Genomic DNA, 144,179 nt, shown 5'->3' with positions numbered 1-144,179 from the left:
AACCACACTAGGCCGTAGAGTGGTACAAAAAATATGATAAAAAGGTCTTCATCTGGCCTTTTTCCTCACCAGTTTTGGGGAATATCCTTCTTCACCTTCCTGAAAACATGGGTGTCCCCACGTTGGGCTGGAAAATGCATGCCTTTTTGAATTTTGCGTGAGGAAAGACTGACACTCCAATTCCTTTGTGCCTTTGGTGGCAAATCTTTTCTTAAAAAATGAAAGAAGTAATTGGAGAATTTAGCTGAGATTCTTGGCCACTCATTACATTTTTTGTGAAGATGTTTAGATGGGTTTTGGTCAAGATATGGCCAAACAAAGAAGGTGTGCTTCTACATACCTCTCACACAAAAAAACCACATTGCTTCCTTGGTCCCTCCTTTGAAGACAGGTGCTTTGGCCCAAGAGGGACTTGGTTAGAGCATTTGCATACGTTCAATCAATGTTTGGGGTCAACTAAGGCCGGGTTTGTGAGCAGGTTAGATGACTGATGTTGCCTTCAAGTGGGCAAACACATTTGATTGGTCAGTTTCAGGCTAAAGTGACCTGAAATGAGCCGGAGACCACCCCAGCCTGAGAGCATTTGCATTCATTGGGTTAAGTTGATGATTTTGGGCAACTTAACCCAAGCGGCAATCACATTGGTCCGGGCTAACCCCGGGTCAACAAGCCTCAGGTTTGATTTCAGGCTAAGGTCAGCTAAATTTAGCAAGCCTTAACCTGAAATCTAGCCTCAGGCTAGGGCGGTCTGCGACTCATTTCAGTGCACTTTAGCCTGAAACTGACCAAACAAATGCGTTTGCCCACTTGAAGGCAACCTCGTCAGCTAACCTGCCCACAAACCCGGGCTTATTTAACCCAAAAACTTAGCAAACAAATGCGAATGCTCTGAGGCTACACGGCGGGGGTACTTCCTGCCACACTCGTTTGTGGAACCGACAACAGGAGGGTAATCCGTGGGACCGACAAGGCTTGGCTTGGTAACCCCTTGGTAAGCTTGTTGGTTCCACAAAATGCTTTTTTTCCACGTGGAACCAATGGGCTTCACACTTTTCCCCGTCGGTTCCACGATGTGCCTTCCTGGCACGCGTGGAGACCACGTCAGCTCGTTGCTCATGTTGGTTTCACGGCTTTTTTTTTTTTTTTCAACTTCTGGTCAAGACCACCTCAGGCTGGTCCTGAGGTTTTGAAAGTCTGAAAAAACTTGATTTTGAAGAGAGGAAAAAAACTTGGAAAAAAAAACTTAAGAAAAAACCCTATTGCAAACCATTGTTTGGGGGGTTGATAGCGTGTAAAGAAGCGTGGTACAGGAATGTGAAATAGCTGCGTTAAGTGTGGCACTCCCTCTCACTCAGGCTCCCTGCCCTCATTGTGAGTTCAAGTCTCACTGGTGACAGTTTTCAACGGGCTACTCCTGCTAAATTTTTCAGCCCCGCCTACGTGGCCACGTGGATTCCACGGGTACACATCTGTAAATATCCGTGGAATCCTTGGACCAGCAGCCGCTGGTCCAACCTTGCGCAGGGGCTAACTTAACTAAGTCCCTCCTTGGGGGAGCGAAGCGACCTCCGAAGGAGGGACTTATGACTTGTGTCACACTTCTTGCCTGAGAGATTGGGGCTTTTGTGGCTTTTTATGCCATTTTTTCCTTTCTCCCTTCACACCGAAAAAACTAGGCAGCCTCTGCTGGAGCCCTGAAGGGTTAAGATAGCTGAACATCTTGGCTATGTGTCCCTGTCCTCATGATGAGGATTGGATGCAAGGGCTGCAGTGGCCAAGGCCTCTTAACCAGAGCATGGAGAGCTTGGTTCCTGTGTAATTGAATTGAGAAACCATACTGTTTTCCGTGGTCAGTTCAATCCGCACAGCATACAGCTCAAGGAACCTTGAAAATACATAACTTTGAAGGGTCATGGAGCAACAATGGTTGGACTTCCAGGAACATGTGTAGCGGCAAAAGACAGGGAAGAGGGAGATGAGTTTGATGATCCAAAGCGCATGCCTGGGGCCCTTTGGGAACAGGGTCAAAAATTGAAAGGCACAAAATTGCCTGCAAAAACATTTGGAAGATCGGAATCTCTCAGGCCAAAATGTGGACATTAGTCCCAAGTCCCTCCTTCGGAGGTCGCGCTTCGCGCGAGGGCGCTTCGCGCCAGCCCCGGCTGTACCAGGGCCCTCCGAAGTGGGGGACTTGTGTTAAGTTAGGCGCAGGGGCACTACGGGGAATCCACGAGGATTCCTCGCGAGATATCCTCGTCGAAGGACTCCCCGGGTGTAGATTTCAGGTAATTAAGGCTCGCTAAACCTAGCTGAACTTAGCCCGAAATCAAACCTGAGGTTTGTTGACCCGGGTCAAGCCCGGATGGATGTGATTGCCGGTCGGGTTAAGTTGCCCCAAATTGTCAACTTCCCGAAGAATGCGATAGCACAAAGTGTCGATCCGCTTGTGAGATCCCCGATCCCCCCGAAGTGACCGAAGCTGGATTGAACCCCACGCTGACCTTCCAGCGCGAACGGTCAAACCAAACAGCCCCTACTCATCCGGATGGACGTCGAACCCTCAAACATTTCTTCGAGCCCACTAGGATCAGCGAGTGAACTCCCCGCTCCCGCTCCGTCTTCATCGAGATCGAAAGCACGAGGGTCGAAAGCGAGAATGATGACTGTCGGTGGAAATCGGTTCGAGGCGCCCAGCCACTCCATTCGGCACAAAGCAGACTCCTTCCGCTCCTCAGGCTCGCGCCGCGGAAATCCTACCGCCACTGAATGGTTGTCTAATTCTTTCGATGATAATCAAATGAGTCCAAGGAGTGCGACGAAAATAGTCGATAAGGAGCTCGCCTCCCAATATAACGGTCTGCCACAAGCCCAGCTTATTTTGATTGTCACCCGGAATTCAGGGTCAAAGCCATCTGTACAGATGACGCGAGACTCTTTTCTCGCACTTCGTTTCGCTGGAAAACTGATGTTGGTTCGTGATCGCCCTTATCACCCTTAGACTTTGGGGATCCATTTTTGGACGCCGATTCGTCAAATAGCAATATGTCACCCCTCAACAACACTTCTACTGCTGAAACGATTCCTGGAACGGCCACGAGCTCTGAACCTCAAACCAGCTATACTCCAGAAACTGCCATTGTAGCTGAAAACGACCCAAGTACCGCGATCGCTTCTCCCCCAGGCTCGCCTATCGCTTCATAATAAAGTAATGTTTCGCAAGGCCGCGCTTGATGTCATCAACGTCATCCGTGTGACCCCCCTTCTTGACTCGACAAATTGCCCGGTCTTGAAAAACCTATATGTAAGCAGTCAAAACGCTGCTGGCATGAATCTTTCAGTCGAATGGATGAGAACTATTACATAAATCGCTGAGATGCTCGGATGGATTTCATCAACTGAATCCACTTTATGTCTCTACAATCCTAAGATTGTTCTCATCCTTATTTATCTCATTGAATTCTGCGCTTGAAGTCAAAAACCGCTTCCCCATTTTACATTTTACCAATTGAGAGCTTGTGTCTACTCTGGAGCAGCTCACCAACCCTTACAGTGACCCAGCTCAAGATTTCTGTCTCGTAAGAAGTATCCTACTATCCAGAAACACCCTCAGTCACATGGAAATTCACAGGGAGGAACATGCAAACTGGTGACTGAACTGAGAAAATTGAAACATACACATAGAAATCTTTGGTTTGGCAGTAGTATATACATTTATACACATCATGAACCACTTACTACTGCCAAGTTTCTCCTATGAAGCAAAAATTGCTTGTCCCAAGAAGCAGCTGTTATATGCAAATCACATTAGGTATAAAATGACCATACCTCCAAAGTAAAACAAAATCATATTCTCAGAATCACCTGCTTGACTTAAAACTCCCATCTTGAACAAGAAGAGTGAAAGGAGGGTTGATTATGGCTTTGTTTGGAGCCAATATAAATATATGTGATATAATCATTGGTTAATTCAATGAAAACTACAAAATTCAACATAAAGCCTCCAAATATTTTTTCTAGGCAACCTACAATACTGGTCTCTTCAATTATGAAGTCAGATTCAACTGATTCAGCCATATTCAGTACTGTAGTACCATTATATCGCATTTGACCAAAACAAAGCAATATAATGGTATTATGGTGCTGAAGATGGCTGAATCAGTTAAATCTGACTTCATAGTTGATGAGACCAGTACTGTAGGTTTCCTACAAAAAAAATTGGATTCTTAATGTTGAGTTTTGTATTTTTTACGGACTTACTTCGCGCACTGCGGAAAACTCTTTGCGCACTGTGGGGGTCGTCGTCTCGACGTCCAGCCCCCAGTGCGCGCTTCTGCCACGGCTCTTCGCGCACTGCATTTTCCGCCAAAAAAATGGCTTGCATTTCTTGAGATATTTTTTGATGAATCAATAGAATGGCTTTTTATGATCCCCCTAAAAAATAATCAAGTCATTCAGGGGTCTCCTTGAGCCTAGAGAAAATTGACATGAAAAAATCATATTTTAACGCGGCAGGGACCTGTAATACCACTTCCTGTGCCCCAGTAGCCCCAAAAATTTCACAGTATCATGGTAAATGTGCAAATTCATGACCTGATAATTTTCAGAATTTTTCCCAGAGATATATAGGGGTGCGCGGCAGGCTTAGTAGGAAAATTACTGCTAACTGTATAGCTTTTTTGTTACACACCCAAACAGTCCCAAAATTTCAGAAATGTTTTCATTGTGGATATTCCCCGCGCCATAAATTTCTTGGCAATAGTGTGTCATGATAACATGAGATGTAGTGCGGCGGGCTTAGTTGGAAAATGACTGCTAACTTATCTCATGTTTTAATGACACACTATTGATAAGAGCTTTATGGCGCGGAGAATATGAAAAATTGAAACATTCCTGAAAATTTCAGACTGTTTCAGCGTGTAACAAAAAATCTATACATGTAGCCGCCATTTTCCTACTAAGCCCGCCGCGCACCCCTTATATCTCATGTTATCATGACACACTATTGCCAAGAAATTTATGGCGCGGAGAATATCCACAATGAAAAAATTTCTGAAATTTTGGGACTGTTTGGGTGTGTAACAAAAAAGCTATACAGTTAGCAGTAATTTTCCTACTAAGCCTGCTGCGCACCCCTTATATCTCATTTTATAATGACACACTATTGCTAGGAATTTCAGGGAATTAATTTGAAGCATATTTCTCTGTGCTCTCAAAATTTTGTACCTTTGTTGTGTGTAACAAAAAAGTTATACATATACGCAAAATAATAAACACAATACCTATTTGGGCTAAAGAAAAGCTGGTGAAAATTCTGAAAATTATCAGGTCATGAATTTGCACATGTACCATGATACTGTGAAATTTTTGGGGCTAATGGGGCACAAGAAGCGGTATTACAGGTCCCTGCCGCGTTAAAATATGATTTTTTCATGTCAATTTTCTCTAGGCTCAAGGAGACCCCTAAATGACTTGATTATTTTTTAGGGGGATCATAAAAAGCCATTCTATTGATTCATCAAAAAATATCTCAAGAAATGCAAGCCGGTTTTTGGGGGGAATGCACAGTGCGCGAAGAGCCGTGGCGAAAGCGCGCACTGGGGGCGGGACGTCGAGACGACGACCGCCACAGTGCGCGAAGAGTTTCTCGCAGTGCGCGAAGTAAGTCCAATTTTTTATTGAATTTACAAATGATTATGTCACCTGTATTTATATTGGCTCCAAACGGGGCCTATATTTTAGAAATTTGATATGGAGAGTCTAGAAATGAGGCAAGCTGCACCAGAACACAGTAACCAAAATGTATGAATGTTTGGAGCTAATTCAACAAACCATGCAACATGGTATTGTGATGGTACAAATATGTGCATGCTGCTAAGTACAGAACTCCAAGAATTCTGTACAGAAATCTTTGAGCAGCTGTCTTTATAAGGTTGTGAGCTACCAATAGCAAAAAAACACTGTTTTTAGGATGTATGGATTTTAAGTGCTTGGCTGGGAGTTTGGTCACTATGTTCTGGTGTGGCTTGCCTGGGTGCTCAAAGTCTACCAACAAGACTTGTGCAAACACTTGTCACTGTCTGTTGCGTATAAATATATGTTAATCAAGTATTGTGAAATATATATATTTTTCCACTACAAACAATTAAGACTTCACACATTTATGACACTTGATTACCAAACAGTACTTCATCATGCAGGTATGTATGACACAGGTCAGACCATCAAAATTCAGATGATGATGGACAGAGTGCTTCTTTGAAAATTCCAAACCTGTTATGATCACTATCAAAATTAGTGTCACATCAATTCCCAATTATGTTGAGTGGAAAAATGATACATATGTTTAAATGCTACCCATCTTGGGACTCAGCCAATGAGTACTCTTTAATCTGTGCCACACTTCAAGCAAGCAGAAGTACTTTCTGAGGAGTTGTGTACGTAGTGGAGCACTTCCCATCAAGATCTGCCCCCCCCCGGAATGGATTTAAAGCCTCAAGGGCAAAATTTCCCTGTGAAAACATTGACATCTGAAAGGGTCGCAGATTGGAAGGGAGTTTATCCAGTATCCCCTTGCACTGGCTGGATGGTTTGGTTTTTATTGGTTTGATGGTGGATTAATATCTAGTGGTAGGATGGTGGCAAATGTAAGGGCCTTGGATTGGCTTGCATTGTTGATTGCACAACCAATACAATGCTCCTGTAATTCTTTTTATCCATGCTTTAATCAAAACAGGCCAGGAGAAAAGGAAGCCTGCCCGACGGTGTAGATAGTGACGCACTTCAGTAGACAGATCTTTCCTTAGTCTTTTCGATCTTGCTGATGTAAGCCAGTCTAATTTCCAATTAACCGCTCCGCCCAGTTTCGGTGCCTCCTCGGTCCGGCCAGGAACCCCGCCTTGACCGTTCACCAGGACCATCGACGCCCATTCAAGCCAACGACCATCACCATCCTGTCTTCCTTTCCAACCATCTCAACCTATCGAACGACACAACAACAAGAAATACTGAACCTGGAATAAAAATCGCCATCAGCCCACTCATCATGGCAAGCAACCCGCGACCGAACTCGTCCCGTCCAAACTATCAATTTAAACGTACGTCATAATGGATCCCCTTCCCCTGTCCCTCCTCTCTCAGCTGGCTATCCGGCTCTTTCACTCATAGATCTTGCCCCAAAGCGGTCACTGTCTCACCCGTGCCTGGGCAATAGAAATTGGCCATCAACATGCCCCGCTAACTCACCTGATTTATTTCCCATTTCTTTTGTTTTCTTTGTTTGGGACTATGTACAACACGAAACCGGAAAACAAACAGTCGTCCTCTTGGGAGAATCAGCCGTTGGAAAGTCGTCTCTAGTGCTCAGATTCGTCCAAAACGATTTTCAAGAATGTGCGAAAGATCACCTGTCCATCTTTGAATCAGCGCTCCAGAGTTCTAAACGGAGGCTTATGTTTATCCCTCTTGCTCATCACCAATCAATGCCACTCGAGGTCATCAGATCGCGAAAGTACAATCGGGGCCGCTTTTCTGACCCAAACAGTCAAGATTAATGATCAAACAACGATCAAATTCGAGGTAAGTCTAGGACGCAAATAGAACGTAATCTTACTGGGTTGTTGGCTGAGCACTGAACTGTTGTGCTGATGGTTTATGTCTCTTTTTGCCCATCTGTCCTCACACTGGGTCCGATATCACAGATCTGGGATACAGCTGGTCAGGAGCGCTACAAGTCATTGGCCCCTATGTGTATGTTAATCGTGTACACCTCTCACATCCCACTGGAAATGAGCCAGCCATCCATGCCGATGATTCTTCAGAAGGGAAGTCTAACTCACCAAAACCCCCGTGAACAGACTACCGAAATGCGAACTGTGCAGTAGTAGTCTACGACATCACATCTAGTGTATGCACCCATTGCACAAGTATTGTAGCCGTGTGCTGTCTTTGGATACTCATTGGATCGATCGTTTCTAGGCATCATTGGAGAAAGCTAAGGTCTGGATTCGAGAACTGCAGAAACAAGCAGATGCGCAGATTGTCATTGCTCTTGCCGGCAACAAAGCAGACCTAGAAGAGCGACGACAAGTCCCTACAGAAGTCAGTCCCTATGCCTCATCTGCCCCTTTTTTGCGACTGCACTCATCCCCGTCTCCTTTCTCACCCGACCCGCCTTGCTTTTTGCGCAACGATCACACAAAATGAAGGAAGCTCAACGGTTTGCAGAGGAAGAAAACTTGCTGTTCTTCGAGACATCGGCCAAAGACTCGACCAATGTCTCTGATATCTTCACGGCAATCGGTCAGTACCGCACGAATCCCTTTGCGGCACTAAGGCTTCGTTTTCCCTGACATGATGGATGTGTTTGACACAGCCAAGAAGCTTCCCCTCGAAACGGCTGCCTCCCGCGGCCCTCGGGGCGCCGCAGGGAGCCGAACGGCCGGCGGCGGGGTCAGCCTCAACCAAGGCGAGACTCAGGACGGCCCGTGCGCATGTTGAGCAGTGTCTTTTCGGCCCGACTTTGATCCTTACCCATCTCCATTCCATGTCTCTCTCCCTCTGTCACCTTCTTTTCCCACCTCGCTGTGGCCAACCCTCTGTAAGCGTGGCCGCTTTGTACATCTCCCCTCCCCCTCTTTCCAGCTTGTGTGACTCGCGTGCATTGTTGATTCCATTCCTCTGCCTTTTTTTGTTCAATAGCTTGCGTCCTCATGTACTGGGCTGATCCTCTCTAGCCACGTAACACATCATCTTCTACTTCTCATTTCTTTTCATCATCATTATCTTCACACAACTTCCTCTTTTTGTCCTGGCCTTTCTTCTTTTCCTCTCCTCTTGATTCTTTTTCATGATGTTTTATCTTATAATATGATAATTTACCATTGTCTTCTTTTCTCTCAAATATATAAATATACATATGTCAAATCAAAGATTGATACAAAACAGCCAAAACAAACATGATATTCCCATCTTTCTCTGAATTCATGCAACCTGTTTGTGAATGCATATATGCGCTCAAATTCATCAAGTGGGTTCACATCCCAACTTCAGTGTTTATGCACAACATTTATGGTGTTCAAAGTTGGTTTGCATAATTTTATGCATGCATAAATCATAAAATCATAAAAATATTTTGGTGAGGAAATTTTGTATTACATAATCAGACAGTCATATCCCCTGCAAAAAAGATTTTATGATTTTATGATTTATGCATGCATATAATTATGCAAACCAACTTTGAACACCATAATTGTAAGATTTTTGTGAGCCATCTTGCTGAACAATCAGCACAACGTGGAAGTTGTATGGAATGTTCACCTTAAAAATGGCTCCAAAGTTCTCTTGTGATCGCTAACTTAACACGAGTCCCTCTTTTTGGAGGGCCTTTGTGGCTGGCGCAAAGCGCGAGCCTCCGAGGGAGATGGCATTATTTTAGAACCACTATAAAATGTGATTCACTCAACATTTTTTTTATTGTTTAGTGTTACATGATCACCTGCTTCTCCTCTAAAAATCTGCCAAGGCTCAGCGTCCCAATCACTGTAGGAATCCAGACCAAAACCCGCAGCAACCTTTACGGAAGCTTGGGCGGCCAGTCCAAGGCGCAAGCCCAGCTGCAAAGAAAGGTTAGCCCTCCTTTGCAGTCCAGACCCAAGCCCTAACCACGGCAAAGCTAACACAAAGTATCACTTGCCAATTACAGATGCTCAACTAGCAAGAACCTGGTCAAAGCCCAAAGACAAGACTAAACAGACTTAAGAACCTTGTACATCCCAAGACCAAACAAGAAGCAGGCTTCACTACACCACCAGGTCAAATTTTTTTATTGGTGTTTGTTTTTCCAACAAATCCTTGATTGGATAATGTTGGACAAACCAATCCACCTTGCCTTTGCGGCTTGAGGCCTTGTTTGAGACAGGTTGGAAAAACGTGTCCCCAACATTGAGTGTCTGCTTTTGTCAGATTTGGATGATTGGGTCCAAATTTGACTGTATTTCATGCCAATAGTGGCCATTCTAATCAAGTTGGCCTGGCCTAGCGGTTAAGCAGTGTGGTCCCAACGCTGCTTGCAATCAGGTTGGGTGTTTGATTCCTGCCAAATCTTTTTTCTTGGGTGCCCGCAAACAGGCTGCACCACTTCATGGTGGGAGTTACGGCTTGGTTGTTGGAGACTTGTTGGACAAGCCAATGCACAGATTGTTCCCGTTTGAGGAGGACATGAAAACAAGGACTCAATGTTTGCCACCCAGCCAGACACATTTGTTGAAAAAATGCTGCAAACAAATGTTATGACAACGTTTGAGTGACCTGGTGGTGTATGAGACTGACTTCATTGTGTTCTTTCACAGAACTCTTGCAGAACGCCTTGGATTCAAGAAGCAAACAGAACTACTAGCCAGACTATTGGAAGCTGTAAGTAACACCCAGCCCAAATAAAGCCCAGACAGAAAAGCAACAAGCTAACACTGACGAACTTTGTTCAAACAGTGCCAGACACATCAGAATCCTTCAGACAGGATAATACAAAGTTACTGTGTTGACTCGGATTTTATTCGTGAGTAGAAAGAAGAAAAAATAAAGGAGAAAAGAAGCTGAATCCAAGACTATGACTGTCCAGTGCACAGGAAATGTCTATTGTATAGGACACAACTGGCAAAGCCAACACAAAAGCTTAAACAGACCCGCACCCATCTTCTTCAGACAGACCAGACACAGGGCACTTCCTGCCCTGCTTTCAGGTGCATACCCGCACCCTTCCTTTCTACTCATATCTGACAAGACAAACTTGTAATTAGAAATTGAATCTGATTGAGCAATAAACTTTCAGTTGTCATAATTCTTTTCATCACACTTACAATGGTTTCTTTCTTTTTATGAAAGTTGCAAACTGGATTGCAGCGCTTCTGAGGCCAGATTATGGCTATACATATCTTCTGCAACCTTCCAATCCACATCTGGGATACAGATCCCGTGATATTTCTGATATGTATTCTCAGCCAAACGGGACGGAGAAGAAAGCAAGGGACAACTTGAGCAAGAGCAGACACCATTTGAACCTCTTTGCCATGATAGAAATCCTTTGAAACCAAGATATAGCAATAGAGAAGTTCGTCGCTGAGGGCTGTGATTCTTTTGGGCAGTGAGACGGCTTGGTTTTTGATCCAATTGACATTGGGCTTGTTTTTCTTTGCAAGTTGTCTCACTGGGATAAAACTTGGAGAAAGGACATATTCTGGGTTGCTCTTTGCAGGCCAATCACACTCACATTCCCCCATAGGTGAGACTTGGAATGTTTGGAACTCAAAGCAATTTTGTATTACTAGCTATGTACACATTGGAAAGCCATTGGTCAGAGCACAGGAAGTGGTATCATGAGAATTGAGTTTGTCTGCAAAGTCATTCTGTCAATGATAAAAAAATGCAGAGCAGGTCCAGCATTTATGATATGTACACTGCAAGATGCAGGAGATCCAAGCAGTCATTTTGCTCAGCGGAATGTTCATGCTATTCTTTAAGACTGGAGAGGTACAACCAATAGCATAAAAAAAGTAAAAAAAAAAAAAAAAAAAGACTAGGGCAAGCACTGGCATGCAGTGTTACGTGTATAAGTCCCTCTTTTAGAGGGTCCCTGCAGGATGGTGTCCCCCTTCCACAAACAGAGGGACTTAGTCAAGTTGACTGCTCTTGTGCCCCCCTGCTCCTGAATATATTATTTGTTCAGGGGAAGATTTTAGGCCTGCTGCAACAAGTTTTGGAGCTGCCAGAGAACACAGGTCTCTCTTCTTGATTCCACACGTATATTTTTGGAGCTCCTTTGCCTTCAACGCTGTTTATGTTGGAAGCATGCGGATTCTGTTCACCAGGTCCAAAGGCTGGCATAGAATTGCCACAGAAATTTAGGCAGGTCTCTGTCCGGTGTTTCCTTGTTTGTTGGTATCATTCTAAGTTTGTTTCCCTCCCCTCCCCGCTTGAGCTGCCCCTGCTCTGCATCCTCCATCTTCTCCTTCTCAACAACACACTCGCCAATACAGAAAAGTCAGCCCCCCAGACTCTTGTCTCCCCCGCTTTCCATCCATTTCAATCATGCCTGGTGGTGCTGATCAGGGTATGTTCTTGTCCTCCCCACACACACACCCACTTTCCCCTCTCTTTTCCCTGTCCACCAACCGTCCTCCACCCTCTTCCTGCTTGCCACCCTGCGTTCAGTTGGGCAAGACAGAAGAACCAGTCTCAATTCAGCCAATTGCTCTCAACTGCTTGCTCAGCTTGGCGTTTCTTGCATTCTGAACCATCTCAACTCAGACAGCCAGTCCCTCCCACACTACATTATTGGTGCATAGTTTTGCTGATTTTTGATTGCAACTATTGTTAGGGTTTTGACCAAAGGGCCCAAAAAGGGGCGGAGAAGCGGCAAGGATATGCTGGACAGCAAGAGGAGGATTTTCTCACTGGAACAGCTCAAGGGCGGAAAAAGAGGGAGACAACCAATGGGTTGATTTCTTTGGACTAGGCTATGGTTAAATAGACTATTTACATGGCATCAACTTGTGGTTTGAGAGTAATAATGAATTTGAAACTTCTCAACTCAGTGTAACATGTCAAAAGGTACATTGATATCCCCATCAGAGATGCGCAAAATCTAGAGGATAAGCAGTAAAGAAGGAAAGCTAACAGTCTAATCTGAGCAGGGATCAAAGTCTACAAGATCAGTAAGAAAGAAGCATGACCATGAATAAAAGACAGACCACATAGAAAGGGGGCAACATAAGTGTTTGATAGCTTTGATCTGAAAACAAGCCCATAGAGGAGGAAAAAGTAAGTGGAGATGGTGTGAGGAGAAAGTGAAGGGGTTTTAGGGATGAATGGAAATACAGAAATCCAACAACTATGCTATTGGGAGGCTAGTAAATACATATCTTTGCATTACACTATGGAATGCACCACCCCCAAAAATAATGGGAAGTCGTGTTTTTGGATGGCAGCAATGACTGGGTTGAGACAGGGGGAGCTCTCCCAGGGTCAGGGCTGTTTGAGCCTGTTTCACACCTGGCTAAACCCATACTCCATTATCCAGGGCAAATCAAAGATGTTTCACCCCTGGGTGAGGCGCCAAGACTTTCCTGGGCTAATATGGGCTATGCTACCCAGTTTCCAGGGGTAAAAATGACTCCTGACATTACACTATGTCTCAACAGGTAGCGGTAAAGTAGTGGTGCAGCCACTCATTAGGCACCTGTTGAAATTACTCAGGTGAAAAGAATTGTGTGTGGTGGGATTTGAACCCACGACCTTCTACATTCATGAGAGCTGCTCTTATACCACTGACACCGCATGCAAACAGCTGACAATTTTGCATAATTGTCATCATGGGGATTTGCGCGCGGGCTCAAAATGCATTTGAGGACACCTGCGTGACAGGTCAGTCGCCACGCCTGTCAAAATTTGTCTGGTTGGGGGCCAGCCCACAAGCCCCAATTCCCACAAGCGACAACTTCCCACAACAAGTGACACATCAAGCAACAACTTCCCACAATAAGCGACACAGCAAGCAACAGCCTGCCACCAATCAACACTTCAAGCCACGTAAGTTTATTTAACCCAATGTCATACATAAATTGTTATAAAATTCAAGTCAACCCGGCCTGTGCACACATCCACCCACAGCTCGTCCAATCATGTCAGAACAAATGATCCCAGTGGACCCATCTGCCCCCGTCAACACCAACATGGACTCTGTCTCCGAAAATAACTTATTTTCGCATCTTGACAATATCATTGAAACAATCTTTTCTCGTCATGCGGCCCAAGTCGAGGGTACCCTTGAAAAGCTTCAACACAAAGTCAAGCAGCTCAAAATGGGCAATGCCGAATCTTCCAACCCAACACCAACAACTGCACAACCAATGGCCGTGAACTCCAGCAACCGCTGAGCCACAACAATCCCCAAGCCTGCCGTAGAACCCCCAACTCCACAACCAAATCTCAGAAGAGCCCAAGCCCTTACAAATACTGCCTCAAGTCAGCGATTCCGCCGTGCCCAGTCAGAACCTGCCTCAAGCATTCCATCATCCACTACTCCCAAGAGGGCTGGACCAAGCACTACCGCTCAGGCTAACAAATCCACATCAGCCTCCAAGAAGAAGCCAAATCAGATGATAACGGACGACTTCCCGGATGATTTCAAGGCAACCAAAGTATGTAATTAAGCTATCTTCCTCATCATCTGAATCAACCTGACGTGATGGTGCTTTCATCTAGGAATGTCTTTTTGTTCATATCCGATTGTTGTGGGGTTTGCTTGAAACTGCCTCTGTCCCCCCCGTCATCAATGCCGCCCTGGTTGCCGAATTTTGTTCAAGATTCTCCAATGTTGCCGACTTTGAACGCTTTGCCCAAGATTCAAACTCCGCCAGTATACTTGCCGAATCTGACGTACAGACCTTACGAGATGCTCGGGCAGGCAGAATCAAAGTTGGAAAAAGCTTTGGCCACATTGAGGAAAGCTACATTGCATACATTCACGGTTATCTCGCAAAGTTAGGGATTTGTATCTGGTGTCCAAACCTTGAAGAAGGACCCAAAAGCTTGTACAACTTGGCTTGTCGTATTGCAGCTCTCAACATCTTCCGGCAAATTGCCATGTCCGGGGCTTACGATTTTATGAATTTCAACCGAAAATACAAGGACAACATGGTGATCTTCATTCGGGCATACAATCACTATGTGCACCATGTCCAGCTTGATAAGTTCTCCAAAGAGAACAAGGAGCCTGGTAAACACGCTGAAACCGTAATGGTCAAAAACGCGGCAAGGAAGCGATCTCGAGTGAGTCATTCCTCTTACATTACCAATTGGGTCCTGGCTCTGGCTCACTTAATTTTTACAGCTTGCAGAGGCGCGTTACAAGTTTGCTGTGGCGAACGACTTTCCCAAACGGTACAAGGACATCATCCAGGATGTTGCGGCAAACAGCAATGACGAATGGGATGAAGCTGGGAAATGCTTTGTTGTCAAGACCCTACCATTTCGCTCAAAAGCTGCCAACATCTTCTTCCGACGATTGGACAGTGTGATGAATGAAGTTGCTATTGCAAACGGCAAGAGCTCCCAAAGCAAGCCTTGCAGGGTACCCAGGGAACCAGTCTTATCAATCTTTCCAAAAGTTCCGAGACAGCTTCCTTTGGACTTCTATTTGCGTTGCTGGTTGGGTAACTTACCAACACCCCAACAGCGTGAAATACCGGACCTGACCCGGGTGGCCTTTCTTTTGGATCCGTCAAAGTCTCTCTTGCCTCAAAATCACCCAAACTACAATGCAGAAGAGGCATTATCGGACTCCAGGTTCAGCCGCAACAAATTGGCACCCGCATTGATACTTTACAAACTGGTTGACATCCCCAAAGATAACAAGGATGAAGGTGATGGTGAAGAGGAAGAAGTACAAGAGGATTCTATCGATCTGGCTCCCCTGGAGGAAAATGATGATCAATTTGTGGCAGAGGGCGACTGGGAAAATGTATATGATGAGGACGAGGATGAGGACTATGAGGAAGAAATGGTGACAAAGAACAACTGGAGGATGAAATCATGGGTGATGATGGCAAGGATCAAGATGACAAAGATGAAATGTATTAAGCCGATAATTGGTTTTAGGTAGTATATACATATTTCCTTGGAAAACACAGACAAAAAAAGAGAATCATAAAACAACACTGTTTTCCTTTGTCCACCTACATATGTTGTTCATTGCTCTATAAATTGTTCAACCCTTCCGTGCAATGGTTGCTCTATCCACCTAAATTCATGAGGGTGACGACTCTCCCCTCAATTGACCTTGATCTTGAAGTTGTACTCTCAGCCTGCCTCAGTCTTGTAATTTTTCCCTTGCTTCAATACACTGTTGTGGTGATCCAGATCTGTTGCGTGCAACAAAACTGTCAAAACCTCAACTTACAGCCTACAATACTAGCATATGATAGAATATTATTAGAGAAATAGATTCTACATACAAACTTAACCCTAGTCACTCACTTCAACTACCCAGCTAGCTCTTTTAGTTTAGAAGTTAGTTACAATTTATGGTGTTCAAAGTTGGTTTGCATAATTTTATGCATGCATAAATCATAAAATCATAAAAATATTTTGGTGAGGAAATTTTGTATCACATAATCAGACAGTCATATCCCCTGCAAAAAAGATTTTATGATTTTATGATTTATGCATGCATAAAATTATGCAAACCAACTTTGAACACCATAATTATAGGTTTAGTACAGGCCATACCCAGGTGGAAAGTCATATAAATCATAAAAGGCATGCATATATAGAAGAGTATAGTTAGATTTACTAGTTAGGCAGGCCTCCACTATTAGCTACAGATCACCTCATGCAACCTGCGCGTTGGAAACTGCAGCGACTAGGCCTCCACTCAACAACTCAACAGATTTGCGCGGACCTTACATCGATGCATGCGGTCAGAAAGCCTCCACTTTGGCAGTGCAACCAACCTAGGTGGACTTTGCCTTAAAAAGTACAAATCACACATGGTCATGCGGAACATCAGTTTAAGTTATGCACCCCTTGCAGAAGGCAGTGCAATCCACAGGGTCACCACCAGCAGAAATGCCTCGAGTGCAGCCCTCACCAGCAAAAATAACTCAGAAAAGAATATATAAGGAGGCCCTCCTCCCACCATTTTTCCATCATCACCCAGGCACCCCAGCTCAGTGGTCACCAGTCATCATTTTTGCTATCATCACAGAAGACACAGTCATCATACATTAACATAGAAATCTCATACCACACTCCATCATCATTTCTCTCTGCTGAAACCATTAAAAACCCAACAAAACATATTCTCACTTGATTATATTCTTTGCCCATCTTGCCATATAGAGGTTGTATACGCATCTTGTACTTGTTAAAACTGATCTAGGTCTGATAGAGACTACTACATACAAGTTTTCTCCGTCATAAAAGTCACGCCACAACAATAAATAAATTTGTTGTCAGAATTCTGTAGTATAATAGAGGGGCAGGTCTTTCAAACCACCCATAACAGTAGTATTACTTAGCTGGAATATCATATTGTTATTTCCCCCTCAAAGGACTGCCAACCCATCCCAAAGGAGTTCTCACATCTCGTGTCCCAACAGTGGCTGTCAACTTCCAGAAAGATCAGCAACAGATTAACAAAACCCAAGCGGAAACAACTCACATCCTGGATCAGAATCAGGAAGATTCCCCTCCAGCACATTCAAGCGAGCAGCATTACGGCCAGTCTGCCATTGGCGACAGAAGGAACACAGCAAGCAAACAGAGAAGGATTTGGTTCAACGGCAGTCTTACGGAACAAGAAATCGAATCACTTGAGGAGGTCGTGGAGAAGATTGAACGGGATCAGAAGCAGAGTATCAACATGTCTAATCACAAAGAATCAACTATGGATCAGTCAAATATAATTCAAGAGCAAAGGGAGCAGATTTCAAGGATGGAAAATTCGGTAGCTGAGTTAAGAGATCTGGTACAGACTCTTCTTGGACAGGACAGAGCCCCACGAAATGTACCTTTACCGGAGACACCGGTACACAGACCGACAGCTTTGCGATTTGTAACTTCGACACCGTACACTAGGGGAACCCCAGGAGGGGACACTACCATTGGGGCAGGATTCAACTCTGTTTTGAATTCGGTTGCTCAGTCCCCAGCAATTGAGCAGTCCAGGCAAAGAGTTGATATCAGTCTCCCAAACAAGCAGAAAGGAGTGGTCCTGGACACCAAAAAGACCAACTTACAATTTGATGGGACCGAGGTTGAATTATTTATCAAGCGGGTAGAGAAGGTGGCCTTTCTACAAAAAGCAGGAGGGATAGATGTTGCAGTCCAGCTACCATTGATAATTCATAACCAAAAAATCAGCAAAACCATTGAACAGATGGAAGGACACAAGAGTGGTGACTGGGAACTCCTCAAGAAGGAAATGATTAGGAAATGGGGTCGGGCTACTCCATTAAGACGCTATAAGGAGGACGCAATACCAACACTGGTGCAGATGGCTCAAGCAAATGGCGGAATCAGTACCCGACAAGAGTATAAGAAATTTATTGGCACTTACAAAGAAATCATGGACTACTTTACAAGGATGGAATATAGAAACCTGAACTTGGAAAGTGGGGACCCCTTATGGAAGGCACTTTCCACAGAGCTGAAGAAGGAGGTTACTAAGGAGTTAGCCCACGCAAAGGAGCTGCATACAACAAAAGATGGGAGGAATATTGTTCCAAACCTAAAAACCCTTAAGCACTATGTGGAACTAGCACTGGTTATTGTGGATTTTGACGGCGACAATGAGGCATCGGTTCCCAAAGACAATGCAAGAAAGACGGTAAAAATACAGGAGCCCTCCTCCTCCAGAGAAGAACTTGAGGAGAAAATTACAAAGTTAACCATAGCATTAGAGAACCAGAAGCGGCAAGTTCCTCCACATTTTGGCAGACCATCATCACCAGGACTTCCCGAAGGGAGGGCAAGATTGGGTCCTTTAGAGTGTTTTTATTGTAAAGAAAAACACTTGGTAACTCAGTGTGAATACCTTCAGCAAGACCTGAAAGTTCGGAATGTATACAAACACCAAGGAACATACTACTATCCCAACAACCAGCCAATAATAATGGATAAAGACTCCTCAGTGAGGGATTTGGTCAGGCGGTTCGAGGAAGAACAGAAGAAACCTTCTTCAGAGACAGGTAAGGGAGAGAAGGCGGCAACCTCAGCAATAGCGGAAGTCGAAGAATGGGGATCATGGTTTCCACCACAGTTTAATGTGGGGGAGGACGATCTGGAGAATAATTTAGGATTTGGCCTCCGGAAGTCACAGCGACTACAGGAAAAAAATGGGACTTCTGGAAGCCAGCCTGTTGAAAACAAGGATGCAGAGAGGGAAAGTCAACCCAAAGCCAAAGCGCAAGAAGCTCAAAAAGAACCCAGTAGGCAGAAAAGCTTTCCTGGATTGTGGATGGAGGAAAACAAAGATGAGAGTGTCATTGTCCCTGTCAGGTCTAAACCAGTCACAGAACCATTGGCAAAGACCAAGAATCTCCGGCCAGAAAACCCAAGAGAGCAACCAGAACGACAAATGGACAGGTCAATCCGAAACAAATTCTTTCGTCAGACGTACACGCTTACACTGGAGGAGATTTTGAAGATTGCCCCTCACTTTCTCAAAACGCTTGGTGAAGGTCAAGCGGACCCAGCAGAGAAGGGGGTAAACAACGTCAAATTTAATGGTTCCACAAGTTTGGAAATGGAAGAGGATGATAAAGACTCAAGGCTCACGTATGCTTGTCCCGTCGGCATGGTGGACATGTCCATTAACAACCGGAAAATCAGAACTTTAGTTGATACTGGTGCAGAGATGAATATTATTCCTGACCATCTTGCAGACCAGCTAGGCCTTTTAACTACGGAAGTATTTATGCGATTACGAGGAATAGGAGGGCATTTCACACCAATCATTGGAATTGCGGAAAATATACCTGTAACCGTATTTCCAGGATATGTGCACTTGGCAAACTTCTTTATTGTCAAAGGTTTGGTGCATACCGTGTTAGGAAGGCCTTTTCTAGCGGATCATAACATCAGACTGGAGCTCTCCAACCAGAAGGGAGAAATCTTAAGCTTTATGGACTCAGAACAACGAAGACTTTGCATCCCTATATGTTTACCAAATGCTCCCGGATGGCACAAGGAGCCACCCAAGTTAAGACAAGTTTGTGCGTTACAAGTAACAAACTGGGAGGCAGAGGAACCCAAAAATGAGGAGGAATCTATGCAAAGTTGAATGGAGCATTATCAGTCATTGCTTCCCTTTGAAATGATGGATGGGGATAGGTGGAACATAACATTACCAGAACCAGTGGATTGGGCATTGGAGCTTGGAGCAGCACAGCTGGATGACAACTCTTGGAACACTTATCATCAGATTAACTCAGTAGAGTGGGGAACAAATCTGGACCCGGAAGAGGACGCTTGGGGCTGCTATATAGCAGAAACACGAATAAAGCCACAATTCAAGGAAGTTTTCACGTGGTACGGGCAGCAAAGGGTTTTTAAAAGACTACCCGCCTGGTTGAAGGAATTGCCCGGAGGCGGGTTAGATCCTTTAGATTTTCTGCAAATTTTGACATCAAAAGGCGGAGCACAATACTTGAAGGTTGGTCCCTGGAGATCAAGATACGGGCCGGTCAGCTTGGCTATCCGGTACAAGTTGTATGGTGGAGGCGCAAAGAAGTGGTATAAAAAACATGTGTTAAAGAATCCTCAATACCAAGTTAACGCCTTGTATGGCAGGGCGCGGGTCTTCATCTGAAAAATGCACCCAAATTCACCCAAGTATTTTCTTTGCTTATCATCTCTTTCAACTATTTCAGGATTACTATACCAGAATTTTTTTGTGGCTCTCAAAGGTATTGAGACAGCACTTGTATACTAACGTCACTCTACATTAAGAAGGGATACAGTAATTTCATTTTATTTTTTTTTCTCTGAGGTTCAGTTTCTATATAGGTAATCAATAACCAGAGAGAGGAAAGAATATACCAGTACAATGGTAGCAGGAGCCATTGTTGCTGACAGGGTTTTTTTTAGCTAACACTAACATTTATAAGTAGAAAGCTGATAGTTTTTTTTGTTTCCACAAGATTTCTAGCCAGACGGGGAACAGGGGTTTTTTTTTTCTTAATTATCAACACCATGTCTAAAGAAGTAAAAGAAAAGGTAAAACCAAAGTCAGCATTCCATTTGAAAAAAAAAAAAAAAAAAAAAAAAAAAAAACGAACTCAAACGCTTGGTATACATAATACCAATCATTGGCAGCGTTCAGAATGAACTCAACAGAGTTGAGTTCATTATAGACGGTATGGCCTTGAGCAGTACGAGTTAGAAGATTTTTGAGGCGGATGGTTAGGTCACGGAAAGATGCCTCAAACATTTGGCGAGGTAACATAGGGGGTCTCGCCGGGGGGAAGGTGGGAAGCTGATGTCGCGGAAATAAACAAAAGGGGTTGTAACGGAGGCGGGGATCTACCAGCGTCTCTACAGTGTAATCCGCGTAGTTATAACGCGGGAACCCGCGGGGAGACCCTGGATGAGCCTGATAAGGTTGAACATCCGGGGAGGAGTCGCGCATCTCGTCGAGGAGAGGAACTAATGTCAAATTAAGAAAAAGAGAGAGCATATTATAGATAAGCAACGCATGCATATAAGAGAATAGGCTGCAACAGGAAACCTACCCGGGATATCAGATTGATCGGAAGTGTTGTTATCAGATTCGTTGACATCCTGGTCACTAGAGTTTAGTATGTCAGACTCAAGGTTATCGAAGTGATTGTTAATCGCGGCATGAGCGGCCAAGACATCGAGGTCTATGTATGGAAATGCAAAATTCAACAGCTGACACAATAGGTACAAAGATAACAGCACAACATACCTTGATCATCATCATCAGAGCGGATATCATTGTCACTGGCCTCGTCGGACGAGGCCATAAAAACGTTATGGTAAGAATAAGGATCATCATCATCAGATACTGGGGACGGGGTGTCCGCGACATAAGGAGCATCAAAAGAAACGGTTGATGCGGAATCATCAGAGGAGATGATTTATTGTTCAGGGTGGTCAGCCATCTTGTGAAGCGATAGCGGAGTGAAGAGGGAAGAACCAGCACACCAGGGTTGCTTTTATGTCCAGCTGGACAGCAGGGTAGGCAACAACTAGTCGGGTGGGGCACACCGGTAGCAGAAGTTCGGAGGCGACGTTGTTCAGAGTTCGTACAGGAGGATGGTTGAATTAGCACGCGGTGGAACCAACAGTCGGTCCCAGAAGGCGTGAACGTACGTGATCAGGCAGAGCCGAGGGAGCGAACAACCAAATGAGGTAGAAGGTCGAGTGGAGGGCCCGTTAACCGTTCGTGCCATGTCGTATGGTGGTTCAGAATCAAGACATCAGCAGGTAGCTCTGCCGAGTGGCAGCAGAACCAGGAGGAACTCACTGAGGACCTGGAGAAGTCGCATGATTATCGAGGCCGTTAATTCATATGACATGCAAGAATACATTCAACATTAGCTAAACCGATTGGAGCCTGAGAAAGAACAAAGGAAAGTAACATTAGTAACATGAGAAACAAGGCGAGCACAGCGTCAATACCTACCAAAAACAGCAACGGAAAGCTGGAAGCGATGCAAGTACTAGAGAGCCTCGGCTTCACAGTTTTGGCCGGCAGAGAGAGGGCACAGCGGCGGAGAGAGGGCACAGCGGCGGAGAGAGGGCACAGCGGCAGAGAGAGATTGGGCGGGCTTGTGGAGCTTGGAGCGGGCTTACGCCGACGGGCCGACGCAGCTCGCTTGACACCTCATCTCTGTGAAAGCTGCACACAAGAGGATCCGGGCGCGCGGCGCAGGTTAAGTCACAAGTTTTGATTGGAAGCAGAGAAAAGAAAAAGAAAAGAAACCATGGGGTTAGGATTTTTTTTATGGTCCTGTATGACCAAAAACTGCAAACCAGCCTTTCAGCTGAATCAAAACTATAACTACAAAAACTTTCATCAAAAATTGATATACCATACACACCATGGCAAAATTATCAGCGCACGCTGCCAAATATAAAACAATAGACAAGAAAATTAGGCCAGTAAATCAGCCTATGCCCCAAGATATCAACCCCCCATTACAGAGACCTCCGCTTTCAAGGGATCCTTACAAAACACTGCTGACACCACACCCACCAGAATTTGCCCCCACGGCACGAATGACAGAAGAAAGATTGAAAGTGGTAAACTTCGGCCCAGCTAAATGGCTCAAGGAAGAGGAAATTAAATTATTAAAACACGTCGTTGTTATACAAGAAAAATCAATAGCTTTTTGTGAGGAGGAACGAGGTATCCTGAAACATAGCTATGGGCAGCCATATCAAATACCGGTGGTAGCGCATGAACCCTGGCAGAAAAAGCCCATCCCAATACCTAAACCTATCCTACCAGAGTTTGTAAATCTAGTCAGGAAAAGAATTGCGACAGGCCTTTACGAGCAGTCAACATCAAGTTACTCAAGTCCGGTCTTCTGTGTTACAAAATCCAATGGAAAACTCCGGATTGTACACAACCTTCAGCCATTGAATAAGGTGACTATTAAGGACGCAGGATTACCTCCAAAAATTGAGGAATTTGTTGAATCCTTTTCTGGGAGAGCGTGTTATGAACTGGGGGATATCATGGGAGGATATGATGAAAGAGAAATCGCACCAGTGTCAAGAACTCTTACTACTTTTGAAACAGTACTAGGGAGGCTCCAGTTGACACGATTACCCCAAGGCGCTACCAATTCAGTTGCTGTTTACCAAGCTCAAATGACATGGATATTACAAGAAGAGATACCGGAGAATGTGGGTATATTTATTGACGATGGAGGGATCAAGGGGCCACGATCCACGTACAATAATGAAACAATTGCGGAGAATCCAGGAATTAGGAAGTTTGTGTGGGAATACGCAGTCACTTTGGAAAGGGTCTTGTTTCGTATTGAGGAAGCTGGTCTTACAATTTCTGGAGAAAAATTTGCTTGCTGTGTACCCGCTTTAGATATAGTTGGTCATGTGGTGTCACATGATGGCCGACTGGTGGCGAAGAAGAAGGTTAACAAAATCCAAAGTTGGCCAAGGCCGGTAAATAAGAAGGATGTCCGAAGCTTTCTGGGAATATGTGTTTACGTTAGGATGTTCATCCAAAATTTTTCTGCGCTGGCGGCACCACTGAGGAGGTTGACACAACTGGATGTAGAATATGAATGGACAAAAGAATGTGAAGAAACCTTCCAACGTTTAAAAGAAATAATTGGAGAAGAGATAGTATTGCACAAACTAAACTATGAGAAGGATGCGGGAAAAATTACTCTGGCAGTAGACTCAAGCTACATTGCAGCCGGGGCAGTGCTTATGCAAAAAGACAAAGACAGCAAAGATCGACCTGTGTTATACGAATCAGTGGGATTTTCGAGGACAGAATCAGGATATGCTCAATCAAAACTGGAATTATGTGGAGTAACCAAAATCCTAAAGAAACTTCAAACAACATTATGGGGGCAACATTTTGAGTTACAAGTGGACGCAAAAGCATTAATAGAAATGATCAACACACCAAGCTTGCCCTGCGCACCAATGACAAGATGGGTAGCATTCATTCAACTCTTTTCTTTTGATTTAGTCCACAAGCCGGGAAAAACTTTCACATTGCCTGACAGTCTGTCAAGACGCCCATTGGATGATGAAGAGGAAGGGAAAGATTTTGACGAGGATGAAGAATGGGTTAAACCACACCCAGGACTGGGTGTTAAGCCTCTAAATGTGTCATTTATAAAAGTTGCAGATGTAGACAACAGTCAGTGCGGTATCTGGAAGAAGATAGCTTTATATCTGCAGGACTTGCGACGACCCCCAAACTGTTCAGACCAGGAGTTTCAGAAAATTAAGCGGCTGTCACATAACTACTTTCTTGAAGAGAATCAATTAAAGAAAAGAGCATTACCGCATGCACAAGTTGTGATATCAAATCCTAAAAATCAACAACGGGTGATGAGAGCATTACACGAGGAACTTGGTCATAGAGGGATTGCGGAAACATATAAACGGATAAAATTACGATTTTGGTGGGAAGGAATGAAGAAGATGATACGAAATTGGGTTCAATCGTGTGAGCCATGTCAAAAGAGAAGCAAAAATCTTCCTAAGGAAATTGGTCAAGCAACATCCACATCAACCTTGTTTGAGCGGGTCAGCATGGATGCAGTACATGTTAAAGCAGGAAAATGGAAATATATCATAATCGCTAGGGATGACTTTTTGGGATGGGCAGAGACTACAGGATTGACTAATCTAAAATCAAAAACTATAGCCAATTGGTTTGTCTCAGAATGGATTTGTCAGTATGGAGTTCCAAAAGAGGTGACTGTAGATGGAGGCGCTGAATTTAAAAAGGAACTTCAAAGCGCAATGAAGAAAGTAGGAACAAAACTAAGAACAGTAACACCCTATTACCCGGAGGCTCAAGGAATGATTGAACGGGGGCACAAAGAGATTAAAGATGCACTTATTAAATTATGCAGGGAAAATGGAAGCAAGGGGAAAGAGTATTTGCCCCTGGTCACCTTGGCGGATCGAATATCAACAAAGAGGACGACCGGCTTCACACCATTTGAACTCCAGTTTGGACAGCCAGCGGTCTTGCCTATTGATATAGAACTAAGGAGTTACTTAACGGTAGAATGGGACAAAGTCAGAACAACTAGTGATTTGTTAGCAGCAAGAGCGGAAAAACTGGCACAAAGAGAAGAGAACATTAGTGAAGCAACGGAAAGGTTGTACCAAGCTAGGAAGCAATCTGTGAAGTACTGGGACCGGAGATTGGCTCATTGCATGAGAGCACCTTTAAAGCCAGGAGATTTGGTGTTAGTTTATAACAAATCATTGGAAAATCAATGGGGCCTACTTTTTAAGAACAGGTGGAATGGTCCATATAGGGTAATACACCAAATTAACAATGGTCCATACGAACTCAAAGAACTGGATGGAACCAGGCTAAGTCGCCGGTACGCTGCCAACCATATCAAGCGTTATTATGTCCGGGCAGCACCTATTACAGAAGAAGACAAGGAAGAGGATGAAGAAGGCACACATGAACATACCGACAAAATTAGCAGCACGAGTAAGGAGGATGAAGTAGATGAGGAGGGTACAAACAAAGATACAGGTAGTAGTTCTAGTACTAGCAATAGTGAGGAATATGGAGAAGATTTTGGCGAACAAAGCGAGTTCAGGACTGGATAGGAAATTTTAGAAAATGGATTAAGAAGAAGGAAATTGTGTTTTGTACAGACTATCCTAGCTCGATTTTCTGGACTAGGTGTAATATCAAATGGAAGGACGTGGAAACATAGGGAAGAATTTTAAACGGGTGTAATATTGGACGACATCACCCATTCTTTAGTAGAGAAAATAGAAGTATAGTTAGGCCTTAAAAGGAGTACGATGTGATGGAAGGAAAGAGTTATTTAGAAATACATAGGAATACGGGAAACCAGTTGGAGGGAAGTTAATCAAACGTGTTTAACTCATCAACTGGGGGACGTATGTTATACTTTCATCAGGGAATCATCAACCACATCCCTTTTCTTTGGGTCAACGACAGGAGTACAGAGTATACTTGAAGGGCGTTAGGATCCTTTGATTCGGGAGTGGCAGGGGGAATAGGTTTGTTGAAACTTGACGTAACATCTCGCTACTTCCGCGGCCACTGTCTGTGAACGGTCAGCAACAGTTGAAACTGCGGCACATGACCAGCAAGTACCGCCTGTCGAAAGCATGACTATCATCACCCAAAACCTAATTGCTCTCAAGATCTCCAGTCAACCGATATCACTCTTCTGGTCGGATCTCCGCTCTCAGTCATCCCTCACTTCTCCGATCCGCCGACAAACACTACTCCCCTTCCTTTTCCTTTCTCTTTTCCCTTTTCCTTTCCTTTCCCTCAAATCACCGACCTCAAACTCTCAATTCAATCACCGACCACAAAACTCGACTCAACTCTCAGCTCATCAACACTTCTTCTGGACGTCTCGTCCCTTTCTCAACTTGGTGAGAAGTGAACAGTCAAATCTTGGAACCAGTCCTCTTTCACAATCATCTAATCATTACTAATCTCTTCTCTTGTCTTTAGTCCCTGCTTCTCCGTTCTTGTCCACTCTCTCTCTCTGTCTAGTTGTCTGTCCGCTATTCTAAGCACTTTGCCGGATCTGGTCTTAGTTTCTTTAGCAATCAAATCTTAGGTTCTTTACGATTAACAGTCGAAAGCGCTAAAACCCATTCATGTCAACCAACAATCAACCCAAGGATTCTAAAGACCAGATTCACTCTACGACAACTACGACCGACAAATCGACTGTCATGGCTGACAAACTGAAAGATGCCGTGATCAAATCGTCGATCGAGGGAATTCCCCTCCTCTCTATGGACAACTACACGGACTGGAAGCGACGTGTTCTCAATCTTTTGGATCTAATCGATCTCAAGGACACTGTCGTCTCTCAAAAGGGCACCATCTCGGAGGCGAACAACAAGCTCGTCAAATCCATCTTCATAGCGAAGCTCAACTCTGCTGTTCAAGCCAATGTCATCAATGTGGTAAACGAAGACAGCGCCAGACTCATCTGGGCGTCAATCACCAACTTCTTCGCTTCAAATCAATCCTCAAACAAGGCCAGAGTTTTCAGGTCTTTTGTTTGAGCTCCTTATACTCCGACTGATATTCCCGGCTTCATAACCTCCATGAAGACGTATGAGACTCAACTCATTGAAGTGGGCTGGGAACTTCCGACGGACGCTATCGGTCATCTGGTTATCAAAAAATTCCCCGCCAATATGCACCACATAGCCGATGCGATGACTCACTCAGCTTCCGAGATCACTCTTGATACGGTCTTAGATCATCTCAGATTGCATGCTGACAATCAAGAGTTGCGAGCTAGCGGAAGTGGTACCAGGTCTGATCCCATCACCTTGTACACTGACAAATCCACCAAATGTCGCCGTAAAACTCAAAACTCGCCTGCGATGCACAATACTCTAGCTCCTCACGCGGAATCCAACTGCTGGATGCTATACCCTAAACTTCGACCACCTCAATATCAATGAGAAGTCAATCCAAAGACTGAGACTACTGTCAGTAGTTTCCACTCATCTCTCTCTAAATCACCACACCTATTCATTCTTGATTCGGGTTCATCAGCTCACATGGTTTCAAACTCTCATCTATTTCATACTCTAGAACACAAAGAACTAGGATCTGTTCAGACTAGCTCGGGTCGCGATGATCTACGTATCAAAGGCATCGGATCCATCAGACTGAAGAACGATCAAGGAGAGTTGTTTCTTAATCAAGTCCTCTTCATACCAGATCTCGTTGTAAACCTTCTCTCAGTTCGTTGTCTGGCGCTTGAAGACTATCTTGTTCATTTCTATAAAAATAGCTTTGAAATCTCAAAAAACAATGAAATTAAAATGACTGGCAATTACATTTCAAATCTACCGAGTCTTGAGTTCGAAAATGTTGTGCATTCCAGTAATCTGTCCAGTGCTGAGTATCTGCATAAGTCACTGGGTCATGTGAGCTATCACCGACTACGCAAGAAACTGGGAATTCCACTGAAAATCACTCAGGACTGCGAATCGTGTGCTGTTGCGAAGGTCACAAAGGCTTCATTCAACTCTGTTCATTCAGCTGCTTCGTGTCCTTTCGAAGAACTCCATCTAGATCTTGTTGGTCCCATTTTGCCGTCGTCAAAAACAGGACATCGTTTCATTCTCACGATAGTCGACAGTTGCACCAGATTTTGCGCTGCTATTCCAATTAAACTAAAAAGCGATGTACCTGAAACATTGTCTTATCTGATTGACGTCGAAGCCAAACGTTTTGGGTATTATCCAACCACTCTTCACTCAGACAGAGGCACCGAATTCCTCAACTCAAGCCTTGAAGACTACTGTCAGAAGCATCTGATCAAACAGCAATGCTCAGATCCGTACACCCCTCAACAGAATGGACTTGCTGAGCGGTTCAACAGAACAATTCTCGAATCAATGAGAACAATAATTGAAGACTCTGGCGTACATCAACACTACTGGGACGAAATTGCTAGAGTCAGTTCACTTACGCTGAATCAGATCCCTGCTCATCGCTCAAAAAAGTCGCCGTTTGAATTGTTCAAAAATCGTTCCATTCCGCTGAATTACTTCCATCCAATCGGCAATCGCGTGTCCTTTCTGATCCAACCCACTCGGTCCTTCTCCAAGCTCAAACCCAAAGGAGAATTGGGAATTCTGATTGGATATACCGATGAATTGCGTTCATATCGAATTCTGTCTGACTCCGGAAAAATTGTTGAAACTAAAAATGTTCGATTTCTGGACTACTCTCCACCAAACAAGAAAAAGGTAGACTGGGAATTTGAGATTGAAGACGAACCAACCTCAGAAACCGAGCAGTCCGGATCAGATCCAACAGAATCAAACAAATCTGAAGAGAACACTCTATCAACGGATGAAGACAGTGAGGATGAAGTGGCGTCAGGTCTAGTTCCCAATCTCGACAATGAAGCACCGATCGGCAGAGTTCTCAGAGAAAGAACGTCTCAAGTCAAACCAACCAAATATACTCACTTGACAACCGACCCGACTTCCTTCAAAAAGGCAATGGCATCAAAGGAGAAGAAAGGCTGGAAGAAGGCAGCGAACGAGGAACTCAACAACATTGAGCACCACGATGTGTGGGAGGATATGTTCAGCACTCCGGAATCTTTTCTACACACTCTGTGGATTTTCAAAACAAAGCCAGCTACTCTCTCGTCTGACGAAAGAAAAAAGGCTAGGCTGTGCATACAAGGATTCAAGCAAATCGAAGGTCAAGACTACGGCAACACTTTTGCTCCGACTGGCAAATTCACCACGATGCTGATGCTCCTCATGTACGCGGTCGACAAGAAACTACTCATGCGCCAATTTGATGTAAAAAGTGCTTTCCTGTACGCTCCCTTAAAAGAAGAACTGTACATAAAAACTCCGGAAGGCTCCTCTCGAAAAGCACCTTTTCTCCGCCTCAAAAAATCTCTGTACGGCCTCAAACAAGCACCGGCGAATTGGTTTGAAACTCTGACATCATGGTTCAATGACATCAACTTCCATCAATCTACCGCCGATCCGTGTCTCTATATTCATGAAGACAAGAACTCGTTCATTTTTTTTCATGTAGACGACTTGGTTGTTGTAGGCAATGTTGAGGTATTCGAAAGTCTGTTTCTCCATCGCTTTCCCAACTCATCCGCACATGAACCAGACACACTTCTGGGGATGGACGTGGAACGGACAGAAGACGCCATTACTCTGTCGCAAGAAAAACTCATCGACAAAGGACTAGACATGCTGGGACTCTCCGACTGTTGCTCAGTTACAACGCCGCTATCAGTTGCGGTTCAATTGAAACCAGCCACTCAAGAAGAATCTCTTGAATTCAAGAAGCTCAAGATCAACTATCGGACATTCACGGGAATATTGAACTACCTCTCTTGCCGAACCAGACCAGACCTGGCGCCTGCTGTTTCCATATTATCGAGCTTCAACAACAACCCTGGAATCTCTCACTGGAAACAGGGGCTTCATGTTTGGCGCTATGTGAAAGGCACAAGACACTTGCATCTAACTCTTCGACCAAATCTCAACAATAAATCTCAAGCAATTCAACACTATACCGATGCCACTTGGGCTGATGACCTAGAGACACGTCTCTCGCGCAGCGGCTCCATATGCTTCTGGAAATCTTGCCCTGTGGCGTGGAACAGCAAGAAACAAACAAATATCACTCTCTCATCGACTGAAGCTGAACTCAACGCACTTTCGGACGGGGTGCAAGAAAATCAATGGATAAAATTTCTTGCCGAAGAACTCTGGAATGAAGACCTCAAGCCATCAAATTTTCACGTTGACAATCAAGGACTCATTGAAAAAATCAATCATTTTGGCTCTAACTCCAAGACAAAACACCTAGACATCAAGATCAAATGGCTACGAGAACTGAAAAATAAAAATGAAATTACAGTTACTCTAATTCCGTCTGAAGATATGATAGCCGATCCACTGACCAAAGCCAGCAATACCAGCTCTCTCAACCGCCTCAAAGAAACCTGTTTTTTGGTTCACTACTCATCAAGTTGCGGGGGGTGTTGAAACTCGACGTAACATCTCGCTACTTCCGCGGCCACTGTCTGTGAACGGTCAGCAACAGTTGAAACTGCGGCACATGACCAGCAAGTACCGCCTGTCGAAAGCATGACTATCATCACCCAAAACCTAATTGCTCTCAAGATATCCAGTCAACCGATATCACTCTTCTGGTCGGATCTCCGCTCTCAGTCATCCCTCACTTCTCCGATCCGCCGACAAACACTACTCCCCTTCCTTTTCCTTTCTCTTTTCCCTTTTCCTTTCCTTTCCCTCAAATCACCGACCTCAAACTCTCAATTCAATCACCGACCACAAAACTCGACTCAACTCTCAGCTCATCAACACTTCTTCTGGACGTCTCGTCCCTTTCTCAACTTGGTGAGAAGTGAACAGTCAAATCTTGGAACCAGTCCTCTTTCACAATCATCTAATCATTACTAATCTCTTCTCTTGTCTTTAGTCCCTGCTTCTCCGTTCTTGTCCACTCTCTCTCTCTGTCTAGTTGTCTGTCCGCTATTCTAAGCACTTTGCCGGATCTGGTCTTAGTTTCTTTAGCAATCAAATCTTAGGTTCTTTAAGGTTTACATAGGACATACATATACTAGATTTTGAGATAGAGAAAGGATGTATAGATCGGAAGATACAATACCGATTTGGAGTTGACTCAATGCAACACAAGTAGCCAATTGGAAAAACACAAGGAACAGGAAAGAAGCGCGGAAACTTGTACAAAATTGTCAAGGACTTACAACAACATCAGTGGACTAGAAATTTCTTAGTGGGAAGGACTCAACAGTTTTTTGTTGCTTGCTTAGGAATGCTGTGGACAGCATTAATTTGGGGGGGGATGTGGTGATCCAGATCTGTTGCGTGCAACAAAACTGTCAAAACCTCAACTTACAGCCTACAATACTAGCATATGATAGAATATTATTAGAGAAATAGATTCTACATACAAACTTAACCCTAGTCACTCACTTCAACTACCCAGCTAGCTCTTTTAGTTTAGAAGTTAGTTACAATTATAGGTTTAGTACAGGCCATACCCAGGTGGAAAGTCATATAAATCATAAAAGGCATGCATATATAGAAGAGTATAGTTAGATTTACTAGTTAGGCAGGCCTCCACTATTAGCTACAGATCACCTCACGCAACCTGCGCGTTGGAAACTGCAGCGACTAGGCCTCCACTCAACAACTCAACAGATTTGCGCGGACCTTACATCGATGCATGCGGTCAGAAAGCCTCCACTTTGGCAGTGCAACCAACCTAGGTGGACTTTGCCTTAAAAAGTACAAATCACACATGGTCATGCGGAACATCAGTTTAAGTTATGCACCCCTTGCAGAAGGCAGTGCAATCCACAGGGTCACCACCAGCAGAAATGCCTCGAGTGCAGCCCTCACCAGCAAAAATAACTCAGAAAAGAATATATAAGGAGGCCCTCCTCCCACCATTTTTCCATCATCACCCAGGCACCCCAGCTCAGTGGTCACCAGTCATCATTTTTGCTATCATCACAGAAGACACAGTCATCATACATTAACATAGAAATCTCATACCACACTCCATCATCATTTCTCTCTGCTGAAATCATTAAAAACCCAACAAAACATATTCTCACTTGATTATATTCTTTGCCCATCTTGCCATATAGAGGTTGTATACGCATCTTGTACTTGTTAAAACTGATCTAGGTCTGATAGAGACTACTACATACAAGTTTTCTCCGTCATAAAAGTCACGCCACAACAATAAATAAATTTGTTGTCAGAATTCTGTAGTATAATAGAGGGGCAGGTCTTTCAAACCACCCGTAACAGTAGTATTACTTAGCTGGAATATCATATTGTTATTTCCCCCTCAAAGGACTGCCAACCCATCCCAAAGGAGTTCTCACACCGTAATGCTTGACATGCTTGTGTTTTGCCCTCACACCTGAATTTAATGGATTAATCATTTGTCAACACATTGTTACATGTGTGATTGTGAAGTATTTTCCAGTGGTTTTACCAAAGGGAAATAACTTTGCACCGATCTTCATATTGATCGCTTTCCTTGAATAACAAGCAAAAGACCAAGGGAGGATGATTTTGACTGCCAATGGCAGTATTGAAGGGTTCCAAAAACAAGGAAATGTATACACCGAACTGAGCACAAAAGCAATAAGCTAAAGTGTTCCTAATTTCACAGATAACGGCATGGCAGAAGATATAGGAGAAATGCGCAAGAAACTTTGTTTGCTTTTACAAGGATTGGGACAATTGATCAGCATGTCTAATCAAGTCGATGGCAATTTTTTTGAAATAAAATTGCCGCTGATCAATGGGTAAGCAGTTAAAGCGCGAGCCGAGTGAGTCGTTCTGATCGCGAGGTGGGTCTGCTAAGCGTTGATGAGGAGCTGCAGCCAAGATATCCTGGAACAGTCGCTCGTGGAGCTTGTTGTAAGGTGCCAGATCGACATTGCCCCATATGTCCTTCTTCTTAGACTCGTAAAAGTCTGAGAGGCGATTGGGTTTGAAAAACGTGTTGACTGAGATGCTCGGCTCTAGCGTCTGGACGGCGTGTATCCAGTTTGCGGGTGTAAATAAGCTATCTCCTGACTTTTCATACCGTCAAACAAAGCCCCATTTTCATCATCAACTATCCCTCAAATACAAGCGGCTGGCGCAGATGATTTGGACGTACGTTTAAGACACAAAGCAGTGGATGCAACGTGCAATAGAGTGGGAACCGATTCAAATCAGGCGGGTCAAAGCTAGGAATACGTGATGAACTACCTTCGATATACAGATTGGTAATCTCCCTGTTGGTTGATCGAGATACAGTTAGCTGCCACATGGAAATTCCAAGGAATTGGATGCGGGTCTGAATTTACCTTGGGTGCCAGAGCCTGACCAGTTTTTTCCCTTGAACTTGCACAAGGATATTGTCGTATGTATTGTAGTGAGCCCAGAGACTGGCCACCATTGTGAAAAAGACAATGCGATTCAATACACATGCGGATTCAATTTTATTTTTCACATAAAAAACCTTACCCCATATCAGCCCCAGAAATCCGGAGAACACTCAAAAAGAAGGCGTCACAATCAATAATATAATCATTCACGGCTTGAGGGATCTTAAAATCAAGAAAGATTTTGGGGAAGTAGGTATGAAAATTAGAGGGATGTTTGGGGGAGTTAGATAATGAGCGAAGGTAAACAATCCGGTGATCCTTGTTCTCGCCGCCAAAAGTTGCGGCGCCGGTTGTTCGATCGATCAGCTCCATAAAGCTCATTGTCTTGTATTTGAAGTTCTTATTGTGCCATCTTAAAGTGGTGGAAGAGAGAGGATTGGAGAGATGAACCGAGCATTTTTTCTTTCCACACTTCAGCTTGAGATAGTCAGGTGTCCAACTTTTGACACACTCTCCAATCTCCTTGCGAGTATCAAACAACACAGGCTTAGCAGCCAAAACAACATCGATCCAGGCTTGGCTCGTTGGTTTGTCAATCCGAGGCAGTTCTTGAACTTGGTCCCAAGTATCTTCAGGGGAGGGATCAAAGGTCCCATAAGACATTTGATTTAGTTGTTCATAGTGTTTGTAGATCGCGTCAGTGTGTTCAGTCAGGCCCAGATCAGAATCAGAGATCATCAATGAAAAGCATGTCGCACCCCCTCCTACCACGAGTTCAGAACACAGTGAGACCGTTTGCGCCGGCTTCTCTGGCCAAGGAGTTGAGATCAAAGGTGAGCGTGAGGTCGGTGAGTTCGAAGATCATCCAGCCGACGGAGCGGTTGAGGATTGAGAGGTTGTAGGCGGTCTGGAACACTGAATTTCCAGTAACGGGGGGGGGGGGGGGGGGGGGGGGGGGGGAACAGCATTGAGTTCAAACTTTGAACTTAATCCAAGCGTGGACTAAGACAGCCCCACCACCTCCCACCACATCGACAGCACTTGTTTTCACCACTTTTCAATCGGACGTGCGTCTCGTGCCCCCTCCTTGTCATCGCGGTTTCCGATCTGCCCAGCCAGCCAGCCCAACCGGCGGCTTGATTGCAGACTCCCCAGCTCCTTCCCTCCATCCGAGCCGAGCCCGAGATGCTCAACCCCCACCCGATCCGTGTGAGCTATCTCTTGATTTATGTAATCGGGCCAACGAATTGACTGATTGATGAGTCAATTGATTACAGAATCACCATTTCCTCTATCCAAGCTGAGCCCAAGCTGCTCAACCCCCACCCGATCAGTGTGAGCTATCCCTTGATTTATGAACTCGGGCCAACGAATTGACTGATTGATGAGTCGATTGATTACAGAATCACCGTTTCCTCCATCCAAGCCGAGCCCAAGCTGCTCAACCCCCACCCGATCAGTGTGAGCTATCCTTTCATTTATTTACTTGGGCCAACAAATCAACTGATTGATTGGTTAATTGATTGCATGTTTTGTAATGATTCTAGCTGCTTGTAGGATCTGTTTGTGCGCAACTCCACTGTTGATTATTGTCATTTCACAAAGTGAGTGCCCTTTGATCATATATCCTGCTCCTCTGGCACTATGTGAAAGCTGGGGTCATCCACAATCAGGCCCGCTCAACGCTAATACAAACGCAAGAGTAACCGGGTTGTTGTTGACCTTGGCTGATCATAGTTCAGCAGGGGTGGGGTCCTTATATTAATAAATTAAATACTAACATCAAATATATATCGTTTTCTCACTTGTGAACTAGCTTGTAGGATAATTGTGGTTCTGCTGAATAGATTCCACACCCGATAAACTAAGTGAGTAAAGCTTTTTCCATGACTCCTTTATCTCCCCTGCCCTAACTGCTTTTTTTCCCTGTCATTGACTGCTAAGACACGATGGACCACCTGAACGAGAATGAGGTTGAATCTCCTCTAACTAGCCTGGCTGACGAATTGAGGGTTGACTCTCCTCTAACTAGCCTGGCTGACGAATTGAGTGATGGAGAAATTGATCTAGATGGGGACAAAGAATTGAGTGACGGAGAATTTGATCTTGCGTGGGACAACAAGGAATCTAGTGATGGAGAAATCGATCTGGAAGGGGATGAGGAATTGAGTGATGGTGGATTTGATCTTGCCTCGGACAACAAATCTAGTGCTGGTGAATCATCTGAAAATGGTGAGGGACTTGTTCCAATGAGGCCTGAGGCTGAGCAGCTAGAACTCCCGAATCAAGAGGAGGCTCCCAAGACAGAAGAGGAAAAATTAATGTAAGTCAAAACTCTAACAATGTCTCTAGCTGCATGGAATTGATTGATGGTTTTTTCTAGTCAGCGCACAGCCACCTGGCAACGCCAGAGGAATCGTAATTGGATGAAGAAGCAAGGAGCGAGGCACACCGCAGCCACGGTGTGGAACTACTCAAAGGGGAGAATAGAGCTTGGAAGGGAAATGGATAGCAACAATAGTACTAATGTAAGCTATGCAAAGGTGCTGATGAGGCTGCCTTCCTGACTAATGCTGAGGGGATGAGAGTAACACTAAGAAAAAGAAGAAAAGGTGTGGCTGATTTCTGCTTGATCTTAGGAGCTAGTACTATGAGCTTAACTACTGACTACTGAGGGTAAGAGAGTTGGAGGAGTGATGAGAGTGGGGAATGCAATGGCAAGGTTCAATAGCAATGGGTTCAGGAGCAACTGCACTGATATCAATGGGTGATGAGTAATTTCTAACTTATAATTTCTGTATATAGAATTCTGCATGAGGTACAAGTGAGGGGGGGAAAGACAGTTCTTATATGAAGGAAGGATGAGCACAGACAATGAAGAGTTCTGGCTATGGGAAGGAAGGTTGTACAAATAGGGAAGAGTGATGTGAACATAGTAACAACTTGTAATGATGAGCACTACTGGAAAGGGTAAGCACAGATCCAATGATGTAATGTATACAATAGGCATAGTACATAATGAGAAATGTATGTAAAGGGTTTAGTATGTGAGAGTAATTATGTAAAAGGAATTTACTGTAATGATTCAAGTAAGTTACTAATGAATTGAGTATTGTAACTAATGAAGACTGTAGGTTGTCTGTAAGTCTTATATCCTCTATAACTACTGAACCATTGAAGATAAGGGGGTACTATGTATGAGTGACTATATGTGAAATTTGATGTAGAACCTGAATATGTAATAATAATGAGGTATTCGTGAAGGGTGAAGGGGAGATGGGCTATGTAATGATGAATATATGTAAAAAGAAGCAATAAAATACTACTTATGGTTTGGAATGGAGCACCACAATGGTGAACTGGGTCACGGACTTACCTCCCGCAACTGGAGGTTGTACAACTGATGTCAAGATTGATCCACTTTGAGCACTTTGAGATCTCTTCCCAGCAATCACGGCTGATTTGAATAAGCGAAAGGATCAGCGGAAATTGGAGAAGGCCGAGTTCAAGAATGGGGGACCCCCACCTTCTACAGAGCCAATACTCGCGCGCAACCCAACAAGTGCAGAAATGGATGCTGCCATCTCGGTTGTTACTGATCCCAAAAAGTTCCGCCTCTATGATAACGGGCATGTTTGCGTATTCAACAAGAAGCTCACGAAAGATAAACAGCAAACCGTTGTGGCTGATATAGTCTTCACTGATCTTAAGGATATTTCTGCGGATAAGCGTCGTGATTTGGACTGGTTTCTAGCCTTTCTGGAGGAGTCCAAAATGTTTGTCTATGCTGTTGGATCTGAATCTCGATCTTGCGGGGGCTTCATGTGGGCCATAGGATGGCGCAAATCTTCAACTAGGCTAGAAATCGTTGGACACTATGTCAACTCTAAGGCTATTAAGGAAAACCTCGAAGAATGGAAACAACACATGCAAGATGCCAACCGTGCCAACAAGATTTTATGGGACTTGTTTCAGCCAATTGGAAAGTTGCTCTCTTCCGAAACCGTCGATTCATGATTGAACACAGCATACCAGGATTTTCAGAGCCCAAAATCCCTGATCTTGACACACCACTCAGTTGCAAGTGCTTTTCCAGCAATCTTACCTTCACCTTCCGCACAAGGACCGCAGGGACGATGAACGTCTCCTGTTTGCTTTCTTATTGGTTATTCCAACGCTGAAGTCCACCGGTCTAAGCGCCTTAGGCTCTGATGTGCAGAATGGTCAGTTTGTATTTCCGCAAGCTGGGTTTGGCGTCCACTTCAAGCCCGACATGATGGTTCAAATGATCTTTTCGCAACGACTACACACTCACGGGACATTGAGGCCAACCAAAAATGGTGAATTCACAAAGACTGGTATATCTCTTCAGATTGCCAAAAAAATGATTAACATCTGTGATAAAATTGAGAACAATGAGATTCATGAAGATGTTGAAAAAAAGCATATTGCAGATTTTGACTTTATTGTTGATAGAGACCTTGATTTACATTACGAATGATCTCATGTGAAGTGGTTTGTCCATGTTACTTTCTGACTCCATTTCTGGCTTTTTTGGGCTTTTAAAAAGTTGTTTTTTCCTATTACTTTGTCATTAAACCTCATCTACAAAACTTAGTACCCTGATCAAGAGTGAAAGTGTGAAATTCAAAATATGATAGCAAGAAAAAATGAAACAGAAAATCAAGCAATGTTGCCTTGCACAAAGCTGTGGGTCTTGCTGTGCAATGCTGCGAGGCCCTGGAGCCCACACAGAAATGGAGTGTGAGGGAATGAGGTGGAATATTTCCGAAGAACCGCATACAGAATAAACGCGGTGACACCGGTGTGTTTTTTGGACAGCAAGACAGAACTGCAATGAGTGACAATCTCAGAATCACCAACACGGCTGACAAGGAACACGCACTGGCCTTCAAAAACATCAAGATGGCGGTCAGAGACTCTGATATCTGGAAGGCGGCGTGGTACATGGGAAAATTCTTGAAACGGTCTTACACATTAACTCACGACAAACTCAGGTGGCTCAAGGAGGAACATATTGATTGAGTGAAGAAATTGGAGGCAGCAGTCACTGAGCTTCAAAAAATGGCTCTCGGCCACGCTGAGGAAGACTTTCGAAATTGGATCAAAAAGGGTGCACCGTTTTCAATGGTGGAACAAGCAAGCTACGACAAACACTTCAACAATTCAAGCATCACTCACCTTGAGAAAACAATCACCACTTACTGTTGGGCCGCTGCGTACATGAAGGCTATTATTGAGATGAAGAGCACTTTGGCGGGGTTATCTATGGTTGGAAAGACAAATGGAGGCATTGAGCTTGAAGCTTGTCCAGGCGTTGAGGCCTATCAAAAGTAAGCTCTTGACACTTTGAATATTTCACATTTTGGTGTTACTGATTTGAATCTGAATTCAAATGCAGCATGGAAATAGAAGATATAGACTGGGAATTTATCGAAAAAAAAGATGTGATTCAAGAGCCACTTACCCAATGGACAGTCATTCGCTGTGGGGGAGCGGAGCACGGCATGATCCAAGATGCTGGTCATAATTAAATTTTATTTACACAATATTACCTACTGTGAACAAGACAAATCTCACAAAAATTGATCCTCAATCTACAGAATTGTTTTGCTGAATTATGTTGAGGCCTGGTAGCAAATTGAAAGCTCACGGCTCAAGGCCCGGTTTGCAGCAGGTTGGACCAACAGGAGCGTGCTTCTGACTTCTTCTGGCTCTCCTGGTTTGCAATTGGTATATTTTCATGGGCACTACGTGAGTGTTGCTAAAAGGGGTGACAATTTGGGGATACCCATCAAATTGTTACAACAAAAAAAATAGGAAGGAAAGCTACGAAATTGTGACAAGAACAAAAAAATATGAAAATAGTAGCTACTCAGGGATCTCTAGCCCCCCCCCAAATGATTGACTGGGCTTGAGATAATTCCCTGTGAGGGCAAGCCAAATGTACCGGGTGGAAGCATCCGATAGGCAGCCACGTACTGGACATCTTCAACCGGGATGATGAGGTGGTCAGATGCAACTGTCCCAACAACTGCCTTCATACAATAGAGCCAAAATCAAAATTTGGCAGAGGAGTTGGTTGCTTTCTTGCAAAACTTGTTTTTGATGGGTTGAACGTTAAGCACCATGCATGCCCCTTGGTCTGGGTGGTCATACCCCACAATATCTCTAACAAACCCGTATTCAACAATTTCTGTTTTTTTCCATCCAATCACGTTGTTTGGTGCTTGTGTCTCCACATGCAGCTTTCCCGAGATGTGCCACGTGGCCATGATTGACATCCGGGATGATAACACTTGGGCGTCAGGTGGGTGGGGTAACTCGTCAAATCGGCGGACCATTGGGTCAACCAAGCAGGCATGGGAATGCACCCAAGTGTATAGTGCATTGTCCACAGCTACACACCTCCCTTGCCCTCGCTCTCTTTCTGGATTGAGCTGTGGCGCAAGAAAATTCTGAAAATCCTTGTTTGCCTTGAGTTTTTGGATCTGAGAGATGCGGCGGATTAATGTACCTTCCAATTCACCTACAACAGGCAAAATGTGCTCATCAGTACAACCAATCAAGCACGGCTAGAGGAATCACTCACCCAGTCGCCCATTGGTATTCAAAGTCCTCAGCTTCCCAATCATCCTTTCCCCTGCAAATTCAGCAACACCACCTAATGGCCCCCACAAGGCCATTTGTTCAGGGACATGCAATGCGTAGTGGTGGCTTGGTTGGACAACTAGGTCTTCATAAATCTGCTCCAAAGTTGATGTGTACCTATTGTACATTTGATTAAATTGGACCATGTGGGAGGGTCGGATTGTCCTTGAACAGACTAAGTGGGTGCATTGAACTAGATTTGAGATGTTCTGCATGATGAGGGAGCAATTGGGGTGCTGCTTTATCTTTGTAACATTGCTGAAAAACATCTTGGGTATGATAAGTGGAATGACATATACGAAGAGCGTATACCACTGAGATACCTTCAGTTTTCCACACTTGGCCTTCCCCAAATCGCTTGGAATGATGCCAACCTTGGTAGGGAGGACCACCTTGGCTAGTGCACCACAAAAGTAGTCCATTTCTTCATTGGTCAACAACCCTCTTACCCCCTGACCAAGCTTGACATCATTGTTGCTACTATCCCCGTCATCACTCTCTGCTTCATCTGGTTCACGTCCGTGTAAGCCATCCAATTGTGGTCTTTTTCTGCTAGTTGACTCTTGAGCACCTTGACGTTTTGCCTCCTTGAACAATAGAGTTTGAAAGCCCCAGCGTTCGCGAAAGTGATGCATCAGGACACCTTCCATCCAATTATGCAAGATTCCCAATGCAACATGTCTGACCAGATCACGGCAAGTCAATCGGTTGAGCTCCAAGTATTGTACGCCAGTACCTTGTAGAATTTTCTCCTGGCCGCTCAGTGTTTTTGTTGCCAGCCACGCATTCGAAGACCTTCGCACTTCTGATCTGTACCTTGGGGGTCCTATCTTCATTTGGTTACGATTGTCACTCTTGACACCACACCATGAGCAAAAGTAATTGGCCGAGTCAGATGCATACCCACAAACCTTGTGTGTTGCACCCATATCACCAACAACGGGTAATAGCTTTACTTCTACCAAGCAGCCATCCGGATGAGCTGCTGTTTTGATTTTAATTGGTGCTGCAAGTTGGACCAGCTCATCAATCAACGGCTTGATTAGGTGTGAGATCGTAGTCATACTTGGGTACTGTGGTCCTGGGGTAATGCCCAATAGGAATGTGTATTGAGTCTTGTTTCGCATCGTTGGTGGAAAGTTCATGCAATTCATAAGAATTACCCCAATTGATTGTTGTCGTCCAGCAAGTTTGTTTCCAGTAGGGTTAAACCAATTCCCGAAGAGGTTAAAAACTAGTCTGAGTGAATTAGATGTTTCCGTATTTTCAGTCCAGCGTAATCCTTTCCAAGCTGAGCCTTGTTGGATGTCAATGAGAGCTTTGCCTGAAGTGTTTTCAATGTGTGTTTGCCAAGCGTCAATTTCACTTTCAATTGAAGGAAGATTGAGAAACCATCGGAGCCAGTCCAAAAGACTTTGGCTGACAAAGACTGTCGCAGGTATTCTGACCGAGGAAAACTGACGATTGCGCAAGCGGAACTGATACAGTTGGAATTTTCCAAGGTGGGAATTGCCGACAAATAATTGCTTTTCTTTGAACAGAGGTGATCCACATACTCAAGCCCTAGGAGTTTCGCGATAGGTGCAGTGGTTGGGCAAATCTGGTGGTTCGTATAGCTTGAAACATGTTGGGCAACAGGTCGTCTCTTGAAATTGTGCAAGGATCTTTAGGGATAGTTGAGAGTCCATGCGGGTTTGTTTCTGCGTTGCCAATAATCTTCATGATCAGGTTCTGTGCGATCTGACATTGTTTCAATCCAACATTTCCATAGAGATGTAGCCAGCATATAAAAAAAACCATCATTTCTACAAAAAAGAAGACGAAATGTGTTAGAATAACTTCAATTAAGAAGTGTGAATGATTTATAAACAAAAACCTGCCATCTATTGGAGCCTTTTGAAGCGTGGTAGGGGAATCATCAGTCAGTTGTGCTGAATTCTCACTCGCCAAATCTGAATTAGATTCAGATGTATGTGATGGTTCAGTAGATTAATGCGAGATATGAAATTGGGTACCAATTGACGTATGTCGAATGCGATTGTCACTTTGATGCTTCATTTTATTTTGAGCAGACATGAAACGGCCGTTGATGTTTGTTCCGGTGGGATCAGTGACCGTGAACTTGATACATATTGAACATGTGCAGATTATCATGATGATGGTGACGCCCCAAGCGGACCTGTGGGTAAGATGAAAGGGAGAGGGGGTGTGTACATTAGCCGGGTTGACTTGAATTTTATAACAATTTATGTATGACATTGGGTTAAATAAACTTACGTGGCTTGAAGTGTTGATTGGTGGCAGGCTGTCGCTTGTTGTGGGAAGTTGTCGCTTGATGTGCGCTTGATGTGTCACTTGTTGTGGGAAGTTGTTGCTTGTGGGAATTGGGGCTTGTGGGCTGGCCCCTGACCAGACAAATTTTGACAGGCGTGGCGACTGACCTGTCACGCAGGTGTCCTCAAATGCATTTTGAGCCCGCGCGCAAATCCCTATGATGACAATTATGCAAAATCATCAGCTGTTTGCATGCGGTGTGAGCTAAACACACAGTTGGTCTTACTGGTGATTTTTGAATAGTAGATCATATAGCCAATTGGCCACTCAAATGGGGCTTGAAGCATATATTCCAACAGCACCAGTCCCTCCTGCAAGTGGGAGGGTGCTTGCGTGCTGTGAGCACAGGGAGGGACTTGTGTCAGTTTGGGGCAAGATCAGGAGCATCCGCCTGTGACCTGCAAAACTAAACAAAGGCCCTTGCTGCTGCTGTGGGTGCATGTCCAGCAGAGAAGACCCTCAAACACCCTTGGCTGGAGGGACGTGTGCCCAGTCAACCCTTTTCACAGGGGCTAGTTAATGTAAAGTGAGGTGGCTTGCATATTGAAAGATCTGCTTTCTTTTGGATAAAATTGCACAGGTTGATCAAGACTACATAGCTTGTGGCTGTCCAACCTGTAGAATTTTGGAAATCCCACAGCATTCTTTCTATTAAATACACCCAATTTTTGGACCTTGGACAGGGAAGAAGGTCTGGGCGCACCCAATCTTTTTCCGCGGTTCTCTCCACGCTTCAAGGTGGAGGGTCGGGTTCTCAAAGCTGGCTGACAAACAATCCTGGCATCATTTACTCTGCGACTAGATTTGTTTGTTTGTTCTACAAGCATCTCTTTGCCTCCTGCAAATCGGTCCATATCAGCTTTTCAACAGCGAACTTGCACCACTGAGGCTTGAGTGTTTTATGTTTGGAAATCTGAGAAAGCTATTTCTCCAGCCTTTCATGAGCCGGTTTTGGGCTGGATGAACAGCTCCCCTGGTGGATTCTTTTGACATGGAGGATGAGATGATGTTTTGGTTAGCAACATGTACTTTTGATAGAATATGCAGGTCAGGATGTAAACGGGTTGGAAAACAGTGCCCAAACCCAGACCCAATAATATGTTGGGTCGGGTCAAAATTCCAAATACGCTGCCCAAACCCAAACCCGACTAAGTGTAGTTGGGTTCAGATTGGGTCCAGGTTGGGTTTGGGTTGACCCGGGCTCTTTGAGCCGTTGAATGAGAATAGAGACAAGTTGGAAGGGACAGTGAGAAGAAATGATCAAAAACAAGAAAATATATATACATTGCAGACAATAGAAAGTTGAGAAAAAAACTAGGCTGAAGTGGAATTAATGGAAACCGGATCCGAATAGACTCCTTGATCATCCATCATTATCGCCTTGTCCGCGCAGATCCAGTTTTGCCCGCATACGAGTGCTTCAAGAGTGCAGGGTTTCATTTGGGTTCAATAACTACTGAGCATTCTGCCACCTGAGGAGAATGCCGACTCTGATGCAATGGAAGTCATTGGAGTCATAAGGATTGATCTTGCTAGTATAGCAAGAGTTGGGAATCGTTTGCTATGGGTGCTCCACCAGGAGAGGACAGAAAAGCTCTTGGATTTGACCAGAACTGGTGGTTCCTGGAGATAAAGATCTAGCTCGGCGGTTGTAGAGACTGATTGGGCAACCTTCTTCTGTTTGAGGTATTGCTTGAATTGCTGATCGTCTTCATCGAGATTAGTCAATTTCTTTGTGTTGGTTGAGTTGTTTTCTTTGGGATTTGGGCTTGGGATATTGTTTGCGATGGATTTGTTTTTGTTGCTAATCACCTCTTTAAACCAGGTTGAAAGGATACTCTTGATTCGGTTGATGGTGATTGTAGGTTGCTTGTTTCCAAGCTCCTCAGAGACAATGAATTCAATGTGTTGGAACTTGCAACGTGGATCAAATACTTGGTTGATGGCTGTGAAGTCTTCCATTGGAATCCAATACTTGTCAAATTTATCCTGCATGGGCTGTGTCATTTCTAAGATGTGGGCCAAGCTGCTGCGTAGGGAGGCTTTGAGCTGCTTATCGATCTTCTTCATAGTCTTGTAGGCAAGGTGTGCAGTTGGGTATTGCGTCATTCCAAGCGTTAAAGTAGCTTTAATAAATAAGGGGTGAATACAATGCCAGTTAATTGATTGATGGTAATTGAACGCAGCAAAGAAGAAAAGACTTACCCGAGTAGAAAACAGCCAAAAAGCCCTTCGTTGTAGCAATCTCCTCCCACTCAGTTGAGGTAGGACAATTAGAGTAGTTTGTGTCTTGAATCACTAGCTGTTCAAACACTTCTTGGTACAGGAGGGCTGACGTAAGCATTAGATAAGTAGAGTTCCAGCGGGTGGGAACATTGACTGATGGGAATGCTTGCTGGTCCATTCTAATAACATCAATTGATTCCTTGAACAACTGTTTGCGCAAAGGGGTGCTCTTAGTATAACAAATGCTCTCCCAAATCTTGTTGATAGCTTTTGAGAATATTTTAAGGCCATCCTTCACAACCAAGTTGATGACGTGTGCAAGGCATCAGATGTGGAAATACTTTCCCTTCATCTCAAGGGGGACTCTTCTCCGAGCTGAAATGACTGACATCACTTGAGTGACTGCAGAGTTGTTGGCTGCGGCGTTGTCAACGGTGATAGATGCTACCTTATCAAATATCTTCCACTCAGTCATCGTAGCTACAAGTTGATTGGCAATAGCAACACCGGTGTGAGGAGTTGGAAGCTCTTTGAAGGAAATGACACGAGTCTTCAGGGTCCAGTCGGACAAAATGTAGTGAGCCGAAACCACCATAAATGGTGTCTGGTTAGACGAGGTCCAGAGATCTGTGGTTAAGGCTACCTGATTAACATCAGAAATCTTGAGCGCTAGCTTTTCCTTCATTGAATTGTATAGAGCCATGATATTGGTCTTGAGGGTTGTGCGAGTAAAAAATTTGAACTGGGGTTGTAGTGAGGCAACAAAGGCTTGGAAGAGTGGTTGTTTGACAAAGACAAAAGGCTGTTTGTGTGCGATGATCATTTTAGTTAATAGTTTGTGTGAGACGTCCTGAGAAAAGATCTGATTGGTTGCTGTTGGTCCTTTCAAGCCTGCTGCTGAGAGTTTCAGCACAGTCTGCTTGGTTGCACTGATGTGGGAGCTGCATCGATTGAGGTGGCGCCATAAGTGCTTTGTACCGTTGATGCTCTTACCGTCCGGTTGTTGTTGGCAGTGTTGGCATTGAGCCTTGGTACCCTTGCCTTTAAAAAGGAAAGGAATTAATATGTTGATTGTCAGTGGGTGCCGATGAACACATACAATTTGGAATCTGGATGGCTCAAAATAATTAGTGACTTGCTGTTTTCTTTCTTAGTGAAGTGCTCCCATATATTGCTGGTGGTCTTCTGCTTCTTTGATGGTTGGCTAGATTCTTGTGCGCTGGACTGTTCTTTTTGGTTGTTCTGTTGAGTGCTTGACGGGGTCTCATCCTTGGCGGTGACTTGGGTAATAACTGCAATGGGATCGGAATCTTCATTGGATGAAGAGGAAATCACGGCGGCGGGTCGTTTCTGTTTGAAGCGGGGCATCTCTGGGGGCCAAGGATTGTTAATGCTGGATATCGATACCACCATGGCCCGTTCCATGGGGATGGGCTTGCGAGGGAATATCAGATATGTCACCAGTCACGGCTGACAGGTGACTTGATCGGGTCATTGTCGGGTCTTCGGGCCGACCCGAAATGAACAAGACGTGCCCGAACCCGAACCCATTTGGAGGTCGGGTCGGGGCGGGTCGGGTCAAGATTCCGAAAGACTTGCCCGAGCCCGCCCGGTCTCGGGTCTCTCTCGGGTCGACCCGACCCACTTGCATCCTGGGATTGGTGCTTGAAAGGGTGTTTCGGTATAAGGCTATTATTTATTTGGGGGGGGAGTATGCTCCTAGTGGGTTGCTCTGCTGACTCCGCCCCGCCCGCCCGCTGGCTGGCAACGACGAACCAACCAAGCAGAGGATGACTGCCGAGCACCAGTCAGTGCTCGCCCAGATGGCCAGGCTGCAGGGTAAGCACCACAACAACCCAGCAGAGTGTCCAGTGTGCTGACCCCCTCATCCTCCGCCCGCAGGGACCATCGACGAATGCAAGAAGACCCTGCAGGACTCAGCCTCAGCCTCAGCAGCCAGCACCGCCACTGTCACTGCCACGCCGGCCCCAGCCAGCTACTACTCCCGGCTCAACTCGGCCCTGCCCGTGGTCACCAAGACCACCTGGAAGCTGGCCCCCGCCCCCGCCGGCCCAAGCCCCGCCCGGCCCCACGCCGGCCGATCCACCAAACTCATCCTCAACCGGCCACCAAGCCAGCCCACCCCACAAGCCCCAGTCCCGCCGCCCTCCGAGCCCCTCCCGCCCCCCGCCTCCGCCCTCTCCGTCGCCGCCCAGCCCTTCCAGCCCGCCATCCCGCCCCCCCAGCCAGACAACCCCGCCTCCCTCGCCCCCCCGCGCCACATCTTGGCCCCCTCCCCCGTCTCCCAAGCCGCCGCCACCCTCGGCAACCTGCGCCTCGCCCCGACGCTGCCGGCCCCTGCCGCCGCCGCCAGCAAGCCGAACGAGCTCGTCATCAACGGCGTCTCCTTCGTCCGCGACACCCAGGGCAAGAAGCTCGTCCGGAAGACCAGTCAGTCTCTCTCTCTCTCCATGCCCCTCGTGCGCCCCTCTGACCCCCCTCCTGTGGGATCTGCAGACCCTGCGCCGGCCCCACCGGACACCGCCGCCCCCCCGCCCCCGCCCCCCGCCTCCCAGACCGCCCCCAAGCCCACGCCCAGCAAGGCGCTCATCGGCGGCACGACCTACGTCCGCACCAAGTCCGGCAACCTCGTCGAGCTCAGCGCGCTCAAGAAGTTCCAGGCCCAGAGACTCCACCAGCTCAAGCGCGCCAAACTCCTCGCCTCCGTCAACGCCATCAAGGCCAGGTACACCCCCGCCGCTCGCTCGTACTCTTCTGTCCACTCGTGGGACCCGTCTAAGAAGACCACCCTCCACTCGTAAGCTCCCTTCACACTCACTCCCCCCACGCCCGCACACTGCCCACATATATCCCACTACTTTTGGTCTCACCCCTCCCGTATGTCTCCCAACAGACGTCATTCTAAACTTGCAACCAAAGTCTCGCGACCACCATTAATTAAAAAGAACGAACAGTGCCGATTTTTTGCCAAGACCGGTTCAGCTTCTCTCTCCTCCTCTACATTTCCAGCCTTTCTCTCTTTCCACACAGCGCTCATCAAAGCCGCCTGATTGGTTTGGATTCTGATTTTTTTTTTTTTCTTCTTTCTTTGCTTCTGATCACATTGGGGACTGATGGTCTAGGTGCCTGTCGAAACGGTCTGACGTGTGTTTACCAGCATGATCCATCGCAGGTAGCGATCTGTCCGCGGTATCTGCGGAAGAAGTGTTCGTACTCCGCCAACTCGTGTCCGCTCTCGCACAAGCCGAACCCGCACAACATGGAGCACTGCTCCCACTTCCCCCGATGCAACAAGGCCGAGTGTCCCTATCCGCACGTCAAGCCGACGACCGCGCAGATCTGCCAAGAGTTTGCCGACCTCGGCTGGTGCTCGAAGGGCGCCCAGTGCGCCGAGCGGCACGTCCGCGAGTGTCCCGAGTTCAGCACCAAGGGCACCTGCTCCAACCCGGGCTGTCGCCTGCGCCACATGATCAACCGGAACCACAAGCCCGATGGCGACGACGACGAGGACGACGAGGAGGGGGAGGCGGGCCATCCGGACGACGACCGGCGCTCGGCCGCCGGGCCCGGGGGGTCGTCGGATGCAGAGGCGCCCGGGGGGTCCGGCTCGGCCGGCCTGTTCTTCACCGACCTCACCGGCTCCGACCGTCCCAAGGGCAAACGCAAAGCTCCCAAACCGCCCCTCGACGCCCACCCGCACCGCGCCTTCACGGGCATCAGCCACAACACCGAGGTCAACCCCGGCGCCAAACGCGCCAAGTACGACCAGATGGCCGACAACTCGGACTTCGTCATGTTCATCTCCAGCGACGAGGACGCGCCTGGCGTGCGCAAGCCTGCTGGATGCTCCGCCTCTTCCTCTGGGGAGGACGAGGAGGAGGATCCGAGCAGCGTCGATAGCGAGGAGCTCGAGAGCGTGTTCACCGACCATCCCCTCGAACAAAGAGAGGAAGACAGCATCCCAGCAGCAGCAGCAGAAGAACGAGACCAAGCACAAGACGCAACCGTCCCAGCAGCAGCAGAAGAAGAAGAAAGAGACCAAGCACAAGAAGCGTCCGGCCCAGCTGGACCCGAGGAAGAGGAAGAAGACGACCGGCCGCTCCCGACGCCCACCCACCCGCTCCCCCCGCGCCCCTCCTTCCTCCTCCCCCCCGCCTTCGAGCCCCTCCAGCCCGCGCTCATCCCGCTGCCCCCCAGACCCAAGCCCTTGCCTCCTCGCCACCGCGCGGCTCTCGGGCCCGGCGAGGAGATCGAGGAGGGCGAGATCTTCGACGACGACGAGCTCCCCCCGCCGCTCTCTTCTGCCTCAGCGATGAAGACGACGACGACGACGACGACGACGTCCATGCCGTCGTCGACTAGAGACCCCCGCCGCCGTCTGCCCCAGCCCCGCTCTCCGCTCGATCGCCCCCAGGACCCCGAGCTCTCTTCCGACGACGACGACGACGACGAAATCGTCGCCCGTCTCCTCCTCGGCGCCAGCTCCCCGTAACCCTTCCTTCTTCTTTATCCCCCTCTTCTTCTCTCTTCTTGTTCTCTTTCTGCACTCGGAGGCCGGATCCGCGTACGTTTCTCTCTCTCTCTCTTTCTTTATATCGATAGTGTTCTTTTCTGCGGGGGTTTGTGTCAGGGAGGAGGGCCAGTGTTTGTGTGTGTGAATGTCCGTCAGTCCCTTTTCCTGGGCTCGTGAGAGAGCGCGCCGCGCGTTGACTTGGCCTCGCGATGTGCAGGACCCCCGCTCCGCCGGCTCGAGCATCCCGCCTCCTCGTCCGTGACCGTGAGTCGTCGCCTTTGTTCTCGGCCCTCTCCTCCTCCGCCCCAAGAGCGCCCCTCTTCCGTCCTATATCGTTATCGCCTTACCCCTCTTTTCCGTCTGTTACCCGTGCCCTGATCTTCTGCACAGCCGTCCGCTCATCGCCCCTCCCCGGCCCCGCCGCTCTTCTTACCCGCCCCCTTGTTTTTTTTTGCTCGTAAGTCTCTTTTTTTTCTGCGGGTGTGTGTGGGGCTCCTCTTCGGGCGGTGGGCGTGCGCGCTCCTCCACTCTCCGCCCGTCCTTCCCTCGCCCGTCCTTCCCTCGCCTGCCCGATGTCTGACCTTGGCTCCCGGCCCTCTTCTTCTTCCTCGTCGTGTTTCTTGGGTGTCGTGGTGGAGAGAAGACGGACGGGTGTCTCTGTGTGTGTGTGTGTAGATAACCTTGAACGACGGGGAGGAAGAGCTGGGTGCCAGGAATATAATCAATTACAATGTCGATCTGTCGGCTCGTGTGTGTGTGTGGCCGTTGCCCGGTGTGTAGCAGTCTTTGAACGACGCTTGTGGCTTGTGGGCTTCTATTGTAAAAATGTAGACAACTAAGAGATGCATTTCGCAGTTAGAGAAACGATTCATGAACTATTTACATCAAAAGGCATTGTGCCTAGATAGAAATGGTGAGACTGTGATCTAGCGAATGAGACTTGGTATTTACCTAAGAGCAGGCGAGATTGCCGTGTCTCTGAGCTTTGAGATAGAAGTGAATGGGGCACGAGGCCTGAGTGAGATAGGAAATGGAAGAAAGGGATCGGCAGAAAAGAAACAGATGGTAACGCTGCCGCATCAAACATTCATGATGTTAGTATGCTTCTTGGATCGGTTTTCCGACTAAGCAAAGGTGCATTACCTCTGATCTTTCGCACGCACGCAATGACGGATTCCTTATTGCGGCAATGGGCCTGTCCTGTTGAGGCTAGAGATGCAACATCGGATCGTTAGCTTGGCTGAACACCATTGTGCTAAGTGAGTGTCTGACTTACTCGTTGTTCGGGGAACTTATGCAAGAGTCTGGGCTGAAGGGGCTTGGAGTGATTCTACGGGAGAGCAAGCTGTTGAAGTGATTCGATGATTGGTCTAGTGAATCTACTTCATGCTCAAATCGGTCCCTTATATACACACAGGTTTGAATGCTTGGGACCTGCGGCTGCCCAGGGCACTACCAAGATGGATGAATTTGCGATGTTGTATATTGATCAATATAGCATATATTGATCAATTTATATTGATCAATTTTTTTTTTATTCCTCTTGATACCATTGTCTGTGTTCCATGTCTCCTTAATGCTCTTCTATAATCTATCTCCTTCCCCTGTATTTGCTTCAAGCCACAGGAATCTTTTTTTTTTGTCTGATAACATTCATAAATTTATACATACACCATTCAATTCTACATGAAAAAAATACACTGCAAGGTTTAGGATTAATCCAGAGTGGCTGAGGGGGATCAATTTTTTTTTTCTTGTTTTTTTTTGCTTCAACAATTGATGTTATCAGAAGTCTCCAAATCTACTTTTTTTCAAAAAAGGAAAAACATTGACCCCTGACCTCTATCAGTATCATGATACGATCCTGCACACATTGCTAATTTGGTTGGTTGAACTTCCTGAAGATATTGCACATCATACTTGAAGTGCTACATGCATAGAAGGCCTTTTTGAAATTAGTTTACCATGGTTTAGCATATTTTTGTCAGGTTCTTTTTTTTATCAACTTTTGTTGTCAACCACAGATTAATGAGGAATATTTCCACATAAAATTTCATTGGACAATTTTTCTGCATAGAAAACCCAGAAATATTGTGTTTGGGGTCACATCCATTATGCAGCAGCTACAGTCTGACCAGTTCCCAAATATCACTACTTTGGTAGTTTCTTGCAACGGTGTAACCATTACCATACATTGAGTGTATTGGGTAAACGTTTTTCATTGAAGATGCATACCTACATGTCCAATTTTTTGTTTTTGGCTGTTATTGTATGGATAATGGCTAAAAACAAAAGATTGGACATGTAGGTATGCATCTTCAATGAAAAATGTTTACCCAATACGCTCAATGTATCGTAATGGTTACACCATTGTTTCTTGGTGTTTCTGCCAATATATCTCATCCCAGTGTGTGAATCCTTCTGCCATATGGTTACCAAAATGGTTGGAGGCCCCTAAAGATTCATCGTGTACCTTTAATGACCACAAAACCCCCAAATGTAGCAGCTACAGTCTGATCAGTTCCCAAATATCACTACTTTGGTATTTCTTGGTGTTTCTGCCACTATATCTCATCCCAGCGTGGGAATACTTCTGCCATATGGTTACCAAATGGTTACAGGCCCCCAAAGATTCATATGTACCTTTACTGACCACAAAACCTCCAAATGTAGCAGCTACAATCTGATCAGTTCCCAAATATCACTACTTTGGTAGTTTCTTGGTGTTTCTGCCACTATATCTCATCCCAGCGTGGGAATACTTCTGCCATATGGTTACCAAAATGTTTAGAGGCCCCCAAAGATTCATTATGTACCTTTACTAACCACAAAACCCCCAAATGTAGCAGCTACAGTCTGATCACTTCCCAACTATCACTACTTTGGTATTTCTTGGTGTTTCTGCCACTATATCTCATCCCAGCAGGGGGATAATTCTGCCATATGGTTACCAAAATATTATATAGCCCCCAAAGATTCATTTTGGAGCTTAAGTCACCACAAGGCCCCCAAATGTAGCAGCTACAGTCTGATCAGTTCCCAAATATCACTACTTTGGTATTTCTTGGTGTTTCTGCCACTATATCTCATCCCAGCGTGGGAATAATTCTGCCATATCACCAGGGATGTTTTCATGGCACTTGCATGCAAGTGCTTTCACATAACTATCTTGAACAACCCTTTGGTAACTTCTAGGAAATGGGTCTGGAGTCAGCTCCACACAAGTTTGTTGTCAGTATGAAGTCATGTGTAACTCGGTTGAATGTCAAACTCATCAATTAGTCTCATCTTCTGCCAACCTCAGGCTAATTTCATCTTCTAATTCTGGATGACCTGGCTCTTATTTTCAGCTTCTGAAAAGGATTTCAGATATTTGTGATAGATCCAATATTTTTCAGAACATGATTATGTTCCACATCCAACAAAACTGTGTACAATAGTAATACTACTTATGTAAGTGATGATCAATGATCTGTCTCTTTTCTGACAGTGGAAATAAGATTTTTCAGACACCATCATCATTGTTTTGCTTATTATGCAATTTCTTTTCTGGAGTGGGATTGCACCATGAGACTGAGGTAGCAACCTCACAACTCAGAAACATATTGAGGACAAGCAAACAGCTGCTATAAGTGTAAATGGTGGTCAGAACACGCAACCAAAAGGAAAGCAGCAAGGCAACAAGGAGCAAATGACGAGAGTGAGAAGAAATGCTCAGGAAATAAGATGACAACAAAGGGGGAGACTAAATTTGCACACATGGAGAAATTGTTTTGAGGTAATGATGTAGATGGAGCGGGTGAGCTTTGTGGTTCCGGGGATGTAAGTGGGGCTTGTGCGTGGACACACTTATTTTGTTGTTTCTGAATTAATGTGAGGTGTTGGCGTTGCCTTTTTCAGCTGGGGGAAGAGGTCTGTACAGTGGATTGTAGTTTCTCTGGGCCAACAGAAAGTGCAGGAGGGATCCAGGCAACGTTTCCGTTTGCGAAGTTGATGGTTCGGGGGAATGGCCTGATAGAATCTGGGTGATGACAGAGGACTGAAGGATAGGGACCCAGGAGAATTGAAATTTGTTGGGCATGGGATTTTCAGCAGATTCAATCGGGTGAGTCAGTTGATCATAAATCTTTGTCCAGCTGTCCTTGTTGGGATGTTTTCTCCGCTTGGTTGCTTCATCCGCGATCCTGTTGGCCAGCTCGTTTCCCCTGACTCCAGAATGTGGTGGGCACCAACCACAAGTAATCTGTGCATCAGCAAGCAGCTGTTGCCAGACGTCCACCATTTTGAGCAGACATTGTGGCCGGGTTTGGTCGCCCCTGGAGGATGCATCCGCTCCACAACACCTCTGTTTTGGTTGAATATGCCTTGCTCCAAGTTGCTGACAACAGGGGAGGCAGAACCATTTTGATTGGCTCTAATGCCAGTAACAAGCCTACTGGCTGACTTTTGGTAATTGATTTGAGGGTTGAGGTTCCCAATCCCAGGCGCGCACAATAACCGAGGTCACAATCAGGCGGACCGCAGCCGCCGCACGTCCTCGCCACTCCTTGTATGATCCATCCGTGAATATTGCCTGGGAGTGACACTGAGGGGTAAGGCGTCGCAGCATGATTCTACTGCCAGCTTCGCTTGCTCTTTTGTTGCTGACATGTTCATATGAGAGAGTTGCCTCTTGTCAGTCTCACATGATGGGCTATATCAAATGAACATCCCCTGGACAGTGCCCCCCCTTATTGTTAATGAGGAACAGCTCCATGGTCGGAGGGGAATGGGGTGCAATCCAGTTTGCTTCCCTTGTCCCTCTGCCACATGGGATATCCTGCACCCTGGAGTTGCCCGATCTGATTGCATGCGTTCTGGCAATACAGCTTAGGCTGCGAGCCTGGCTTTCAAGATGCATTTCGTGGTCGGGCGGACAGCCAAATTTGCTTGGTGCCAAACAATTTAAGTCAACTTGAATGCGCCTGAGGTGCAGGTTGCCAAGCAGTCCTCAACTTTCTCGACAACAGTTCTGACTTTGCTATGATTTAGCTGGAAGCCCAAACAGGTGCCCCACAGGTGATAAGAGGACCGACAAGGGCGGCCATCACTTAAAGTGATCCTTGCCGCTAAATCCTCATGTGTTTTTCATGGCGCTCCAGACTCGGTGAACGTTTTTGTGATTCATTCTGAAACCATTTCAAAGTTGACAGATTAGTTTAACTTTGGGGTTTCACAGAATCCCTAGCCACATAGCCGTCCAGGCTTTCTTGAGGCTTTGCTTGCCTAATACAAAGGTGGTATCCGGAAGGACCTTTCTAGAGCACCAGATGAATTGGACTTTCTTCTTCTCAAAGATACATAGCCCCATACCTTGAACCCCACTTCAGCGGGAGGGCTGCCTCCAAAGTCAATTCCGGAAATGGAACTTGGGGACCTGGCAGCCACAAGGTGTACAACATCATTGATGCAACCTATTGTCACCTTCTCACCAATCGAGAACGGTTTGGCGAATAATTTGTTGTGGCACATAGTGTACAGTATCATTGAGAGAGGGGAGCCCTGGGGAACCCCTATAGCCGCATCAAACTGGGGGGAAATACAATTATCTATCCTAGTTTGACGGCCCGCCAAAAAGGATTCCATGATCCCAATTCGGTATGCCGGGCACTTCTTCAGGTAAGAGGCTATCCAGCAGATAAGGCGTTACAGACCGGTAAGGTGGCTTGACATCAGGGAAAATAATGGGCAGGGAGTGCAGAAACTGAATGTTAGTTTGATTTGATGATATTGGGAACAGCAGAGATCAAACTCAATTTCAGAAGAGGGGGTCCAAGTAGATGCTGAGTTCAGCAGCACTCAATTTGCATTACAAACGGACTGAAATCTGTCTGCCTTTCGAACATCAGCCAGGCCTGAAGAGATGCACAGGCCAACAGAAACCACTTTCTCCAATAGACAGGGCAGAAAGACAACCAGGGGGGAGAAACCAAATCAACTATTAAGACCAGGCCCCCCAGACCAAAAGCATTGACCCTGCAATGAGACCAGGAAAGGAAGAGGGAGGAGTAATGAATGTAGGGCTCACTGATTCTCTCCATTGACAGTGGAGGAGCCATTGGAACCACTGTTGGTGGCGCTGGGATCACGGGGAGGCGCTGACAAGTCTGTGATTTCTGGTCAACAAAGGAGAGAATCGCGTGTTGGTGGTTGTGTTGTGATGTCAGTCAGTCAAACAACTGATTCGGAAATTGGGTAATGCAGCGTGAAGGGTCTTCATGGATTGATGATCACCCAATCATCAATCAAGCATTAGTGAACGGCGAGACAAAAGATTGATGGAGTAAAGAATCGATGAAATTCATGTTCTAATTATTGCTCGGATTGATCACCGTTCTTTAATTGAGAAGTAAAATAACACATACTATGTTCATCGCGCTCTCGATGCTGGTGCGTAGACGCCAGTCCAAAACAATCTAAATTGCTGGCTTCCGCAAAGGACATAATATCTTGGGTCAGCTGATGGCTCATTGGGAGTTGAACAGCAGAGAGTATAGAAAAGAAACCAATGATGCTTTCTATATTGAATTTATTTCTGGAAAACACAAGTGCATTTGTCTGATTGATCAGCCAATCAACAAATCAGGTGATCGATGAATCGATCGTACAGCAAATGGAGGCAAGAGAGACAGGAAGGATTTTACCGTTCACATTCTCAGTACTAGTGTGTGTTATGATAACAGGTACTTGCAAAGAAACTCAGCGGTCAAGCTTTGCTTTCCAGTTGGAGATTGCTGTTCGGCTTTTGATCAGGCGATCAATACCTGCCAACAGGAGGTGAAAAAACAAGGGAGATAAGGTGTGACACCAAGACGGTGACTATCATGGAACCGGAGAGTGAGGTGAAGTTGAGAAGAGGGAAAGAGACCAGAGTGAGCTGTGGTGATCGGAGAGAATGTTTTTTCTTTGTTGATGGGTGACCCGGTGCAAGGCCAATTGGCGGCAACTTTTATGTACATGTTTGAGAAAGCCCAAATGGGGTTTGGGTCACACCGCCCAGCCCAAGCTTCAGCTCGCCGATCATGCTGAGCTGGTGCTTGCAAGTGGAGTTGCAGCCGAGTTGAAAAAAAATAAACGTATACACCCATTGAGGCACATTTTTCTGATGATGATATCATGGCAGTGGCGTGGGGCCCGGAAATTTTGCACGCTGACAGCTCAGATCAACCCGGTGAAGCACAATGATGTTGCACAAAACAATTAATTGCAACATGGGCAATAGCAAAAACTAGTCACTTCTGTGGGATGGGAGCCTGCTAAAATTCTATCCATCAACTTTTTCACCAATAGGGATGCTGACTTGAGGGATCGGTCACCGTAAAACAGCCAGTGGGAGAGATGAAGACACACTCAACTAGCTCTACGTATTCCTCTCAGCATCTGAGAGCGAAAAACATGATGTGATAGCATGCACAGTATCCACATTCAAAATGTAGGCACTAGGCCTCATGCACATCATGCACATGAGATCGCTGCCAATGGCAAAAGAGCTGAAGCATCATGGCAAGAAAACCCCGAAGGGACAAAAGGCAATTACAACATCCTGAAAAAAGCTCCCGGGCAGACCCCTTGACTTTGGGAGTCCCGGGGATGTGAAACTAGATCATGTCAGTGGAGCTGTGAAGTACAAGTTCATAAGGGCAAGCGTGTCGATGCGAATTCAGTGAGGAGGACTGTGATTTTCCGCTCAGCGACATTGAATTGGAGAAGGATATATGGACCTATGGTGTAATCAAGTTACGAAACTCAAGTTCAGCTTGTCTGCGAAACCTCATCAGGAAAGGAGAAAACACTGGACCTGAGGTGTGTGACACTTTGCAGGGGATGTTGCGGGCAGATCCTTGCATCAGCAGAGAAGAAGCTTAATACCGAAAATGTGTGCTTTGGCTTGCAATCTGATTGACATGAGAGTGCAAAGAGACTCACCAAGCGACATGGGACAGACAAATTATGCTATGAGCTGCTTAAAAATGGCAAAGTGATCATCCTACCGTGAGGCGGCTGTTGACGCAGTTGTTAGGTTTCCCGAGCTGCAGAAGGTGTGCCTCTTTTGGATCCCTTGCATATGAGTGTATGGATATGACTAGTGATCCGTCTATCGTGTGTGTAGTGCGAGGGGCCTGTCAACACATTCAACCTTTTTTGTCGCTGCTGAGGATCAGGCGGGGAACAAGCTGAGTGACCATACTGGAAGTATGCAGGTCCAATGCGCTGCCTTCAGCTTTGGGAGTTGGCAACGTTGGATCTTGATGGAGATGATTAGTGGAGAAGCACACCTTAATTTCATTGAAGCTTGTTGGAAAGGGTTTTAAGTGAAAGACAGGACGTATTAAGATATCTGCAAGGAGCTTTTGCCAAATTTTACGCTTGCGTGGAGTGATTGCATGGACGGGGTTCCTTGGGCAAAATGAGCAAAATTATAAAATACACATACTCTTCCTGATCATCCATACTTTGTGACAGGCATCTGAAGGAACAAATTTGACTGGACAACACGCCAGAGGTTGGGATTTTCTGTTAGGGATGCGGTGGATCCGTATTACCAACGGCATTTGTTCTCAAAGAGGGCAAGTCTACAAGGTGGGTTACAAAGAGTTGGAAATAATGGTGAACTGTTTCTGTGAGACCGTGGCTGCCCTATTTTGAACAGTATGCACATTGCAAACCAGGAAGTGAACATCATTGAGGTATTGGTACATCAGTTTGGTTGCAGGACATGTGGCTAGACCTGACATGCTGCAGGAGGGAGTCGCATGACTCGGATCATGTATCAAATGCAACGGAAAACGGTGTTGGGTGTCAGCTTGAGCCAGGGCAACAGAGACCTTTCTGGGCAAAAAACTCGAGATGTTTGTCGCATCCAAGATTTGGTGGCAATTGTTGAATAGGTGAGGATCTCGGCCGCGGTTACCTCAACAAGATTTCCGCCTGGGTTAATAATGCTGGCAAGGTGGTGAGATCCTCCGGCCTAAAAATAGCTGTGTGTCATGAAAACGTACGCGCGTACGTTTTCATGACAAGACCACGACCACCCACGCATAGTTGTGGGCAGAGGGTCATCTTTGGTGTTTGGCACCTACCATGCAGCTTTTTTGACGTAAGATTGATGCAGCCTCAAGCCGTCTGGCATTGTTGGTTGACAAAGGCCTCAAACATGTTAAATTGGTTTGGAAAATGTGTTGGTCGACTGAATGCTGTAGAAAAATAATGGACAACCAACAAACAGTGTAGTCCATCTGGCCGCGGCCGTCAGAGTAGTGTTTGGTTTAACAAACCACCATCCTTTCTGCCCTGCCCAAACAAATGCCCCACACACCAAACAGCAGCCATTGTATTGATCTTACCTGGGTTCCCTTTGGAATCCCCGGTTGAATGCCCAGACATTGTTTGGCTCATAAGCTCCATCAAAACAAACTCCTTGGTAGTGGTGGTACATTTGGCTGGGTGGGGGGCCAATTGCTGCAGCTGTGCTCCCTTTGTGTGAAAAGTCAAAGGGGGAAAGCAGCCGCTGGGATCTGGTGTTACGGTGACAAAATCTTGTAGACATGATCCTCCTGAACTGACTTAAAGGCCAGGAAAGATGAAGCTCTGGCCCACATCATCCCCCCCGTAGCCTCGTCCTCATCTCTCGAATTGCCCGATTAGTTTGCCTTTTTGCAAAACTGATGTGATGTTTGAGATATCCGGAAACCTCCACATTTCTCTTGCTGAGATCTCTTCAATTCATGGCGCGTCAGATCATACAATCCATCTTACTAGTGTGATTAGTTCCCCTGACATCGTCCAACACAGTGAATATTCAGAACTCTCCAAATTCCACATCATTCTGCAGTCGAATAGTCCATACCCTCCTCCTTTTATGCATGAACCAGAGACAGAGATCTTCTTCACTGGGCACCTCGTTGCTAGTATGGTAGGTAGTATCCCGGTGATTGTCGTGGGAAAAGGAAAGTGGGTGGTCCACTGTGGCCAACACTTCGAGCTGGTTGAGGAATTTCACAAGGCCCGCGTCTGGGGATCTGGATATGTAACGGGTGTCAATTATAACCGGACCGCTTTTCGACGAATTTATGTGACTGTTCAGGACCCATCTACCAAGCCGGTGTGTAGTCTGATCAGTCAGAGGGTGTGAGTTTATTATATGTTTTGGCTGATCATGACCTCATGTTACCTCATTTCAGGGAGCCCGCATACGACTTCTTGCCTGGGACTCGGAGGTTTTGGATCAGATGCGTCAGCTCAAACGTGGGGACTGGATCAAGTTTGGCGGGAAGGTTGGGATTGATGCGTACAAGGACCTTCACATTGCGGAAACAACAGTATGTTATTGGCTCTACATCAGCATTCCTCTCATCCTGATAATGCCTTGTTAACCGGGAATGCTGCACTTTTGGAAGGTCAACACCATGGACCTCTTGGGACGATCAGAATCAACTCGATATTTCCTCAGGCCTGATCCCAAAAAGATCCAAATGTTGAGAGTAGACGATTGGGCCCTCAAGAAGCTGCAAAAGAAACAACAAGGCAAAAAGAGATCATCCCAGTCATCCTTGCTTAGATTTCAATAAAAACGATCACATTTCTATCATATTTGACCTTTCCGAGTTCCAGAATAAAAACCACTTATTTCAACAGTGGACTTCCCTCTTGTTATTCATCCATTCATTGCCTCTTTTTCCTCGATGCTGCTAAGAAAAACGTATGAAAATGTATCTTAAATCAAAACTAATCCTTAGTTTTACTCGTAAACCGCCGCCATGCTTGTGATATCTCAAGCGCTCTTTTCTGTGGATTAACTGTCATGTTTACTGTGTTTCTCCATCTTCTTCACACGAGATAGGTCAAAATTGTCGTGCCTGCAACCCACCGTTGGTTTGGGAATCCCAAGGGGTAAACTTGCAGCCTACTTCCATAGTAAAAGCCTGCCTGATCACATTACAGCTGACCGCCAGGGCGGACATAATCGGACATACAGGCTGGCACTGTAAACTGCAGAGTACACTGTAATTCTCCCGCGCAGCAAGTGTGGCCACTCAACTTCACTGCGCGCCTCCTTCAACCCCGATCTCCCCTGGGGGGGACTATCGAGAAGAAGCGGTGGTGAATCATGATTCACTGACTTCAACAGTTCATGATTGACTCTCAACTTATTTGATGAGTTCTCACTTGAGTAGATATACGTTTTAATGATTTGATTTTCCTTTTTTTACAAGTTCATGAGTTTCTTGGGATAAGAGTGGATGGTCGAGCACCACCAGGCCTCAAGAAAGAGGAAGGTTCTAGTGGTGACCATTCCATGCGCTCACTGGTATGTAAAATCATGATTTATGTCTCATTGATGTGTGACACCGGGGGGGAGGGCTAACAGCAGAAGTTCTGGTGCTTTGAGAAGGTGTTTTGGATGGCGGCACAAGTTGGATCTCTCCTTGCCGGGGCAGGCAGGTCACCCTTCAAAAGGGGGGGGCGGATAACAATTTTCACATGTTTACTCTGTATTGGGTGAGACTTATGCGAAACTTATCACAAAAGTGTGTCCTCCTGTTACACAGCGAGGTATCAAGGTGTGAGTGCAAGCAAGACAAATCTGGTGGATTGTGGGGAGAAGAAAATCAGCGGAGGTCATGGGCGTTTTTACTCTCAAATGATTTCTCAAATCCAAAATTGGCATTCGGTTCCATCTGACATAAGGATAGCTCCACGGTTTGGAATTCCCCAAAAGACAACATTTTGAATGGAAGTCATAATTTCGGATGGTGAAAGTTACCATGAACCAAGTGAAACAAAAGAGACGGGTGTTTCACATTGCTTGCAACATGAGAGAAGCCCACACAAGAAGCATAACAAAATAGGATATGTAGGCAGGTCGGTTGAGGTCGGATAAGGAAGTAGGGAATGGGGGATCACAAACTACAAAATGAAGCTTGCCTTATTTGTTGGTTATCTGATGGGGAGCCTGAGGGATCAGAAATGGAGAGGTAGGCTGCTTCGTCCTCCAATGGGTTAGAAAGTCAACGGTAATGGCCTGCGCAAGCTCATGCGGGTCTGGCTTTTTTTGAAGTGGTAATATCTTCCCTGGCGACTGGAATGCTGGTTGGAAGATTTGGAGCAGGTATGCTGACAGATTCTTCCAAATTGGTTCCTCGGGTGTGCGAGGGACTTTTGAGTGCTGAGTTATCACAGCCATTGACTGAATGAACGACATACATTCAGACACAGGGGTGTGACGGTAATTTTTTGAAGCGATGAAGAGGCCTCGAACCCCACCGAGAACAAAGTAGGTGAGGGGCTGGAAGTTATGCCTGGATTGGAATAATTGCAGTCGCCGTGTAGCAGCTTTATTGGCCTTGACGGGAGAATCTTGGGAAGTTGAATTGAGCGCAGAGGGGTCGGATACTGATGAGTTGCCTGAGGCTTTCTTGGCTTGGGATTGTTGCTGGAGCTGGCTGTTTGTTAACGGAGGTCCACTGAGGGCGTGTACTTGGAAAATGACGTAGCCCATGAAGACATCTATGATGGTCTTCGCAAAATCTGTCAGGACATCGATGGCGTGAGAGCGTAAAATAATTTCAACATCCGGGGCAGCCGAGGTTGGTTGAGAGTCTGGAGGTGTTTCATAAGTGGAGAGAGATTTCTTCAGCCCTTCAGCCCATTCGAGGACCTGAAGGCCTTGGGTGAGGGTGTCGTGATTGGTATCAGGAGTTGGAGGTGGAGGGTTGTAGAGCTTGAAAGCCATGACCTCAACGGAAGCAGCAACAACTTTGGCCCAATCAGTTATGACGGTGGCGGGTGGACTTTGAAGGCGGTGGAGAAAACGGATGATGGTGGACTCAGGATGTTTAGATTTTACGGTCGGGGAGATAAAAGGATCGGAGGAGCCGGTTTTCTCCCTTTCGGAGAAGACTGAAATTAAGGGAAAATCCACGACGTCTGGACAGTTCCATTGATCGTTTGGAGATGGAGCTAAAAAGTCATCGGCTGGGGCGAGAGGAGAACACACACGTTTGTTCAGCTAAGTGATTGGATGGTATCAAAAAGGGTACTCCTGGCTTACCCACTGAGGCAATGGTTTTGATCCAGGCCGCATAGGAGCAGGTTGTTCTTTCGAAGTGCAAGTGGGGCTCGTGCGGTCCGGGGCTCTGAAGAGATTGGGCTCGGAATAGAGCAAGGTTGGACAGTGCTTCCCACGTAGTTTTGTACCGCTCCCAATTTGGCTTCACTCCACCAACTACATGATCAATCGCAGTGACCGACATTCGCACGTTGGTTGACTGGAGGATAGTTAAAGATGTCGAGGAGCCAGTGGTTCCTCCGACCCCACTGGCCGACGGGTTAGGCTGTGAGGAAGATGGCAGTTGAGAAGCCTGAGAAGTATCATTATGATCATTCCCAGGAGTGGGTTCAAGACCTGAGCCGAGGAGTTGCGTTTCCTCAGAGTGATGATGTTCGTCTACAGGGGGACAGACAAGGGTAGGGTATTTCAAAGATGTAGTCAGCTGTCAGAGCGCTTCACGGCTTGAATCAAGATGTACATGAAAAAAAGAAAGAAAAAAGACAAGGAACAATGAGGCAACATACCACCATTTACATCGGCAGAGCCAGAATTTGCACCGTGTGATGCCTCTGGTGCCGACTGGGAATCTGGGGGGTCGACGGGTTTGGAAACCTCCACCGGAGATTTAGTTTGCGTGATAGGGTTGGGATTTGTCGGGGGAGGGGTGCCAAGAGTGGTGGCTGGACGAGGTGAGGGGGCCTGTGATGTGTTGTTGGCGCCAGAGGGGGCGGCATCATGACCGTCAGAAATGGTTGCTACAGTAGTTGAATTGACATCCGCCGCGGGTTTATCGCCTTTGGTCAGAAGGGAAGCTGGGTTGACCGAGCGGGCCTTTTTGATCCGCTTGGTGGGTTTTTTGGTCGATGTGGATGTTGAGGTTGCAATGGCGGAGGAGACACGAGATGGCCGGGCTTGATTGATCCGGATCCCCTCGTCTTCTGGAATTTCCCCAGTCTGCTCAAATGCTGAAGCAAACAAGATCAATTAGTCCTTGCTGATGCGCAATGTGTGTAATGATCGATGGTAGACGTACTTTTTTTGGAGTGTTTGATGTCATGAGCACATTCAGCAATCTTCCGCTTCAAACTCCTGGGGAGCTTCAAGTTGGTCAAGCCGAGTAGAGTCGTTTCAGCAGTTTTGATGTTCCGATTGAATTCTTCAGGGGTAATCTGCTGAATTTCGCTTTCTAGAACAGATTGGCCAGGGTGGAGGGGCTCGGGAAGGCTGTGAATTGTGGAGGACAACGCAAACTCTTCAAATGTCGGTGCTGGCAAGGGCTGACCAGGGAAGTTCTGCTGTATAAATTGTAAGGCTATACAATTGAGTCAGTGACAGATATAGACAAGAGGAACAACAAGGGTGCAGTGGAAAGATGTCTTACTTGGTGGAGGCGTGGAGGGATCCTCCAAAGAAATGGATGACTGGGCTGGTAGAGGAACCGGGGGACCAGGGTCTGGATCATTGCTACTCATCGGTGCAGTGCTTTGCGAGGTAATTGGACCGATGGGGAGATTGGAGAGAGGCAATGGGACAAATCTTTGGGGGTCGTGATGCTGAGGGAGGTGAGGGAATTGTTGAACCAGGAAGGACAAGTGCCTGTTTATGTAGTGCACTGGATTCTAGGTGAGGCGGCAACAAAGGGTGTAGTGCACCCACGATCTACTCTAAGACACAAAGGATGATGTAAGCAATTCTGAGCAGAGATTTTCTGGGTTTCTCCGGGATCGCATAGACAAAGGTAGACAAAGGAACACCATAATCAACTTTCAAGATTTGTAGGGATGGTCCCACCGGTCATGGCATGAATATACACCTTGTGACCTGAATGGAAGACCTTCGAGAAAACTATCTTGCTTGATGTGGCTGTACCCCCAATTTGCTTGGACCTCTGCCACAGATGGAACGGCCCGTGTTGGGTCGGATGGGTGCCTGAAGCTTAAGTGGACTGCCAAATTCCCTCCCACCAACAAGGCCACATGTTGGTGACAAGTACAAGGGAAGGATGGATGAAGTCAGCCGTAATCAAGGATAACACCACCCTTCATCAGCCGTTGAGTCAGCATTGGCCTCAGCTTTTTCTTCAGGGTGCTCGCTGGGGCAATGGATGCCTGCTAGAGGCACCAGTGCCAATAGGGCTTGGAGCTCAGCCGTCTGTCATGAAAACGTACGCGCGTACGTTTTCATGACATGGCGTCGCTGGGGACACATGGGGACACATGCCACATCGTTCACACCATTTGTGACGAGATTACTGAAATACACGAACAGCTACTGCGGGATCGATGGAAACCATCTGTAACATCTAGAAGCTCAAGACACAGCACCGGTCCGACATAGTAGATGAAATTTTCATGCCAAAACACTTTCTCCACGGCCATGGAACAGAATAAACTACATTTAGGACACAGCATGTATTTTCTACCTCAGTCAACATTCATCGATCCACTGGGACCAGGAACCCCACCACCCGTCCCTTCACTATGATCATGAGACTGACGACGCTTCTGAGCCCCCCCTGTCCCTCCTCGATCTGGTGGTCCACTAGTCCCCGTGTTGTGTCCTGTTCGGCAAAGCTTGGTCAACCCCAGAGCGAGATTTTCAATATCAACTTTGTCGACCTTTGAGATAGTGTCCTGCTCGAATTTGCTGAGACCTCTCCAAAACGCTTGATCGTAACAATCGTTTGGCCAGTCACGCGCAACCCCAATTGGTCCTCCAACATTCTTCTTGTGGTTGCGGGCCGAACGCGCGTACATCTTCTTGTTTGTCTCGATGGTTTTGTGATGAGTAGCTTGGACTTGCACCATGCGATCGAGATGGTGAAGTATTTCGGTGAGGTGAATGCTACGCCAAGGCGGAAATACGCTGATCGGATTTCCTCCATCAGGTCCGTCTTCAATGTCCGAGTGGCAATCGTTGTCCTCCAGTACCACAGCCAGTTGAGGAATTTCATGAAAGACGCTATCTGCCATTCTACAACGCGCATCCTTGATCTGTTTCAATAGGGAAGTGACAGATCAGCTGATGTGACAGAAAAAATCAATTTGAGCAGGCCAAGCAACACTTACTTTCTTGCGCCACCTCTGGTATAATGCCTTCGTCGCTTTTTTGGATTTGAGAGAGTTGTACTCGGTTAGATCCATACCTCCGTACTGCTGGATCTCCTTAGATTTAGTTTTGAGCCAACGATTAATAATAGCAGCGGCCTGTCCGGACTCCTCCTGACTTATTTTCATCGATCGGCCGAGCCATTCCACCGCTTTCGATCCCATCACTTCAACAACCACAGAGTTCCAAGTCAAATCCTCATCACCGGGAACATGCCAATCAAATGTGAACCTCGAGATTCCGGCCAAGGCTAGCGCTCTCTCAACATCGCCCTTTGTTTGGAGACTGATCGGCTTTCCTCCTCCAAGATCGCCCTTTCGCGGAGCTGGGTGGAACACCGGCAGTGGAATGTTCTTCCAAATCTCCTTCTCGGCCTGTGCCAGGAAGAAATCTTGCTCGGCGGTAGATCTTGAAGAAAGACTGGAACGCAACCGCTCGAGTTGCTCAATGATCAGTCTTGATCGCCCGTCCACCCAGTAAAGAGCCTCCTTTTCTTGGGATGACGGTGATGCAGGATAGTCTTGTGGGTCCGTCGGTCCACCTAGAAAGAACTTGAGGAAGTGTTGAATTCCACGAGAATATTTGTCGCAGTGCTCATTGAGAGTGGCCTTTCTAGCGATTCCGCGTGCTTGGCGTTCCTCCCGGCTCCGAGCCCCACGCTCCTCTTCATGAGCTCTTACCCCTCTGGCATGCTCAACGATGAAGTTGGGATCCAATCGCTGACGTTCAGTGATGCTCTCAGTGTTCAACGATCCAGCAGGCCTTGATCCTGAAAGATGAAAACACAACGCAGGATCAGTTTCCACTGGAACAAGAACACACGCATAATTGACTCAAGACTGGACGGGAGAAGTTTTACCAGCAGATCTACTACCATCAGGTGCGTCAGCCAAGTTGGGCAGGATTCTGTCGATGATATTGGTTATCCAGCTATGCTCGCGTCCGTTATCTTGTGCATCGGATCCCCCAGCTCCCGTTGGAGCTCCTGTTTGACCAAGGCCTTCATTTCCTTCTCCAGAGTCCTCGCCGAGCGGTTCAGCATTCATGATATTGGGCAGTTCAAGTTGAAAGATGATATAAATTTAGGCAACTTATAGAATTTCCGATCAAAATTAATTCTGGATTCCTCAACGAATGATCAGACACGGGGGGGGGCAAGATTGATGGGGAAATCGTGTAGTGGACATAACCTTGGGTTGACAACAACATCGGCACACTATATACAGAGTAGGCAGTTTTGATAAAGAAGAACAGGAACCCAAGAACCGTGCCTCAGAGGTAAATCTGCCCCTTTCATAACACCCCCTTTCAAAATAGCCCAAATGCAAGCAAACATTGTGCGTAATTTTCTCACACATCAAACAAGCCCTTCCCATCCCTGTACAAACAAACTGTCAGAGAACAGCCACAACCGCATCAGAATACAAATACTGACCAATGTACCTAATCCAACAGCCGTGACAGTTCTACTTTGAATGCCAAATGTTCCACCGGGGTTCTTCAGGACTGCCACATGTCCAATAATTTTTTCCTGCTCCACGACAACAGCCACTTCCAACTCGTCTTGAACCAATCGGCAATTCAGGTCAGGATATTCATTGTATGGATCCTCCGTCTTGTCCAGTTCCTTGAAAGGGCTAATTATGAGCCAGATTTTCCCCGGGGTTTGTATGGAGCAAAATATCTCCTTGATTGTGCCAAACCTTTGGTCGCGACCAAATAAATACTCAACATACGAGTTTCCGAGATGATGCCGGGCTGTGGAGAAGTTCTTCCCATTGATGGTCATCATCTTTCTGGTCGATACTGTAGCATTGAGTTCCGTGGGATTTGCAGCAAGCTTTCCCCTGGATGACTCCTTCCCCGCAATAGCTCGCTTCCACTTCTTCATCATCTGCGCATCGAGATCCCGACTTGGCCTCTCAGTCTCCATCTCTGATACAGCTGTGCTGACCGACAGGGCTTTGTTCTCTTTCTGGCCGCGGGTGACGATTTGAAGGGTGGAGTTTATGTGCCAATTCTTCAACAGGGTCTTGGGAATCTTGGCTACACAAGAAGGTGTGACATTTGTCAGCTGCACAGGACGCAAACACAATGAGCATTAACAGACTGACAAGGGTGGTGATTTGTTGGTAATCTTTGCAGCATCCCGTTAACGCGTTCCTGAGCCCATGCCGCTGTTGATCTAGGTGGACCAAACCTCCGTATGACATCAGAATAGTGCTGTGTCAAATGCAGGTTAGGCTTAGTTGGATGCTGCGGCCAGCCTTTGCGGAGACATTTTCGGTATTTGACTATGAGGTCATCAAGTTCTGGTAGATCCTTGGGGTTGATCTTTGGCAAGGTAAGGAAATGTGCTATCCTGGAAAGAAGAGTGGTCGAGTCTAGCAATGTTGAAACTCTTTCCTTTTCTTCTGCTGTCGCACATTCCACATAAGTTTTCTTCCAGACAGGTATCAAGGCCATTGGGTAGTAAACCTTGTAGAGAATCAGCCACTCGGCAGCCTTGAGGGATCCATGACTTGCTGCCCCTAAATTGTGGGGAACTCGGTCAATCCAGGATGGAATGGTAGTGTGAATCAGTGTTCTTCGAACCACCTCAAGCTCATCAGGCCTCATGCGATGCGAGATAGCACCCTCCTTTCCCAGTGGTGTCAACGATTTGTTTCTCTTGGGTCCCTGCTCAGTACAATCACTATTACCGTTGTCTTCGGAGTGTTCAGTATCTGGATTCTCGCTGCATTCGACGTAAACCGCTTGTTTTCGAGCCCGTAGTTTGTACGAGTGGCTTCCTTGGGTGGTGTGAGAGCTTTGCCCTGAGGAGGCTTGACACTCAGCTCCTGAAACAGCACAATGTTTCCCTTTTGTTGAAGGACCTGGTTCGGGTACTTTGCCTCTCTTCGGCCGGCGCCCGAGTTCTTCAGTTGTATCATTGGGTTCCTCATTACGCTTGCGCTTTCCCGGATTCTTCTTTGGTTCGGAGGGAAAGAGGTCAGTGAATGGAAGAGCCGAATAGTGGTCATCCATCTGCCACTCTTCCTCCTTCTCCTGCGTGGATTTCAGCAGTTTCGCTGCTGACGGGAGGTACAAGAATCGCATGCTGTGATCTTTCAAGTCGCCAAGAACGAGAGCATGCATAAGCTCGATTGAGCAATGGTCTACTGGAAGCCAGTACGGTAGGTAATTAAGAACACTCCATCTTGCACCATGGTTCTTCATGAAATGTTTGCGCTCGACGTAGCTCTTGAGTGCTAACCACTGTTTTGCGTGAAGTAGGTGTTGCTCATTGCTTCGTCCAGGGAATTTTGATGGGTCTATTTCTTCGATGTCCTTCTTATCCATCAGACAGAAGGAGCAGAATAAGGTTGCTGCATGACTTCCAAAGCCAGCTGTTTTGCGTAGTGCTGGAAGGTCTGCAATCAGGGGGAATAGTGCCGCGCGGATGACCCGGCCGTTTGGGTATGATGCGGTGGATTGAAATCGGACTCCCTCCCAAAAGGACTGAAGCTCCGCTACTAGAGGACGCAGTAGATGGTTGACTTGTTCGAGGCTGGGCTCCTTAGGGCCAGGAATCACGCCAAAAAGAAAAATGTTCTCGATCTTGTAGCGTTCACCAGGCGGGAGATTCAAGCATATCAGAGTAATTGCACCGACAGAGTTGTGAGAACCGAGGTTTGATGATCCTTCCGCATTGAACCAGTCTAGATAAAGGCTGAATACAAGGTTCCCGGAATTCTTGGTGAAGATACCGTTACCCCCTTCAGTCTCTGGAAACTCCTGCCACACCTTTCCATCCCACACATCCTCCATAATCCCATCAGCACTTCCAGAATGAGCAACGAGGCTGGAATCTAACAGAGCCTCAAAGTGTGATACAGAAAGTCGTGCCTTGAGCCAAGTCTCAAGTTTGACATAGCTGAAGGTACGCAACGGCTTCAGTTCATTCTTGCGGTTCAGTTTATGCAGGTCAGTGTTACATTCTGGCTTCACTTCATTTGCCTTTGCCCACTTGCAAAATGTTTGATACGAGGACAGGAAGGGCCGGTTACATTTTTTTGGGCAAGGGTTTTGAGGATCGCCCGTCGGGTACAAAGCAAAACATTTCTTGCAGCAAACCTGCGTAGTGATGGTGGGGTTAATCCCAAGACGGTTAAAAACAGCTTCACGAGTGTGGGGTATCTGGGCCACAATCCTTGAAGCGTTGGGTGCGGTATCGGTATCCCCCGTAGCCCAGATTCTCGAGAGCAAGACCACATTTTCACGAGCCGCCTGAAGGAAGTCGGATGCACCTGACTTGCTGAGTCGGTTTCTGAGGACGGACTGTGCCATTTGCACCATGACTTGTGTACAGAAATCTTCCTCCAGTAGCAGAGGCCGAACACTGCTTTGGGATTCCTCACCTGGGACGACGGCAGGAGGAGTTGGTCCATTCTGTTGGTGCCGTATTGTTCCACAGTCGAACACCTCATGATTAGCATGACAGACCATATGGATGATAGATGCTGGCAGCTTACTTCACATGAGCTACCAACTCCAAGCTGTGGCCGAGAGACGACTAATGTCCGTGATTGTAACTGGGCTTCTTTAAGTTGGTGTGCTTGATATGCAACCTTTGACAGTACTCTTCCTGGGACCACCCCGATTCCTTCTTCTTGATGCTGTGTAGCATTGCATCCGGAAGATGTACAATGACATACGTAGGTGGGATGATTTGACTTCATGGAATAAAATGAAGGATGGGAGCGGGTGTTGGGGGTTACGTTGACGTTGCGGATTTCGAAAGTCACACAAGAGGCAGGGAGCCTTTAGCTGTGTGTTTGCGTGCCATTGCGGCATCCTTCTTGATAGGATATGCAGTGTAGTTTCACTTTGAATCACCCTCAATCATGTGGCCAATGCAGCGGAGTCACGTCACCTCCCAAATTCATGTTTGCAGCTGGGCATTGGAGTGGAAAGAATCAAAAAGCACGTCTTCTGATCTGAATCGTGCCACAGCCTATGTATTGTGTTTTTCTCCGAATCTTCACAGCAAGCCATGCATACGCACGGTGTCCAGAAGACCTGTGGATCAGGTGATTCATATGTGGTGGGGAGATTGTCGGGCCATCAGAAATTCATATCTTGCAGTGACTAATTCCACTTAAGGTCCAACATGCTCACTTCTTATTCAATCTTTTGTTTTGGCCTCAGGGATGTTTGAGACTCGCAGTAAAACACATAGCTTACTACCTTAAACAGATCAGTGTGCTGAACTTAAACAGCCCCTGCCACTGGGGAAGTTGAAAATCAACCCATCACCCCCATTTGTCATCTCCTCACCGAAGCTAGTGCCACTTTTGAAAATACCATCATGCCCTCCACTTTTAGTTTCAATCAAACCCAACTGCACTGGATCAAAGCCATGCAAGAGAGGATAGATCGTGTTGTAGACGGAATTGAACTTCCCCCTGACAGGGAACCCGCTCCGGTCGACATCCAAGAAAACTGGTCCCGTGACTGGAAGAATTGGAATCACTGTTTTCACCTCCAGTGTAAACTGGATGCCGATGCCTTCGACCACAAAATTCCTCACTGGGCTATCCCCAACGTCAAGGCCACCTGGATGGCCAGAAGAAATCGATTTGGAAGAGGTTTGAACTCCTTGCGTTCCCATGTCGGCTTCAGCACACGAGCAACTAATACTGTCAACTTATGTTAGGGCCCGTCGAGTTTGCAAAAGATGCCACCACCGATGTTGCGCCGGGTTCTTCGGAATAGGCCCATGGTCAATAGATGTGTGGAGGTGCTGTTCCACCAAGGTACAGTCAATGCCGCACTTCCCTCTTCCGAGTCCGCACATTTGGCATGTGCCTCTGACAAACCCTTAACTTTTTCTCTCTGGCCACTGCCTATTCTGTCAAAGCCAAACCGTTGGACTTAGGCTATCTCAAACAGAATTCTCTGTAACTCAACATCCACTTCTGAAGCTGTACCCTTTCCAAATTTTGTGATACTCATGCCCCATTACATACAATTCTGGATCAAGCACTCCAAAGTCCACACCGATAGCACACACACCATCAATTTTTGATGGCTTGATAGATCAAGTATGATAGTGCTGCCACTCCCACAGGAGCTAAATGTGAAGAAACCTTCTGTGGACTGTGCAATCGCAACACATATTTCCGCATGGGGTGCCTGTGTTCTGTTTAAGTACCATTGAGGGCATGGGGCGGTCGTCCTGCCGTGTACAAGCCATTGGTAGCTTCTGCCCGGGGGTACCTGGTGTTGTTGGTGAATTGGACATGTTGAACGACTGTCCGCTTCATTCCATTGCGAAAACTCAAGTCGGACTCCAGGCATCTTGTCATGAAAACGTACGCGCGTACGTTTTCATGACAAGAACACGTCAACCAAAGCAAGCCAAACATGTGACCCTGCACGAAATGCTTTACATAAAAATATGCTGTGCGCCCTTTCATGCAATATCTCCCTACCGATAAGCCTTTGAGAGTTACAAAACAAAGGGTAGAAATGCGGGCCATGTCTTCACCCAACCCTCACCCCCACATCACCCTTCGTGGGTATAAGATCCTGCCGCAAATTCCTTCTCAGACTTTGCCCCAACACTCACACAACATCCCACGATGAAAATTTCGGCTCACTCTCACTTCAGCGGGAACAATCCTCCAACCAACGGTCGTAAAATCAATAGTTTCTATTCTACTGTACTCCCCAAATCAACGTCACCTCTGTGTAGAAGTATTTCTTCCTTCACCCGTTGCCTGCTAGACATGAACACCAAATCTTCTGAGGTATGGAGGCTTTCTCCCTCCCCACAAGATTTCCATAGAGGCTGCGCCCTTCCACACTCAATATTGATCCATCCCATATCTCAAGTTCCGGAAAGTGCCTGTTCCCTCAAAAACGAGAAGATACCTGTTGTGTTCCGCACATTGTATTTGGAAGATCTTACTGCATCTGGATTTCCTGGAGCAACCTTCGCGTGGCAGCACCCTTGGGACTCGCCCTGGAATCAGGCGATTGCTCAATTCATTCTCAAACACTGGAGACATGCCCATCAGTCTGGTGTTTTCAAGATATTCTACATTGACCCTAACGAAGCTTCCAATCCAAAACTCCACATGGGTACCTTGCATCGATGGTTCCTTGGGCGTGCTGAGGGGCTCAGGTTGGGAAAGTATTCCACAGACGGCCGGGATAAGAAGAAAAAATCCGAGTTGAAATCCAAGTGGAGGAGTCAGGTAAGCCATCTGGGTTTCTGACTCATATTTGCTCCAGGTCATTGATCACAAGAATGATATTCTCCAGCTTCAGACACACCGCCAACAGACACTCTCCACGCTTGACGTATCAAATGAAACGAAGGGGCTCTTTGATCCGATTAAATGCTCATCTGAAACGGAAAGGCTTCCGGACAAGTCACTTGTCAAAGTTCCTCTCTTGTGGAGGTCCTCTGAATTCAGCCTCCTCGCACAGAAACTGGACAAAGTTCACATCCACAAGAAGAAGAACACCAAAGGCCCGAAATTTGTAGACAGCTTTACAATAGAGAACCGTCGCTTGATTCAGGCTTCTGTTCTTACCACGTTTTCTGATGTTCCGATAAACTTACCAATCAACTGCTACGCACCCGAATACATCAATACACTTGACAATGCACAAAAACTACTCCTCAACCCAAAACCTTACATGAACTTCTCTGAGCTTTTCGAAATGATTCAACTATTTTGTGAGTTCAGGAGTATGCGATTCAACTAATCATGTTCATCATTATTAACTGAGCTGCCTTGTATTGTTCATCACCACCCGAAGGAACGCTCAACCTGGAATACGATACGGATCATTCGCTTTGTCACCAAAGGGAGCTTAACAACTTCAAAGAAAACTCACGTACATAGCCAATTCTCCTTTCCGTCTCTGTACCTGGTATATGTTCATCTCCAACGTGCCATGTACATAGTACCTATATACACTCACTGGCTTGACCTGCCCCAACCGATACAAACGGTCTATAGCTTGCGCCTCCATCGCCGGATTCCAACCCGGTTCCTTGAAAAATAAGACTCTTTTTAGATCTCTGTGCATATGCTTCTTGCCTTGTCTACACTCACCATGATAAAAACATTTTCAGCACATCTTAAATCAATCCCCACCCCTGCTGCTGCGATTGACCCAAGCAGTACGTCACACCCTGTATCACCCCGAAAACCATCAAGGCTCTTGTCACGCTGTGATATGCTCATTTCCCCTTTGAGCCATGTGGATTTTATACCGTTCGCTTTGAGGCCGATTTCAATTCTTGCAAGAAAACCAGTGTTTTTGTCAGCAGAGTAGATGTAAAATTGCGAACCTCAGTTCAACCTTCAGAGTTCAGTTGAATCACTCACATGTTCAAGAAGCCAACATAGTTTGAGAATATTACAGACTTTGGTCTGCTTCGTTGACTTCCTTGACCATCAAATTTATTAAGCTTATCCATCAGGTGAATCAACTTTGCAGAGTGATTCCATTCCCAATTCACCCCGAACTCGATCTCTTCCCTTGCAAAAAGTGGGTGATTACAAAATTGTCGGATCCTCGTAAGTTGGCGGAAGAATTCACCTGAATCCCAAGAATCGGCTGATGTTCTCAATCTTCCAAAATTCTCCACAAAAGTCTGATGGAGTTCATGTGACACTTTCTCCCATTCAGCGCTGAGATGGACAACCACAGCATATTCGGTCTTTGGTGGCAGGTTCAATAAGACATCCTTTGTCCTCCGCAAGCATACTCCCTCCATGAGCCTGGTTAACGATCTGATTGCTTCGATTGAGCCGACATTTATGTTAGGTATGAGGAAATTCCTCCACATCCACTCGTCACTCCATGGTTTGATCCTCAACAATTGGACGAGGCTTTGCAGATCTGTCAAGCGGTTCTGCAGGGGAGTCCCAGTCAGACATAGGAAAAATTTTGCATTCAGACGGTGAATAAGCTTCGTCCTGGTAGCACATCGGTTCCTGATCATACTATATGTCACATATATATAATTAATGAGTTTCTCTTTCTTGCACTGAAAGAAATCATTGGGACATAGTTCTCAATTTAACCCACTGAGCTTCATCCAACACTATCCTGAACCAACAAATATTTAAGGGTTCAATCATCGGCCGGCTCGTCGTAGTGTCCTCGTCCGTCCCAATCATCTCATATGTTGTCAGGACAACCATTGAAGATGTTAGCTCCTCGAGTGTTATACCTCCTCGATTTTTCCCGTGGAAAACACAGTAGGGAATCGCTTGTGCATGAAAATGCATTCGGATTTCGTTCTCCCAGTTCGAAAGCGTCGCCAGAGGACATATGATAAGTGTAGCAGCAGACATCAGTGGTGTATTGCCAAGACTAGAACGGCGAAAATCCAGGGCTGATTGGCTAGTGGCTAGAATGAAAATCAACTCTGTTAATGTCTTTCCAAGACCCATGTCATCGGCAAGTATTGAACCTCGTGGTTTTGCATGTTCATCGCTAGTCATTGGTCCAGTCGAATCATCGACATTATCCCTGATCCATCTGTTGTCCGGGTGGTTCCAGAGTTGTGAGATAGTGTCTGTGTTGGATTCGTTGTTTTTCAAAAACCTGAGGGCGCTCAGTTGGTGATCCTTCAATGTTGTGCGGCATTGTATAAGGTATGGCTGAAGCCACCGGTCATCATCAGATGGGCCAAGTCGATGAGTGGCAGACATAAGGTGTGGTATGTCGAAGAAAATAGTTGGGTTGTAGTTCCAGATTGACAGGAGCTCAATGCCTGCTCTAGAGAATGCAGAAAGAACCGTTTGAACATCCATCGAACGACTGAAAACACAACCCCAAAGTTGAGAAAGTGTTGGAGTCTTTGTGGCAACAAATGCGTGGAGTTTAATTAAGGAAGGGTCCGAACTCGGAAATCTTGCTTCATTCATTTGAGTGGAACATCCTCCAACAGGTCCTAGCAACTGTCCGACACACCTGCTCTGAACCTCGCTGAGATCTCCAAAAGACTGGGTTGCTGAACCTAACACGTGTACTCGGTGGTTACCTCGCTGAAGGAAAGCAACACGAGGAACATCAAGGGGAGCGATGGAGTATGTTGAGGTAAATGTAAGAACGATTTGACCTAGGCAGAAAACTCCGGCCATAATGGAGTTAGAACTCAATTTCAAAGCTGGGATTGGGGGGTGAAAGCGGGACGATATGTCAGGTTCGAGTTTCTTGCCTGCACTTCAACACTTATGGTGGCAGACTGGCCTTTGACATGCTGTCCCTTTTTGGCTGAAGAAGAACCCAAGACCCGAAGGGGGATGTATCCCTGGATATTAGGGGGTATCTCTCAACAGTGTCGATACATGCATTTCTAGTTTATACTTGTGTCAGCAGAAGATAGATGATGCTTATCATGCAACTAATGGCATAACACTGCATAACAGATGTACACCGATCTGCCTGAAGTGTTTGAGCAGGTTCTTGGGTCCGCATACTCGGTCCCTAAGGATGCGCTGCTGACAGAGCTCGACTGGTCCAACCAAAAGATCACTGCTCCATGTGTATGGTGGTGTTGGGATCTATCAAAACAAACATCTGCTGTGACAGATTTCAAAGTTTAATACTTTGACTCAGGTCAACTGCATATAGTGACTAGGGGCTGAGAGGGACAACTAAGAATATGATTTAATCATTTTCTTGTTTAACTTGGTGGAGGTTTTCATTGGGTTCCATCTGGGTGTCAACTGAGTTACAAAAGACTTGCGGATGAGTTGGGCAAAGCGTCAACTGATGTTGGGACCAATATGACCAAATCCCGGCCATAGTTGTACAACACTTACAACCACCACATCCGGGGGTTCAAGCAAAACGTGCTATGAAGTTAACATAAAGCAATTGCATTCGAGTGCCTTGAAAGCATCTCTGGTGTATGGTTACCAAAATATTATATAGCCCCCAAAGATTCATTTTGGAGCTTAAGTCACCACAAGGCCCCCACATGTAGAAGCTACAGTCTGATCAGTTCCCAAATATCACTACTTTGGTAGTTTCTTGGTGTTTCTGCCACTATATCTCATCCCAGCATGGGAATACTTCTCCCATATGGTTACAAAAAGGTACATAATGAATCTTTGGGGGCCTGTAAACATTTTGGTAACCATATGGCAGAAGTATTCCCACGCTGGGATGATTTATAGTGGCAGAAACACCAAGAAATACCAAAGTAGTGATATTTGGGAACTGATCAGACTGTAGCTGCTACATTTGGGGGTTTTGTGGTCAGTAAAGGTAAATAATGAATCTTTGGGGGCCTCTAAACATTTTGGTAACCATATGGCAGAAGTATTCCCACGCTGGGATGAGATATAGTGGCAGAAACACCAAGAAACTACCAAAGTAGTGATATTTGGGAACTGATCAGATTGTAGCTGCTACATTTGGAGGTTTTGTGGTCAGTAAAGGTACATATGAATCTTTGGGGGCCGGGAACCATTTGGTAACCATATGGCAGAAGTATTCCCACGCTGGGATGAGATATAGTGGCAGAAACACCAAGAAACTACCAAAGTAGTGATGTTTGGGGACTGATCAGACTGTAGCTGCTACAGTTGGTGGTTTTGTGGTGACTAAAGGTAAATAATGAATCTATGGGGGCCTGTAAACATTTAGGTAAACATATGGCAGAAGGATTCCCACACTGGGATGAGATATAGTGGCAGAAACACCAAGAAACTACCAAAGTAGTGATATTTGGGAACTGATCAGACTGTAGCTGCTACGTTTGGGGGTCTTGTGTTGACTTAAGGTCCATAATGAATCCTTTGGGGCCTTTCAACATTTTGGTAACCATATGTCAGAAGGATTCCCACGCTGGGATGAGATATAGTGGCAGAAACACCAAGAAACTGCCAAAGTAGGGATATTTGCAAACTGATCAGACTGTAGCTGCTACAGATATTTGGGAAATGATCAGACTGGCGCTGCTACATTTGGGGGTTTTGTGGTCAGTCAAGGTACATAATGAATCTTTGGGGGCTTTTTAACATTTTGGTAACCATATGGCAGAATTATTTCCACGCTGGGATGAGATACAGTGGCAGAAACACCAAGAAACTACCAAAGTAGTGATATTTGGGAACTGATCAGATGGTAGCTGCTACATTTGGAGTTTTTATTGCCAGTAATGGTATATAATGAATCTTTAGGGCCTCTAAACATTTTGGTAACCATATGGCAGAAAGATTCCCACACTGGGATGAGATATATTGTCAGAAACACCAAGAAACAACGGTGTAACAATTACGATACATTGAGCGTATTGGGTAAACGTTTTTCATTGAAGATGCATACCTACATGTCCAATTTTTTGTTTTTAGCCATTATCCATACAATAACAGCCAAAAACAAAAAGTTGGACATGTAGGTATGCATCTTCAATGAAAAACGTTTACCCAATACACTCAATGTATGGTAATGGTTACACCGTTGCAAGAAACTACCAAAGTAGTGATATTTGGGAACTGATCAGACTGTAGCTGCTACACTTGGGGGTTTTGTGGTGACTTAAGGTCCATAATGAATCCCTGGGGGCCTGTAAGCATTTTGGTAACCATATGGCAGAAGGATTCCCACGCTGGGATGAGATGTAGTGGCAGAAACACCAAGAAACTACCAAAGTAGTGATGTTTGGGGACTGATCAGACTGTAGCTGCTACAGTTGGGGGTCTTCCGGTGACTGAAGTTCCATAATGAATCCTTGGGGGCCTGTAAGCATTTTGGTAAGCATATTGAAGAAGGATTCCCACACTGGGATGAGATATAGTGGCAGAAACACCAAGAAACTACAAAAGTTGTTATATTTGGGAACTGATCAGACTTTAGCTGCTACATTTGGAGGTTTGTGGTCAGTAAAGGGACATAATTAATCTTTGGGGGCCTCTAAACATTTTGGTAACAATATGGCAGAAGTATTCCCACGCTGGGATGAGATATAGTGGCAGAAACACCAAGAAACTACCAAAGAAGTGATATTTGGGAACTGATCAGACTGTAGCTTCTACATGTGGGGGCCTTGTGGTGACTTAAGCTCCATAATGAATCCTTGGGGGCCTGTCAACATTTTGGTAACCATATGTCAGAAGGATTCCCACGCTGGGATGAGATATAGTGGCAGAAACACGAAGAAACTACCAAAGTAGTGATATTTGGGAACTGATCAGACTGTAGCTGCTACACTTGGGGGTTTTCTGGTGACTTAAGGTCCATAATGAATCCCTGGGGGCCTGTAAGCATTTTGGTAACCATATGGCAGAAGGATTCCCACGCTGGGATGAGATATAGTGGCAGAAACACCAAGAAACTACCAAAGTAGTGATGTTTGGGGACTGATCAGACTGTAGCTGCTACAGTTGGTGGTTTTGTGGTGACTAAAGGTACATAATGAATTTATGGGGGCCTGTAAACATTTAGGTAAACATATGGCAGAAGGATTCCCACACTGGGATGAGATATAGTGGCAGAAACACCAAGAAACTACCAAAGTAGTGATATTTGGGAACTGATCAGACTGTAGCTGCTACATTTGGGGGTCTTGTGGTGACTTGAGGTCCATAATGAATCCTTGGGGGCCCGTAAACATTTTGGTAACCATCTGGCAGAAGGATTCCCACGCTGGGATGAGATATAGTGGCAGAAACACCAAGAAACTACCAAAGTAGTGATATTTGGGAACTGATCAGACTGTAGCTGCTACATTTGGGGGTCTTGTGGTGACTTAAGGTCCATAATGAGTCCTTGGGGGCCTGTAAACATTTTGGTAACCATATGACAGAAGGATTCCCATGCTGGGATGAGATAAAGTGGCAGAAACACCCAGAAACTACCAAAGTAGTGATATTTGGGAACAGATCAGACTGTAGCTGCTACATTTGGGGGTCTTGTGGTGACTTAAGGTCCATAATAAATCCTTGGGGGCCCGTAAACATTTTGGTAACCATCTGGCAGAAGGATTCCCACGCTGGGATGAGATATAGTGGCAGAAACACCAAGAAACTACCAAAGTAGTGATATTTGGGAACTGATCAGACTGTAGCTGCTACATTTGGGGGTCTTGTGGTGACTTAAGGTCCATAATGAATCTTTGGGGGCCTGTAAATATTTTGGTAACCATATGTCACAAGGATTCCCACGCTGGGATGAAATATAGTGGCAGAAACACCAAGAAACTACCAAAGTAGTGATATTTGGGAACTGATCAGACTGTAGCTGCTACATTTGGGGGTCTTGTGGTGACTTAAGGTCCATAATAAATCCTTGGGGGCCCGTAAACATTTTGGTAACCATATGTCAGAAGGATTCCCATGCTGGGATGAGATATAGTGGCAGAAACACCAACAAACTACCAAAGTAGTGATATTCGTGAACTGATCAGACTGTAGCTGCTACATTTGGCGGTTTTGTGGTGATCAAAGGTACACAAAGAATGTTTGGGGGCATTTAAACATTTTGATAACCATATGGCAGAAGAATTCCCACACTGTGATGAGATAGAGTGGCAGAAACACCAAGAAACTACAAAAGTAGTGATATTTGGCAACTGATCAGATTCTAGCTGCTGCATGATGCATGTGTCCCGAAACACAATCTTTCTGGGTTTAATATGCAGAACAATTTTTGGATGAAATTTCATGTTGAAATATTCCTCATTAATCTGTGGGTGATAACAAAAGTAGATAAAACAAAGAACCTACCAAAATATGCTAAACCATGGTAAACTAATTTCAAAAAGGCCTTCTATGCATGTAGCACCTCAAGTATGATGTGCAATATCTTCAGGAAGTTCAACCAACCAAATTAACAATGTTTGCAGGATGGTATCATGAGAGAGGTCAGGGGTCAATGTTTTTCCTTTTTTGAAAAAAAGTAGATTTGGAGACTTCTCATAACATCAATTGTTGAAGTAAAAAAGAAAAAGAAAAAAACTTTGAGACCCCTCAGCCACCCTGGATTAATCCTAAAACTTGCAATGTCTTTTTTTCATGAAGAATCAAATCGTGTATGTAGAAATTTATGAATGTTATCAGGGATACGGTTCACCTCTGCCCGGATTGATTCCTGTTCCACCATTTGACGCAACATTCCCATAATCATGTGCTTGACGGCGGTCATTGGGATAGTACAAAAGGTTTGATCAGTGAAAGGAAGGTGGCGCGGGTTTTTGTGGAAGGCGCGGTTTTGGGACTGATTAGTATGGGGTTGAATGTGTTGCTGATATGCCCCATAACAAATTTGACGCTGGACGCCCGGATGACAGAACAGACTTCAGGGCCGTACTCAGTAGGAGTAGTAGGGAAATTGTCTGCCGTTTCAGAAAGAATGTAAAAATGATTGGCCTGGGAACCGTTCAGCGGCATCCACTCATCTTTGTCGGCCTCTTCATCAGCCTTGTCAGCATAAAAGTCATAAGGATCATGGATAGGACTATCTATATGCGGCCAGGTTGGGCTTCCAGGGTTTGGGAATTTGTTTGGGGAATTGTTAGGAATGAATAAAGGACTAGGTGGCGCAGGATCTTGCACGTCGGATTCACTTGGAACATTAATGACTTGGCCATCTACGTCAGAGGAAGAGTTATAATTGGCGGATGGTTTGCGCAAAGAATCATTAGAAGACACTATTTGGCCGGGCTGAAACGGCGCAACTTCGCCAGGCATTAACATAATGAAGGTAGAGGATGTTTTTTTTTTAATAGGACTATGGGTTGAATAAAATACTGCTATGGACGCGAAAGATTGGCGGATGAAGAAGCTATAGGACCGGCTCGAAGTGCCGACTTTACAGACCTGGAATCAATGGATGGAACCACGACTGGGCCCAGCTTCTAGATTTTTGGTAGGAAGACGCCCAGCTGAGAGCTTTGGCTGCTTTTGGAATCAAATGAAACGCAAACAGGCAAGGAGCTTCCTTGCCTGCTCAATGGATTGGTACACATGAAACAAGACGCCGGCGACTTTTGCGCCCGGCTTGGACCCTCCTGAAACACTACAGGAACAGACCTAAGCCTCCCAACTAATGGAGGACCCATGAAACCAGCTTGGCGTCTTTGCCCGGCTTGGATACTATGAAACAAGGAGGCGCCGCCGTACCCAAATCCAATTCTCTGATACCTTGCCTGAAAGGGACATGCTCCCTACCTGTTCTTTATTCTGCAAGCATCAGCGCCCACCCCGAGCGCACTTGGAAACTCAGTTCCCCTTGTAACCTTTCCCTGTTGATTCTAGCTCTTTCCAACAAAAATTTTCCTTCCATTCCTGCTTTAGGACCAAAAACAAAGAAAGAAAACACGACCCCAGAATGAAAAAAATGACACCAGACCTTCTCAAAAGATTCAGTCAGGCCCCATAGCGCACTCCTACGACCATCCGAGTGCGGAATCTTGCGCCTAGAACCAGCCTGGATGATGTAATAGCCGCTTTTAGCGACTTTGGCAAAATACTACACTGTGTCCTCAAGCAGCGCTACCACGGACAGCTGCTACAAGTATCAGCTTTGATCCTTTTTGAATCTGAAGCGCAAGCTGCGCATGCAATACGCAAAATGGATGGCGCGGTGGCCGACGGACAGATACTGGTTGTGGAACTCAAAGCAAATAAGAACCAAGCCCAAATTACTACTACGGATGGCGCAGCGCAGGACGTCGGATCTAATGCTGCGGAGGTGCCTGTCACACAATCCCTCCTGTCACAAATCTCCTGAAACCAACCCAGCGCGGAAATGGCAACTCTTCATTGAGATTAAGCCAAGGAAAAATCATAATCTAAGTTGCCTTTAATAAAAAGCTATAAAACAGCATAAAAATTATAAAAGACATATAAAACATATTAAAATATTAAAAATACTTAAGAAAAATTCTCTGCATAATATAAAATCCTACAAAAAGAAAAAAAGTAGTACCAGCCAGGCCCCATCTTCTTCTATTTTCTCTTTCTTTCTCATTTCCTTTGTTTCTTCTTCCCTCTTTTTTTTCTCTTTTCTTCTTTTTCTCATCATCCACTATATGAAGATTGCCTCATTCTCACTTTGGATGATGGGGACATCATCGAATTTGGGGGTGGATGTGGTGAGCCTCATCAAAAGCACCTTCACTCTCTGCAGGCTCCAGGAATCAACTATCAAGGTAACCAACCACTCAGGACAACAACACGGAACACCAGACACAGGACCCAGGCGCCTCAACATCAAACACTCCATCATCACCAAATCCAGACATGCATCAAACATCAATCCACATTGGTCATCAACTCAACAGCCCTTTTCTTGCCTCTTGGTTTCACACTAAAGCACCTACTTTGGGATTAGTACTTGTCTCATCTTCATGCGCCTCATCCCTTTTGTTCATTTCTCTTACACTTCTCCTTGATTGAAGTTTTTCACTGTTTCATGTTTCCCACAACCACAAGTCAACCACCCCCCAGATTGTCTATATAAACTGCCCCTTTGTCCACACTTTTGTCCCCCATCAGCTCATCAGGCAGTAGTTGGTCAATAGTTCTATAATCTCATAGTTATACAGTAGCCATTCTGCCTTGACAATTATATCATCTTGCCTGTTCAAAATCCAGTAACCATTCTGTGTGAGAGCATTACTTACTCCGCCATTTCATCACCTTACCCTGATATCTTCCTGATCTTCTGCGCCACACCTTTTCTTGAGTTTCATTACTCTATTGGTGTCCTCTACTCTTTAGCATTTCACCCGGAGGGCAGCCTTTTCACGCACTCATCCCCTTCACAGCTATCTCTATCCCACGGAGTAGTCCCCACAGCGCTGGTGGGCAGGGGGATGGCGGCGGCTTTGAGTGGGGTGGACATAACTAGCTAGGTATGTGGTTAGTGTATGAGACTACACTGAGTTAGATGTGGAAGTTTTCTGACTGACTTATTAGGCAGGTGGGTATGCAGAATGAAGTGTGATAAGTTTCCCTTGTATGTTGACGTGCGGCGATTGTTTGGATCTTGGATGTAGAGAGGTTAGTTCCTTTCTGAACGCATGTCCTTTGCTTATATATCTGTACTTACGAGTTCGCTGGACTTTCAGAAAGTCTTTTACTGGAACTGTAGGATGTGGCAGAGAGTGGCGGACGTGCTGATGCTGCTGGCGGTTGGAACAACAAATGGTCTGGGCGCTGTCTGGATAGGATTTCCAGTTGGCCGTTCTGTTGTTTCTTATACTCGTTGCAGCGGTCAGCTGGTGGCCGTGTTTGCCCGTGATCAACGTACAGGTATGCAATGCAGTCTTGCGTTTTTTCTAAGAACGTGTTTGTACGGTTGTTCATCGAATGTATGTAGCTGACATTTGCTGTGGAACGGATGTTGTTTTCAGCGTGTGATCCGACCGCTTTGACTTCTCTTTTTAGAAGACTGTGATGCATAGCTTTCAGCATTGCTGTATAGGTATGCTTCTCTGCGTTTTCAGAGTGTTTGGTAGTGGTGGATAGTTCAACTAATGTATGTATGCGATCACTGCAAAAAAAACTGTGTCAACTGTGAGCAGTTGACATGTGGTAACTCTGAGGAAGCTTGTGGTGTTACATCAGCCTTACTCAAGGTTTGACTCAACCCAAGCTTTAATGCACAGTCACTGTGCACCTTGCACAGTGACTGTGCCAACAAAGACACTTGTGCATTCAGGTGGAGTTACAATGGTAGCTTGGCTTGAGTTCTCTGCATGTCAACTGAAAGCAGTTGACCAAGTTTTTTTTGCAGTGGATGAGCTGACAGGTACATTTGAGTTTTTGGGGCAAGATTCCCACTTTGTTCAATCAAGGACGACATAAGTGTTTCCCAGGCCGAGGGCCTTTACTTTGGCATGGTGTTTCCATATCCCCAAGGTGCGTGTTCCCAGCCCTTCATAGGGATGTGCTTGGTTTGCTGGTATTTTGTTTCATGTTTGTGGCTGACACACGTGGGTTTGTCTTTACGTTTGGTATTGTGTTATTGACATATTCACATGGACTCAGGCGGGTTTTGTCATTCCCTTTGAGAACTTTCAGTTCATCTTTCTGTGAGGAAAAGATTGATATGTGAGTCTTCCGCCTCGGCTTCTTGCCCAAGCTTGCTGGCGGATGATTCTATATGCTCTAAAGGTGTATTTTGACTTCACTCGCAATTGTTCGGAGATAAGTTTTAGTTTGACATATACATTTATTAGGGTGGGAGCGGTATCTCAACTTTGTCTGTTGGGACAGTGAACCAGTCCTCTCATCAAACGGTGTGCATTGCGGGCAAGAATTTATGCATCCAACCACTGTGGGTGCATCTTTTTCAACTTATCTTTTGATAATGGCAGCTGACTTATGTCTTGGTCGCAGGTACTGGGCGGTAAGTGTAGGAGTTTGCACGTTGTTCCGCGGTCCTGGAGGGGGGCTTAGCCTACCTTCTCACGGGGTTTGGGTTTGGGTGCGGTTTTTCCGGGGGTGTTGCGTATGACTAGATAGGATGAACGTTGTTAGGACCGGTGACGGTTACTGGTACGTGTATCTCACTATGTCTGAGCTTTGGCCGGTATTTTTGATTTTAAGCGCATTATTTGTGTTTGCTTGCAGAGAGGACATGTTTTTTTTTTATGTGTGTTATATTTGGTTCAATGAACAGCCTCTTTGATCTCTAGGGTGGTAGGGTCTTCCATTTTATTGGAAGAGTTGTTATAGAAAATCTGTCTTGTCTCCTTTTTAGGGGGCATTGAGTGAGATGTTACTCTGGTTTTTAAATATATGTATACCTGACTTCTGTCTGATCAGGTATGTTTATTTTTAGAGTTTGCCTCCATTTTTGGGTAAGTGTGGCGGTTGGGTGACAAGATTTCTGGAGGGTGGTAACCTGGTGACATAGGTTTTGTAGTCCATAGCTTCCAGTAGAAAATAGATTTTCTGAGAGAAAGGTCCTTTGCTGTATAGTGGGTTTTGATTCCTGAGAAGCACGTAATATTACCAGAGTATAGCCTTTCTGGCCCTTCATGGCTACAAGTAACAGAATAGTCACGGGTAGCAATCCTTCAGTTGTCATAACTGATTAGCCTAGTCATTGGGGTAGTTAGGTTTTTGGTTTATGTATTACTCAGTGAGGGACACATTAGTATGGAGTTAGAGGGACAGTAGCATGTATTCTCTCAGGTGTACTGCTACTGGAATATGAGGAGACCGTGGTAAGGGATATTCAAGGTTTCGTTGGGGACTAGCCCAATGTGTTTGGAAAGTGAGAGATATTTGGTAGTTTGAAGGTCTCATCTTTTCCTCTGTTGTATGGACTCATGTTCCTCAGATAACTGCAGGTCAACTGGATTTGGTTTGGTTGCAGTTGTGAATACTGATTTTTCTTGTGGTGTTAAATAACATGTTCATTACTCAAGGAGAGAAAGGGAGAATAAAAGTTAGAGAGCTTGGTGTTACTGTGGATTACTGGGTATAGTACAAGATATCTTATTTATCCTTGCATGAGGAGTTTTCTGGGTCTGCTATGTACTTGGTTGAAGTATAATAGTGAGGAGAAAAAGAAAGAGTAGGAGAGAAGAAAAATAATTGTAAAAGAAGGGATATATAATATATATGGGTAGATAAACAACATCATTATTCAGACAATATTGAGAGAAAGTGGTGACCTACTGTTATTGTACATGAGAAAATGAGGTCTGGCAACCATTCCATTCCTTTTTCTTTCTTTGTTTTGAATTTCCTTGTCAGGGCTGATCGTTGTAAGGATCACCAAGCCTGGTTCGGTGCAAAAAAATGCATGTTTTGTTTAGGGGAATACTACGGGGTGAGGTCTTATGGGGGCCTACCCAAGGGCTTATTTTTGCCTTATTGTAGTGCGTCCTTTGCTTGTCACATTGTGAGTTTGCAATTGACTGGTTCCCTTTTGAGCAGATCATTTAGTTCACCTATCATGGATAGGTTATCTAGGGATACCGCGGAGAGGTAGAATCTGCTTGAGATTGCAATTAAGGGTTTTTTTCTCTTCTTCATGGGTACTAGGGATTTACAGGGCACCAAAGAGCGGGTGTAAATTTATGTACGTCATATGAGGAGACCTTGCCTGTTTTGTATTACTAAGTAGTAAACCACCCTTAGGCTGAGGGCTAGGTTTGGGGTCATGGGTTTTTGGTTTTGTTACAGAGTCCTGAGATGATACAGAATAAGATCAGCATTTTTAATCATATGGTTTCATAGGCACTGAAATATAAGTTTTCTCATTCATCTGGACAGTGCTACAAGACCGCCCCATGGTCCTCCTCTTCCTAGCGGAACTCTTGGCGTAAGTGCCAACGTTAAATCTACCCTTACATGATATGACATTTGCTGCCTTTTTTTTTTTTTTTGTACAGATTATTTCTAACTCCTATGCGAGGCATTAGAGATGAATAATTTGTAGGAGGAAAAATTTGCCAGTCCACCCTGGAGCTAAGGGTGGACGTCCAAAAGTGAGCAACAGAAAAAGAGTGTTGTAATGACTCAAAAAACTGCCTGAGATTGTTTGAGTTAAGTAATCTCATCATTATGTTGTCATGGAGCTCAACATATACTCACCACACGGGTTTCTTACCCGTTAAATAACCCCCCAGCCTCCTCCGTCACCACCAACCCCTTGATGGGGGGGGGTTCTGGCATACTGTTAGGCTTGGCCGTATGTTGGTTCACACTAGTGGGGGTGGACAGATCTACCCCCCTGGTGTGAACATTCCCTCTGATTGGAGACTCATCAAATATAGAGATACCTCTACTGGAGACATTTACGGTAATATCAATGTCATTTGGATCAGCAGTTTCAGTGTCAAGCTCTTCAATGAGGTTGTTTCCTTCCTCATACAGGGCCTCCTTAAACATGGATACCGCAGCCTGTAGGAACCGGGCTACTGGTACATATCCATGTTCATCAAAAAGTTTGGGATAAAGGTGTGGGATATGACCATACCCATTCACCCAGTTAGTGCCAGTTAGTGAGGTTTTTGCTCCAAAAGTGGAGCTCCTCAGCTGCTTTGCTTGTAGGTGTGTATGTCTCACAAAGAAGAACACCTAGGAGCAGAACATAAATTTGTTCATCAGAGATGTCCATTTGCAAAGAGTGTAGCTCTTCAATGAGGTAGAGAACTACACCACCTATGGTTTTGGTCCTTAACTCTTCTAGAGCTGGACATGTTAGAAGGACATGGCTCCATTCTTCCGGCCCAGAGTCCATGATTTCCCCTTTGCAGAGTGGGCATATTTGTTCATGGAGTTGGTGTGGGAGTTTCTGCGCGTTTAGCGCTGTTATCCGTTGTTGTAGGGTTGGCAACCCATTCATTTGCAGCAGGCATAGATATATCACCCCTTGTGTGATCTCCAGTAAGATAAGGGAGGTATGAACAAAGTTTGAGGAACGTCCCAGTTCATAGTTGTCATATTGCCAGACGGATTTACATCTCTTTGATTCTCTCCTAATTTCCTTTTCTAGTAGGATGATGTGGAAAGAGTTGGTTCTTTTAAGCTGCTCCCATTGTTTGGGTGTCACTCTTTCATTGGTGCCCAGGGGTGAGGGGGATTTTGGATGTAATGAGTTACGCAGCTTGCAAGCATTGGTTATCCTATTGAGGGAGTGGGCTTGTGTGGTGGAGGATGGGTGCTCCATTTCTACCCCTTGGTTTTCCAGTTCCTTCATTCCTGTTAAGGTGTTGCTTGTCCATGACCCCCCTTTACCTCCTTGATGGCGGTTTAGGACAAGGTCCTTCAGAATGGTCCCTAGGTGTGGGCTCTTGTTCCAAATCCGGATCTGCTGGAGTGTGCAATGAATTGATATTGGGGTAATACCCATTTCAAGACTTATAAGCAGGGTATTTAGTGTTTTACTATTTTCAGATAGCCCAAAGCTGATTTTCCGGCCCTGTCTAGAACAGATTGTATTGTTCTGGTTCTCTTTTGGCACATCCCTATCCACTCTGCTCCATAATGCATCCACGCATGATGTTCAACAGGTGAACAAGGGGGGGTGTTATCAGGGTGGAGGGTAGGGACCATCTGTCTAATGCAGTTGCAGAGTAGTCCAGGGGTTTGGGATGTTTTTCATCCCCAAACTGGTTAGTTGGGCAGTTTTCCCATTCCTTGGTAATTTGAAGCTGGCATTCAATTTCAAGGAACTTTTTCAGATGCACTGCTAGCACACCACTTTTTCCTGGGGCTGCATTTCTCTTGATTTGGCGTATAGCCATGATAAATGCATCAGTGTCCAGTTCCGACTCCAAGTCCTGAATTGTGGAGGATTCAGAGACGCTATCAGAGTCATTTATAGGCTGGTTGCCCAGACAACTTATGTGTAGTTTGTCAAATTAAATAGTGCTAGCTTTAATGTGATTCCATTTGGCAGGATCCCTGGAGATTTTTGAGGGATCTGCTGCCAGTTTTTCAGAATAGGAAGCTCTAGCCTTTAGGATACTTTCTGGATCAGTCATCAGCTGTTCCTCAGCAGGGGGCATTGTCCTGTTTGGTGATGGATTTTCCTTGGGCTTGTTGTAGGAGCTTATCGAAATCTGCTCCTTCATTAGCCATAAGTAGCAGATTGGTTTCTCTACTCTTGACCAGCTTGATATGCTGTGCATATTTCTTGATTGCTTTTTTAGCCTCCGCTGAGAGGGTGATGAGAATAGCTTGCAACTGTTGAACCTTTTTGTGGTTATTAGCCTTTTGCGCCTGCTCAATGGCGTTTCTGGTCCTTCTGGACCGTATTATTTTTGCTTTAGTTGCTTTATCAAAGTTCAATTGTCTTTGTTCTTTGGGTATCCGTAGTAACCCCAGCTCCCGTCCTGCTGTGTTTAAGGTTTTTACCCATTCTGAGGCTATCTTGTTAAGGTCTTCTTCAGTGTTTATATGGTCTGTTCTGAGACAGTCCCATGGTTTAGATAAGGCAAGTTCAATACCATGTCCTTTGATGAACTTTCTGTTCCATACCTCCTTGGAGCTGGTGTGATTGGTGACAGGCTCATGTTTGAGAAAGACTGGCCAGTGGTCACTGACATCAGTGGTCAGTTTGTCCACTTTTGCATGTTTGGCGAGGAGACATGCTTCCGGGGAATTTATATAGTGGTCTAGGTATCTTCCCTCCTTGTTCTTAACCTCTCTTGTGCTTGATGAACTGGGATCATTGCAGAGTTGAAGGTTTAGACATTTAAGGGAGCCACAATTGATGATTTGATGAACAGTGTCTTCATCCTGGTTGAAGTCCCCCATAATGGTTATGAGGGGTTTACCAGTTTCCCTCGTAAGTGGTAACAAGGGGGAGGAGAGCTTTTTCCATTGTAGTGCTCTGTCTTTCCTCCTTAGGTTACCTGACGGGAGGTAGACTGAGAGGATATGCCAGGGTTTTGCATTAGATAGTCCAAACAATTTGACATAGATGATATGCTGGTCATTTGTTTGGACTTCATGTGCAGCCAGTGAGGTGTGTACGTATAAGCAGTGACCTCTGAACCCTTCCTCTTTTGGTTGGTCAAAGAGATTGTATTCTTTGGAAGCTGAAGTATATTGATATACAGTGCGCAGGTGTTCCTGCACTCCAGCTATAGAGACATTATTGTTTTGCAGTATCTCTTTCAAGACAGGAAATTTGGAGCTGATTCCATTAATGTTCCATGTCATAAAGTGCCCTAACTGAAGGGGAGTTTCAGTTGAGGGGTTCTTAGTATTCTGTATAACTCTATCTCTGTAGGCTTTTCATAAGGATAGCCAATATCTTGGTAGCATACTAGAGGTTATGGTATTTATCCAAGTATCTTTACTGTTTGAGAGAGTTTCTGTTAGACGTAGTCTACCGTGATAGTCTAACTGCAGGGAATTTTGTAGTCCTGCTGCCACTTCATTCTTTACCCATAAGTCAAAGCGTTGTCTCCAATTAGGTTGGTAGATCTGTTTGACTTTAACCAGTCCTTGCAGTGTAAGAGGGTGGTGTTTAAGTGCACTGGATAGTGCACTACATAGCTGAGGGGTAGTGAGTGAGCCAGTATTCGTGAGAATATATCTGGTGAGTCCTGAGTCATCTAAGAGACTAGGTGGTGGCGCCCACTTTTTCTCAAGCTTGGGACCGATAGGGTGTTTGAGAACAGAGGCTGGAATGCTCGGTTCCAACACAGGGGCATGTTTGCTAGGGGAGCAAGGGAGCACACTGGTAGCTTGTCTTGTTACCGACAAAGCCCGGGCTGCTACCTTGGTCAGATCCTGTCTAATCACATTTTGCAGGAGCCCCCAGGATAGGCTAGAGCCCTCCCCCCGGGGAGAAGAGCCCACCCCACCGCTCTCAGATGGGCTGGTAGAGTGGGCCACGGGGCCCTTCAAAAAAATTGGTTGTACTGTCATAGGGAGGAGGTGTTAGATCATTTAAGCCAGAGATCCTTTACTGGGAGCCTTAACCCCGGCTCAGGGGACTGCTCATGAGGCAGGGCCAGCATGAGGGTGAAGTAGGCAATGTCCACCTAGTTATTTGCAACAGAGGGGAGGGATTGTTACTTTTAAGAACTATAGTTCTTCTCTGGGATTCCCTTAAGTGACAGTAGGGGCCTCAGAGTTTTTGATCTTGTCTTTTTTGAGTACAAGAAAGTTTGGCACTTTTCTGATGAGTTCCAGATTTGGTGCTAGGGTCTTGCCGCGTTTAGGCATGGGACAGAGGCACAACAGATTCATGATCATTGCTTAGTCCTCCTCTTCATTGAGGCCTTCCTCAATGAGGTTTAGGAAGGCCTCCTCATCCGGGATGGATGCCAGGAAGAGGGGTATCTCCGGTTTCAGCATGTATTGCTGATGTTGTCCCCGGAGAGTGTCTAGATACAGTAGATGTAGTCCTTGCAAAATGCAAGGTGTAAATATAATCAAGTGGTATTTTTCCCTGATGAAGAGAAGATACGGGTGGTCCCGTGTGGGACCAATACGTCTTGCCAGCCGTTTGTAGAACGAAGCTGGCAGGTGATGATTGTAGGGTCCCGCCAAGGCAAGAGCTTGGTGGAGATGGCGCTTGTGGTACGACCTCTCCAACGGAGAGTCGGTAGAAGTACCGGTTGAGTGTGTATAACACGGCATCCTCCCAGTTTACGGGGGTTGTTGCGGTCTACAATCATCAGAGCATTACAGACGGTCAGTTTAGTGCCGTGTAGTTAGAGACTCTCTGTTGGGGTGTTACCTAAAAAGGTGGGGCCTCCATTGGACTAATCTTGTGTTCGACCGGTTAGGTGTTCCGTTTTGCAGGCTGGAAAACGGAGAACAATCAAGGAGCTCAGTCTTCTGTCTCTTTTTATCGTCAACACAAGATGTTTTCTTACCTCTGATATAGGTTTTGATCTGTGGAAGCTGTAGGGACTCTTGTGGGACACTAAATGTTTTTTATTTGGTGAAAAATATCCTCTGAGGGGGAAATAAATTGCTAATAGGTTGAAAGGCTATTACAACTTACGGGTGGTTTGAAAGACCTGCCCCTCTAATGGTACTATGCAAATAACTAAGAGTCTTGTAATCAATATTTATAAAGATGTTGCTGATTTCAAGATAGATCTTACTTTTGTATAGTAATCTCTATCAGACCTAGAGTCCTCAAATCACCATTCTTGCAGATCTGTTACAACTTCTGATGATGGGGAATAATATAATCCAGTGGGATCAATTATGTAAAATGCAATTGTTGTTGATGTTCGGTTGTTGATGAGAAGGTTGGTAATGATCTCTTCCTTAAACAATCTCTTGATAAGGCACTTTAATCAATACTAGATCTCCTGGTTGCTACTACACTACTACTACTTGTTATAATTGTTGTTGATGAAGTTGGTAATAATCTCTTCCTTAACAATCTCTTGATAAGGCACTTTAATTACTACCAGAGCTCCTGACTACTACTACTACTGCTGACTCAAACTCAACACTACCACTACTACTACCACTACCACTAAACTACCACTGTAACTAAACTAACCACTGTGACCAAAACTCTGTAGGCTGATGGGGGAAAAGATCTGATGAGGGGGGGAAAGAGGCCTCCTTATATATTGAAGGGTGAGGGAATTTATCTCCAGGGGAACTCCTTGTGAGGGCTATTTTCTAAAGGGGATATCAGTTGCACAGCAAGATATGCATGTGTTGCACTGCCTGCCAAACAATGAGGTAATGGATTCTGCAGGAGGGGATATCAGTTGCACACCAATATATGCATGTGTTGCACTGCCTGCCAAACAATGATGTAATTGATTCTGCAGGCAGGCTCCTTGAACACCTTATCTGCCTGCATATGCTGCACTGCATGATATCATGTGTTGCTAGGTGACCCAAACAACCTTCTGTAACCTACCATATGCCTGCATGTCCAGCTGTTGCCTTCTTCCATCCAGAATATTGGGGGTCAAAGCCTCTCCTCCCACCTTGCCCCATCCTTCCTTCTTCCTCCTCCCTAATTAATACTTGCATCCATATCCCATCATACTGAATCCTAGACCCTTATAAAGTAATATACCACCCTTATAAAGATAATATACCCTTATACAAGTAATATACCATTATAACACTGCCTTACTTGATACACCACACCATCCTCCCTTCCATTCCTGGTTGAGACATGTGCTCCCAATACCTTCCACCTCTTCTATTGATAACACCCTTCCACCTCCCTGCTATCCTACCTAGTCATGGTCCTCCATTCCATCCCTGATCACGCCGTCCATCCTACATGATCCTAGTCTGCCGTTCAGTCCGTGCTAACACTATCCCTCATCCATCCGTCTGTAATGAATCCATTCCTCCCATCAACACATACACTGCTTGTATTATATATAACTTCCTCATCTTATAATGAATGGTAGCTGTATCTATGCTGTCCCAATACCTCTACAATGTGCTTTTGGCATTGTCACGCCAATGGAGCACCACAACGCTGATGTCAACGACTTTTGTGAGTCAATCTAAAGTGACATATAGAGACGATCCAATGGGTCAACACTTAGTTGGTTAGGGCTAGGTTGTATTGTTCTCAGACCCGGTCAACTTACTGGGTAGACGATATGAGTGAATGTGCGGCTCCCAAGTTGGTTGGGTGAGGGATATTGGATCTATGGGCACTTTGGTAGTGTCAGACAGCGTAACGGTTGACGTTAGTGCATTGTGTGGTCACGTATTAACGGTGGTATGCGCAGACCTGCTTACCGTTGCTGTGCCTGATAGGTCAGTATTGGATTCCCGTTTGGGAACGGCGGGGTATTGGCAGTGGATAAGCAACTAGGATTGGCTTCTATATAGAACTGGTGTTGATCCAAGTTAGTACAACCACAGATGTTAGTCATTGGAGATGACTTACCCGGTACATCCCTGAGCTTCCTCGTTCGTGGGGAGGTGCTCTTTGCCGGTGGTGGTGGTTGTGCAGAAAGGATGTGGTTGGGTTGGGTGGAGTGCAGTGGGCTGCAGTGGTCTCCACTCAGGCACAAAAACATGTGCAAGGTTAGGGTTGGGTAACCCTAACCTAGGTTGCGCAGTGTGACTGTCATCACGACTACGGCTGCGGACAAAGGAGGTAGAATTTTCTCCTCAGATCCGTTAGCTGAGGCGCAATCAACATTTCACATATGACATGTCTGGCGTGTGCTGACACATACCTGTCAGAGGCCGCGTGCGCAGCCCGCGCGGATTCAGCACGGTTAACAGCCGCTGGATAATTTATATCCGTTGGTGTGGTATGGGGTACGGTTTAACCCGTAATTTCCCATCCGATAACAACACCTCACTATTCAATTGGCCGAATGACCCCAACTCCGGTACGCCAAATTGGCTTGAAGCAATAAGAATGACAGGTAATACAGTACTTGTCTTTGCTTGTTATTGTTTTTCTTCTGATTCTTAGTGGATGATTCTTTATCAACACGGTGTTCATTTGTATTTTAAGCGTTTCAACCTCTCAATACCTTAGTCATGATCAAAACGGTCGCTTGGGACTAGGCTATGTAGGCGCTATGGGCTCAATCTCAACTCACGGGGCATTTAGACACTCTCAAACAAATGGATTGCAAAAATGAGTGACATTTGTAAGGTGGGTGGTATTCCACAATCCACCAAACAGTGAGTAGGATGAAAAAAGAGAGAGAGGACATGATTGATGTTAAACTCTTGGTTGTTTCACTAGGCCCGCCAATGCCCTGTGGAGGGGGACAACGATTCAGTCGATGGGGGAGGACTCAGTTTGCAGTGATGGCGGTGAGTGAACGTAGATACTTGCAAACCGGGTTTTAATGTCCGTTTTGGACGCCCGACGCTTTCTTACCGCCGGACGGGGCGGGTTTTCCTACTGTGGCGACAGAGGGTAAGGACAAGGTTAGTAAACAATGTACTGATTAATGCCTTGTAGGTTGTGGAGGGTACCTTACGGGTTGCAGTCACTTGATGCAATCCTCTGCCACGGTTGGATCCACCGGGATGGCTCGTGCCTCAGCCACAACTGGACCCAGTATTTGTGTGAGTTTGAAAACTGACAGTCTTCTTTTGTGGTTTTGGTTTGCGTTCCGGTCGAGGCGGACTGACCTCCATGATATTGTTTTCAGGAGTTTCAGTATGGATGGGACAACCATTGAGGAGGGGCAGGTAGAGGCACTCCTCGTCCCCATGCTCCTCATCACCGCAGATTGAACAAGCTGGGAGAACTTTGATCTCAACCGGTTTACTGCACACGGCACCAAATAGCGTATTGGCTCGATCCGTCCAGAAGAGCTTGGCTGGCTCTCCTGAGGGAAGTTTGGTGGCAAGGTAAGAGAGCTCACCATTGAAGGTGAGGTTACCGTTAATTCTCTTTCCTATGTGTTTGACAGACGAGCAGGCTAGGTCAACCCATATTGGTTTGGCCGAGACCCCTCAATCAATACGGAGCGGGTACTTCTGCGCCATGATTTCGGGGGAGTTGTTGAGGTTGATCGGCCCGCAGGCTGGCAGGTGCACTTGTAGCTTGAGGTGCCAGCCACAATACATCTTTCTCCCAGTGTCATCAATTGGCATCAGGTTCCACAGGTAAGCACAGTGTGGCTCCTTAGTACCGTAGAAGACTCCCTTTGTCTGACTGTTTCTTCCTGGTAAATTTTTCGCGTCTCCAGGGGTCAGATGGATAAGGTACTTGTTTGGCCAATCAACGTGGTTCTTTTGGTGGTTAAATGCCAGCGGTTTGAGTGCCAGGGAGGCTAGGGCCAAGTGGAGAGAAGTATCCGGCTTGGCTATGATGGTGCAACCTTTGGCGAGTGCTTTGACACAGAAGATGAAGATGTTCTGTTCTTTTTGCGACTCAACCTCGTCTCGGGGATCGTTACCAAAACCGTCCCAAAACAACTGGAATCAAATTTGGAGCGGGGTCTTTTGCCAGAGCGCTGCTCTAGCTTTTGACCACAAGTTGGTTGGCTCCTGGAGGTGAGTGATGTCGGGCTTGACGTCTTCTGTCTCCTGTTGGGGCGGAGAACTCTCCCTCATGTTGGAGTCTTTGTCCCGGATAATGCGGGAAATTACCCTTTTGGCAGGACAGGCAGTGACGGTGTCCGCATCGTCATTGTCTTCCTCGCCAGTCGACTCCGCCGCGGTATCTCCAGCATTTTCTTCCGCTCCCAAATTTTCCGCCACATGGGTTGCTGTGGGGGATGGGGCTCCAGCGGCGCTTTTGATTTCGGCCACCTTTCTCTTTGAAGAGGTGGTCTTGGTACTGACAGGGGTGAGGGGGCCATTCTGTAGTGTACAAGGGTGATAATTTGGTAAGCTCAAAAGTTGATCAGCTTAGTCTCTTTATAGATTGGCTTACTGATATGTTTTCCTTTGGTTGTTGTTAGTCAACGGGGATGTGACAAACAGGGCATTGTCGCGGGGTTTTGGTGGTGCTTTGGCTTTTATAACGTTACCGGTGCGCAGGTTAGATAGTCAATTGTTCTGGTCTTGATGTAGCTCAAGGTAGGTTGATTTTGTAGAATTTCAGGTAGCGGATGTGGTAGCAATCTGGGATGTCTGAGGTTTTCAGGTCAGATCAATTGGTTCCCTTTATAACTGGCTCTGTGGCTTTCTCAGGACAAGCCATGGCACGGTCCTTGTGTGAGTTTGCATTTGAATTTGTCCATTGCACATTATTGAAGGTGTAGTACAAATGACTGATCCAGTTGTATGGACTTTCATTGTAGGGGATAACTGTACATGATCTCTCAGGTTTGATTGGGATTGGTCTCTATGGTCCCTCAAAGGGCTGCACTAAAGAGTTGTTAGTTAATATCTACTGTTGTACATTTAAGTTGCCGTTTAGCTAACTTGTACTGATCTTGCTGTTGCGTGTCCTGCCGCTATTTACCCTTTCAGGCAGGATGTGCGTGGAGGCTCTGTCAAGCATAGGAACAAGCAAAGAATCTCTTGCAGGTCATATGCGTGAGTTTGGTGTTTGTTATTTGTTCCCTCAATTGGTAGTTCTACTACCAATTGTTATGTCATCTATCAACAGTTGATTGATGTGTTAGATATTGAGGTTTTCACTTTCCCTTTGTTTACTAAGGGGGCTTTCCTCTTAGCCCAGTTGATCGTATGTACGAGGACGCTATCCTTGTGGTTTGCGGGTGTGATTAGAACGATCTCCTTGATTGTTTGTTTGGTTGGTGTTTTCAGGACCATCCAAAAGGTTCCCCACCCCTCATGGGGGTTTGGGGGAATTTTGTCAGAGGTATTGTTTTTGCAATATCTGGCTGATATATATGACCTGGTCTCCTTTTCCTTTGCGTGACAGGGAGTGGTAAGCGCATGGAGCGTCTATTTTTGGAACGTTTGATTGGTTGATCAAGCGGGTCTTGCTCTTAGCTTAGTGGCTTCAGCGTTTGGGTTAGTAGATACCCTGTGGCTGATACAGCTGCCGCTAACAATGGAGAGTTGACCGATGTATTCTCTTTGTTGTTTTTAGGCTTTTGCAGCTACGCTTGAGAGGTTTAGGTAGGGCGCGTGAGCCTGGTTTCCGATGACGTGTATGTTGGACAGATTATCAGGATTTCCTCTCTCCAGTGTCTCAGAGTGGTCAGGTTAATAACATCTATTGTTATCATTTTTGACATTTTATTACTACCGGTGTGTGGACTTGTTGTTTTGTGTACCACCATTGTTTATTAGGCCAAATATTGAATGTATCATAAGTAGTACATATTCAGATTATTGGTTATACCAAACTTTTTGGCCGTTTGGGTCATCAAGAGATGTTACCCAGTCCTTTTTCTTGTCATCATTACTCAGAGTTGTGTTTCTGCACAAACAGCAATGCTGTTTTATGGACAAGTTTGTGAGGAGAAGTTGAAGATGTGCATGGGGATGTACATAGGGGTCCTTAGGTCCTTGATTCTAGTAAATAGATTTTTGGTTATATTGAAAAAAGAAAATTTCTTTTTTGGTGAGAAAGGTTTTTGAGCTTTTCTCATTCACCAGTGGCTTACTGCTCCTCAGGGTCAGTAGTTTTCAGTATCTGGGTGAGTCCTGGTGATGTGTGAGTCTGCCAGTTTTATATGGTCAGATGTTTACAACAATTTGGCATGTGAGTATCCCACATATTTGTGCAGTTGTGGGTGTTACAGAGTCTGTGAGATTAACTGCGGGATGGCATTCAGGTAGCAGGACTTGTCTTATGTTGTTCTACTATCAGGTTTTGTTTTGGGATTGTACGTACACATGTAGCATATCTATGTTAGATGGGGGTTTTGTTACAATCTCAAGTGATGGTGAGGCAGTCTCATTGGGAAAATTGGTGTTTTTAACCTATGTTCACTCCATTCCTAAGCTACCAGGCTAAACCAGATACCTCATACTTGGTATACAGTCTGGATAGGATGTGAGTAGCATGAGAGAGTATATTCTAGGTTTGTAGACCGTAAAAAGGGTGTACAAGCTCTATTAACACTGTGTATGTTTCTGCTTACATACATTATTGTAGTGGAGAGTATACTCTGGGTGTAGATGATAGGAAAAAGGGATTTTTATGCCTGTATCATGAAAATACTTATTGTCATATTGGAAGTTGGGGTATGGGGGCCCAGCGTCCGGTACTTATGATATCCTCCCATTGGTAGGAGAGTTGAGGATTTATCTGCTTCCAATTTGGGGGAGTTGCTCAATTGCCCGGTTTATCCTGATATGTTGCGTAAGAGAATGTTTTACTTTTTTTTTTTTGCATTGCAATTTCAGATAAAGGAGATATGTACAACTTTGTGGATCCTTATACTACGTTAATGGATCAGTTGTAGTGGTTTGGGAGATAGAAAATACATTTACAGTGAGGAGTAGTTGTATAAAACAAGGTAGAGAGTGTACAGGATTGTAAATGTAATTTATTTTTCCTTCTATATAGTGGGGGTTATGATAGGAGGACTACATGGACAAGAGATCCATATGGGGTGGATATTTATTGTGGAGGTGTAGTGTAAAAAAGAGAGAATGAAATGTAAAGAAAACATAATAAAGAAAAAGGAGAGAGATATGTAGTATATATACATGTAAGTATGGAGAGTGAGAGAATTAAGAAGTGTATTATTATGAGGGAGTGAGGTTCACTGACTTTGATACGTTTGTTGTTTCTTATGTGACTTTCATCCAGGGTCCTTTTTTATTTCTCTTGGTTGAAATATTTAATCAACTAGCCTTCCCCGTTGTAAGTGCGGGTGGTTAGGATTTGCAGAAAGAAATATTTCTGTTTATAGACAATGTGTGCCTTTGCTGTTGCTTGGGGTAGCAGATATACAGGTCACACTTGTGGGGAGGTTCATGAACTTCCAACACTGTTATTTCTTTGTCATGTTTGTTTAGTTCATTTACTAGTGGTTTGTTAGTAAACTATCTAGGGATAACACGGAGAGGTAGAACAATTTTTGAACATTGATTATTGTGGTTCTTTTCTTCATGGGAACAGAGGGTATTATTCCACTTATGTGGATGATACCTTGTTTTGCCCAATTGAGGAAATCCATGCCTTTATGACTTTGTGTGAGCCATCAGGTATGGGGGCCTGTGGGTCTAACACCTCTAGCAGATTACAACTGCTGATCATCATAGCTTTGCTACGCTCCAACTGATTTTATCAGCTAGGTTTTGACGCTTAATCTACCCTTACATGATGTGACATTTGCTGCCAATTGTGCTCCCATGGAAATACCCGCGGTTACCAGGTTGTGTACAGGGGTATGCGCGGGTATTTTACCCCCAGGGTACCCGCGGATATTCCCGGCGGATACAGGGTATATCCGCGGGTACCCAGTCTCTCCAGCCCATTTCATGTGCAATGATACTCAATTCTTGTATTTTTTTTTTTTTGAACCGGTACTTTATATGTTAGTCAACAAGTAAAAGTTCAAAACCTGATAGAGAAAAATTGAAAATTTGCCCGGATCATAGGGAACAATGATCCTTCCAAAAATAGGGAGCAGATGGAATTAGGTCTGCACTTTCGTCACTCATTGCGCAGTGATGGTCCCTACCACATGGATTTGTACCATGTAAAAACAAAAACTCTTCAGGTCCCGTTGACCCTAGCGACTGAGTCCCCATTGGAACTCATTTGGGGTTGTGTTGGCATACCTTTTGGCCTGGCCCTAGTATTACCCTGTACAGGTATGTAAGTGCTAGGCACCTCACAGCTGAGGGGGTGTATTCCTTGCCGTGTTTTGACATCCTTAGATGAAGAAGATTGAGAGGAATGGTCAGTTCCAGTGGAATAGAGCATTTTCTCAAATTGAGGAACCACTGCTTGCAGGAAGGAAGCAATAACAGTGTATCCATGTGCTTGGAAGGATTCAGGGTACATATGCAGAATATGACCAAATCCATTTACCCAGTTACAGAGATCCAGGGACCCATAGGCCGTTTCTGGAATGATGTCTGGGAAGTCCTATCCCCAATAATACTATCTGGGAAGAGTTCTCGGAGTAGACCGCCAAGAAGCAAGATATATATATGGTGGGTAGGGTAAGTAACCTCAAGGACTTTCATGAGAAAGTCAATTGTAGGTTGCAGTAGGGATTGTCGTAATTTGGAAAAGGCAGAACAGTGTAGGATTACATGTTCCCACTCCTCTTGGCCTTGCACAAAAGGGGAGGAGCAGCAGGGAAAAGTTGATGCCTGTAAATGGTGTTGGATATGCTGGGCATCCCATCCTTGAACGCAATGGCCTACTTTAGGGAGCGCATCTATTTGCAGCAAGTCCAAGTAACACACCCCCTTAGTTAATGTTTGAACATTAAGAGATGTGTGGGTAAAATTTGAGGTACGGCCAAAGCTGAACTTATCATACCTAGCTACTGCCTGACAGCGTTTATTCTCCCTAACAAATTCCTTTAATAGTAGGAGTTCATGTACTTCTTGCAACCACTCTTTTTGTGCCCTTTGTTGCTCAGTCACCCTATCATTGTCCCCAATGGGACTCAATGAGGCAGGATGGAGGAAGTGTTTGAGACTCATCATACAACAAATCCATGAGCGGCAGTGGATGGAGGCAGTATCCAAGCAATCAGCTGTATCAATCTGATTGTGGAGAAGGGTAAGAACACTCTGGGTGTTACTCGTCCAAGAGCTACATGTCCTGTTACGGAATGGATACTTGATAAAGTCTTGCAGGATAGTTTTTAGGTGGGGGCCTTTATCCCACAACCTAATACGCTGCTTAGTGCAGTGTATTGAGACTGGAGTGATTCCTAATTCTAGGCCCAATAATAGACCATTAAGGGTCTTGTTATGTTCAGTATGCCCAAAGGAGATACGCATAGATTGATCAATGACCCTTTGAATGGTTTGTGTACGTTTCTGAACCATACCAATCCACTTGGCACCATAGGTACCAGCAGCCATTATATACAATTGTATAACTCTAGCTTTACATAGTGGGTGAATATTCTTATTATATAAGAAAGGTAAGGAAGAGAATTTTGACTTAGTGGCCCTAGTAGCCAAGAGTTTGGAATGTTCCAACTCAATAGGATATGATTCTCCCTTAAGTGTCTTATTTGGTATAAGACAGCCAAGATATTTATATGTATCCATAGTATGGATAATTCCCCCGTCAATTGGGTATTCTAACGGAGGATTAGAGGCAGCAACACCCACAGGGTGATATTCAACCACCCCACACTTGGCGTGACCAATGCAAAATTCCATTTGGCGCAGAAGATAGACAACCTGTTAAGAATGTCTTTGATGTTGGCGGGGGATTCAGCAAAAATGAGTGTGTCATCAGCAAACAAGAGCCCTTGGACTGGGTCAGAGAGTCCAGGGACTGAGACACCCGGTGACGTCTTGTTCAGGATCTCATTCACAAAGATTGTAAAAAGTAATGGAGAAAGAGGACAGCCTTGACGTGTGCCAATTTGTCAAGTAAAAGGGCGTGATAAGTTATCTCCCATACAACATTGAATCCGGGAGTTATCATAGCCTTTTTTCACTAGGTTAACTAATGAGGGATGAATTCCAATTTGGAGCAACCGGGCCCATAGGCCCTCATGCGGTACTCTGTCAAAGGCCTTTTTGAAGTCAACATATAGAACATAAGTAGACTGGTTGACACTCTTACAACGCCGTATAATCTCAGTAAGGATGGGAGATGGCTTCTTGGCCATGGCGAAACCCAGCCTGAGCCTTTGTAAAGAAACCTTTCTCTTCTAGGAGTTGGGAGATGTGCGTTGCCACTATGGTAAGTAAGAGTTTTCCCTCCGTGCAAGAGATGTTTTGTAGGAGACGTGAATCCTGACCTGGTTTGGGAAGGGTTATCAGAACCTCTTCATTCCATGCCAGTTGCAAGGCTGGGTCTCTAGACAGATACAGGCACGCATGATGTTGAGAAAGTGCTTGAGAGGGGGAGTGATAAGGTCAGAGGGTAGAGACCATCTATCCAGAGCCACAGTAGAGTAATCTAGTGGTTGAGGATATTGATGGGGTCCAAAAGTCAACGTGGGGCAGTTTGCCCATGTTTTGGCAATTTGTTGCTGAAATTCGACCTCAAGGAATTTTTTGAGGTGAACAGCTAACACCCCGCTTTTACCAGCTGCTGAACATCGTTGCATTTGACAAATTGCTTTTATAAAGGCCGGGGCATCCAAAGGTGTTTCCTCTACTTCTGGTTCTGGGGAGGAGATATCTTCCTCAGAGAGATGTTTTATTGAAGTGCGGGTGATGCACAACCGTTGGTAAGGATATATGGATGGTTGGATATGTGTCCATTTGTTAGCATCCTTAGAGATTCCGGTAGGGTCACTAGCCAATTCCTCTGAGTATGCTGCGTGAGCCTCAAGGATATCTTTGGGATTAGTGACAAGATCTCCCTGTTTATTGAAACAGGGAGTGCTGTCCTGACAAGTCTTTGAGCGACCCTGGGCTGACTGGACCGCTTGGTGAAAGTCTTCACCTTCATTATCCAGAAGGAAGTTATTCACTTTCTTACTTGCATTCACTTTTTGTTTCAATGCAAATTTTTTAATGGCCAGTTTGGCCTTAGAGCTGGCAAGGAGCAGCTGTTGCTCTAATTTCTGTTGTACCCTTAAGGGGAGCTTATTAAAAATAGCAGCTTGCCATTTTTGCCAAGCTTTTCGAGAAAGACGGATGGATTGACGTGTCTTGGTATCAAAGCAAAGAGAATTTCTCTCTCTGGGAACTTCTAGCATTTTTAGTTCGATACCCACTTTATCAAGTATTTCTACCCATTTTTCTGCACATTCATTTAACTGCTCCTCAGTGGCAATGTTATCAGTACTGAGTAGACCCCAATGGGGGGAGAGTGCCAGTTCTGAGCCGTGTCCAATAATTGTTTTACGGTTCCAGCGTGAAGTAGCATTGCGCAAGTGTAAGAGGCCACAATGGTCCTCTTCACTGGTCTGGGGCTGGGGGCTGATCTTTCTGGGTCTGGGGCACAGGGCTGGGCAGGAGCAGGGCAGGGGCAAGGCAGCTATGCCTTGGAGGGATTCTAAAATCACTGTATCTCTGAATTTGCAAAGGGGAGCTAGCTCAGGGGAAGTGGTTAGTCCTTCCCTGCTGTGTACAACTGAAGAGGAAAATGAGGAAACAAGGGTGATATGAAAGGAAGTGGTTGAGGCTTACCTAGCTCAGGGGAAGTGGTTAGTCCTTCCCTGCTGAGCTAGGAGGGTGCAGGCGGTCAAGGTCTAAGAGTCCTGCCGGAACTGGGTCTGTGACATTCCCGTGATTGTCCTTGTGAGCTCGCGGGAGGCGGGCTCACATTCTTCCCCTCTATAAAACTGGCTTCAGGGGGATCGCCAAGAGTAGATGGAGGATTGGGGATGGGATTGCTGTGCGGTCTTGAGGTGGAGCCTGGGGAAGAAGGTTGAGGCGGAATGAGTGGTTTGACTTTTGAGACGTAAAAAACCGGGTGACGCCTATCATTGGTTGGTAGTTCAAGTTCAACGTTCTGACCGTAGTTGGAGATGTTGATGATTTGGTACGGGCCCTCGTATTGTTCCTTCAGTCTGTCAGCGCCATTTTGGTGACGGCCACGCCAGTCAGCCAAATCCAGAAGTGCCATGGTGCCTGGCGTCATGGGTGGGCAATGCTTTTGTTTCTGGTTGTGATGAATAGGCTGTTTAATGCGGCTTACCCATAAGGTGTACCGCGCGTCCGCCCAACTACCTTCTCTCAACCGGATCCACAAGTTCAGCAAAGGCAGTGAACTCAGCGTTGAGTCAGGGGAGGGGAACAGGCAAGCCGGTCAACCAAACACAAGTTCAAAAGGACTTTTCCCGGTGGATACGTTGACTGCCGAGTTGATGGCAAATTCCACCGCAGGTATGGCTTCCAGCCACTTACCCTGGCGTTTTGAGGTTGTAGTCTGGAGTATTTGGCCAACCGTCTTGTTGGTTCTTTCGCTGCGGCCGTCGGCTCGAGGGTGGAAAGCTGACGTCATGTGAAACTTTATGCAAAGTTTCTCCATGAGAGTTTTCCAAAATTTTGAAGTCCAGGTTTTGTCCCAGTCGCTGAGGATTGATTGGGGAGCGCCAAATGTTGCGATCAAGCCAGTGAAGAACTGGGTTGTGGTTTTTTCGGCGGAGTCGGATTGGAGGACGGGAATGATGCGGGTGAATCCGGAGAGCCTGCATGTGCACGTCAGAATCATGTCGTAGTGGCCGGATTGTTTGAGTTGGCCTGCGAAATCAATGGCAATGTTGGAGAGGGGAACGCGGGGGACAGGGGGTGTTAGCATCTTTCCAGTTGGAGCGGTGGTTGGGGCCTTTGTTTTCTGGCAGGTCAAGCAGGATGCGGTGAATTCTGCCACGTCGGCGGGCATCCGGGGCCAGAAGAAGTATAGACGTAGCTCGTCTAGTGTCTTCTGATATCCCAGGTGTCCGAGCCGTGCGTAGCTTGTCAGCCTTAGAGTCAGTTCAGCTGACCTAAAGTCCGCCTTTATCATTATTTCTACCTCAACTCTCTTATATCTTTTCATGCTTAGGGTTTAAACTTTTTTTGACTTCAGATTCTGTTTTCTCATGGAATTTAAACCCTAGTGTCCACTGATCACTTTCCAACAGCTCAACTCCTTCATAGAGTTCCTTGTTTGTGACATGGAGGCGCAGCAGCGCCTGGTAGGCGCAACAAAGCGCTCCAACCACATGTACATGTGTGATTATGTCAGCCAACCTTGAAAATTTTTGGAGTCAGGATCCCTCATGCAGCTGGAGGATAAACAGACTTCAGCACACCAGAACCATACCCCAGAGACACCCAGGATCACTAACCAGAGGCCACTTCACTCCCAGTATCACCACAGGATATTGACAGTAAGTACCCTCTTCTACTGACCTTGTTTATCTCAGAGGAAACTCTGTTGCTCTTGACTGCTCTCTCCCTGCTTCTGTTTCTCTCTTCTGCTACAAAAGATCCACAGGTTATCTCTTGTTAAGACCTTTAAAACCAGAGCAGAGTAGTCAACCTACTTCTGAATCCCACCACCGTTTCCTTGGTGTGAGTGGAGACTGTTGCATCTCTAGCACAGTTGGAAGCCTACATTTTCAGGTAGAGCTTGGCCTATATTAAATTGTAATTCAAACAGATCAAGTTTCACTCCTCTCAGTTTCTCTCTTCTATTCCTCTCCTTTCCACTGCTTGTATTTCTTTATCCCAAGGAATTCAATCAATGTCCCCCTTTTTCTTGTGTCCTGCTGTCACATAAGAGACTCAGGCTCACAGTGCTTCAGTGATCAAGGCTTTGCGGGTGTTGCCAATTGACGGGATAAGTAGACTTCCGTCAATGAAGAGGAGTCCGTTCACTTCGACGCAGTCGTCTCGTAGAGGCATAATTTGTTGTACTGAGAGGCAGAACCGGTCCAGCGCGTAGTTTGTTAAAATTTGGTGACAGAGCTCTTTGGACAGAGTTGATTTCATTTTGGTTAATGCAGCTACACAGGCAACATCTTTGGCGTTGACTGGCTGGGCTTCATCGATGGAGTCTTTCCGGGAGAGTGCATCAGCCACTGTGTTGTCTTTGCCGCGGATGTACTTGAAATGAAGGTCAAAGTAGGCTAAGAGTTCAGTCCAGCGCGCTTGTTGTTGGCTAAGGTTTTGCTGCAGTAAGAGAGGGGTGAGGGTGTGGTGGTCCGTCATTACGTTCACTTTCATGCCTATAAGTAGCATCTTCCATTTCTGTAGTGCGTGTACTACAGCAAGTAGTTCTTGTTTGTGAACCGGGTAATTTTGCTCTGCGGGTGACATCTGGCGAGATTTGTACGCTATGGGGGAGGCGCTTTTCCATTCAGCTCCCTGAAAGGTGGCAGCACCCAGGCCAGCGCCGCTTGCGTCTGTAAAAACCCAGAGGGGATTGTCGGAGTCAAAATCCATGTATTTTAAGGCCGGGAGGCTGGTCATGATGCGCTTGATGTTATTGAAAGCTGTTTCCTCTTTTTTGCCCCACTTGAAATTTTTCTGGTCAGTTTTAGAGCTGGTGAGCGGAGTTAAGGTTCCGACATACTTCTGGAGGCCCGAAATGAATTTTTTCATCCACTGGACGGTACCCAAGAATTGTTTCACCCCCTTTGGGCCAGTTTTGCACTGCTTGCACCTTGCTGTTGTCCGGTTTGATCCCATCGGCCAAGACCCAGTGACCGAGGAATTTGCTTTTCCGTCTGAACAGTTGAGTCTTCTTGGGGCTACAGTACAGATGTGCTTGGGGGAGGCGGTCGAGAACCAGTCGTAGGTGTTTCTTGTGTTCATCGGGCGAGTCCGAGAACACCACGATGTCGTCTAAGTAAAAGACACAGATAACGTTGAGTAGATTGCCTAGGGCTTCTTCAAGCCTTGCTTGGTGTGTGGCTGGAGCGTTGGTTAAGCCCATGGGCATTACGACCCGTTCCATGAGGCCCCAGGGCGTCTTCACGGCCGTTAGGGGGATATCTTCCTCCCGCATCAGTGTTTGAAAAAAAGCGTTGGTTTGGTCAAGGATCAAAAAGACTTGTCCTGTGGCTACCATCCGGACCAGTTTGTCAACATTGGGTAATGGGGACCGGTCGCGGACAGTGATGCTGTTTAGTTTGCGGTAGTCGCAAACCCAACAAGGCAGGGCAGTGGGGTCTTTTTTTGGTATGATCAGGCTGGGGGATGCGTATTGCCTAGTTGATCTGCGGATGCGGCCAGCGTCAAGGTGTTGATAAAGTAGAGTTCGCCAGGCCGCAAGGTGTTTGCAGGGGTTAGCGTATTGCTTCTTGTTGACGATGGCCTTGGGGTCGGTCAGGATAATCTTATGTCTGACTTTTGAGCTGGCTGATTGCATTGTCTTTGGGAAAAAGCCATCTGTGAATCTGCCCGCTTCCTCGGCTTTGTCGGAGACCGCTGGTATGTCTGCTGGAAATAGGTCTTGGAATTCTCGCAGAATGGCTTCCTCCGCCGCCTTACAGCCGTACGTTGGGGGGTCCATTGTAATCACTGCAACGTCTAGATTGGCAGCAGGCTTGGCTAAAATCCGCAACCCAGACGGTTTGTGTATGATCGCGCGTCCTCGGATTGAGATTAGAATGTCAAAGGGGTACAGGAAAGGGGTGCCAAGCATAACATCCTGCAACCGGTCCAATCCGTAGCAAGACTGCTTCAAACTCCAGGGGAGAGTTATCGGCCGTGAGAGTGCCGATGGTGTGGGTGTGTAGGAGAAAAGGTGATCCTGAGCTCGTTTTCAAGGCCAGGTTCACTTGGGTTGGGGTGGGTAGAGGTTGGATGGGGAGGCTGGTCGCCGTCGCTGCTTTGGGTGAGATGAGGTTGATCTCAGAGCCGGAGTCGATCAGGACGCGTAAGGGGGTGTTTGCGAGTTTTAACGTGAGGATAACCCGTGGGGGAGGTCCTCTTGGGTTCAATGGCAAAGGGGTCGCTTTCCCGTTGCCTGAGGTTGTCATTCCGGACATAGCGCAGGCGTGGGATGTTTGTGTTGTCCAGGCGAAACGAAACGGGGCGGAGTAGGTTCAAGAAAAAAAAAAGTGTAAGAGGCCACAATGGTCCTCTTCACTGGTCTGGGGCTGGGGGCTGATCTTTCTGGGTCTGGGGCACAGGGCTGCGCAGGAGCAGGGCAGGGGCAAGGCAGCTATGCCTTGGAGGGATTCTAGAACCACTGTATCTCTGAATTTGCAAAGGGGAGCTAGCTCAGGGGAAGTGGTTAGTCCTTCCTTGCTGTATACAACTGAATAGGAAAATGAGTAAACAAGGATGATATGAAAGGAAGTGGTCAAGGCTTACCTAGCTCAGGGGAAGTGGTTAGTCCTTCCCTGTTGAGCTAGGAGGGTGCGGGTGGTCAAGTTCTAAGAGTCCTGCCGGAACTGGGTCTGTGACATTCCCGTGATTGTCCTTGTGAGCTCGCGGGAGGCGGGCTCACAGCAAGAACTCATGAGGGTCTTGAAGTGTTGCTAGGACTGGCCAATGGTCACTGACATCATAAGAGTTATTGTCAACCGTTACATTATTGAGAAGAGTCTTGGTAGGTGTTGATACGACAAAATGGTCCACATATCTACCAGGAGTGTTGGCTGTGTGCCTGGTATGTGTTGCATTTTTATCAACAACAAGTTTCAAAGCAGGGGACTTCCAGGTTGAAAGATGAAGAGCTTGACGCACTTCATTACAATCCTGATTAAAGTCCCCAAGCAGAGTAAGCAGGGCAGAAGGGTCATCCAATAGGATTTTCTGACAGAGGTTTTGTAACGTCAGCCAGACTTCTGATCTCTGCTTCACTCTGGAGTTACCTGAAGGGAGGTATACTGCAATAAAGTGCCACACTTTATTTTTCTGTAGGCCAAACACTTTGACATGTATTATTGCCTGACAGTCTGTGGGGAATTCATGTGCTGTGAGGGAGTTGTGTACGAAGAGACAATGCCCTTGAAATCCAGGACATCTGGGACGTTCAAATAAATTGAATTGTGAGATGTTGGGCAGTGGCTGCCACTCTGACCTCAGATGTTCCTGCACAGCAGCAATTGCCACCCCTTGCTTGTGTAACAAGTCTGATAAGCATGGTAGTTTTGAATTAAGCCCATTGATATTTAAAGTTAATATTTTATATTAAGGAGGACTGGAGGGCAAGGTGTGATTGGGCACTTAGTAGGTGCCCTATCTCTATAAATTTTCCATTTAGAAAGTCTATATCTTGGCAGCATGCCTTGGACTAGGCGCAGATGCCATGGAGCGTCAGAATTCCAAAGATTATTGGCCAGCTGTGCCCGCCCACGATAGTCCAAGCCCAGCGCTCGTTGAAGGCCGGCAGAGTTTTCATCTTTCACCCAGAGGTCAAATCTGACACGTCTGTTTGGTTGAAAGATTCTTTTAGCTGCCAACATGCCCCTCAGTGTTGCTGGATGATTCTTAAGTGCATTCTTAAGAGCCAGGTATAGTTGAGGGGTAGTCAAAGAACCAGTGTTAGTCAAAATGAAGCGCTGCGTATTTTGAAGTCTTGAACACTTATTCAAGGACCTGTGTTTGCGCCATTGAGTAGCCAATTTCCAACCAATGTCTCCTTTGTATTGAGACTGATTACTCCTAGCTGGTGGTACGGGAGATGTGTTGCAGGAGGACATCAACCCTTCAGAGAAATCATGTAGAGCATGGGAACGAGGCTGCGCACTGGTAGCGTTTGTCACCGCCGAAGCCCGGGCAGCAACCTTGTTTGGATCCTGTCTAATCACATTTCGCAGGGGCCCACAGGACAGGCCAGAGCCCCCCCTCCCCTCCCTTGAAGTAGAGCCCACCCTGTCACGCTCAAACGGGTGATCAGAATGGACCGTCGGGACTGAAAATTCTTTTAGTTGTGTTGGCATGGGAGGAGGTTTTAGCAAATTTGTACCAGATTTGCTTTAACTGGGAGCGGTTTGATCTACGCTCAGAGATTAGACATACAAAGGAGTGTATGTCTGTTGAACAGAATGTTTCACTCAGCATTATGTGCAATGTCGAGGAGGGACACTTTGTGGAAGAGGGAAAGAGATGCCTCATTTATATGTGGCAATCATGCGATCGGTGGACAAACGCACAGCAATTGTTTGTGATAGCTTTGATATTGAGAGGTCATAAGAGAGAAGGGAGACGGCAAGCTCCGTTTAGTCTTGACTTAAGATGGAGCCTTCATTTATTTCTGTATTAAATACGACCAATCAGACAATATCAAGAAAGAAAGAGTTATAAATGCAGCAGAGGCTGCACGACCGGAACAAATATAGATCATATATTAATAAGTGTAATCAATGGACAGTTGAGCCCGCGGGGGGTTGTTTATTGGTTTGCTTGAGAGCAGACTTATTCAAATCAGGAAACAGTAGAATAATATATTCTTAGGAAAGAGATATTGAATTGGACTGATGCTCTTGTGAGCGGTATAGTGTTAGTGCACTAACAAAAATGTTGCTAGGCGGTAGTATCGGGCCGTATAAGGGATGGGAGAACTGGTTAGTAACCGGATTGTAGCTTCGCCAGCCCCAAGTGTCATTGAATAGTCAACCTGCTTACAAAGAATATCGAGATGAATAATTAACAGATAGGGACTGAGGGTCAGCTTGAGACGGTGGTAGAGGAGAGGTAGGAGAAGACGTACCCGATTTGGCACGCTTGCTCATGGACTTCAACTCTTTCTTCACACCGTTTGGCTGGGTTGGGCGATTAAGATTGCCTCTTTTGGGGGGGGGCAGGCATCAGTCAAGCGAACTCCGTGTTTGAGGTTTGTCCAACGAAGTCAGAAACCCCTCCGTTTGAGGTGCCCTTACGTTGACAATCAGTAAGAACGTCAATGGCAATCAAGAACTCGCAGTTACCGCCATCAGAGTGCTGCTCCACCCCACAGGTGGCACAAGGAGGGGAGAGAGAGAGGAGAATTAGGAGGTTTTCCCATTCACCAGCAACAACTTTTGTAGTAGAGTTCTTCCAAAAGGCTGTCATAGTGGAGCCAACAGGTATTTTGGGTACATGAACAATGAAGTTGCTGCTGCAATAGCCCCAGTTTTCCTCCGCTAGTCCTTGAAACATCACATTAGATACTTTGACTTTGGTCGCGGTCTCGCCAGGAGCGTTAGGAATAGTGAGGCCCTTGAGGAAGGGCATTTCCGTGGAGGACAGAAGGGGGCCGATGGCCGGAGTGTGAGCAAGGAAGCAAAGAAAGCGGTAGTTGGAAGCTTCAAGGTTGTCTTTTTTGCAGGGGATAAGGCCCCACAAAAAGAAGAAAAGTGGGCCAGAGGGATTAGTGAACACCGCCTTCACATCGGATGAGTAGACAGGTAAGCGCAGGGCTTCTTTGCAAGTGACGTGCGTGATCCACTTGTTAGGCCACTCAGTGTGATTGTGTTGACGTTGTAGGGCACTAGGTTTGATCCCTCGAGCTACCAGAGCGTCAACAAGAGCCCTGTCACTGCCAGCAAAGATCTTTGCGGACGGACCTATTGCCTAAATTGTTATGACGTGGATGTTAGCGTCCCTAGTCACAATCAAGACAATTTGTCAGTAAGGTTTCATTAAGACCTTGCAGTGGAGGAGGGTCAAGGTGGGCAGGAAAGATTGAGACTAACATCTGCGCCGACTTGGAAAAGAGAGTATTATCAGAAGACCACAGACGTTCCGCTCAGAAGCGGACTGCAGGTGTGACCCTCTTCTGTAACTCTGTTTGAGCACCAATCCAGTTTGATTGGATGCGAGCTCTGTTACCAGATTTTGGCTCATACTCCACCGTAGCAGGAAGATCGCACATATTCATGTCGTCTCCGTCACCGCGGTGGGTGAATTGACGCTTAGCCAGCGGTTGTTCCTCACCAGAATCATCAGAGTCTTGAGCAGCCGGGGGCTCAGGGGCCTCAACAGGCGGTGCAACTGGAGTGGAGATTTTAGCAAGTTCATCTCCTGACTTGCAGCGCTTGGTACCACCCTTTTTTGGTTTTGGCGCACTGGGAGTTGCCGTGTTTGAGGAGGTCCTGTTAGATATATGTCCAATGGAGGAATAGGCCATGTTGAGTGAAGAAGAGGTGCTTGAATTGAACAACATCATTTAAAGAAATAACGTCAATTGAGACACAAGGTATTGGGACACTAAGGCACTCAAAGAGTTACACACCGTAGAATGTCTACCGTTTCCTTAGGCCAAGGAGAGAATAACGGTTTATTTTGACTTGCCGGGAAATTGGAGGATACCCTGATTGCACATGGTTATAACATCAGATAAATATCTGAGTTAGTATGGAGTTAAATTATTTTGACTTGCCGGGAAATTGGAGGATACCCTGATTGCACATGGTTATAACATCAGATAAATATCTGAGTTAGTATGGAGTTAAACCAGGCAATCCTCAAGGACGTAAGAGAGTGGACGAACTGAGACTGATTACAGGAGGATGTGATAGATTGTTCTTCAAGAGCACAAGATTCTGATCGGTCAGAAAGACTTTCCGAAAGCAGTCCAGAGCTCTTGGCACACTCGTCGTCAATGAAACTAGATTTGAAGGCGCTAGAGTTCAAATGTTTGTCTGAACTGTGATACAGAGATTAGAGTATCAGAGACTACTCTGCTGTCAGAGGAAACAATGTAAAGGAATGGCAATTGACCATCCGAGAGGGGAAGACTTACTAGTTGACAGTTCCCTTTGGTGCTGCGCTATCTTCAGAGGTAGCTTCTCTCTTGGATTCCGTATCGCCAACAGTAAAGTATCTATATTTCATGTTGAAATAGACAGGAGGCACGTTAGTGTCAAAGTCAGATCGGACACTAAATTTGCAGTGAATAACCCACTGATTAGTATTGGAACGTATTGGGACACTAGGGCTTGTGGGCTCACCCCCCGGAAGAAAGGTGCTGTCTGGGCTAAGGTGGCAGGAGGATGAAGACGGAATTTCAATGATTTTGTTCTGTTTGAAGTCAGGGACTGCGCCAGCAATGTTGGGTCAATTGGAACCAATGTTGGACAGATATTCAAAAAAAGCAGGATTTGGGGAGTCGTTCCGAAGGAAGAAAGGAGGTACACGTCCAGCCTCACGATCTGCTAGGACCTGGCTGAAGACTGGGGTAGTCGGGAGTCAGGAAGCATCCCTTATATGGCCAGGCAAACAAAAAGAGTCACTCACATGGTTGACTCATGGGGGGTTGGTTGCCAATAAGGGACCTTGTAGAGTAACTCTAGGATCAAAGAGATTGTTAGGTGGGGTTCATTACCCCAATGAGGAAATGACTGAAAGGGAGGACAAACTTGTTTCTTAGAGTATTGTGAGAGGGTAGGGTACTTCATCTTGCATTGCAGAGAGCCACGTTTAATATTAAGCGGGTTCTTGATCACTCGGTAGAGTGGGGGACTAACAATACCTTCAGGAGAAGAGGAAAAGGATACCTGGGGTAGTTGCAAATCAAGAGGTCATCTTCATAGAACGGATTGCAGGACCTCCAGCGGGTAGGCGCCATTGTTTGGGTAGATGGGCAAGCTGGGTATTCTAGAAGGACATCCCAGGAATCAGCATGCAGTAATGAGCAGATTAAATGGGGGGGGGGGGGGGGGGTAGTTAGAAGTCAAACACACCACCACAAGGACAATGGTCCTTACCTCAGAGAAGGTTATTAGCTAGTTGATCGTCAAAGAGTGGTCTTCCGTCCTCATACAGGGTGGAGTGTCATTTGACATAGGCGAGCTGAGCATTTTGAGAGGGTTTGGTTGTCAGTGTGCATGGAGAATAAAGGTAGTACCTTCATGGAAGGTCATGGAACAAACAGATGGTGAGATTTGTTAGGTTACTGCGGGCGCAGTAACCAGAGTAGTACTCATCACATCTAAGTACGGTTGACAGTAGGACTGTTGTGGAAGACAGTGGAACAAACAAATAGTGAGATTGGTTAGGGTTACTCGGGACGCAGCAACCAGAGCGATACTTGTTATGCTTGTACATAGAGGGTGACTCATCATGATGACGCGGCCACGTCATCACATATCAGATATGTTTATGTTAGAGTCTTCCAGTACGCCTTGGACTTGGAACGTCAGCACATCCACCACCAACTACACCTACACCCCCAACAAGGTAAGACAATTGATGAAGACCGCACCATCTCCCATGGGGAGGTGGAACACTCAATAACTTAAGTAAGTGAGCTTTTGTCTGGTAGTTGGCATATTATTGCATGCAGTGTGTGGTGATTGTTTTAGTTTTTTTGCTCAGTGCAGGGCCCTAACCAGCAAAACGTGGACGCCATGGTCTCTGCTTGGGTATTAGACTTTACGCCTGGATTTGAGCAGGGTGGAAGTTAAAGACGCCTGGAAGTCAACTCAGCTTTGAGAATCTAAGTCAAGTGCGCCTGAGCAATGTTTGTTGACAGAGTAGGATCACTTAGCCGGTGGATATAAACGTAAGCAATACCTAAGTCAACAATGCAGAGAGAAGCAAGTTGTTGAACGGTAACAAGGAATGTATGTTCAATGTAGCTCAGCAAATCTGACCCAAGTGGAGATCACAATTGATCAGAGGTCACTCATAGTTGAAGAGGCCCCATGACCCATCAGAGGGACGTAGGGAACACCTGCTGATAATTGGGACGTTACGGATAGGCAACGACGTATAGGGATTGGCCTATTATATATGTGCGTGCTTTATGCGTAAGTTAGAGCTCAACGCTCAGCCTCACCATTATCAGATAGGGTGATTGTATGGCCTGTTGATGGTCTCGCATCAGGTAGCACAGCAGATCATAACGTTAGGACATCAGAAGCGTGGTCTGCCATAGAGCAGGGAAGCAGAGCGGTCAGTGTGTCATGCATAGGTGACACAATCTGTAGGGAACAGGTCAGAGCTTGTCCGCCTTAGTTCCAACAATTTAGCTTACTCTAACAATTGATGAATGTATTAAGAACAGGTTCCTGTTAGAGCAGCACGACACCCTTGAGTTGTGCCCCAGGACCTTGAGGCTTGAGATATTATGTCTCCAGTTGTTGATATGATAGAAATATTGTGCCACAGATGTCAGTCCGATAGGAGGACTGATTCTTGGTGGTCATTAGGTAGGCATAACGGTATATATACTGAGTATACGAAACAGGTTGTGTTAATGAGATGCTTTCACCTCGTGGGCCTGTATGCAGTAGGTTGTGTATTCAAAACAACACCTTGTTGATTTAGCGAACGGTTTAGACAGACGCTGTGTGAATCAAAGTCGGTGAGTCGGCATTAACAGCTGTGAATGCTTTGGTATTAACTGATGATTCAAGTTGGGCATCCATACTTCGTTCACAGGTTGCTAATAGCTGAATAGTAATAGGTTTGTCATTGTTATTGATCTCAATCCTCTGTAAGCGCACTTGTCTAAGCTGTCTTTGAAATGAAGAGCAGTTCATGTGAGAGGAAAGTAGTCACCACAATCTGACGACTAGGGCTCAAATGGCAATAGAATACTCAGCGATCCGGAGATCATGAAAAAGGTTTGTTTTGTACGGGTTCAATTTCCATATAGAGGTAAAGACATATTAATCAATAGTCAGTATTGATTACGGTCTAGCTGACAAAGGTTATTATCAGGGATGTAGTTATATTTTGTGAGGCTGTGGTGTAGAGCGGTAAGTAGCTCCATAGCTTTTCTCATTGTAAGCCACATGCCTAAACTGACAGTACCCTTTGTACACAAATAGCAATTGGATGAGTACGTTAAGGGTAGTTGTAGGGTGTTAGCCATGTCAATGCTGTGATGCCGTAGCCCTAAGCTTGGGCACGTTAGTTATGCCCAAGGATATGGGCAATATAGCAGGTTGTGAGTTCCCTGTGGTAGTCAAGAAAGACAGCCAAGGCTGAGTCCTTACTTTGCTTTGGTCAGCTCAGAGGTGAGGCAGGACCATCATTGCACTGCAAGAAAAACTCTAGAAACTGCTTGCAGTTGAGATGCAGCAAGCTTGAATCAAGCCTCAGCTCAAGCTGGAGTCAAGCACCCAAATTCCATGCTGGTGCACCTTGAGTGTGTACCTTGTTCAGCACCTCAATGCTGAATATGCTGTAGTGCTCATGCAGTAGGCTGAGGCAAATGTTCAACCTTGCAAATGAGCATACCCCTGAGCAACCTTTTATTTGCTTTTAGTAAACACTCCATCTGCCATTGAATCCAGCCAGAATAGCATAACAGGGGTATGTACACATGCAAGGGATATCTACATATGAAAGGAATATGTACACATGAAAGGTGAATGTGATAAGGTGTATTAACACAGAAAAGACACAAATGATTAAAGGGGTATGTATGCATGAAAGGGGTATGTGCAGTAAGGGGTCTTTGCACATGAAAGGGATATGTAAACATCACCTGAATGATGAAAGGGGTATTGAAAGGGATGTAAAAAACTGAAAGGGGACATGTAAACATCAAAGGGTCATGAATGCATGATGAAAAGGGTATGTACACATTGTGAAAGGGATACATGCACATGAAAGGGATACACACACATGAAAGGGGTATGTGCACATAAAGGGGTATGGACACATTATGAAAGGGGTGAACGCATAAAAAAGGGACATGTGCACATGAAAGGGGTATGTGCACATGAAAGGGGAATTTTCATATGAAAGGGGAATTTGCACAGGTATCAACTCAGTATTTTGGAGCCTGCATGTACTCAGTTTTTTGTACCTCAGACTCACTCTTGCATAAATTATACAATGTGCATGGAATCAACCAGTGCTTGATTCTTGCATGAGGCACAGCTTGCTTTGAGCTCTTGCATCTCAATTGCAGGCAGTTTCTAGAGTTTTTCTTGCAGTGTTGCTATGTACTTGCAGTATCAGGAGTGACCCAAATCAAAGCTGGTTGTTTAGACAGCCAGACTATGTCTGTTTTCCAAGGCAGAAAGTTTGATTCACTTGGGTGACAACCAGTCAAAGTCCTTAGATGAGGTTGTCATTCGAGGAAGACCCTTCCTATGTTACATAGGATGAGAGACTGTGTCAGTATTGGGGCATTCTTCAAATACAATTACAGCAAAATTAAGAGAAACTCCTGGGTTGAAGTAGCACAATTTTATGAAAGATTCATTGGGGAAGACACTGAAGAAGACATGGTGGTAGACAGAGTAGGTCTTCCTTTAGAATTGCAACCCAGCTTTGCCAAGACACAAGACATTGTGAAGAGTTGGACATTAGGTGCAATCTTAGGGAGGACAAGGAGATACCTTGAATTGCAGGTAGAAGACCTTGTTGAGTATGAAAGGACATTCTTTATTTTGGTAAAGAAGAACTCAATTCTTCAGGATAAGATATAGACTATTTTTAGATATAAATTATAACATATGGGGTCATATGGCTTTTGGGTATAATTATGGAAAAGCAGTCCAATCTAGTATAAGAGTTATGTCATAGAGAGTGGTTAGACAGAAATAAATTCAGCCTAAGGAAAGAGAGAGACAAGAATATTTAAATAACATTAGGAATCATATAAACCTAGATTTAATAAGGATTTGTCTGGATAAAGAAAAAACAAGAGATGTGGAAAAGAGATGAAGAAAAGAGAGAAGAGACATTGAAGTATGTGGAATACAGAGGGTTACAACAAAATGAGTCTTTCTTTTGTATGTTTTGATCTTTATTTTAGGGTCAAAGAGGAATGACAGGAGAATATCTTGGGATAAAAACCATGGGTCATGTAACAGTCCTCTATGAAAGAAGCGGAGATATCCTAGAGATAGGAGTATCTATCCTGGCTGTACTAGAGTCTTGATAACATTAGTTAGGAGTCCGCGTGTTCATTTGGTTACCCTTATTAAGCAGTTTTGGTGCATAATGAGCGTTCTAGGGATGCCACGGAGAGGCAGAACACATGAACATTGTATTATTGAACTTCTCACAGGGGCCAGAACCTGCCTACATCACTTGTTGGATGAATTCAACAAGGTGAGTTGGTCCCAGAGGATCCCTGGTGAGGACCTGCTCCTTGCACGCTTCATTGGATGAGGTTATGAATAACTTCTTCCTCAGCACCACACCAATATGGCAATAGAGGTGTCTATCTTGAGACATCAAGAATACCCAGAATTACTATTCATGAGTTGGCATAAGGCAAGCTGATTACTCAACCTGATTCAAATAATAGGATTAAGACAACCTTTGAGAGGTCCCCGTCAGGTTGGCCAACATTTCCTTCTCCCCTTCTCTAGTCCTATACAGATCTACCCCAAGACTCCTATGGCTAGAGTTTACCTCTGGCAGGCTCAATGGGTGTTGCTGTCAGGCTTCAGTTCAGGAATAAGAAATATAAGGGCTCCTATACAGGTCTGTCTCAGAGGGTCAACTCCTAAGAATTGCTCATGGTCTAAGTGAAAAACTGCACAATACACCTGGTCTCAGAAATAGTGTCATGGATTGAAATTGAGGTCCAAGACAGAGACCCAAAGCCATTGTCACCTTGAACTAACTGTGATCATGGTCATGAGATATAAATCAACAAGCCATTTTTTCTTTTTTTTTTTTTGTACGGATTATTTCTAACTCCTGTGCGAGGCACTAGAGATGAATAATTTGTAGGAGGAAAGATTTGCCTGTCCACCCTGGAGCTAAGGGTGGACGTCCAAAAGTGAGCAACAGAAAAAAGAGTGTCGTAAAAACTCAAAAAACTGTCTGAGATTGTTTGAGTTAAGTAATCTCATCATTATGTTTTTATGGAGCTCAACATATACTCACCACACGGGTTTCTTACCCAGTAAATAACCCCCCATCCTCCTCTGTCACCCCAAACCCCTAGATGGGGGGGGGGGGGGGGTTCTGGCATACCGTTAGGCTTGGCTGTATGTTGGTTCACACTAGTGGGGGTAGACAGGTCTACCCCCCCGGTGTGAACATTCCCTCTGATTGGAGACTCATTAATTATAGAGATACCTCTACTGGAGACATTTACGGTAATATCAATGTCATTAGGACCAACAGTTTCAGTGTCAAGCTCTTCTATGAGGTCGTTTCCTTCTTTATATAGGGCCTCCTTAAACATGGGTACCGCCGCCTGTAAGAACCAGGCTACTTGTACATATCCATGTTCATTAAAAAGTTTGGGATAGAGGTGTGGGATATGACCATAACCATTCACCCAATTAGTGAGGTTTTTGCTTCCATATTGGAGCTCCTCAGCTGCTTTGTTAGTAGGTGTGTGTGTCTCACAAAGAAGACCACCTAGGAGCAGAACATATATTTGTTCATCTGAGATGTCCATTTGTGAAGAGTTCAACTCTTCAATGAGGTAGAGAACTGTGCCACCTATGGTTCTGGTCCTTAGCTCTTCGAGATCTGGGCATGTTAGAAGCACATGGCTCCATTCCTCCGACCCAGAATCCATGATTTCCCTTTTGCAGAGTGGACATGTTTGTTCATGGAGTTGGTGTGGGAGTTTCCGCGCGTTTAGCGCTGTTATCCGCCGTTGTAGGGTTGGTAACCCATTCATACGCAGCAGGCATAAATATATCACCCCTTGAGTGATCTCCGGTATAATAAGGGAGGTATGAACAAAATTTGAGGAGCGTCCTAGTTCATAGTGGTCATATCGCCAGACGGATTTACATCTCTTTGATTCTCTTCTTATTTCCTTTTCTAGTAGGATAATGTGGAAAGAGTTGTTTTGTTTAAGCTGCTCCCATTGTTTGGGTGTTACTCTTTCATTGGTCCCCAGGGGTGAAGGAGATTTTGGATGTAATGAGTTGCGCAGCTTGCAAGCATTGGTTATCCAATTGAGGGAGTGGGCTTGTGTGGTGGAGGATGGGTGCTCCAGTTCTACCTCTTGGTTTTCCAGTTTCTTTATCCCTGTTAAGGTGTTGCTTGTCCATGACCCCCCTTTACCTCCTTTATGGCGGTTTAGGACAAGGTCCTTCAGAATGATCCCTAGGTGTGGACTCTTAATCCAAATTCAAATCCTCTGAAGTGTGCAATGAATTGATATTGGGGTAATACCCATTTCAAGACTTATAAGCAGGGTATTTAGTGATTTGCTATTTTCAGATAGCCCAAAGTTTATTTTTCCGGCCCTGTCTAGAACAGATTGTATTGTTCTGGTTCTCTTTTGGCACATCCCTATCCAATCTGCTCCATAGGTCCCAGTGGCCATTATGTATGTTTGAATGGTCCTTGCCTTGCATAAAAGGTGAAGGTTTTTGTCATACAGTAGTGGGATGGATAGGTAAAGGGCTTTCTCAGCCTTGTTAGCTAGTGTTTTAGCGTGAGCCACCTCAATGGGGTAGGGCTCATTGACATCAAGTATGTCGGGGCTCATGCACCCAAAATACTTGTATGCCGGTACTGTGTATATGGTTCCCTCCTTCAAGGGGTATGGGGTGGTGGTTGTGGGTTCCAAGATATCCCATTTATATTCCATCACTCCGCATTTATCATGACCTAGTGCAAAGTGCCAGTTGGCACAGTATTTTTCAAGATTGTTGCATATCTGAGTAATCTCCTGGGAGTTGTCCGCAAATATGAGGGTGGCATCTGCAAAGAGGAGACCTTTTGCAGGTTCTCTCAGTCCTGGGACCGTTACTTCCTTGGTGACCTCTTTCAAGATGTCATTGACAAAGATAATAAAAAGGAGTGGCAAGAGCGGGCAGCCCTGTCGCGTCCCAATTTGTCTGGTGAAAGGGTCAGAGAGTTTATCACTCAATCTACATTCAATGGCAGAGTTATCATATCCTTTCTTGATGATGGTTACAAGATCAGGGTGGATACCAATATTGAGAAGTTTAGCCCGCAATCCTTTGTGAGGAACTCGGTCAAATGCCTTTTTGAAGTCAATGTAAAGAACAAATGTGTTTATTTTGGCGTTCCGGTGTCTTTGTATGATCTCATTGAGGCTGATCACATGAGCCATAGCTTCCTGCCCATTACGGAAGCCTGCTTGTGCTTTGGTGAAGAAACCCTGTCGTTCCAGTTTGTCTGAAATGTCCCTAGCAATAATGGTGAGTAGTAGTTTGCCCTCTGTACATGATAGGGTAATACCTCTAGTGTTCTTTAAGTAGCGCGGATCCTGTCCTGGCTTAGGTAGAGTAATGAGGATTTCCTTGTTCCATATGGCTGGTTGGGTTTTCAGTCTGATGCATCCATGCATCATGTTCAACAGGTGAACAAGGGGGGGTGTTATTAGGGTGGAGGGTAGGGACCATCTGTCTAATGCAGTTGCAGAGTAGTCCAAGGGTTTGGGATATCTTTTATCCCCAAACTGGTTAGTTGGGCAGTCTTCCCATTCCTTGGTGATTTGAAGTTGGCATTCAATTTCAAGGAACTTTTTTAGATGTACTGCCAGCACACCACTTTTCCCTGGGGCTGCATTTCTCTTGATCTGGTGTATAGCCATGATAAATGCATCAGCATCCAGTTCTGACTCTGTGTCCTGAATTGTGGAGGATTCAGAGATGCTGTCAGAGTCATTTATAGGCTGGTTGCCTATGTGACTTATGTGTAGTTTGTCGAATTTAGCAGTGCAAGCTTTGATGTGGTTCCATTTGGCAGGATCCCTGGAGATTTTTGAAGGATCTGATGCCAGTTTTTCAGAATATACGGCTCTAGCCTTCAGGATACTCTCTGGATCAGTCATCAGCTGTTCCTCATTGTTAAAGCAGGGGGCATTGTCCTGTTTCGTGATGGATTTTCCTTGGGCTTGTTGTAGGAGTTTATGGAAATCTACTCCTTCATTAGCCATAAGTAGCAGATTGGTTTCCCTACTTTTGACCAGCTTGATATGCTGTGCATATTTCCTGATCGCTTTTTTAGCCTCTGCTGAGCGGGTGATGAGAATAGCTTGCAACTGTTGAACCTTTTTGTGGTTATTAGCCTTTTGTGCCTGTTGAAGGGCCTTTCTGGTCCTTCTGGACCGTATTATTTTTGCTTTAGTTGCTTTATCAAAGTTCAATTGTCTTTGTTCTTTGGGTATTTGTAGTAACCCCAGCTCCCGTCCTGCTGTATTTAAGGTTTCTACCCATTCTGAAGCTATCTTGTTAAGGTCATCTTTAGTGTTTATATGGTCTGTTCTGAGACAGTCCCATTGTTTAGATAGGGCAAGTTCAATGCCATGTCCTTTGATGAACTTTCTGTTCCACACCTCCTTGGAGCTGGTGTGATTGGTGACAGGCTCATGTTTGAGAAAGACTGGCCAGTGGTCACTGACATCAGTGGTCAGTTTGTCCACTTTTGCATGTTTGGCGAGGAGACATGCTTCTGGGGAATTCATATAGTGGTCTAGGTATCTTCCCTCCTTGTTCTTAACCTCTCTTGTGCTTGATGAACTGGGATCATTGCAGAGTTGAAGGTTTAGACATTTAAGGGAGCCACAATTGATGATTTGATGAACAGTGTCTTCATCTTGGTTGAAGTCCCCCATAATGGTTATGAGGGGTTTACCAGTTTCCCTCGTAAGTGGTAACAAGGGGGAGGAGAGCTTTTTCCATTGTAGTGCTCTGTCTTTCCTCCTTAGGTTACCTGACGGGAGGTAGACTGAGAGGATATGCCAGGGTTTTGCCTTAGATAGTCCAAACACTTTGACATAGATGATATGACGGTCATTTGTTTGGACTTCATGTGCAGCCAATGAGGTGTGTACATATAAGCAGTGACCTCTGAACCCTTCCTCTTTTGGTCGGTCAAAGAGATTGTATTCTTTGAAAGCTGGAGTATACTGATATACAGTACGCAGGTATTCCTGCACTCCATCTATAGAGACATTATTGTTTTGCAGTATCTCTTTCAAGACAGGAAATTTGGAGCTGATTCCATTAATGTTCCATGTCATAAAGTGCCCTAACTGAAGGGGAGTTTCAGTTGTAGGGTTCTTAGTATGCTGTATAACTCTGTCTCTGTAGGCTTTCCATAAGAATAGCCAATATCTTGGTAGCATACTAGAGGTTATGGTATTTATTCAAGTATCATTACTGTTTGAGAGAGTTTCTGTTAGACGTAGTCTACCGTGATAGTGTAACTGCAGGGACTTTTGTAGTCCTGCTGCCACTTCATTCTTTACCCATAAGTTAAAGTGTTGTCTCCAATTAGGTTGGTAGATCTGTTTGACTTTAACCAGTCCCCGCAGTGTAGGAGGATGGTGTTTAAGTGCGCTGTATAGTGCACTGTATAGCTGAGGGGTGGTGAGTGGGCCAGTATTTGTGAGAATATATCTGGTGAGACCTGAGTCATCTAGGCGACTAGGTGGTGGCGCCCACTTTTTCTCAAGCTTAGGACCAATAAGGTGTTTGAGAACAGAGGCTGGGATGCTTGGTTCCAACACAGGGGCATGTTTGCTAGGGGAGCAAGGGAGCACACTGGTAGCTTGTCTTGTCACCGACAAAGCCCGGGCTGCTACCTTGGTCGGATCCTGTCTAATCACATTTTGCAGGAGCCCCCAGGATAGGCTAGAGCCCTCCCCCCGGGGAGAAGAGCCCACCCCACCGCTCTCAGATGGGCTGGTAGAGTGGGCCACGGGGCCCTTCAAAAAATTTGGTTTTACTGTCATAGGGAGGAGGTTTTAGATCATTTAAGCCAGAGATCCTTAACTGGGAGCCTTAAAACCAGCTCAGGGGACTGCTCATGAGGCAAGGCCAGCATGAGGGTGAAGTAGACAATGTCCACCTAGTTATTTGCAACAGAGGGGAGGGATTGGTACTTTTTTTTTTTTTTAAGAACTATGTTTCTTCTCTGGGATTCCCTTAAGTGACAGTAGGGGCCTCAGAGTTTTTGATATTGACTTTTTAAGTACAAGAGAGTTAGGCACCTCTTAGTGGGTTCAAGAGTTGGTGCTATGTTAGGCGTGGGACAGAGTCAACAGATTGATGTGTTGGTTAGTCCTCTTCTTCATGGAGGCCTTCTTCAATCAGGTTTAGGAAGGCCGCCTCATCCAGTATGGAAGCCGGGAAGAGGGGTCTCTCCGGGTTCAGCGTGTATTGCTGATGCTGTCCCCGGAGAGTGTCTATATACAGTAGATGCAACCCTTGCAAAATGCAAGGTGTAAATACAATTGTTGGATATTTTTCCCTGATGTAGACAAGATATGGACGGTCCCTTGTGGGGCCGATACGCCTTGCCAGCTGATTGTAAAACGATGCTGGCAGATGATGATTGTAGGGCCCCGTCAAGGCTAGAGCTTGGCAGAGATGACGTTCATGGTACGATCTCTCCAACAGAGAGTCAGTAGAAGTACCGGTTGAGTGCGTGCATTGTGGCATCCTCGGATGTACAAGGGCTTCTATGGTCTACAATTGTTGAAGCAGCATACATGGTCAGTTTAGTGCCGCTTGGTTAGAGAGTATCTTTTGGGGTTTTACCTAGAGATGGTAAGACCTCCGTTGGATTAATCTCATGTTCGATTGGCCACATGTTTCGCTCTATAGGCTGGAAAACGGGAGACGATCAGAGTGCTCAGTCTTTATGTTCCTTTTGAGCGTTGGCATATGGTGTTGTCTTACCTCCGGAAAAGGTTTTTGATCTATGGACGCTAACGTTGACGGCTTCTGTGAGTTGATCTAAGGTGACAAAAGGGAACTATCCAAAGGTTTAACACCTGTTAGGGTAGTGTTCAGGTACCTTGTTCTCAGACCCACACAGCTTACAGGGTAGACGTTATGGGTGAACGTATGAGTCCCGAGTTGGTTGGGTGAGGGGTAATGGATCTATAGACACGTTGGGAGTGTCAAACAACAAAATGATTAACGTCAGTGCGTTGTGTGGTCCTGTATTACTGGTGGTATGTACAGACCAGCTTACCGTTGCCTTTCCCAATAGGCCAGTAATGGATTTCCGTTTGGTATTGGTTGGGGATCGGTAGTGGGTAAGCGACTAAGATTGGATTCTAGATGAAACTGAGGTCAATCCAAGTTAGTATGACCACGGATACTAATCATCGGATGACTTACCCGGTGCATCCCTGAGCTTCCTCATGGACAGGGGGGGGGGGGGGTTGCTTGTTGCTGGCGATGGCGGGCGTGCAGCGGGGAGGGAGGTGGTGTGGTTGGGTCGAGTGGAGTGCAGTGGGCTGCAGTGGTCTCCACTCGGACACAAGACATGCGTGAGGTTAGGGTTGGGTAACCCTAACCTGGATTGCGCATTGTGATTGTCATCACGGCTACGGCTGCGGTCGAAGGAGGTGGAACGTTCTCCTCGGATCCGTCAGCTGTGGTGCAGTCTATATGTCACAGACAACATGTCCCGCGGGTGTTGACGCATACCTGTCAGAGGTCGCGTGCGCAGCTCGCGCGGAGTCAGCGCGGGCCCCAGCTGCTGGATAATTGATATCTGTTGGTGGGGTATGGGTTATGGCTTAGCCCATAACTTCCCACCCAATACCGGCATTTCGCTACTCAATTGACCGAATGACCTTGACTCTGGCATGCCACTTGGCTTGAATCGATAGGAATGACAGGTCATACAGTATTTGATTGTTCATTACTGTTTATTGTCTTATGTGTAGCTGATAGTTTATTATTGATGAGGTGCTCATAGGCATGTTTAAGCATCTTGGCCTCTTGGTACGCTGGTTACGATCATGTCAATTACTCAGAGTCATGGTAAGGAAGCCTTACAGGCTTGATCTCATCTCACAGGGCAGTCAGGCGTTCTCAAACGGGTGTATTGCAAAAGTGAGTGAAGTTGATAGTGTGGGTGGCATTCCACGTTCCACCTAGCACTGAGTATGATGATAAGAAAGAAAGACAGGGTGAACGCTAAGCATTTTTTTGGTTGTTTCACTAGGTCCGCCATCGCTCTGTGGAAGGGGACCCCATTTCATGCGATGGGGGACGACTCTGATTGTGGCACGGCCGGTGAGTGAACATATATGCTTGCGAATTGGGTTTTAATGTCCATTTCGGACGCCCGACGCTTTCTTACCGCCGGGTGGGGCGGGTTTACCGCCTGTGGAGATGGATGGTTAGGACAAAGTTAGTAAACAATGTACTGATTATTGCTTCGTAGGTAGTGGAAGGTACCTTACGGGTTGCAGTTACCCAATGCGATCCTCTGCCACGGTTGGATCCGCCGGGATGGCTTGTGCCTCGGCCGCGACTGGACCCGGCATTTGGGTGAGTTTGAAAACTGACGGTTTTGGTTTGCGGTCCGGTCGAGGCGGACTGACTTCCATGATATCATTTTCAGGAGTTTTGGTGTGGATTGGACGACCATTGAGGAGGGGGAGGTAGAGACACTCTTTGTCCCTGTGCTCTTCATCACCGCAGATCAAACAAGCTGGGAGAACTTCAATTTCAACCGGTTTACCGCAAACGGCGCCAACTAGCGTATTGGCTCGATCCGTCCAGAATAGAATGGCTGGCTCTCCTGTGGGAAGCTCGGTGGCAAGGTAAGAGAGCTCACCATTGAAGGTGAGGTTACCGTTAATTCTCTTTCCTCCGTGTTTGACAGACAAGCAAGCTAGGTCAACCCATCTCGGCTTGGCCAAGATCCCTTGATCGATACGGAGCGGATACTTCTCTGCCGTGATTTCAGGTGAGTCATTGAGGTTGATTGGCCCACAAGCTGGTAGGTGCGCTTGTAGTTTGAGGTGCCAACCTTGATACATTGATTGGCATCAAGTTCCACAGGTAAGCACAGCGTGCCCCCTTACACCAGGAAAAAAAAATAGTCACTTGATGAAAAGTGACATCATGCCAGCTCCAGCGGGCTACCCACCATCTACCCACCATCTACCCATCATCTACCCACCATCTACCCACCATCTAACCAGTTTAAGAATTTCCACAGGAGATCCTCAGTTTTTGCTGGGCACCACTGATCCCCATTTCTGGTCAGCTGATACTCAGCTTTAGCTCCCAGCTTATGCTCAGCTTTGGTGCCCAGCTCATGCTCAGCTTTGTTGCCCAGATCAGAACCAGTCCTGGCCCAGCTTATTTTCAGCTTTATTCCAGTCATGGCTCAGCTTAGACTCAGATTAAGACTATCATTGGCCCAGCCAATGCTCAGCTTTGGACCAGTATTGGCTCAGCTGATTTTCAGCTTTGGATAAATCTTGGCCCAGCCAATGCTCAGATTCTGAGTCTGACCACTCCTGTAACAGCTTATGCTCATCTGTGGACCAGCCTTGGCTCAGCTGATGCTCAGCTGTGGACCAACCTTGGCTAAGACAATGCTCAGCTGTGGACCAGCCTGGGCTCAGCTGATGCTCAGCTGTGGACCAGCCTTGGCTCAGCTGATGCTCAGCTGTGGACCAACCTTGGCTAAGACAATGCTCAGCTGTGGACCAGCCTTGGCTCAGCTGATGCTCAGCTGTGGACCAGCCTTGGCTCTGCTGATGCTCAGCTGTGGACCAGCCTTGGCTCAGCAGATGCTCAGCTGGGGAACAGCCTTGGCTCAGGTGATATTAATCTTTTGAATAGTCTCAAAAAATCTGATACTCAGCTTTGGAACAGCCTTGGCTCAGCCAATGCTCAGCTTTGTACCAGCATTGGCTCAGCTGATGCTCAGCTTTTGAGATATTTTGGCCCAGCTGGTGTTAATCTTTGAAACAGTATTGTCCCAGCTGATTCAAGCTCTGCACAAGCCTTTCCCAAGAAGATGCTCAGCTTTGGACCATTGTTGGCTAAGCTGATGCTCAGATTTGGAATATTCTTGGTCCAGCTGACACTTGGATTTGTTTCAGGCTTGGAATATCCAATGCTCAGCTGTGGCCCAGGCTCAGCCAATGCTCAGCTTTGGCCCAGGCTCAGTCAATGCCTACTGCTCAGCTTATGATGAGCATCAGCTGTTCCTGGGAAAAAATTTGGATCAGCTGACTGTGCCACATTGAGTGCTCTGGTGCAGTCCTGCAAGCTCTACAAGTGCTGGTGGAGCAGACTTGGAGCAGCGCTGGAGTAGCTCTGGAGCAGAAACTAAAGCTGCATCATGTCACTTGCCATCAAGTGACTATTTTTTTTTCCTGGTGTTAGTACCGTAGAAAACTCCCTTTGTCTGACTATTCCTTCCTGGTAGCTTTTTCGCGTTGCCAGGGGTCAGATGGATAAGGTATTTGTTTGGCCAATCGACGTGGTTTTTTTTGGCGGTTAACCGCCACCGGGTTGAGTGCCAGGGAGGCTAGGGCTGAGTGGAGGGAAGTATCTGGCTCGGCTACAACGGTGCAACCTTTGGCGAGCGCTCTGACACAGAAGATGAATATGTTCTGTTCTTTTTGCGACTCGACCTCATCTTGGGGATTGTTGCCAAAACCGTCCCAAAATGACCAGAATCAAATCTGGAGCGGGGTCTTTTGCCAGAGCGCTGCTCTTGCTTTTGACCACAAGTCGGTCGGCTCCTGGAGGTGACTGACGTCGGGCCTGACGTCTTCTTTCTCCTGCTGGGGCGGAGATTTCTCCCTCATGTTGGAGTCTTCGTCCCTGATGATGTGGGACATGATCCTTTTGGCAGGACGGGCGGTGATGGTATCCGCATCATCCTCCTCCCCCTCTTCATTGTTATCTTCCTCGCCGGTCGACTCCACCGCGGTATTGCCAGCGTTCTCTTCCGCCCCTGAGTTTTCCGCCACATGGGTTGCTGTGGGGGACAGGGCTCCAGCGGCTTGCTCGATTTTGGCCGCCTTTCTCTTAGAAGAGGGGGTCTTGGTACTGACAGGGGCAAGGGGGGCCATTCTGTAGTATATGGGGGTGGTACTTTGGTAAGCTTAAAAGTTAATCAAGTTAGCCTCATTGTAGAATTGGCTTACTGATATGTTTTCTTTACTTGTTGTTAGTCGACGAGGGTGTGACAAACAAGGCAATGTCGCGGGGCTTCCTATGGGTAGGAGAGCATGAAAACCGCGTAAGCAGCTTGTTGTATCACTTTTGGGGGGTAGTGAACTAACGATGGTGCTTTGACTTTTGTAACGTTACCGGTGCGCAGAGATAGTAAAACGTTCTGGTCTTGATGTGACTCAAGGTAGGTTGATTTTTAGACTTTTGGGAAGCGGCTGTGGTAGCGATCTGAGGTGTCTGGGTGTTCAGGTCAGATCAGTCGATTCCCTTTATAATTTGGGTCTGCGGCTTTCTCAAGACAAGCTGTGGCTTGGTCTCTGTGTGAGTTTGCATATGAATTTGTTCATCGTATGTTCTTGGATGTGCAGCACTAACGTCTGATCCGGTTGGATGGACTTTCAATGTAGAAATTAACTGTGTACGATCAAGTAGTTTCGATTGGTCTTTGTGATCCCTCGAAGGGTCACACTAGCGAGTTGTTAGTTTGATTTCTACTTCAGTTAAGTCGCTGTTTAGCAAACATGTACTGATCTCACTGTTGCATGTCCTGCCGCTATTCACCTTTCTAGGCAGGATACGCAAGGAAGCTCTGTCAAGCATGGGAACGGGTGATGAGTCCCTCACAGGTCATATGCGTGAGTTTGGTGTACGTTATTTGTTCCCTCAATCGGTAGTTTTACCACCAATCGTTATGTTATCTATCATCAGTTGATTGATGTGCTGGATAATGAGATTCTCACTTTCCCTTTGTTTACTACCGGGGCTTTCCTCTTAGCCTAGTTGGTCGTATGAACAAGGGCGCTATCCTGTTGGATTGTGAGTGTGATTTGTATGATCTCCTCGATCGGTCATTTGGTTGGTGTTCTCAGAACCATCCGAAAGTTTCCCCACCCCTCTTGGGGGTTTGAGGATTCTTGCCAGAGGTATTGTTTCTGTGATACCTGGTTGGTATATATGACCTGATCTCCTTGTCCATTGCGTGGCAAGGGGTGGTGAACGTATTAAGCGTTCAGTTTTGGAATGTTCAATTAGTTGATCGGGCGTTTCTTGCTTCTTAGTTCAGTAGCTTCAGCGTTTGGGTTAGTAAATACCCTGTGGCTGCTGAATCTGACGCTGACAACAGAGATTTGACCAATGTACTCTTGCCGTTGTCCGTAGGGTTTTTCAACTACGTTTGAGAGGTTTAGGTAGGGCGCGTGCGCCTGGTTTCCGATCACGTGTACGTTAGACAGATTATCAGGGTTTCCTCTCTCCAGTATCTCTTCAGAGTGGTCAGTTTAATAACATCTATTGTTGTTATTTTTGACATTTTATTACTACCGGTGTGCGGACTTTTTATTTGTGTACCACCATTGTTTATTAGGCCAGAGATTGAATGTATCTTAGGTAGTACATATTTAAGTACCTGGTTATATCAGACTTTTCTGGGCCGTATGGGTCATCATGAGATGTTACCCAGTTTTTCTTGTCAACAGTTCCCAGAGTTGTGTTTCTGCATAAACAACAATGCTTTTTTATGGACAAGTTTGTGAGGAGAAGTTGAAGATGTGCATGGGGATGTACATAGGGGTCCTTAGGTCCTTGATTCTGGCAGATAGAATTTTGGTTGTATTAAAAAGAAAATTTCTTTTTGGATGAGAAAGGTTTTTGAGCTTTTCTCATTCACCAGGAGTTTACTGCTCCTCAGGGTCAGTATTTCTCAGTATCTAGTTGAGTCCTGGTGATGTGTGATTCTGCCAGTCTTACATGGTCAGATGTGTACAAAATTTTGGCATGTGAATTTCCCACATGATCGTGCAGTTGTGGGTGGTATAGAGTCTGTGAGATTAACTGTGGGATGGCAGTTAGGTATCAGGACTTTTCTTATGTTTTTCTACTATCAGGTTTTTTTTTTGGGATTATACGTACACATGTAGTATATCTATGTTAGATGAGGGTTTTGTCACAATCTCAAGTGCCGGTGAGGCGGTCTCATTGGGAAACATTGGTGTTTTTAACCTATGTTCACTTCATTCCTAAGTTACCAGGCTAAACCAGATACCTCATACTTGGTATACAGTCTGGATAGGGTGTGAGTGGCATGAGAGAGTATATTCTAGGTTTGTAGATTGTACAAAGGGTGTACAAACTCTATTAACACTTTGTATGTTTCTGCTTACATATATTGGTGGGATGGAGAGTATACTCTGGGTGTAGATGATAGGAGAAAGGGATTTTTATGTCTATATCATGGAAGTACTTATTGACATATTGGAGGTTGGGGTATGGGGGCCCAGCGTCCGGTACTCATGATACCTTCCCAGCGGTAGGAGAGTTAAGGATTCATCTGTTTCCAATTTGGGAGAGTTGCTCAATCGCCCGGTTTATCTTGATGTGTTGCTTAAGAGAATGTTTTACTTTTTGCATTGCAATTTCAGATAAAGGAGATATGTACAACTTTGTGGATCATTATACTGCATTAATGGATCAGTTGTACTGGTTTAGGAGATAGAGAATACATTTTCAGTGAGGAGTAGTTGTATAAAACAAGGTAGAGAGTGTACAGAGTTGTAAATGTAATTTATTTTTCCTGCTATATAATGGGGGTTATAATAGGAGGACTACATGGACAAGGAATCCATATGGGGTGGATATTCTTTGTGGAGGTGTAGTGTAAAAAGAGAGAATAAAATGTAAAGAAAACATAATAAAGAAAAAGGAGAGGGATATGTAGTATATATACATGTAAGTATGGAGAGTGAGAGAATTAAGAAGTGTATTAGTATGAGGGAGTGAGGTTCATTCACTTTGATATGTTTGTTGTTTCTTGTGTGACTTTCATCCAGGGTCCTTTTTTATTCCTCTTAGTTAAAATGTTTAATCAACTAACCTTCCCGTTGTAAGTGCAGGTGGTCAGGATTTGCAGAAAGAAATATTTCTGTTTATAGACATTGTGTGCCTTTGCTGGTGCTTGGGGTAGCAGATATACAGGTCACACTCGTGTGGAGGTTTTTGATCTTCCAACACTGTTATGTCTTTGCTATTGTTCGTTTAGTTCATTTACTAGTGGTTTGTTAGTAAACTATCTAGGGATACCACGGAGAGGTAGAACAATTTTTGAACATTGATTATTGTGGTTCTCTTCTTCATGGGAACAGGGGGTATTATTCCACTTATGTGGGTATTACCTCCACTTATGTGGATGATACCTTGTTTTGCCCAAATGAGGAAATCCGTGCCTTTATGACTTTGTGTGAACCATCAGGTATGGGGGCCTGTGGGTCTAATACCTCTGGCAGATAATAGCTGCTGGCCATCATAGCTTTGCTATGCTCCAACTGATTTTATCAGCTAGTTTTTGGCGCTTAATCTACCCTTACATGATGTGACATTAGCTGCCTTTTTTTTTTTTTTGTATGGATTGTTGTTCAACCTCTCTGCAAGGCAGTGAAGTAAGTCACAATTTGTAGGAGGAAAAATTTGCCAGTCCACCCCCAGAGCACAGGTGGATGTCCAAAAGTGAGTGACAGGAAAAAGTCTGATTGACTAAAACTGCCTGAGATATGTTTGAAAATAGCTATCCCATCATTATCAAGTTCCTGGAAACAAGATATGCTCACCACACGGGATTCTTACCCGGAAATAACCCCCCAGCCTCCATCCGTCACCCCAAGTCCCTAGAAGGGTGGGGTTCTGGCATACCGTTAGGCTTGGCCGTGTGTTGGTTCCCACTGTTGGTAAGAGCATCACCTCCTACCTTAGTTTGAACATTCCCTCTGTTGTAAATCCCCATGCTAATATGTGTACCTCTGCGTTCTGCCATCATGCTTACAGTCATGTTGTGTTCTGCTATCATGCTTTCGGTCATGTCAATTGTGTCATTGGCTTCAGTGTCAACATTATCAGTGAGGAGGTCTCCCTCCTCATAAAGGGAGGATTTGAATGTAGGCACGGCTGCTTGCAGGAATCTAGCAACCGGTACATATCCATGTTCCCCAAATAGTTTGGGGTAGAGGTGGGGGATGTGACCATACCCGTTCACCCAATTTGTAAGATTCTCGTTACCATGGTTGGTCTCCTCTGCGTCCGCATTAGTGGGGAGGGAAGTGTGGTGGTCGCTCAAGAGACCACCTAAGAGGAGGGAGAATATGTGTTCGTCTGACATTGTTCCAAAGGCATCCCACATTTGGTCTATGAGGAACAGTATAGTTCCTCCAATGGTGTCAGAGCGCAGTTGGTCAAGTTTTGGATAGGTGATGAGGATGTGGCTCCATTCCTCTGTTCCTGAGTCCAAAATGTTCCCCTTGCAGAGCGGGCACTCGTTTGTCTGCAGTTGGTGGGGAATGTGTTGCGCATTTAGTGCTGTTATACGTTTTTGAAGAGTGGGAAGTCCATTCATACGCAGTAAGCATAAGAATGTTGTACCTCTAGTGAGATTTGGAATAATAAGGGAGGTGTTGACAAAGTTAGCCGAGCGTCCAAATTTGTACTTGTTGTATCATGCCACTGGAAGGCATCTTTTAGATTCCCTGCTGATTTCCTTTTCCAATAGTATGATATGGAAGGAGTTTAGTTGTTTGTGTTGCTCCCATTGTTTAGGGAGGACCCGTTCATTCAGACCCAGTGGAGCCGGGGATCTGGGGTGAAGAGAGTTTTGGAGTTTGCGGGAGTTGGTTATCCATAGGAGAGAATGAGCTTGTTTCCTGTCAGTTGGATTATCTAATTCCTGTTCCTGGTTTTCCAGTTTTTTCATTCCAGTTAGCGTATTGCTTGTCCATGAGCCGCCTTTTCCTCCTTTGTGAGGGTGTGTAATCAGGTCTTTGAGGATGATCCCAAGGTGTGGTCCTTTGTTCCAAAGACGGATTTGTTGTAAGGTACAGTGTATGGAGAGTGGTGTGATACCCATCTCCAGACTGATAAGTAGGGTGTTGAGGTTTTTGCTGTCTTCATTCAGACCAAAGCTCAGTTTACCCGCTTTTCTTGGACTGATTGTACAGTCCTAGTACGTTTTTGGCACATGCCTATCCATTCCGCACCATAAGCTCCAGTGGCCATAATGTAGGTCTGGACAATCCTGGCTTTGCTTAGGATATGGAGGTCCTTATCATATAGTAGAGGAAGGGACATTCTCATGGCTTTCTCAGCTTTCCCTGCTAGGGTTTTAGCATGCTCCAGCTCAATGGAGTATGGTTCTCCCGGGACAAGTTGCATGGGGGTCATGCATCCTAGGTATTTATAGGTCCGTACAGTGTTAATGTTACCGTCTTTCAGGGTGTATCTGTGGGTAGTCGTAGGGGCATTGGCATCCCATTTGTACTCTACGACTCCACATTTGTCATGGCCTAGCGCAAAGTGCCAGTCTTTGCAGTATGTGTCTAGTTTTTTGCAGACTGTTTCAATTTCCTGTTTTGTGTCTGCAAATATTAATGTGTCATCTGCAAAAAGGAGGCCTTTAGTTGGGCAAGCTAGTCCAGGTACTGAGACACCCGCTGTTACCTGTTCCAGGATGTCATTGACAAAGATGATGAACAGAAGTGGAGAGAGAGGGCACCCTTGGCGTGTCCCAATCTGTCGGGTGAATGGTTCAGAGAGTTTGTCTCCCATTCTGCACTGTATGGATGAGTTGTCATATCCCTTTTTAATGATAGTAACCAAATCGGGATGTATTCCAGTGTGCAGAAGTTTGGCCCATAGTCCTTCATGAGGAACTCGGTCAAATGCTTTTTTGAAGTCGATGTATAGGACATATGTGTCAGTTGAAGCATTTTGTCTCCGTCGAATTATTTCGTTTAAACTGAAAACATGTGCTATGGCTTCTTGGCCCTGGTGAAACCCAGCTTGAGCTTTAGTGAAGAAGCCTTGCTGCTCAAGTTTGTTGGATATCTCCCTTGCCAGGATAGTTAGGAGAAGTTTCCCTTGGTGCAAGAGAGTGTGATACCTCTTGTGTTTTTCAAGTAGCGAGGATCTTGATTGGGTTTAGGAAGAGTGATTAGGATTTCCTCATTCCATATGGCTGGTTGGGTTTTTAGCCGCAAACAGCCCCTCATGATATTGAGGAGATGTTTTAAGGGTGGTGTGATAAGCGCAGATGGTAGAGACCATCTGTCAATAGCAGTGGTAGAGTAGTCCAGTGCTTTTGGGTATTTGTTTTTGCCAAACGTATTTGTAGGGCAATTTTTCCAATCCTTGCTGATTTGTAATTGACATTCAATTTCTAGGAATTTCTTGAGATGCATAGCTAGTACCCCACTTTTTCCAGGTGCGGCATTCCTTTTTATCTGTCTGATGGCCATGATAAATGCGTCTACATCCAGTGGGTGTTCTGGTTTGTGTGGAAAGTCATCCAGTTCGGGATCATCTGGGAGTACAGTTGCCCGACTGATGTGCAGGTCAGTGTGCACCTTAGTAGATGGAAGGATATGTTCCCATTATGTTGGGTCCCGAGATATTCCTGTAGGGTCGGCTGCTAGGGTTTTGGAGTACTTGGCTCTTGCGTTCAGGATACCGGTTGGATCTGTTACCAGCTCATTGGCTTCATTGAAGCATGGTAAGTTATCCTGTTGAGAGGTGTTTTTCCCTTGAGCTTTTTGGAGAAGTTTGTGAAAATCTGCCCCCTCATTTGCCAGTAGAAGAGAGTTAATCTCTTTACTTTTTAGTAGCTTGATGTGTTTGGAATATCTTTTCACCGCCAGTTTGTCTTCTGCTGCCCTTCTCACAAGTGATAGTTCCAGTCTTTTCATTAGCTGGGTATTTCCTGTGAGTATGGCCTTGTTAAGGGCTTGGCGAGTTCTTCTGGAACGGGTTATTTTAGCTTTAGTACTTTTGTCAAAGTTGAGGCTTTTTTGTTCCCGAGGGACTTGGAGCATGGCTAGCTCCCGTCCTGAAGCGTTGAGTATTTCAACCCATTCGGTTGCTTTCTCATTCAGGTCAATTTCGGTTGTAATGTCATCTGTTACCACACAGTCCCAATGTTTAGATAGTGCAAGATTGAGCCTGTGTCCGGTGATAATCTTACGGTTCCATGACTCCTTAGTCCTGGGATTGACTGTGATTGGGTCGTGATGTAAGAGGACGGGCCAGTGATCACTGACAGAAGTAGTTAGTTTGTCCACCTTTGCTTGGGGGGCAATTCTGGCTGCTTCTGGGGAGTTGATGTAGTGATCTAGGTATCTTCCCCCTTTGTTCTTGATTTCCCGCGTACTCTGAGAGTTAGGATTGTTACAAAGGGTGAGGTGTAGACATTTCAGACTGCCCCTATTCAATATTCGACGTATAGTGTCTGCATCTTGATTGAAGTCACCCATGAGGGTTATGAGGGGTTTTGTGTTTCCTTGTAGGAGTGGAAGAAGTATGGTGGAGATTTTGGCCCATATCTCTCGTCTGTGTCTCCTTTTAAGGTTACCTGAGGGCATGTAGACGGAGAGGATGTCCCAAGGTTTGGCGCCGGATAGACCAAACACTTTGACGTAGATGATATGTTTGTCATCAGTGTTTACCTCATGGGAGGCAAGAGTGGTGTGAACATAAAGGCAATGTCCTCTGAAGCCTTCTTCCTTAGGCCTATCAAAGAGGTTGTAGCCTTTAAGACCTGGGGAATACTGAGTGATAGTTCTCAGGTGTTCCTGGATGCCTGCTACTGAGATTTGGTTGTTGGCAATGAGATCTTTCAGTACAGGGAATTTTGAGCTTACTCCATTGATATTCCAGGTAAGGAATTGGTGTAAGTCAGGCACGGGTGCTGGTGCAGTTGTGATAGGTTTGCCAAGGGACCTATCTCTGTATGGTTTCCACAGTGATAGGCAATACCGGGGTAACATTCCGGTGGTGATACATTGTAGCCAATTTAAAGACGTGGTGGAGAGGAAGTCTTGGAGTTTTTGACGACCTTTGAAGTCCAGCATGAGAGTTTTTTGGAGTGCGGCAGCTACCTTATTTTTAACCCATATGTCAAATCTCTGTCTTCGGTTTGGTTGGAGTATGGATTTGACTTTTGCTATCCCAGTTAGCGTAGGGGGGTGATGGCGAAGTGCATATCTTAGAGCACTGTGTAGCTGTGTGCAAGTAAGAGAACCTGTGTTGGTAAGGATAAACCTGGTATGGGATTCCTTAGGTAACAGTTGGTGGGGTGGGGCCCACGATGTTCTCTGTTTGGCTCGTGGTGTGATATTGTGTTTGCAAACAGTGGCGTTCAAACTCAAACCTTGATTTGAGGCGTGTTCATTGCTGTTTGCGCCTATATCTGTGCCCCCAGAGGGGCTGGGGGTGGCGTTTTGGCCCTCCCCGGTAGACCAGGATACATCTGACTGGGTACACGTAATAGCGGACCGTTCTGTCCTGGTATTGTGAGATACCAACCTGAAAGGAAACCCAGGAGCTCCCAAGGCGTCCATCCACTCAGGACTGGCGAACGTCCCTCCTTTTAGGGCATAGTACTTCCCCGTGTAATCACTAGAGAGTACCATCCGGCTGTTCTGTGTTTGGTTCTGGTGTGTATTCATGCTGGTTGGTTGTATCCATTTTTGGCAGGTGGAGTTCCTGTGGGTGATTGTTTTTAGTTACATAGGTTATCATCCTATTACATTCAGGAGCAGGAATAGTAACCAGAACTAAATCAGGGACAGGCGGATATGTGTTTTTAACTGTCTAAGACAGTGGTGGGCTATATGGTTTGCTTGTCATCTAGGACAAGAGGCCCATTTCTGGAGGATATCCTTATTGTCCAATGAAGGGAAATATCCTCACAGAGAGTTATTGGTATATGTTATTAAGCCTTATACAGGGATTGTTGCACATCTTAAGTGAGGATGGCAAGTTTGTTGGATTTTTTGACTATGTATAGTCAAAGCTCTGAGAAGCTTGTGTATGTTTGACCTGCATTATTTGGGTGGAAGAACCCTTGTAGGTTTGTTGTTAGGTGGAGCAGATGGGGACAGGAGATTGTCCCAGAGTCCATGAATCAGCAAGTACCGGGTGCGGTTTATATTAAATGTCATTTATATTATATTACATGTCATTAGATTTATGTAGAAAGTAATGTACAAGATCCTTGTGACTAGGCGCTGGCCAAGGAGTGAGATCGAAGGAAGGATCAGAAGACAGGCCTTGGTGGTACGAGCGAAGAGTTTGCAGGTAGATCTCTTCCAGCCCCTGCAATTGGCTCAGTGATAGAGTGAGTGAGGGGTAATGCTCTCGTAACATACGCATGTGTGGTTGTTCATCTAACTTACCGATTTCCTTGGCTCGATCCCGGTAGAAGTCTTCCCGGTTTTCCTCCACATACGGACCCGCTCGTAATAGGACTGTATGAACGTTGGTGAGATATGTTTTGCTCAAGGTCGATGTGAAGTTTACTAGTCTCAGGCTGGGTCTTAGAGTGCTGTGTTGGTTGCTGGTCGTCCGTTTGGTAGTGGGTGACCTATTGAGTGTTCAGGCATTAGCAGGACGTTAGTGATCGTCTAGCTTAGTCTTTTGCACCTGCAGAGTATTGTCCAGAGATGACTAGTGGCCAGCGATAGGAGTAAAGCGCTGAAGCCAGGAAAGCGACTCACCCTTTAGACGTGCGTAAAGGGAGGCCGTTTGACGTCAATGCGTCCCAATCCCTGGATGTTGAGACTGGGTGCATGAGAGGTGGAGCCTTGGTTTGTTCGTCCAGCTGAAGGAGAGCGGTCCGGGTAGGTAGAGCATACGTAAGGAGATTGCTTCAGGTTCACATCGGGTTTTTAAGTGACTTGCATACCTGATTAGGGAGTGAAGACGTTAATAAAGGAGGATGGAGGTGAGTCGATTGGACATTGCGGCGATGTTTGGGATGGGTCATCGCCTGTTTGGAATATTACACAGTGTAGGTGGAGAATGATCGTTAGCGTTAACGATAATTTTTAGCTGTGGTGTATTCGTGCCACTTACCTGGTGATGTCTCGAGGGGGTCATTGGTTTAGGTGGGGAGGGTTGTGTGGTAGTGGTTTGGATGATTGAGGAAGATCGTCCGGGGTTTTCTTCCTAGTTGGTTAGGTTTAGGAACCCGGAAGTTGTGAGTCTCATGTACTGCGGGTGTGACCTTGTTTGGGTCAGGTTAACTGCCTGGATGAGGATGGTATCATGTAGGTTTGTCCGCAGTGGACAGCACAGTGGTTAGGTTTAGAAAGACAGGAACCGGTTGCAACGTATGTCGTATGAGCTTACATGTGCTATCTGCGCGGGGTGTGGCGCTTTGCGCTGCGGCGCATCAGGTCGCAGTGAGCTCGGGTTTTCAGCTAGGGGGATCGGGGGTCCGATATGCAATATGGAAGGTCACCCGGGGGTCTTTCCTTATCACCAATATTGGAGGCGGATATCCACTAGCGGTCCATGTGGCTAACCCCTGTATTCCCACCCAACCTCAACATCATATCGGTCGCATTACGATACATCTTTTGTTATTCTTTTGACGATTGAGGTTGCAAGATGTTTTGTAAGTGTTCACAGGTTTTCTTTTGCAATCGGTTGACAAGCTCAAGCAGGTAATGTATATAGCCTTTCTAGTGTGATAGCAATCTGATTTAAAAGACTAATGACGTCAGAAACTCAGCGTTCTTATTTTTTTCTTCATGTAATGGAGATTCACAGGGCTCGACACTCAAGTTCTGGAGACCAGATGTCAACGTTCCATAAGTTCGACTATGCTTCTTAGCTCAGGTTGGCTTGTTGAGATTGGTGAGTTTAAGTGCACGATGTATCATTTGTTAGAGCGACAATAATGATAGGAACATGCAGAGAAAGTCAGGAGAGAACAAGCTGTACGATGTTAGGAACAACGGCGACAGAACGGGCGTGGATATTAACAATGATTTGGTGAGTTTTCAACGTTTCGATATTGATTCTATGTACATGACAAGAAAGTGAATAAAGAAATTGATTAGGTCTTTTTATATTGACCCCAGATATCTTTTGCCAATCGAATGGTTTCAGGCGATGAGATCGATGGCGAGGATGGAGGGGAGCTCTCCGGGGTGGGCGATTTTGGGTAGATGGCCTGAAATTTCGCCTTAAGATCCACGGGAGGTGCCGCGTGAGACGCTTGGGGCCCTGTCCCCTTAAGGAGAGAAATGGTAAGTAATTCATACCATGGTAGACAAGACAGAGAGTGAACGTAGGCTTACTAGGTTTTGGGGTTGTACCCTGGCCGCTAGCATGCGCTCCTCTGCCATTCAACGACGTCCCACGTCCACCGCCTCTTCCTCAAGTCGGGCCTTCATTGCGAGACGAGGATTGGTGGTTGCTGTGGTAAGCCGGGGGGTCAGTTGAGATCCGAGTTTTCTTCTTGACTCGTCGCTTGGGGCTGACCTCCATGATTGGGTCGTCTAGGATTTCGATTGCAATCACACTACCGGTAAGCAGGTTGGCAAAGATACAATCCTTCGTGGTGTGTTTCTCACAGCCACACGTCTCGCAAGCCGGCGTCACTTTGAGATCAGTGTTGAAGCCGAGGACTTGACCCAGGAGGGTCTCCGACTTGCCGGTCCAGAATTTGTTGGCGGCGAGACCGGTTGGGATTTCAGTGACAACGTAAGTGAAATCTCTGTTGAAGACACTGTTGCCATTGATTGTGTCTCCATTGTGCTTGAAACTGGAACAGGCGATCTTGGCGAGCCAGGGGTTTTCGACAGTTCCCTGGTTAATCAGCAAGGGATACTTTTCGGCAACCTGGGCCGGGGTATCAATTTGGCTGATTGGCCCACTGAGAGGTATGTGGGCCTTGAGCCGGAGAAACCAGCCGTGCTGGTGAGCTACCTTGACTTGACGAATTGGTTTGACGTTCCAGGTGTAGGCGCACTTGGCGCCCTTTGTGCCGTAGAAGACACCCCGGGTGCGACCATCGAAACTCGGAAGTTTGAGGGCGTCGTCCGGGGACAGGTGAGCAATGTATTCATTGCCGCACTCGCGGTGAGTCTTGCACCGTTGCAGTGCAGCTGGTTTGATTCAAAGACTTTCGAATGCGGAGTGGAGGGAATGATCTGGCTTACTGATGACGTTCTTGAATTTCGCCAGGCCGCGGATCAGGATGACAATCACATTGCGCTGTTCTTGATATTCAAGATCGGCGCGCTTGTTCTTGCCGTACAAGTCTTGGGTCGCACGGAATCGGATATGAGGCAAGGATTGGCGCAACACAATTGCTCGTTTCTCCACCCAGGTAAGTTCAGCTGGATTGTTGGCCAAGTCTGCAGTCCCGGCAAGGGGGCTTGGGACATCTGACATGTTTGAGTCCTCACAAACGAGGATGTTCGCCATAGCTCGTTTGGCCGGTTGATCAGTGGCCAGTCCCTCGCCTTCATTCTCGTCCTGGCCTGCCGGACCCCCAGGTGCTGCTTCTGCAGGCCCGTCTACTGGTTTGCGTTTGGTGGCACTGGTAGGTGGAAGGGTGGCGGCGGCTTTGAGCGGAGTAGACATACCTAAGTATGTAGATGGTCAGCGCATGGATTATACGTGCTTGGACATGAGGGAGTTTGACTAACTTATCAAGCAGGGTGTGCAGATTTAAGTGTAATCGGGATCTTTGCGTGACAATGGACGGCGATTGTTTGGACCTTGCAAGGAGAAAGGTTAGTCTCTGACCGAGCGCGTGTCATTTGTCTATGTGGGTTTACTTACAAGTTCGTAGAGTTTTCAGGGAGGTTTTTCAACGGAACTGTAAAAGGGCAGAACTTGGCGTGCGTGCTGTGAGTGCTAGCGAACGGATGAGTGAATAGTCTGGGTGGAGGCTGGAGTGGACTTTCAGTTCCCCTGCCTGGTGTCTCTTATACCCTTCTCAGCAATCAGATGATGGTCATGATTGCTTGTGGTGAAGGTACAGGTAAGTACCCCAGTTCATTGATTTGTCTAAGAACGTGACTGTACAGTTGTACAATGCATGCATGTAGTTGACAGTGTCTGTGAAACGTTTATTTGATTTCAACAGGTGATCCGATTGTTTTGGTTTCTGTTTAAAAGACGGTGATGCACATCCCCAGCATTACTGTAGAGGTGTGTTTCTTTTGTTTTCTCAGAGCGTTCGATGACGTTGGATAACCTAGTCACTGTATGTATGTATTGCGCTGACATGTACACGTTTCTGATTTATTCAGTGCAGCTACAGGGTATCAAGGGCGAGGTTCTCACGGTGTTTGATCATGGACAACGTGATTATTTCACAGGTCGAGGATCCTACCTTTGGCATGGTAGTCCTGTCCCCACAGGGTGCGTATTCCCGGTCATTCATACGAATGCGCTCGGTTGACTGGTGTTAAGTTTCCTTGCTGTGAATAGCTCATATGGATCTGTTCTATACCTTGGTAGCATGGTATCAACGTGTTCACACGACCTTGGACGGGATTCGTTATTCCCTTTGAGATCTTTAGTTCATTCTTTTAAGGAGAGAATTTTGTGTGAGTTGTTCGCTGCGATTCATTTTCTGGCGGATGATTTTGGACACTATGAGGGTGCATGTCAATGTCATCCGCAATTGTTTGGAGGTGATTGTTAATTGACTTATATATGTTATTAGGGTGGGAACGTCGCTTCACTTTTGTTGAACGGGATGGTGAACTATTCCACATAGTGAGTGTATTGCTCTGCACATGGGAGTTCCTGCCACCGAACATTTTGAGTGTGTCGTTTTTTTACCTGACCTCTTTGGTTTTTGTAAACTAAACAGCTCCCCATTTCTCTTACTATAGTGGTAGGAGTTTTTAGTGGAGGATATGGTATAGAGCGTTTGTTCTCTTGTTTTCTGAGAGAGGGCAATAGTGAGATGGCTCTCTGGGATTCTAATATATATATTTGATTCCTGTTTTTATCAGAGATGCATATATTTAAAAAAAAAAAAAAATTACTCCCATTCTTAAACAAGTGTGGGAGTTGGATGACAAGATTTCTGGAAGGTGATAACCTTGTGACACAGGCTGTGTGGTTCACAGCTTCCAGTATATTACAAACTCCCTGGTAGAAGGGGGAAGCTGGTGGGGGTGTTGACATTGGAGAAGCACTGATGATTATCAGATTATAGCCTTATTGGCCCTTTTAGACTAAGAATAACAGAGAAGTCACGGGTAGTAATCCCTCAGTTGTTATAACTGATTAATATAGTCATTGGGGCGGTTAGGTTCTGGTCTGTGTAATATTCAGTGGGGGACACATTAGTAATGAGTCAGAGGGACAGTAGCATGTATTCTCTCAAGTGTATTGTTACTGGACTTGACTGTACTATATGTGTGATATGAGGAGACCGTGGTAAGGGATATTCAAGGTTTCTCCGGGGACCAGCCCGGGAAAGGTGTTGAATATATTACTATCAATTTTTCCGTATAAATTGAATGTTCTGGGTTTCCTGGTATGAACCTGTGTTTGTGGGGGGGTTCAGGTGTAGCGTATGTGCACAGAAAATGAGAGACATTTGGTAGTTTGGGGGTCTCAACTTTTCCTTTGTTGTATGAACTCATGTTTCTCAGATAGCTGCAGGTGAACCGGGTTGATTGGCTGCAGTTTTTCCATGTACAATAACAGTAAGTCACCACTTCCTCTCAATATTGTCTGATTAATGATGTTGTTTATCTACCCATATATATACACACTATATATTCCTTCTTTTACACTTATTTTTCTTCTCTCCTACTCTTTCTTTTTCTCCTCTCTATTATACTTTAAACAAGTATACAGCAGACCCAGAAAAATCCTCATGTAAGGATAAATAAGACATCTTGTACTATACCCAGTAATTCATAGTAATACCAAGTTCTCTAAATTTTTATTCTCTTTCTCTCCTCAAGTAATAACAATATTATTTAACACCCCAAGAAAAATCAGTAGCAACCGTTCCATTCCTTTTTCTTTCTTTGTTTTGCATTTCCTTGTCAGGATTGATGGTTGTAAGGACCATTAATCCTGGTTTGGTACGAAAAAATGTGTTTTTGTTTTGGGGAATACTATGGGGGTGAGGTCTTATGGGGGCCTTCCCAAGGGCTTACTTTTGCCTTATTGTAGTGCGTCTTTTGCTTATCACATTGTGAGTTTGCGTTTGACTGGTTCCCATTTGAGCAGTTCATTTAGTTTGCCTATCATGGATAGGTTATTTAGGGATACCGCGGAGAGGTAGAATCTGCTTGAGATTGCAATTAAGGGAGTTTTCTCTTCTTCATGGGTACTAGGCATTTACAGGGCACCAATAGGTGGGTGCAAATATATGTACGTCATATGAGGAGGCCATACCTTTTTGTATTACTTAGTAGTAAATCACCCTTAGGCTGAGGGCTAGGTTTGGGGTCATGGGTTTTTGGTCTTGTTACATAGTCCTGAGATGATATAGATCAGTATTTTTAATCATATGGTTTCATATCCACTGAAATATAGGTTTCCTCATTCATC

At 45.7% G+C, this 144,179-nt stretch overlaps 10 protein-coding genes across 10 annotated transcripts; 7 read left to right on the top strand and 3 right to left on the bottom strand.

Moving 5' to 3' along the window:
- Window positions 1–2,545: 2,545 nt before the first annotated feature.
- On the top strand, window positions 2,546–3,201 carry PtA15_11A344 (uncharacterized protein; the record flags this gene model as incomplete). Its single annotated transcript, XM_053161243.1, has 2 exons — window positions 2,546–2,855; window positions 2,999–3,201. 2 exons carry the CDS (start codon window positions 2,546–2,548, stop codon window positions 3,199–3,201), a joined length of 513 nt encoding a protein of 170 aa, XP_053025209.1.
- Window positions 3,202–6,160: 2,959 nt separating this feature from the next.
- PtA15_11A343 (uncharacterized protein) lies at window positions 6,161–8,496 on the top strand (the record flags this gene model as incomplete). Its single annotated transcript, XM_053161242.1, has 9 exons — window positions 6,161–6,197; window positions 6,861–7,094; window positions 7,315–7,389; window positions 7,499–7,575; window positions 7,698–7,746; window positions 7,854–7,903; window positions 7,975–8,097; window positions 8,205–8,298; window positions 8,372–8,496. 9 exons carry the CDS (start codon window positions 6,161–6,163, stop codon window positions 8,494–8,496), a joined length of 864 nt encoding a protein of 287 aa, XP_053025208.1.
- A 4,868-nt stretch (window positions 8,497–13,364) lies between these two features.
- On the top strand, window positions 13,365–15,633 carry PtA15_11A342 (uncharacterized protein; the record flags this gene model as incomplete). Its single annotated transcript, XM_053161241.1, has 7 exons — window positions 13,365–13,581; window positions 13,663–13,907; window positions 14,022–14,192; window positions 14,257–14,350; window positions 14,612–14,823; window positions 15,230–15,556; window positions 15,577–15,633. 7 exons carry the CDS (start codon window positions 13,365–13,367, stop codon window positions 15,631–15,633), a joined length of 1,323 nt encoding a protein of 440 aa, XP_053025207.1.
- Window positions 15,634–33,060: 17,427 nt separating this feature from the next.
- Window positions 33,061–34,451, bottom strand: PtA15_11A341 (uncharacterized protein; the record flags this gene model as incomplete). The annotated part of the gene is made up of 4 exons (XM_053161240.1): window positions 33,061–33,417; window positions 33,503–33,620; window positions 33,693–33,773; window positions 33,853–34,451. The coding sequence occupies 4 exons, from the start codon at window positions 34,449–34,451 to the stop codon at window positions 33,061–33,063; spliced, it is 1,155 nt and encodes a 384-aa protein (XP_053025206.1).
- Window positions 34,452–35,662: 1,211 nt separating this feature from the next.
- On the top strand, window positions 35,663–37,730 carry PtA15_11A340 (uncharacterized protein; the record flags this gene model as incomplete). The annotated part of the gene is made up of 2 exons (XM_053161239.1): window positions 35,663–35,945; window positions 37,162–37,730. 2 exons carry the CDS (start codon window positions 35,663–35,665, stop codon window positions 37,728–37,730), a joined length of 852 nt encoding a protein of 283 aa, XP_053025205.1.
- Window positions 37,731–38,798: 1,068 nt separating this feature from the next.
- Window positions 38,799–39,268, top strand: PtA15_11A339 (uncharacterized protein; the record flags this gene model as incomplete). Its single annotated transcript, XM_053161237.1, has 2 exons — window positions 38,799–39,067; window positions 39,136–39,268. The coding sequence occupies 2 exons, from the start codon at window positions 38,799–38,801 to the stop codon at window positions 39,266–39,268; spliced, it is 402 nt and encodes a 133-aa protein (XP_053025204.1).
- A 7,390-nt stretch (window positions 39,269–46,658) lies between these two features.
- On the top strand, window positions 46,659–49,458 carry PtA15_11A338 (uncharacterized protein; the record flags this gene model as incomplete). Its single annotated transcript, XM_053161236.1, has 5 exons — window positions 46,659–46,671; window positions 46,938–47,425; window positions 47,549–47,763; window positions 47,860–47,942; window positions 48,089–49,458. The coding sequence occupies 5 exons, from the start codon at window positions 46,659–46,661 to the stop codon at window positions 49,456–49,458; spliced, it is 2,169 nt and encodes a 722-aa protein (XP_053025203.1).
- Window positions 49,459–59,377: 9,919 nt separating this feature from the next.
- Window positions 59,378–60,086, top strand: PtA15_11A337 (uncharacterized protein; the record flags this gene model as incomplete). The annotated part of the gene is made up of 3 exons (XM_053161235.1): window positions 59,378–59,620; window positions 59,700–59,837; window positions 59,916–60,086. 3 exons carry the CDS (start codon window positions 59,378–59,380, stop codon window positions 60,084–60,086), a joined length of 552 nt encoding a protein of 183 aa, XP_053025202.1.
- Window positions 60,087–62,847: 2,761 nt separating this feature from the next.
- PtA15_11A336 (uncharacterized protein) lies at window positions 62,848–112,138 on the bottom strand (the record flags this gene model as incomplete). Its single annotated transcript, XM_053161234.1, has 5 exons — window positions 62,848–62,879; window positions 63,094–63,534; window positions 110,741–110,815; window positions 110,910–111,582; window positions 111,770–112,138. 5 exons carry the CDS (start codon window positions 112,136–112,138, stop codon window positions 62,848–62,850), a joined length of 1,590 nt encoding a protein of 529 aa, XP_053025201.1.
- A 16,182-nt stretch (window positions 112,139–128,320) lies between these two features.
- On the bottom strand, window positions 128,321–128,719 carry PtA15_11A335 (uncharacterized protein; the record flags this gene model as incomplete). The annotated part of the gene is made up of 1 exon (XM_053161233.1): window positions 128,321–128,719. The coding sequence occupies one exon, from the start codon at window positions 128,717–128,719 to the stop codon at window positions 128,321–128,323; it is 399 nt and encodes a 132-aa protein (XP_053025200.1).
- Window positions 128,720–144,179: the final 15,460 nt, after the last annotated feature.

The sequence above is a fragment of the Puccinia triticina genome, chromosome 11A, assembly GCF_026914185.1.
Source record: "Puccinia triticina chromosome 11A, complete sequence".
NCBI classification, from domain to species: Eukaryota; Fungi; Basidiomycota; class Pucciniomycetes; order Pucciniales; family Pucciniaceae; genus Puccinia; species Puccinia triticina.
This window is presented reverse-complemented; position numbering and strand designations above follow the sequence as displayed.